Raw genomic sequence first — 138,010 nt, 5'->3', positions numbered from 1 at the left:
GGCAGAAATCTGCATGCTCACCACAAAATTAAAAAAAAACAAATTCCCATGTGAAAAGACTTCCCATTTAGATTCAGATCAGGTCAAGATGAGAAGTCAACAGTTTTCCACTTTTAGACCTTGAGAAACTCATTTCTTTGGATGAAATTCCATCCATATCTGATTACATCTAAACCAAATATTTTTTTAAAAAAAGGCTACGTTTTTGTTCCACACAAAGCCTGAATTAAAACAAGCTTTTTCTAGTATGCCTGAACAAATGGTGCAAATGAGCATGCAAGCCTAAAATTAAACAGCTGTGAATCCAACTGTTAAAATAATTTTGATGCCACTGATTTTCAGAATGGCTGAACACATAAGGAAAAAAAAAATTCAAAGATGCCAGTCAGGAGTCCAATGTCGCAATTTAATTTTAATGTTGGATAGGAAAAACTATTTAGAACCAGAGGGATTTAATAAATTGCATTTCACAGAGATTCAGTACAGGTAATGCATGAGGTGTTCTTCCATCCTGGTCCACAAAAGACAATTTATTAAATATGATAAAATATGTATCCATCTATCTAAAAATTCAAAGTTTGTCCTGACACACTTTGTTGTTTTAGATCAAATTTCTATTTACAAATTTCTTTTGAATTTCAACTGTATGTAAATTTTACTTCAAATTATCCAAAGCAAACATTTTTTACTTTGTTTAGTTGCAGCGTCTGAAGCAATTAACTTATTTAAAAGTTATTGCATTATTAACGTCACAGAACCGTTTCATGCAACATCGCTGCATAAGCAATGACCCAGATGCCCAGCTCTGTCATTGTTTGGACATTAAATTTATTAATAAGACCCTCAATTTGTGCACATGCAAATTAGCATGATTTGATGATTTGAATCTAAACTCATCTGGCACCCAACACATGCCCTGCAAAGTATCAGCAATTAAAGGTGAGGAGTGCAGGTTGTCAAGCATGACTCACTAACTAGAGTGGTAATTTGGCTCTTGGCATTTTCCCTTGTATCATCGTAATCCAAACATGGGCTCTCTTGTCATAATATTCCTCTCTAGTTTATGTATGAGCAACTGTGCAGCAGACAGGAGCTCAGTAAACCATGCCCACATGCACAGATGATACGAGACAAGCACATTACTGCCTGTAGAATGCATGTTCGTTCTGTAAGTATTTATACCGCGTATGCACTGATTCATACTGAATGCTTGCGTCCTCTAAAAGCACTACATGTCCTCCAGACTCCAGAGGGACTGGCCGAAACTTGAGGAGGAAAGGCTATGCTGAAGTGGATTGCAAGATTAGATGACTTGAGGCACGGGTCCAGTGGGGGTCTCCTGATGGATGAAACCAATATTGACATAAACACCAGAGGGCCACAAGTGGCTGAGTGATGCGGTCACCGGGTTGATTACTGTATGTCCAATCTAACTGCAACTGTCAGAGATGGATTCCAAGCTCTACAAATGTCCCAGATGCATAAGTCTGGGCAAAGATGCCATAGAGGAGCCACATATTTCCCATGCCCTGCTTTTGCTTGTAAAAGCAGGGCTGGCTTGACAATATCGATTACCAGCTTTTAAATGTGCAGTAAGTGATTTCTAAGAAAACGCTGTTATTTGAAATCAGCAATACAAGCATGCCCCATACTTAAAATGATCATGTCTTGATAGGTCTGTTCCCTAATTCACAAACATGCTATGTACTTACTCGTGATTGGTTACAAGTGTGTTGCTTGGTGCTTGGTCTGATTCACTTTCAAAAGCAATACTGCACCTTTATTTGATTCTCATTTTGAAGAATCAATATCAATGTAATGTGAGGTGATTTAGCACCTCAGTTCAATTGGCAGTGCAGATATTAACCAATCATCTCTTTCTTTTAACTACTAGTTATAGTATAAAATAAACATGAATGAACATCAGAAGGTATGTTAAAAAACAATACAACTTACTGAAATGTATCATGTCTCATGTATTCACTCATTTTGTGTTTCAAACGCAAAAATTAGACAATGCGTCACGTTACATTTAGCTCAGAGAAGACACTCAATACACTAAACTGTTATTGGCGTCTCATTTATTGCATGTTTTAATAAATTTATCATGAAAACAAGTTTGGACAACAGTTTAAATGTTTATATTTTACAAATTGGATTCGAAAATATTAAAAACTGATTTTAAAAATGTTATTTAAATGTTAAATATTTGTACACAACTCAATAAATTGAATAAATATGTCCAAACAAACTGAAATCCAAATCAAAGAGAGCTTGTGAATTGAAATCGAATCATTTCGTGAAATCTGTGTCAATTCCCGTTAACAAAAAGGGGTGAAGTATCCATAACTCGGAGGTTAAAGAGAAGAGATATCTGATGTACTGCATTATCCATAAAAGACAAGGGAGCCACAAGATATCAGATCACCTATCAAGACAATTCACTTGGCACAGATTAGCACTGTTCAGGGTAAAGTTTCAGCACAATGCTTTTGTATTGAAAGACTTTGGTGCAAAATATCCAGGAGTATGATTCTTTTGTTACTATTTCAAGCATATTTCAAAGACATTCCCTGAGGTCATGCTTCCCAGTCTTATTAGACATAAGGGAGATCAATATTCTTCTGCCATATGTGCTTTTATACTTTGAAAATTGCAAGCTACAATGTGATGCTTTAAATGTGTCGAATGCAGTGATCCTAGAATTCTTAAAGATAAATAAAACAATCCATCTGGTCTTTGAGGACTGACATCATGGCACAATCTATTGGCAATTAAGAAAAGAGGCATGTTGGATGAAAAAAGATGCTCGCAAATGCTGATCACACACCAGACACCAGAGATTAGCAATCACTTAGACAGAACTAACATGATTGACAATCAAGTTGGAAATGACAATATCGAGATGGATGAACGGACCATGGAGGATAATGAGGTGGGTGCAATTATTTATGATCGTCTTGATTATCTGTTCTGGTATGCCCTCGGATACACGCGATGGATCTGTTACCACACTTCAAAAATTGGACATGAGCTGAAATAAAAAATAGCTTGTATTGAATCTTGACCTAAATGTCAGCGAGAAACACGATCTGATCCTGTTTGCGTTCATATACTCCAAGTATCCTTTGGTACTTTATGGCTCAATAAGAAATAATGTTGTTCATGATCATAAAAATAATATATATTAAAACACGTGTGCCTGGCTGTTAGAAATATAATCTTTTAATTCATATTGACTTAATTTAAATAATTTCTAGCAAAAAAGTAACAACATATTCTTCTTAAACTTTAGTGTAAGCATACTAATCATTATTTTCACAATTATCATGCATTTTTAAATCACAAGCCAAAACATTATATCATTTTCTTTGGGTTTTACCATATGATATCTTGAACTAATCAAGATATAATTTCCTGTTTGTTTTTTGTCACATGACAACAAACATGTTGCTTGTACCACTTTTATACAGACAAAACTTATCCAATATTTATTTTCCGAAGCAATAATAACACAAGATTAGCCAACATACTCAAAGGTCATCTTGTTGAGATTTTCAGCCTTTTGATGAGACTTTTTCTTCATTGTACCACCCACATGTTTGACTTCATGCCCCACAAACACATAAAAATAGATTTTAATTCAGAAATTGAAAACATGTTCATTGTAGGTGGATCCATTTGTCTGTATGAACTGCATTTTTCTGTTTTGTTGTGATAAGTAATAGACACGTACAAAAATTAACGTCACGTCATTGACCCATATACAAAAATATTATCACCAAAAACATAATAAAAACGTATTAAGGAATGCATGAATGAATTAAATGAATGAACACATACAATACGCGTTAATCAAAGTATTTAGAGATTCAAATCGCAATTGCAAAGTATAAACAATAATTGTAAGGATGTAGTATAGATATATTTAAACTGTACAAGTATATTCAAAGCAAATTTAAATGACTTAAAGCGCGCACTGAAAGAACTTGTTGATGGAATGCCTGTTTTTTTCGGGTGTAAGTAGGCTACAGTGTTATTTCTGCAGGTCAGGGGGTTGTGTGTAAATGAGCGAATCGCCTCGTCGTACTCACCCAGTCCGGGCACAAATGTGTTGAGAAACAGGCACATGACAGCTACTGGGAAAGGCATATAGGGGATGGCAGCGCGTAAAGCTCCTTTCTTCTCCCTGACTTGAACAACAACTCCGCTGGTAGAAGAAGAAACTCCTTTTTCGTTCATTTCTGTGTCTTTCTGGTCCATTTCCCGAATTTTTAAACTACTTGCAAAGCTAGAAATCCTTGTTTTGGTTAGTACTGGACACTATCAGGCGCAGCTCCAGGGCTGAAATTATTTCGCGCAGTGAACGGTAGGCGTCACACTTACTACTGTGTCAGTGAGCGATAGTAGATCCTTATACAATGGATTTAAAGCCACAGTGGCTTTTTCACAAAAAAGATAATTCTGTCAACACATTTGACTTTAAAGTTAAATTATGATTTCCTCATATATTTAAATTTTTATGGATTTTTGAATGTTTTTATATTTATTAAAAATAATGTAGGGTGCAACATCAGTAAATATAGAATATAGTCACCTTTCAAATCTCACTTTCATGCAATGTTTTAGGAGCTCTTGAGAACAGTGAGCTCAAGGAATAAGGCAAACTTAGACACCTTCTGAAACTCCTTCTGCTGGTTACTTTTGAACAGAAAAATTTGACAATTATTAGATAATTTAAAAATATGAATTGTGTTTAATTTTTGTCCTGTTGATTTTATTTTCCCTTTAAACCTCAGTCTCCCTGCTCCTCTGGGAATATTCACCTGCTGTTTTTCCAGAAGGATACTCTTTGGTGAGCCATGGTCTGTCACTGACAGTCTTTGAAAATGCTGATCTGTTGCACCTTGACTCAAAAGGCCATCCAAAGCCAGAGCTGTCACAATGAACCAAGCTGCAAATCAAAACCATCTGGGTCTGTTGTGTCAACAGCTGTGGGACTACAACCGTGGCACATATTCAGAACACTTGTCATTTCCCAGCCTACAGACCGGCAGTCTGCATAATATACATTATTACTGTGGATTTTTCTTCTTGTGCCATTATTTGAACATGCACATAGGCACAGAAAAAGTGAGAAAATGATCAAACAACATGCTTGATATAATAAGGATGTTTTGATCAATTTAACCATCTGGTGCTCCTTCCATGGTGATTAAGACCTGTTTTATTTCAATGAAATGAATGTCATTTTTGACTGTAAGGAGTGTGACTATACATTTTAGGACCATTTAACCTTTTCAGATTATGTCCATGATTTTGTGTTTGTGTGCATGTGTGTGTGCTTCATTCTGATGAAGTAAAAATGTCTTATTAAAATTAATCAAAAAATGATGAAAGAGCACCAGAAGCTTACATAAAATTTCATGCAGTATTAATATTACAATTGGTACACTCTTAAAAGAAAAGGTTCCAAAAAGAAACCTGTAGTTATTCCACAGAAGAAGCAGTTGGCTTCTACAAAGAACCATTCAGTGGACAGTTCGAATATGCCTTTTTCTACTATAAAGAACCTTTTATGCAATAGAAAGCTTCCATGGATTCTACAGGTTCTGCATGGAATGCCAATAAAGAATCTTTTTTAAGAGTACTGTATACTATTCCAGAACATTTCTAGCTACAAAAAAACTCTTACTTATTATATTCTCTAGATTTCATCTCCAAATCACTCCATATATAGACCTCAGGAATAAGCCTCTCCAAAGTGAAAGGACTTTGTCGTTATATTTTTACCCTGAAGGAATCCATTTAAATGTGCTGCTAAGACTCTTTTATTTGCAGTATAATTATATCAGGGTGTTCATGACAACCCAAGTGCTTAAGTATAAAGAAGTCTGAAGGGTTGTGAGGTGCATGAGCTAATGTATAGCCTGCACTGCAGATATGTGTTCCTGCTTTATTTCCTTGCCCTTGGGAAAAAACAGCCAAATGAAAACAGACAATCGATTTCAGTTCAGGCTGTTTTGACATTTTTAGTACGCACATGCCCTCATTGTGTAATGATATCATGTCAGTCTTTGGAGGCTGAAGTAATTCCACTAGTGAGATTCAGATGGTCCATTCTTAAGCTTAACAAACAGAAACCAGTCATCAGACATTTCGCTATAAATATTCATGAAGGTCACCCCCCCCCCCCCCCCCCCCCACCATCCCAAAGTCAGTCATTTTATTGTCAGGTCACCTAGCAACAGGGTATTCTAGGCGGATGTGGTTAATATAAAATCTTTCTTGTATGACGTCAGCTGTAAAAGTGTAATGTGAAATGCTAAAAAGTCATCCTGGCTTTTCTTTATGAATACATTTTGTATTCCATGTGGTTTTAGAAACCAGGACACCAAAGAAATATCAAATGCACTGTAATAATAGGAAAACATGTTATAGCTTTCCATCTGGAGGGACAAGCGTAGCTGTGGGCTTAATATTAATGATTACTTCATATCTAGTTTTTAATATTTCTTTAGCCCTTCAGACAAAGAGAAGAAGGGAGTGGAGATGCATGCACAAAGTATATTGCAGCTAGCTTTCATCCACCAAAGGCTGTAGAATAAACAACTGTATAAGTATTTAAAATGTGATATTTATTAGTTTTGTCATAATGTCTGTTTTAAAAGCCAGCTGATGTCATAATGTCTGTTTTAAAAGCCAGCTGATCCACTATCCACTTAATGCTTTTTTGTTTTTAACCGATTTTCAGTTTTATCACAGTAAATGCAGATATGCTGGATGAAGATTAGGCAAATTAATCCTGAAGTCATTTTTGCATTTTGATTGCCAAGTCTGAATACAACACATTTCAAATCTATTTGTCCACAATCTGCGATAGAAAAAACACACTGGCTGGCATCAGTGCTTGCCACCACCTGTCTGGTCCCATGTCTTATTTGCTACATCAAAGCTGTCTGGTTCAGTTGGACGCTTACTTGCAGTCTTCAGCTCTGCTCAGCTCAGCTCTTGGCTGCTGATTATTTTGGAATGAAATATCCAATTTGCAGCCCTGTGACAGACAAAAAAAAAAAAAAAAAGCACATGTCTCATTCCAGTTGCTCTGTAAGAAAAAAATATTGAAGCTTATAGGTCAAAAATGCCAAATCCTCAAAAAATAATTATATATAGAGGTAATACATACATACATTTTTACTTATGAACTTATAAATGAACATATAAAAAAAGTGCACCTAACCATGATATTGAGAGGCTGACAATAGCGCTAGTTAAAACCTGAAACTGCATTAGAAGTGTTGTATAATGGCGGCCACTAGTGGTCAGAGAGGTAACTGACCTGCTCCAATGAGATTTTAGGACCTAAAATACAGGCTGAATGAGTAGAACATGACATAGTGCTGGTGCGAGAAGAGTGATCAATCAGGAATCTCTGGAATAAGTTCTTTGAGAAGACTGAAGGGAATGCAGGAATTCAAGAGCTTCAACTAGACAATAGAATCAAAGAAGCGGAGGTAGAGGATAACTCACTTTCAAGAATGACAAAGACTTACATATAGACTTTATTTACTGACTATATCGGACAAAACTTAATTGAAGAAAACACAATTGAATTAATCACAACAAATTAAAGTCAATCTCAAACTTGGGTCCCGGTAAAACATTTAATATATATATATATATATATAAAAAAAATATTCCCAAATTATGTTGAAATTAAATCTTGAATTTTTTTTACAGGATCTAACAGCAGGGGCAAACAGGACCATGCTAATCAGCCTTCTTTATTATTCAACCCTTTGGTATAAATATAAAATTAATAAAGGCCTGAAGAAAACTGAAAATAAAATAGAAAAACAAAAAACAAAAAAACAAGTGTGTATACATATGTGTGTATATTATTGAAAACAAAATATTGGTAGCACTTTAGAATAAGGTTCCATTTATTAACATTAGTTAACAACTAGTAAACATGAACTAAGAATGAACAATACTTCTACAGCATTCATTAATCTTAGTTAATGTTAATTTCAGCATTTACTGATGCATTATTAAATTCACAAGTTGTGTTTGTTAACATTAGTTAATGTAGCGTGAACTAACATGAATAAACAATGAACAACTGTATTTTCATGAACTAACATTAACAAAGTTTAATGAATAGTGTAATAAATGCATTGTTCATTGTTTGTTAATACATTAACTAATGTTAATAAATGGAACCTTATTCTAAAATGTTACCAAAATATTTTCAGGCAAATATAAAAGAGTAAAACAAATATAAGAAAAGGAAACAAAAACTAAAAGAAATGAAGAAAGAGAGAAAAGATAAAAATGACATTCAGTAGGAATGATTACATGATTAATGCCTTGTTTAATTAAGGGATTATACGACATGCAAAACCGGGATGAGCATGAATAAAATCATTAATGGAATGATTCATGTAAAAAAAGGCCTTTACATTAAATAAACAATTATAGTAGTCCATGTGGGTATCAAAATTGAGAAATAGAATTTGATTGAGTCATGAAAAAAATCAGACTTCCAGTATAATTCCTGAAGAAATGCAAAATAAAAGGGGAGGGTTAACATGCCAAACACCCACAGTTTTACACAGCAGTAACAATCAACCTCACAAATGTTGCTGACAGTCTCAGCGTGCAGCTGAATTAGCTATCATCAGTCAATCAAAAGAGCCCTTTAGTAATGTATCTTTGAAGTGAAGTGAAGTGACATACTGCCAAGTATGGTGACCCATACTCGGAATTCGTGCTCTGCATTTAACCCATCCAACGTGCACACACACAGCAGTGAACACACACACACACACACACACACACACCGTGAACACACACCCAGAGCAGTGGGCAGCCATTTATGCTGCGGCGCCCGGGGAGCAGTTGGGGGTTTGGTGCCTTGCTCAAGGGCACCTCAGTCATGGTATTGAGGGTGGAGAGAGCGCTGGACATTCACTCCCCCACCTACAATCCCTGCCGACCCGAGACTCGAACCCGCAACCTTTGGATTACAAGTCCAACTCTCTAACCATTAGGCCACGACTTCCCCTCTTTGTGTGATGCACAGTGCTGATGCACATTGCTTTGTGTGATGCACAGTGCTGATGCACATTGCTTTGTGTGATGCACAGTGCTGGATTTAGTTTCTAGTTTTTCCTGAATAATACACAATATGTCGCATTGAGTTGGCCTGCAAAGGCTGAAATCCCTTTCTGAAAAATAAAAAAAATAATAATAAAATAAAAAAAAACGGGGGGTTTAGAAATACAGTATATATGCAAAACAACACAGAAAAAGGAACAGTTTAATCTTCTGGGCAGTGACATTATAAACCAAACAACATGCCTGAATTAAACCAGTATACACTCTGACAGATTGGCCTCTTCGCTTGTGTATTATACATCCATTTATTTATTTATTTCATCTACATCTACATTTCATCTTCTCTATGCCCACCCTGCTTTAATTTAAAAATCCAAATGCATTGTACTCTATATGGTGCTGTATTGTATAGTACACTGTGCAACGATTCATATCCTAATTTGCAGTACTGCATGTCTTGCTATAGAGCACAATTTTAAGTTCTAGAAATTCTCTTCTGTCTGAGCTACAAAACAATACTTAAAGTAACATTTACAGTAGGTGCCATACACAAAATATGTAATTATTGATATAATATAATTTATTATATATTTATCTATGATGATTGTTGATGTAGTAGTAGCCTACTCTACATTAACAGTTGTCAAGGTTTCCTTGGTCCTGATGTCTCAACACTGTAGATAAGAAATGCTGTAGTTATTCTTATCCTGGCCGCATGCAGAAGTGAGTGGATCTGTATGGCACAAATGAAAGAGAGCTCCTTTATAATATATAATACAGAAATTAACTTGTTTTGTATTTATAAAGCAATTGTTTTAAGTATATTTGAAGTTTGTTTGTTTTTTTTCCTCCAGTATATTATGTTCCAGACGTGGCTCCAATGTCATGCATATCAAAGCTAAAAATTATTAAAAAGTAATCTTAATGAATTTAATTAATAACTGTACTGGACTATTGGATTTAGTATATTTCTATGCATGCTCACTATTTGGGATCTGCATTTTTCTGGGTTCACCAAAAAAAAACAGAAATAGTTGCCATTCATACAATAGTTGTATAGTATGCAACATAGTTACCTGTTACATCTGGGATATTACATTTTATTACATAACTCGACAATAAGGATACTTCTGGCCCAGTGTTTGTGGTTTTTACATTAGAACATTTCACATTACATTTTACATTGTTGACTATGATAAAAATAAATAAAAAATGTTAACAGACAACTTAAAAGAGGAGAAAATCTAACCGGTCATGTGACTCTTCAAAGTGGACTAGACACATTTCCTCCAGTCGGTGGAGTGGTGTAGTATCTGATGTTCTGACTGACTCTGATGCTTTCCTTTAAAGAGGGAAGAACAATGTCATTTTAATAATGTCCGCTAAAGGTTTAGATAATATTAAGACTTCCTGAGTTAACAGATATCAGATATTAACAGATATTATTAACAGATAGTTTCTGCTGTTCTGAATGACCCTGACACTTTCCTTTCAGGAAAGAATAACAATATAATGTTTTACAATGCTTGCTAAGATAGGCTACCATAAAAAAGGAGAAATTCTAACCAGTCTTGTGACTCTTTGAGGTGGACTAGAGTTGTTTCCTCAGGTTGGTGGAATGGTGTAGTTTCTGATGTTCTGACTGACTCTGATGCTTTCCTTTCAGGAGAGAAGAACAATATCATTTTTGACAATGCTTGCTAAAGGTTTAGATAATATTAAGACTTCCTGAGTTAACATATCCTAAAAGAGGAGAAAATCTGACCAGTCTTGTGACTCTTTGAGGTGGACTAGAGTTGTTTCCTCAGGTTGGTGGAGTGGTGTAGTTTCTGATGTTCTGATTGACTCTGATGCTTTCCTTTCAGGAGGGAAAACAAAATTATAATTTTGACAATGCTTGTCAAGCATTTAGATAATATTAAGACCTGCCAATATTTGTATCTAAAGTTCTTGCTTGATTTTTTTAAAATTTCTGAATGAATTATATGATCATATTTTCTGCTCAGTCAATTACAGACATTCACAAGGTACCTGTAACCCAGTATTGTTCTGTTTTAAAAAATGTAAAAGCATTATATATATACTGTTACATGCAGTTTACTTTGCTTCTGTGTCCACTTTAACAAGGGCAACTGGCCTCTCTGGTTTGGTGTGAGGATATAATTCACGTAAGTCCACCAGGCGCATCAGCCTCTGAACCCATCTCTCTGACAGGTCAACACATATCTCCCTTTGAGCTTTTGTGATGAAACTCAAAGATAAGATGGTTAATGATTTTATATAACTGATTTACAATTATAAATGATTCTAATTAAGACATGACAAAAATACTTACATGACACCACTCCTGTGGCATTCAAGATGGGTAGTATGATAATTCTCAATCTGCTTTTCTGGGATTTTTATATTGTAAAAAGAAAAGCAGCACTTGTCGGGACCTTGACTGACTGCAGGAAAATATTCAGATGAAAAATGCAATGTAATTAACATTGCGTTCAAACCCAGATACATTTAAAGGGGTCATGAACTGAGAAATTGAATTGTCCTGGATATTTTGACATGTACGAGTTCATTGTTTTATAAAAACATCCTGTAAGTTTCAGAACTCAAAACTTCCTTGTTAGTCCAAAAACAGCTTTTATTGAAACCAAGCTCAGAAGTTGGCTCGTTTCAGAATTTGTCCTGTTATGAAGTCATAGTGCAACAAAGACCACCTCCTCAGAATTAGATCAATGCCTACTTACATCATTGCAGCTAAAATAAAAATATTTTTACCTTCCAAATGATCCTAATGCCAGGAAGGTGGTTATTTATTTTCAACTATGTGGATGCTTGGGCAAGCGTTCAAATCAGAGGGCTAAAATCGGGGTAGAAAATAGCCTTTTATTTCTAAATTGACAATTTTTGTGTAAAAATCATACTAACATTATAAGTGTGACTCAGGAAACAAAAAATGCAATTCATGACCCCTTTAATAATCTGGAAAATGTCTCATAAATGTATGTTAAATTGTTAGCAGTTGTTTATCCAGACATTTCCAAAGAAAAATCAAGTAATAAAAAAGACGCACATTCACTTTGAGCAAGTGAGCAGAAGGTGAAGAGAACAAGACCGATGATGAAGATGCAGTAGGGCCTCATGTTTAGGTATGTCACTGGTTGTTGATCAGATCTCGATGTGCAGGTTGCTGTATCAGTGGCTGGTAATGTTGTGTGTGATCTCCTCATTGATACTATACAAACATACAAGTCTATACAAATCAATGTTCTGTCCAGCAAAAAATAAGTGACATCACATACATATGGAAAAATTATGATGTGATTTGCAGAGGTGGTGTCCTGCGCAGCTCTCCCCACTTCTGTGAATCTAGCTTAAACTGCACAAAGTCCAGGTTCAAAATGTTTTAAAATTCAGTGTATCTTCACAAGAAGATACACTGAAGTTCAATGCAATACTGTAAGTCTTGTTGTACAAAGGCAAAATGATGGCGGAAAATGAGACTGGTGCTTGATGCAGTAAATGGCGAGCTCTATTGGTCAAGGTGGAAAAGTAGTTGGTATGAAAGTGATTAATGGGAAACTCCTCTGAGCTTCACCAATCTTTTAACATGGTATTAAACTTGTATGCTGTGAAATGATGCAGCGTTAGAATGTTTAGAGTAAAACATTTTTTTATTAAATGCGTATTTTGTTGGATATGTTTCTAAATGCTTCTCATTAATGTTTAATTGATTAATTGTTTAATTGGCTGCCCACTGCTGCGGGTGTGTGTTCACTACTGAGTGTACACTTGGATCGGTTAAATGCAGAGCACAAATTCCGAGTATGGGTCACCATACTTGGCCACACACCACTTCCCTTTCCTTTCCCTTTAATGATCAGTGTTGGGGGTAACGCATTACAATTAACACGAGTTTTTTCAAGTAACTAGTAAAGTAACTAGTACTTTTTAATTTACAAGAAAATATCTGAGTTACTTTTTCAAAAATTGTTAGTTGTTTTCCCATTGATTGCATTAATTCATCCCACTCGCAAAAAACAGATATAGTATTCATCAAAGTGAATTAAAACAGTGAAATGCAAACTCAGAATATGACACAAACCTGCAATAATTAAATGTTAAACAACACAAATGTCTCTAATCCCATTTTATTAACCAATGTCTTTGCTGCTGACATTTGATGATCCAGTTCAACCTACTAATAAGCAAAAAGGACTTTAGATAAACTAACAATTGTGCTCCATTGTTTTTTTTTATTACTGAAGAGTGTTGAACCCTCTTCTCCTGCGTTCTACTTTACAGACGTGAATTTACTTTTCCTTCAGCCTGAGGTTTATTCATTACACTTTTTGGTGTGAAAGGGCTTTTACATTTGCTATAAATAGAACTTCTTGTATTAAAAACAATCAATCTCTGCTCAAATTTAAATGGTAACGCAAAAGTAACGTAACGCATTGCTTTCCTTAAAGTATCTAAGTAACGTAATTAATTTCTTTTTTAGGGAGTAACGCAATATTGTAATGCATTACTTTTAAAAGTAACTTTCCCCAACACTGTTAATGATAATGGAAATATTTGTTGGTTATGGTAAATGTGTCAATTGGAGTGAAAAAGAGACCAATCGGCAATATATTATATGAGGATACGCAATGCCTGAACCCAATTCTCTTTTGCATGATTGCGAAGTTAGAATTTCAAAGCGAATGATTTAAGATTTCATAATTATACAAAAGCTTACTACAAAAAGTACTTACATGAGACCATTTCTGGGGTAACCTTGGTGTGCTTTATAGGAATCCACGACAATTTTACTTGAGAGCTGTTTTTGGAGAAGAAAAAACAGCACTTGCCTAAAACATAAAAAAAGAAGACAGCCAATGAAGATGCATTAAAGCTTGATGTTCAAGACTTTGGTCAGTTGTTTAATGCATCTTGCCGTTTCTTGTGTTGTCGCTGGCTGATCGTAATGCATGTGTTCATCTCACTGGTGGTGCATGGTTGTGTCTATAAGTGGGCCTGTTTTTCCACTACACGTCATAGGGGTTTAGAGAAACCACAGTGAGGTCTATAAATAATACTAATACTTCTTTTAGTAAGTACAAATTGTTCTCTGCATATTACCTTGAACATATTCTAAGTTTCCAAGGCTATTCACTTTAAGATTATATCATGCTAAACTGTTCGCAAGATAAGGAGTAGTAGGTGTAAAATAGTAGTATACATTGTAAATGGAAAGAGAAACAGATGTACTAAACTATTTCCTGCAAATATATGTTTGAAAACGTGCAATTGTGGGCTATAGTGTCCACAACCCACTGCACTACAGATGTTTCATTTTCATTTTTTCAGTTTCATTTGAAATAAACCTTGTTGATTCCATGCCATGAGAAATGTAGGGTGTTCTGGAGGCAAAGGTTTGAAAGTTAATAAAAGGCCCACTTGGCCTTTCTCAATATTTACATCAACAAGCTACATTATAATTGTGATAAAATGGCGACCTCTAGCAGTCAGAAAAAGCAACTGGCCAGCAGGCCTGGTATCCACTGGCCAGGGTTCTCTAACCCTGCTCCTGGAGCTCTCCCGTCCTGCAGAGTTCAGCTCCATCCCCAATCAAACACACTTGAACCAGCAAATCAAGGTGTTCAGGGTTACTTGATAATTACAGACAGGTGGTTTGGAACTGAAGACAGCAGGTAGTTCCCAAGATCAGGGGCACGTTCAGGCGCACAACGTTTTGCTACAGTTTCCGGGTTGAACGACATGTTTCCTGGAAACGGTGTGCAACGGGGTTTGAGATTCGTTTTCTCTTGTTTGGTGGGTGTGTCAAATATGTCAGCCCAATCAGCAGCAACGTGTATATAAACCACGAGGTATTAAAGAGTGAAGTCGTTTACAAATGTGTCCGCTGCAACTCGGTATACGCAACAATTGAAGATATTAGAAGACATGTTTGTGTTAAGAGTTTTATAGTAACATAGCATATCAACATGATGATGATGAATTTGTAAGTAAATGTAATTAACATCAAAATAAATTCACAAGAGCAAGTATATTGTTTGCACATGTTTATTTACATTAAAGGCAAATAACTGAAATAATAAGAGCACAAGTATAGACCTGGAACTTCTTTAAGTCTGTCTAAATATGTAGTAATTGCAATGTCTTCTGGTCCATATCCTTTAGGAAGGACACTGATTAATGTAATATAAAAATACTACACATAGTTATATATTTTGCTATTGTATTGTGGAGTGACACTTTCATAAACCTTTCTATGCTCCTCTTATTATATAATGATAAATACAATATCATACCACAACAACAGTGATCAGCAATAATGATACGCTTAATACTCACAATAAAAATAATAAGGTCATATACTGTAGATCATAACACAGTCTCGGAGGTAAGAATGGATTATCCTTCACCTGAAATATTTGTCTTTTCATCCTGGAATGCGAGGCAAATGTAGGATCACAATAATTAGGAACCACAGTTAGGAACCACAGTTCCCTTCACTCGATAGGGATGTTCTCTTTTATTCTGGACGGCAAGGGCGGTGACTAACATCGAGCGTATTTTGCAGTATTAAACATATATATACCGATTTCATCAGGCTCCGAAAATTCTTCAAAAAGAACACAAAGAATGGCCTTCTCAGCTGCCATGTTAGCAACTCTTGCGTCATCAGAACAGAGTGTTCAACGCACCACTGTTTCTATAAACAATAAACGTTCAATAAACGTTTTGCACCGTTTTGTCGGGCTGAACGCAGGTCAGGGCTGGAGGCCTCTGCTCCAGGCTCATCTGGAGATGAGAAAAAGGTTGATTTCAGGCATTGTTGTCAACACTGTGCAGTATTGTAATCGTTTTGTATTAGCCTAGACTAGCATAGGTTACTCACTCATGTTTTTTCTGCTGTACCTTATACCTATTTATCTGAATGCCTGTAATCAATCAGGCTAAACTGTTCAGACAATTAATCATATTACACAAACCATGAATTGTTTTGAATATGTGAACAGCTGCAGTTTATGCTTAACACTGAAACTGTATTGCCTTTTCGAAATAATTAATTATACAGGTTGCAGTTTGAGGAGAATGCACAAATATTTTTAGTACCATTCGTTCACACATTGTCTCAAGGATACGCCCACAATATGTGAAATTCATGAATATTCATGTCAGCACCACTCAGTAGAACCAAATATCTCAGGAACTGAACATATTTTAATACCAGGCTCCAAATGAAGAAGAGAAGGAGAGAAGTGAAGGCAAACAGAATGAGCGGCACAACATAGCGATGTGAGAAGATGGGTCTGTCTGATGAAAGAAAGGAAAGATGACTCATTATGAGCGGAAAATGAAAAATATTTGCAGCTCATCATCAGCATCAAGCGAGAACAGCAAAATCATCATCTAATACAGAAGAGGTTACACATAAAAAAAAGAAAAAGGCAACTAAATTAATCAATATATGAATAAAAAAGAGTGCATGTGTGGGATGAAACATTGAATTGAAATAGCCCTGAAAATATGAAGAGGAAACCTGAGAAAGAGACATTTAAAGAAACCAGAGATAAAGAAGTGCAGTGAAGACAGACGAAGAGTTATTCAAATGAAAAATAAGAAAAGAAAATGTATTTTTTTGAAATTGGGACAAACCAGTATGTGTGAACTGAAAACAATGCAAAGAACCGCATAAAGAAAGATACAAAACAAAAACTGTAAACAGAAAAGATAATTTGGAAAAACTAGAAATATAGAATGCTTGAAAAAAAGGAAGATAGATAAAAGCTGAGAGAAAAGAGAAAGGGGGGGGGGGGGGGGGGGGACTAACAGAAGTACGACAGGCCTCTAGACAGGAAAGAACACATGATGATATGAAAAAAGAAAAAAAATGTCAAGAACAAGTGCGGAGTAAGTGATTATTATGGAATTATATTTAAATAAGTAAGATTTAAAAAGCAAAAAACTATTTACACTGATACAAAGAACAGTAACAGAATTTATAATATTATAATCAGTAATAGTTTATGTTGGGGTAACAATGTCAAAAGTTTGAATATGAAATGGGAAAAAAATGTCAGCCACAGATTCACACAGTGGTAACAACCAACCACACGAATGCTGGCATCAGCCTCAGCGTGCATGAAGGAGCGATGATTAGTGGATCAAAAGAGTCAACAGGAAACTTATTTATTTTATTTTTTTCTGCAAATGTCTTGTTTTATATTATTTAATTTACATGAAGTTAACTATCCCCATCACACACACATACTCCCACTCTCTTACAAGCATGCATGTGCACACAACCCACACACGTATTTGTCTATAATATAAATCCCAATATAATATATTATAACATAAGTATTAAAATAGTTTGAAAGTTGTATCAATATTTATTTTAAATAGTTTTAGAATAATTACAGTACAGCTTAATAGAAAGCACCCACAGAAAAGCTCAGTGATACACTTTAATTGATTTGATTTATTTATTTTTGTCTGCACAGTCTGACAGTGGCATTGCCGCCTTATGTAACAGTTATATCGAAGGTAATAATAACCTTAATAATACAGTAGAAATAACTCACCCTCATATCTTTTTGTCTTTGCATACAGAACATATTAAGCTTCATTTCCATGGCATGGAATGTTTTCTCTATACATGAATGCACTAAGCATTATCAAGATAGAGAGGCTTACACAAAAAAAAAATATCTGTAGCATATTTTTATAGTGACAAAGTACTCTCTTATGAAAGTCCAACTGATCTTTATTGGATCCGTACAATAAGTAAAAAAATAAAATGTGCTCCATGTGGTAGCATCCAAATGAGCCAAAAAAACCCTATAAATAATTTTTCACAATTATTATATAATTATATTGACATAACTGATGTAATTGTCGAAATAAAAACCCAAGTGCATTTTACAAGTGTAGGGACGAGCATTGTTATTGTAAGCAGTATCAGTATTCACGTTGCAATTGTTAATTATTAAATACTGGTTCTTTAAATTTCTATTTATTTTTTGTTAATTTTGTATTTATATTTTTTTTCTTCAAAAAAGGACAACATTGACAAAATCCAGTGTCTTTCCATGATCTTTATTTTGCGTATAGTGAAGTTACATATTCAGATTACATTTCTATCGTAAAAAAGCTTTGAATATATTTGATTATATATCACAGTCTTCTTAATTGATTAACATCGTTGTGCAGGTGCATGCATATTATTACTTTTAAATAAAATCAGCTTAAAATCAGTTTGAAAACTGTTCAGTTCAATAGTTTGAAAAGTGAAGAGCTGTTCACATCTTATTCGCTGTCTCCAGAGCTGCTATGTGACATCTCCTTCATGTTTCGAGCATCCACCAGGTTTATCAGTCTATCAACCCATCTCTCTGTTGGGTCAACACAGATCTCTTTTTGACCTTTTGTGATGATACTGAAATTTCAAAAGAGAAGACAGTTTATGATTTCGCATAACTAATTCACAGTTCATTTTATTTAAGACATTACAAAAAATACTTACATGACACCCCTCCCGTGGCACTCAAGATGTGTAGTATGATAACTCTCAACCTGCTTAACTGGGATTTTTACATTGGAAAAAGTAAAGCAGCACTTGTCGGGACCTTGGCTGACTGCAGGAAACAAAAGAAAAGAAAATTGTGTTAAAAACACTTAATATAAATCAATATATGAATGGGATACATTTAAAATTCAAGGAAACGCTTAACAAATATACATGAAATTATTAATAGTCTATTGTTTATCTAAAAACTAAATTCAAGAAATAAAGAAAAAGACGCACATTCACTCTGAGCCAGTGAGCAGAAAGCGAAGAGCACAAGGCAGGCGATGATGATGCAGTGGGGTCTCATATTTGGGTCTGTGGTCGGTCGCTGATCAGATCGTGATGTGCTGGTCGCTCTATCGGTGGCTGATAGTCTCGAAGATGATCACCTTACTGATGCGGTCCGCTTTATAAAGGGGTGAGCTTGTACTTTCCACTCTACAGACCTATAGGGGTTCAGTCCGACGAGGAACAAGTGACATCACACGCACGGGGAAAACCGTGATGTGGCCTGCAGAGGTAGTACTTCCTGTTGTACCCTTCCCCAATTCTGTGAATCTACTCTAAATCGCTGACACAGAACAAGAGAAATGTGGTCGATTTGAGTTTGTCATATTTTGTTTCTTATTTAATTTCCATCCAAATTACATTAAAAGCATCTTTACATTTATGATGGACCCTCATAAGGACCCTCATGTGCAAATTACCTGTCTTACATCAGCATTTCTTACAAAGCTCTCAAGTGCTGTGCAATGCAAGAAAAGTCCCTTTCTGCAAATGCATGGTGGAAAATGAGTCTGGGGCTCAATGCAGGAAATGGTGAGCTCTACTTATCGGTGAAGGTAGAAAAGTGGTTGAACTGAAAGTGTTTTGTGTGGTTAACAGATTTGCACACAGTGTGATCCGAATGCAGATAATATCAGCGCGTACTCGCTTTATATCACATACGTTTATACCACATAAATAATGCCTTATCATGTTAAAAATCAATTCAATCAGACATATGAAAATGACTACTTACTGAGTAACATTTATGAGTTTTCTTTCCGAAGATTCCTTGGTTCTTATTAAATTGTTCCTTTCATTACTTTTAGTTTTTCCACTTATCTTATTTTGGGCTGCACGTGTCAGGTCATTGTTCCTCTGTACCCACTGGCCGCACATTACAGCACCTCCTCGAACACCATTGCACTTTTTCTTACCTGTTTAAAACACACATGACTATGAAGTCAGATATTCCAACAAATAAAATAAAAAGTACAAATAAATACCATGGACTGTATATAATTAGTGTGTTTCAAACATGACCTCCACCACAACAACATAAAAACCATTTCATCAGTTTTGCAGGATAGTTTGCGACTCATATTTAGTGATATGATTAATGCAACTTGTCTCTAGCAATGTGTCAGCATTATATTCAGAATCGTTACATCCTGTTCTTAGTGTTCATGATGCATACTGCATAAACTTTGGTCTTCATTTGTACTCTTGACTTCCTGCAAAGGTTTACTCAAAGGTGCATGCTCATACTTCACAAAAAAAAAAAAACACCTTTATGTCGTTCCAAGCCTATGTGACTTTATTTCTTCCGTGGAACACAAAATATATTTTGACAAATGTCTCAGTGTATTTTGTCAGTTTAACATGTTTTTCACACATGTTTTGGACCCCATTTACTTTTATTGTATGAACAAAAAGAGTTCAAACAATCATCAAAATATCTTCTTTAGTGTTTCACAGAAAGTCATACAGTTTTGGAAGGACATGAGGGTGAGTAAATGATGGCAATTTTATTTTTGGGTGAACTATGCCTTTAAATGATGTTAGAAATCAAATCTCTCTAGAAGAAAATGACTCTAAATATAATATAAAATATCAACACACCAAAACCAAACCAAAATACAAATATTTCCTATAATTCTGTATAGCAGGAAAAAAATATTCTAGTTATCCGTTTCTAAAGGGGCCATTAGTATTTAAACCCAGCTTTAAAATGTAGTTTACAATATATGGTTGCTTGTCCGACAATGTACATGCAAAAAGATCAGGAATCTATCTACACATGTGGTCAGAATTGTTAGTACCCTTGGTAAATATGATCAAAGAAGGCTGTGAAAATATATGTGCATTGTTAATCCTTTTGATCTTTTATTTTAAAAAAATCACAAAAATCTAACCTTTCATTGGAGAATAAAAATTTAAAATGGGAGGAAATATCATTATGAAATAAATGTTTTTTTCTCAAATACATGTTGGACACAATTACTGGTACCTCTAGAAATTCTTATGAGTAAAATATATCTGAAATATATTCCCATTCATATTCACAATTTTGAGCACTCCAGGGTGATTATGAACATGAAATTATCCAGCCATGGCTAAAACAAAGCCCAGATTCCCTTAATCATCCATCACAATGAGAAAAACCAAAGAATATATTTCTGATGTGCACCAAAAGCTAATTGATCTTCACAAATTAGAAAGTGGCTTTAAGAAAAGAGCTAGAGCAGTGATAATTCACATTTTCACCATCAGGGCAATAATTAAGAATTTCCAATCAACATAAAAAGTTATGAATCTGCCTGGAAGAGGATGTGTGTCTATATTGTCCTAATGTACGGTGAGAAGGAGAGTTTGAGTGGCTAAAGACTCTCCAAGAGTTTTGGGGTCAGAAAACCTTTACAAAAATTATCAAACAGCCCCTACATCACCACATGTTGTTTGGGTGGGTTTCAAGAAAAATTCTCCTAGCTCATCCAAAAACAAACTCCAGCATATTCAGTTGTCAGACACGACTGGAACTTCAAATAGGACTGGCTTCTATGGTCAGATGAAACTAAAAAATGAGATTTTTAGCAGCAAACACTCAAGATGGGTTTGGTGAACACAGGGATAAAAAGTACCCCATGTGTACAATGTAATATACTGCTGTATTTTTAATGTTGTGGGCCTATATTTCTGCTGGAGGTCCTGGACATCATGGATTCTATCAAATACCAACAGATAAAAAATCAATAAGTGACTAACTCTGTTAGAAATCTTATAATGGGCCATGTTTGGATCTTCCAACCGTATAATAATCCAAACACAAACCTCAAAAACAACACAAAAATGGGCCACTGAGCACAAAACCAAGCTTCTGCTATGGCCATTCCAGTCCTCTGACCGGAACCCTGTAGAAAATGAGTGAGGTGAACTGAAGAGAAGAAGCACCAACATGGAGCTGGGAATCTAAAGGGTCTGGAGTGATTCTGGATGAAGGAATGGTCTCTGATCTCTTGTCAGGTGTTCTCTAACCTCATCAGGCATTATAGGAGAAAGTTTAGAGCTGTTAATCTGGCAAATTAAGGTTTCAAAAAGTATTGAATAAAAGGGTGCCGTTAATTGTGGCCAATGTGTATAAGAGAAAAACATTTATTTCATAATGATATTTCCCCACATTTTAAATTCTTAAGGTTAGGTTTTTGCGAATTTTTTAAATAATAGATCAAAAGCAAAACAATGCAGATTTATTTCCACAGCCTTCTTTGATCATATTTACCAAGGGTACCAACAATTCTGACCATGTGTGTATTTATGTAGACAGATCAATAGATAGATAGATAGATATGATTAAAGTTGAGGCTTCAGTTGTCTTTGACTCATGCATAGGCAGGTGTGGGTTTTTGCAAAAGCAAGATATGAAACCACAAAGCTCCAAACAGAACCACAGAGGGAGGTCAGGTTGATGAGAACATCATATTTTTCCCTTTCAACCCCACGCTTACTGGGTACTCAAATGCCAATAATTTCTAAACTTTATATAAATACAATGTATATAAATACTAGTATGTACATGTATTCACATAAATACTAATATTTACTTCTACTACTAAAAATAACAGTTGTTATGATTATTTCATATACACACTGTAAAAAGTGATACCATGCACATTAATGTTCTATGAACTAACCCTTACAAATTACTTTCATCCAATAATACTGAATAGTATAATTATATATTAATAATATACAGTGCCCTCCAAAAGTATTGGAATAGTAAGGCCAATTCCTTTATTTTTGCTGTAGACTGAAAACATTTGGGTTTGACATCAAAAGATGAATATGAGATGAGAGATTAACATTTCAGTTTTATTTACAGGTATTTTCATCTGGATCTGATACACAACTAAGAAGATAGCACCTTTTGTTTGAACCCACCCATTTTTCATGTTATCAAAAGTATTGGAACAGACAGAATTAACAGATTAAAGTGAAAAAGACTTAATATTTAGTTGCAAATCCTTTGCTTTCAATAACTGCATCAAGCCTGTGACCCATTGACATCACCAAACTTTTGCGTTCTTCTTTTGTGATGCTTTTCGAGGCTTTCACCACAGCCTCTTTCAGTTTTGGGGGGTTACTCCCTTCAGTCTCTTCTTTAGCAGGTAAAATGCAGACTCTACAGGGTTTAAGTGTGGAGATTGACTTGGCCAGTCTAAAGCCTTTCACTTCTTGCCCCTGATGAACTCCTTTGTTGTTTTGCCACTATGTTTTGGGCCATTATCTTGCTGCATGATGAAGGATCTCCCGATCAGTTTGGGTGCATCTTTCTGTAAATTGTCAGACAAAATATTTCTGTAGACTTCTGAGTTAATTTTGCTGCTGCCATCATGTGTTACATCATTAATGAAGATTAATGAGCCTGTCCCAGAAGAAGCGATGAAAGCCCAAGCCATTACATTACTTGTGTAATGTGTACTATAATGTACACCTGTGTACACTGTGTTTCAGATGAGCTTGTATGTTTGAGATCATGAGGAGATCCTTTCTTTCTCCAAACTTTAGCCTTTCCATCACTTTGGTCCATAAAATCAGTCCATAAAACCTTGTCCCAGAATTTTTGAGGCTCGTCTCCTGTTCTTCTTGCTAATGAGTGGTTTGCATCTTCTGGTGTAGCCTCTGTACTTTTGTTCATGAAGTCTTCTGCGAACAGTAGATTGTGATACCTTCACTGGAGGTTGTTGCTGATGTCACTAACAGTTGTTTTAGGGTCTTTCTTTACAGCTGTCACAATGTTTCTGTCATCAACTGCAGATGTTTTCCTTGATCTACCCGTTTGAGGTGTGTTACTTAGTACACCAGTGGTTTCTTTCTTCCTCAGGAGATTCCAAATGGTTGTACTTGCTATTGCCAGTGTTTGTGCAATGGTTTGATTGATTTTTCATCTTCTCTCAGCTTCACAATTGCTCGTTTTTCACCCATAGACACCTCTCTGGTTTTCATGTTGGTTACATGTCTAACTAACTATAAATGCAGTCTGCACGGATCTGAAACTGAGCGCAGACATTCAGTGATATTTATTGTTTGAATAATTAATTAATAGGACACAACGGGGCAACAAAACACACCTGTCAGTCACATGTTCCAATACTTTTGGTAACATGAAAAATGGGTGGGTTCAAACAAAAGGTGCTATCTTCTTAGTTGTGTATCAGATCCAGATGAAAATACCTGTAAATAAAAGCTGAAATGTTAATCTCTCATCTCATATTCATCTTTTGATGTCAAACCCAAATATTTACAGTCTACAGCAAAAATAAAGGAATTGGCTTTACTGTTCCAATACTTTTGGAGGGCACTGTATATTATAATATATATATATACACACACATACATTTTTATATTGTATAATATAATATAATAATAGTGATGACTAAAATTAGATTTCTCACCTATGTGTTTTTATAAATAATGATCAATCAAATGAAACTGATTTCCATCCTGGTCCTGCAGCTTAAAGCTTAAAGTCTTTTTAGATGCACTATTAGCTTTGATCTTTGGAGAGCTGGTGTCCTGTGTGCCACCAGAAATATTTGACTTTTTTGTCAAAACCTCTCTGAAACTACATGTTTAAAGACCTTGTAAAAAAATAATAAACCATGCACCTTTTGATCTTACTCACTAATGAGCAGCCTGTAACATCAAAACCAGATGTCAGGATATCTTACAGCAATAAAATAAGTAGCTTCACTGGCTTCAATCATGGAGCCACGTACGAGGCCGTTCAATAGATGAGTCACTAAGAAGCGCTATTGCATGTGAAATAATTTGCCGTCCTCAAATCTCTTGTTATGAGTGCAGTTGATATAACAGATACAGTACATCCCGATGGGTCTTAACTCTCCTATTTGGAGTAATGAACATCGTACTGCTTTATTAGGCTAAATCATTTTCTCACAAATTAAATAAAAACTTGTGATCGGGATTTTTCTGACAAATCAAACTAACTATTATTATTCGGCAGTCCTCAGTGTCAAACATAAACACAGCCACTGAATCAATCACTTTTGATGAAATAGCATGGTCTTAAAAAAAAAACCTACATATCCTGTCATGCTCACAGGCAATTTTTCTCTTCACACAGGATACAAGAAACTGATAAACGGCCTAGAAAAACAGGAATATGTATCTTTCTAAAATTACCGTCTGTATTTTTGACTTTCCTCAACCCTTTCCTTATCTACTTACGTAATAGCTGTCAGAAAGCCTGTGCTGTCATAGGAATGCCCTTTTTCTTTAACTGGATGCTGTTCATCATTGTTATCAATTGAGCAAGAACCTGCACAGTTATGAGAAACAGACAGACTCATTCTTATAAAACCCCTGTGAACCTAAACGTATCATCCATTGTAAGAAGGCAACTCAGTATAGATGGCATGCCAGAAAAGTCAACGATATCTTGAAATTTTAAATAAAACATGTACATTGTTGCATAAGAGTAGTTGATGATAGAAATGTAGATGGGTTTGATCACTCTGACAAATAACTGGATTGATATAAAAGAAAGGAAACCTCTACAGTAACCCATAAAATGGCAAACAGTATTATTTTAGTGTTACTATAATCTTACAGTATTTATTAATATTTTATTTTTTTTAGTTTTCTTTTTATTAAATTTTTTTGCGATTTTTTTTGTTATTTTTACACTTTTTTATTTCAGCTTTATTTAAAATATGTAAAACACATTTGAAACTGTTATTTAGTTTAAATTAACAACAACACTAATGACACGTGAGAATACACAGTAATATGGCACATTTTCTGATCACCTCAGGCAAATGATGTGGTTGTGGTTTTGTCTCTATGAAACGTCCTCATTTTCAAAAAGTTACTAAATGTTACTTTGCAAAACATAACCACAACAAAAAAATTCCTTCTGCCCCAATTTTGTTTCACAGAGTGTGGGAAATCGCCAAATAAAGACAACTGTGCTAGAAAAATGCCATGCGCTGGGTTGAATTCAAGAGGAGAGGAGATAGGGAAACAACTCCATAAGCGGTGTTTTGTTAGCAAATGCCAATGTTGACTGAGTCACTGGCCAACTGTGCACTGAATTTCTGGGATTATCACACTGATAAACCACAGACATATAGCTGTTTAGTTTGGTTAACCAGTGACAACGAGGGGGAAAAACTACAGTAACCATTGTCTACATGGAACAGATATTATAATCATTAGTCACTTCATGTGATGCATATTAGGTCCGGTGTGGCCATGCTTACCAGAAAACATAAAAAATAATCATAACAAATTAATTTCAAAACAAACTCAAGAACAAATGTAAAAATTTTTTATTTACAACTGTTAAAAGGAATCTTTTAGCTAAAATTAATTTCTGTTATTATTTACTCTTTGTGTGTGTGTGTGTGTGTGTGTGTGTTCTGTGTTCTACAGATAAAATAATGGCATGTTTGTTTTGAATGACATGAGGGTGAGTAAATAACAAAATAAGTACAGTTTTTGAGAGAACTATTGCTTTAAAATTCACATTTAGCTTCATATATATTACTTTAAAACATGTCCGAACACACAAATCAGTGTCTTGAAACTCTCCTGATATGGGGCAGGGGTTCTGACCCAGGAGAGCACAGCTGGGAGATCTTTCAGCTGAATTACGGAAAATTCCTCATGAGACGAGACTCTCTAAAAGATCTAAACAAACCCTAACAAGAGCACCAGAAGGCTTCATTTTGGAACAAGATGATCACTAATGCAACCCAAATGTATTATTTGCTTTAAATAAAGTATGGTAGATAAAGAAAGGTATTTCAATGTGTTTTTCTGACTACACAACAACTCCAAAATTCATGTATCTAGTTATTAGCTATTAGAGGTTACATGCTGTTACAATGACCCAGGAAATTCAGTAAGAACTCAGAGCACAGCAGCAATGGCTCATAATTCTTTCCACCTCTCTCAGACCCATAAGATTGCTTGTTCTTCTCGAAAAATATATTTTCAGTATTTTTCTTGATCTATCCCTCATGCGATTATCACCTCATCGGTTCTCTCAAGCTGTAAATCTGCCAAACGAAAAATCACATGTTGAACTTTGCTCAAACACATGGGACTTTTGCGATCATCTTCGTTCCATCCTCCACACATGCCCTCACCTCAAAGGTCAAAGGTCAGTCTTTCAGCACATTACATCTCTGTGTGAGCGCAGCAATAAAATGGCACTTCTAGTAGAAATTCCTCTTTGACATTTCATAGAAGAAGGGCTTTGGTGCATCACCAGTGTTTTGGTTGGCTGCAGAAGGAAGAAGACATTTTCTAAAACAGATATTCACTCAAACTGACATGCAAAGTAGTGATGGCTAAGGCTGTGCTAGGTACAGTCTCATACCTTTAAAAAGATCAAATATGACATGTAAACAGAAGTGCCTTTACTTTTCTAAGTGATCAGACCATTTTTGGCTTGTGAACGAAAAATTCCCAAAGGCCTGCATTGACGGGGTACCTGAACTATACAGTATCAAGGGATGGAAATATCAAAAACAGTATATATATATTTCAATATGTAAATATTGAAAGCAATTGAAATAATATTACATTGTTAATATGACAATATCAAAAAATTTATAAAATGTCCAGGTTAGAAGACACTATGTAAAAGTGATCAAAACACCACTGTGTAGGCTTTACAACAACAGGACAGTGCCCTTGTGTGTCCTTCACCCATGCTAGGAAGAGAAGTTCAAGACTTGGCCATGGCTAAACAAGGTTCCCCTTCTCTGCCCACAGGGATATTGCTCCCGGCCCACTCACAGAGATAGATTTCTACTGCATCCTGTTTCTACTGCTAAACCCTTGGAAAAGACTGAGAACAACTACATATACAACCACAGACATCACAATGTCAGACTGCACGTACACAAGTAACTTTATATAGAAAGGAGCTATTTTGGGTTACTTATAACTGTGTGCTCTGGAATGACCAGCAGATATATCCAACTAAGCTAATATAATATGCTAGAAAAATTATTTTTTACACTCAGCCCTGATATGAAGTGATTTCTTCATGAGAAATCTCAGTGTGCATAAACTGTATGGAAAAGAATCAACTGCCTCTTATCATACTTCATGGTTTAATATACATGAATATTTCTTTGACAAATTTAAGTTAAATTAATTGATGAATGGATTTATTGAGTTGATATCACTCAACCCTAAATTTATATGTAATGGAGAAACATATATTAAACAGACTTACTACAGTAATAAAGGCTTAATATTTTGGTTGTGGTAAAGACCAAAAAAACTAAGAAAAAAAAAAGGAGGCATCTTTAAAGGTGAAGTATGCAGTTCCTGCGCTAGTGGAACTACAAAAATAAAGCAAAACAACCTTTACAAACCACCCTTAATATACGAGTATTATCTTTACAATATTTTATCTCGGGCTTGATAATAAAGAGATACATGTTTGGAAAAAGCCAGTAAAGAGCTAACGTGTGGCAAAAACTTAAGTTTAGCTTACCTGTCCAAAAGAAACTCGCAATTTCTGCGTTTCGATTGAAATTCAAACATTCCATCAAATTTCTCCATCTTGTAACAGCACCGGCAGCGTTTACCCTTGTTTGTTCTCTACCTCTGTGTATTTTGGTAAGTGTTCAGATTTTAGCTTGTAACCAAATCTGATTTTTTTTCCCCCATGTTAGCCTGGGTCCCACTGGATAAACACCCTCTGGCTCAGTCTGCTGAAGAAGCCACGCCCCGACTCTCGCTATTGGTCAAGCTGGAATGATTGACGTATCTGATCTGACCGCTCTAAATATTTTGATGGTGTTAGGGAGGCTCAGTGTTGTTTACACTTTTGGGGTAGATAAACCCATGCATACTTATAGTAGTGAATGAACAATAAATTGGGTTAATTTAAGAAGATGTGTTTTGACATAAAAAGCCTTGCAAACTTCACATTTAAACTTTAACCTTTAATCAAAGCATTATATGTACTACTCATAGTCGTGCATTAGGGGGAGACAAATACTCACAAACTCCAATTATGACTCGCGCTGTTTTTGAGTGACACCATTTTTGTTAAGAATGATGCAAACTATTTTTTTTTCATAATCAAACCAAAACACACCATATCAACAAATAGGTAATCTCCATAAACATTCTATGGAACGGTCAGTGCACACAGCTCCAAATAGATGGTTTTGTGCTTCTAATCTACACCAAATACTATACAAAATTTCCAGAGATTGAGTGTTCAACTCAGCACAGAGATGTTAATCATGTTTTCCACATATTAAGAGACATTCTTGAGAGTGTCTTCAGGTCAGAGAGCTGAGTAACACACTCGTGAGGCCTCGTGGCCCGGGTTCAGCGCTCCTCTGCATTTCTATCAGCCAGCTCATCTTCAGCTCTGTCAAGCAAGGGCTCTACATGTCTGAAACAATTAGCAATGTGATGGGAGCTTTCATGAGTACAAAAGCCTAACCTTGACACCCGTGACACAGTCTTTCAGTTCGGCCAAAGGGTAATGTGAACAGCACTTTCTAAGAATAGAGTATTCTTTGATGTGTCCTTACATTAGTGAAACGTTAAACTATTACTAAATTATTTCTGAACCTGATAAGGAAATAAATTAACATAGTGATTTAGAAAAACAAAAAAACATTTTCTCAATTTTTATGCGAAAGTGTATTGTTGACCGTATTCATGCATGCAGCTCAACCATTCAGCCTTGAATTTATTTAATTGAAATTTAGGTTTATCAACATCTATAAACCAGCATTTGGTCCCAAACTAGCTAGAACCTGTCAGTCTGCAAATTTATCACCCATTCTGCAAGTGTTTTTTGATTTAGTAAATCTTATTTAAATTAAGATGTTTGTTTAAATTTTAATGCAATAGTAAAAACAAATAACGACTGATCATGGTTTTAAAACTTGGCCCAAATTTCGATAAATTTCAATAATTTTGTACCTACTTGTGTATGCAAGTCCCTTCAGTTTCTTAGTCTAGATTTTATTTATTGACATTACATTTGACAAACGTTCTATTTACCAATAGGAAATCAGGCTTAGTCTGCAGCACACAGACATTGCCTTTAATAACTGAGTTTGTTCGTACTTCTACATACTCATAAGAGGAGTCTACACCCGATGACCCTGCATAAACACACACAAGAATGTTTTCCCTTGCACTACTTATTTTTCTCTCCAGTGTAAAACACAGTTTAGAATATGATAATTTGTCTTGACAGATCAAAATTAGTTTGGTTGCCAACAAGATACATGGAACCACTTGCATAATGTAGAATAATTGGGAACAGAAGTTAGAGCTGTATTGTCTCATTTTTATTATATCTTTCACTATCTGTGCTCAGACTCTTTACAGCTGCATTCCTTAGCCATGGTTGATTTTATCAGCATTATTAATGAAGTATGTATTTGATAAGTTCTGACATTTCTGTACAGTATATCCTCCTCTCTGATATCCTTATCTCGAAAACCATATACAATTCTGTCAAATTGAAAATAATCAATTTCTTGCTGCCATACTCACAGCCCGAGGACTCTGAAGATTTAATATTTAATATTTTTCACATTTAAATCTGGCAATTTCAAACTGCATTAACTCTAAACCCAGTGTGTTTTCTTTGGATTATTTCCCCTTTTTAATAAACGTTAGGTATTCACTTTGTAAAATCTTATCTATATGTGCCAACCTCGCACATCCCAGTCACTCTTTCACATACATACTATACACAAGGACACATGTGAGTCCCTAACCAGCTGTGATGAAGTGCTGCTCTTCCTGAGGGATTTCTCTAGAGCGCCGGATGTTTGGGAGCTTTCGAATCGTGAACATCTTCCTCTTCCTCTCATGGTTCAGCATGGGAAGGACTCAAAGTCAGGGGATGAACAACCTGTATGTAGTTATTTATTTATGAAATAAATACTTATATTTTTATTATCAATTATTTTGAGTGACTCATAAAAAAGGTTTCAGTCAAGATTATTTTGTCTAATTTTACCACATGACATGCATATCAGTGGTGCAATAGACTACCTGCTGATTTGATTTTACATACATTTCCATTTTAAGTTGTTTAGCACAAGCAAGGCAAACATTCTTTTAACTATTTATTCAACAAATTTTTTGTTGTAAGAATGTCTGCTGTGGAAAGATGTAGGCCTTGACTTTGTAATTCCATAACCCTTCATTTTGACCTATTCATTTGTGGCTTTTCTTGAGTGTTTCAGGTCATTGTCTTGTTATTACTATGTCCACTTGTGGTTCAGCCTCAGCTTTTAGACAGATGGTTTCACATTCCCCTAAACTATTTTCTGGTTCCAGTGATGGCAGGCTGGCCAGACCCCAAGGCACAACAGCAGCCCAAAACCATAACCAAGCATTACAGATGGTCCGAGGTGCTGCTACTGGCCAAAGGCAATCCTTGTTTTTTGCCAAACATGTCAGGCTTTGGTGCCAGTGAATTCTAACTCTGTCTCATCTGTCTCACAACACACTGTTCCAATACTCCTTAGATGTTGTCTGGCAAACATGACTGATGAATCTGCAGTATAAATCCTGTAGCCTCATTGATCAGCTCGTGGGGTGAGATCACCTGACCTGATAGTGGTTTAAAATGTTCTCAAAATTTCCATATTGCAAACATTTAAAGATATATACAGTATGTAAGTGTGTGTATGAAGAGTTCATATGCAAAAGCCTCTAAGTGCCACCTGAAATTTTCTTCTAAAATTAGAACTTTTCTAAGGCTGATATGTTTATGGTCAGTTATTTCACTTTAATGGCATAGAAAACAACCTATTCATTGCCATTAAAGTGAAATTACTAAACCTATACACGAGCCTCATAAAAATGCTCATTTAAGAAGAAAATTTCAAATGGCACTTATTTGAACTCTTCATATATGTACATATAGAATTTTTTTTTTTTTTTATTCATCAAAGACAATAAATTGATCAAGAATGTTACAAAGAGGTTTCAGTTTCAAAATTTCCTTTGAACTTTATAATTAAAAATTCAACTTTGCCATCACAGGAATAAATTACACTTTAAAATATATTAAAATAGAAAAGTTATTTTAAATAGTAATAATATTACATAATGTTACTGTTTTTATTGTATTTTTGATCAAATAATGCAGTCTGGTACGCATAAGAGACTTTTCCAAAACAAAAACTTTTAACTGTAGTGGATGTAATTTTCAGTATTATGTTTTGAAGAATAAACATTTTACAAAATAAAGAAAAATTCCAAACTTTTAATATCTTAGACATTATTTTTCTACACCCCTGTAACTTATCCATATGTAAGCATGCTCCACCAGTAGACTGAATATTCCGTGACCGGTAGTGAGGAAAAGTCAGGTGTTCACTGCTTATCACATCCTGCTGTCAAGAAAAAGACCAGATGAGAATCCACCCTGTGCTTGCGTTTCCTAGGACATACAGTACATGATGCAACAAACAGGAAGTCATCACTCATGCAGACCGCCCTGTTTATGCAGGACAAAGATCTGCTGAAAACATTATGTACTGTCTCCGTTGGGACTGCCTTGTTTAATATGATTAACAAATATATTTTTATCATTCTGTACATCAATCTGACCTGTCTTTCCATTCCTAGACGCAGAGAGGCTTGGAATGGAAAAAATAAGGGAATATTATTACTGCGTATATTGTATAATGAAATTTTGTTTTGTGAATTAACATTGTGAACTGCCATAATAAATAACTGCATGAAAATTGCAATGTTTAAAATCAGTCAAAATAATATAAAAAATAAAATAAAATACTAAACTTTGATTACTTTTACAACAGATTTTGTTTAAAAATCACCAACCAAGAAACCAAAAAAATATATATATATTTTTTAAGTAAAGAGTAAAATCGTTAGTATTTTAATCTGGAAGAAATTAAGTCAAGATGTAATAAGACTAGAACAGAAAACCCGAAAACGAAGCACTTTTAAATGAGTTAGATCTTTATTAAGTTGAATAATGTCCACCTCCCTGAACAGTAGTGTCTCACATAATTTTTCCACACCGGTTAAAACACAATGAGCAACAAGCACACGTACACAGACTACTTCACAATACATTTGCAAACCATATTTCACCCATATACATGTACATACTTGGTCAAACACACAAATGCACAACCCTACATTATGGGCAAAAAAAAAATTAATGTGCAAAAATAGATTTTTTTTTTCCATTAGACTCAAATGGAGCATTAATGAAAGTCTTTGAAGAATGTCAGTTTATTTCATGAGCATGAAATGATACTGTAGAATATGACAGTGTGCTTTGTAAATCTCTAGTGTCTCAAATCTGATTGAGTCTCAAGGCACAGAGGCAGCTTATAGGTTTAACTGATTGACTAAACAGGCTTAGAGGTTTAGTTAGAATCAGTGGAGATATTTCACATAAGCAAATGGGCATTCAGATCAAAGCAGATCAGATTTAAAGGAACAGTACATCAAAAAGTAAAAATCCTGTCCTGTAGTTGTGTCCATCCAAATGAGTATGATTTAGTTTTTTTTTTATTAAAGGTATAGTACACCCAAAAATGTCACCTCACTCTCATGTAGTTCCATTTCTTTTTTCTGCTGTACACAAAAGAATATTAACTTCCCATTGGTTTACATTTTTTGTCCATACAATGGAACTGAAAGAGTTTAGTTACCAACATTCTTCAAAATATCTTCTTTTGTAATAAGATTTGCAGAAGAAAGCAAGTCATACAGGTTTGGAAAAACACGAGGGTTAGGAATTTTAATTTTTGGGGTAACTATCCCTTTAATGTCAATGACGCCAAACATCAGTGTGTCTTGTACAGTAACTGATCACGAGAAGCCAAATTACAATATGCGCATATATGGCAATTTTCAGCAAATAATCACTTACATTTGAGCCTTTTCTTTACACAATGCTATCACATGGATTCAGAAGACTTGGAATATAGTATATAAGTCATAACTAACTACTTTAATGGTTCTTTTTGTTATTTTTGAGCTTGCATATAAAAGAGCGGTGTGACTATTTTGCTAAACATCTCCTTTTTCATCAACCATGGAATTAAAACATGGTTTGAAATGACACGAGGGTGAGTAAATCGTAACAGAATTGTCATTTTTTGAGTAAACTACCCCTTTAAAGACCATTTAGTTCAGTGCATAAAATTATATCAATTCACATTCAGATCATAAAAATCTGCTTGAGAAAATGCGACAGCTCTAGATAACTGCTTGTCAAGGGGTGGATACAGAGGTAAAGAGTTCATTAAATGCAGATATAATAAAGTAATATAACTAAATACATATTTAGATCCAAAGCCGCTGCTCTAAATGAGCATGCGAATGCAGAAATGCTCAGAAAGAGAACTTCACATCACTTGAATAAAGCCATTTTGCAGCATCATTCTTTTTTCTTCTTTGGAAATCAGACGGGAATTATATAAACACTACTATAACCCTAGTTAGTTTAGATATGTTAGGCATTAACATATACAGAAGACTACTGACAAGGAAACTAGCTCTACGGGTCCATCGAGAACACTAAACATTAAGTCTTCTGACGTGACGGCTATACAGTTTTAACAGTCTCTTGGTCAGGCTAGAAAGGACTCGCATTCATTAAAGATGCCGCCTTACAAGAAGAGAATAACAGTTACACCTACTTATAAAAGGAATTTCGTTTTTCTTGCTAGATTTGAACAGTTGTGTACTTAGAATAACAACTGATACAAAGATTCAGAATTAGATTCATGTTTTTCTGCATTAATAGACGTCTCGCCCCACAGATCAATCTGATATACACTACTGTTCAAAAGTTTAGGCTCAGTGACATTATTAATATTTTTTAGAATGATTTCTGAAGGACCATATGACACGGAAGACGGCAGGTAACAGAAGTATTCAGATTTTCCATCACAGTAATAAATCACATTTCAAAATAGATTTTTTTTTTTCAATTGTAATATTATTTCACAATTTTACTGTTTTCACTGTACTTTTGATCAAAATAAATGCAGTGAAAGTGAAATATATTGAAAAGCATTTTAGTGTGTCCTAACCAGGCGCAATGCGACAAGTAATCGCCTGAATACAAAACAGCAGTGTCAACCAATCAGAAGATAATGATGTTTAATGTAACTACCTGAAGTAGATTTTTAGACCAATGAGATTTCACTCTGAGAAAGGCTAGCAAGCAAATTGTCATAGAAACTGAAATCATGTGATCGACAAAATGTGCTGTTTTACATTTGAAATCATTCATCGCAATATGTCTGGTTAGGACACAGCATTTCAGTCATGACAGCTGAACAGATGAAACTGAAAATTGTGGCATACAAATATGACTAAAATTTGAGAGCACACATAAAACAGACTGCAGACAGCACAATTTGTTCATAAAAAATAAAACTAAACTAAAAAAAAGAGTTGAAATGGTGGGTCATTTTCAAATCCATTCTTTCTAGTGAAGCATAAACCACACATTTCAAAGAAGTCACTGTTTTTTTTTTCTATAGTAAAGGTCGTCCAGCCATCGGTAATTCAACTGCAACCTAAATTCAAACTATATGCTTTCCCAAAATCCATCCCAATTCCAAACCAATCTTACTCTGGAAGCTTTCTTTTGGAGGGAGGCACAAGATGAGCGGGCAGTTCGCTTGGAAGCTCGTGACCTTCTAGTTTGACCTTGATCAGGTGATTGGCCAAGGCAAACTCCTCATCATCGAGCATCCCATCTTTATCAATGTCAGCAAGCTTCCAGATCTTACCCAGCACAGTGTTTGGCAGCTTGGACTTCACCATCTCCTTCTTGGCATTGGCTCCAGTCACTTTGCCATTGACGGGCGAGAGAGTGTAGAAAATTTCGTCATACATAGGTTTGTCACGTGCCACCACCCATTCGACTTCATCAATGCCCTCACCGGCTCCCTCGCCATATCCGTGTCCGAACGGCCCATTCATGGTGCCCTCGAAGGCGCCACCCTTCACCACCTGGTTGGGGCGCTGCGTCTCCTCCTGACGCACCAGAACCATAAGCTGGGCGATGTCGTGGGCCAGCATGTCGTCCACGGTGTCCAACAGCTTCATTTTCAGAGGCTGGAACTTGTTCAGATCGTGTGCTTGAAGCTGCTCCTATTCAGCGGGAAAGAAAGCAAGACAAACACTTATAGGATGTAACAAAAGATCATGTCAACATCTGTTGATATTTCCAGGGTAAACCAGCTCCGCTCCCTTCAGATACTCTGTTCCAGACAGGCTGTGTCAGGCTGTTGATGCTTGGCAACATGAAAAGATTGATGCTTTGGCTTCTTTTGGAAATAGTTTCATAGGCGGAGAAGAAACATATTAACCAACTAGCCAAATTTTGTCTCAAACTCAAATTGCTCAATATTCATTTGTTTATAGAGCTGTTGTATAAAAGTAACAGTAATCTAAACAGCACTTTTACGCAAGTAATTTAAAAAAGGCACGTAATCAGGTTTAGAGAGGTCCACCCAAAGCTGAAATTGATATAGTTGTTTGTTGACTTTAAAAAATGTGGGACAAATTATGCTGATTTTGAATGTGCGCTGAAAGACCCTTTTGAAGTTCCAGTGAAGCATTCTTGAATCAGCCTCAATGTTTGTTGGTTAAATTGACCTTACCTGCATTTTCTTAAGATTAGGGAAGTCTCCTGGGGAAATCTGGTGTTCCTTCTCAATGCGGCTGTAGATCTCGCCCAAGCTGTTAATCAACTCCTTCTTTTTGTTATCCTTCCCAAAGACTGAAGGCATTTCTTTTTTCAAGGAGCTAATGATGTATGCATGAACCTGTAAGACCACAAAAGCAAATCTCCTTGTAAGTTTATAGAACAGACATCAGTATATTACAATTACAAAGAGCAATTGGTTGTTTTTAAGACTAAATAAAATAAACTGAAACCTTTTGCTCAAAACCTATAATAAGATTCAAATAAAACTGATTATTTTTTAATAAATAAACATTTTATTGTGACATTTTCATGATAACATTTTTGCAAAATGTTTAGAAAATACTTTTTTTGCATATTTTCCAACTGATTGGTCATTACGCATGTGAATGTGGTTAATAATAGTGAAAACAGGCTACAACAGGCTTAATTTTTCTTTTTGCGATGTAATATGACACAAACATGTTTTTGCATTAGACTCGAGACATTAGAATTGAGACATTGAAAATAAAAAAGATGCAGCTTTTTACTAAAGTATTCCACCCAAACAAATCATTAGGAAACTGGATAGTAGCAAGAATACACAACTTAATAAATCGTTGTCTGCGACAGAAAGAGGCCTGGCCCCTGCGTGGAAGGAAGATGACTGTATAAATGATGACAGGAGGGGAAGCACATCTGTATGATCAGGGTGAGGGACCGGGAGAGAACTTAAATGTTCTTTTTTAATGCATCCAGCTGGATCTAGAGATTTAAATTGAGTTTCACAAGAGACCAGTACTGACAGTACCCAACATTTCCTCTTCCAGAGAGGGTCTCTATGGCCCAGCCTATGTGTTTTGAGCAACGTTGTTACACTGTTGGGGATAATAAAGGATTTCAGACGTAAATGAACCGACATCAGAGTGTTTCAGTTTCCTTTTAAATGACAGCTTTATGTCTGACTACCTAAGTTACTGTTCTTTTATATATCTAAGTGGTGGACTGCTGTTTAAGAACATGTGGAATCTAGTCATAGGACAGCAACAGACATAAGACATGAAAATATTAGGGCTCAATTTAATACATAAACACTTTAGTATTTCCGAATGTAATGTGCTGAAGAATTACAGCATTAATAATATCAAAAGACAAGAATGTGTTTTGCGAATACAGGCCTTAAATCGTTTTTTTTGTGTTCCTTTGAAGAGATAAACGTACAGATTTGGAACATTTTTGAGTGAACTTCCTTTAAACGTGATTTTATAATAAGTAATTAAAGCAAGGAAGACTGCAAGATCACTCAAAGGCATTTATAACCATGTCTTTATTGGGAATGACATTATGACTCATGATCCCTCAGTATCTTTCAGCACATTTAACAATCCCCACTAATCACCTGACCTCTGAGTCAAAGTCAAGGACTTTCTTTGCATTTTCTGGTCTAGTTTTTCAGATGTAGTTCATTACCTGCACAACTAGAATCATCTTTGAATTGCATGTTCACTTATATGTACATATAGAGAAAGACAGATAAATGACTACTTCATGTTCTTATGGTCATTACTAAAACAGCCCTTAAATAACACAATCAAGCTTGGATTAAAAAATTACTGTAAAAGCAAATATTATGTGCTTAATGTGGAGGAGAGAAAAAAAATTCAATGACTTCAAGTTAGTTTTAATGTAGCTGAACATCAGTGCCATGTACAGGGCCACATCAGCACACTATACAGTTAGGTAATTGGCCTCATTACTTGGACAAATCTGCAAGATCAGACAGACAAAAGGGCCTGTAAACACACAAAGTGTGTGTCACTGCTATTACTTTTACACTAGAGCTACATGCTGGACCACATCAAAAACATGTTGGAACGACAACAACATTCACAGCATGTCAACTCAATAAATGCTGAAATGGAGACCTTTTATTCTGAATCACATACACTAAATATTTTCCCTTGAACATCAACATATAAATTGCTTGTTTTGCTTTGAACAAAATTTGCTAGCCAAACTTTGAGCAGTTTGTTAGCCGTTTCCTGCTTTTGGTTGCAGTAGTGGTTTTGGTTCAGAACTTTCCAAGACTTTGGAACTTAAAGGATTAGTTCACCCAAAAATGAACATTCTGTCATTATTGTCTGACGTTCCAAATGCTGTTATTTTTTCTGTAGAACACATTCTTTTCCATAAACAAGAGGACTGCTGTTTTTATTTTCATAGCCATGGTAACTATTAACTATTGTTTGAAAAAGAGCTACATAAAGAGTTTCTTCAAATTTATTATTTTGTGCTGTGAGGAAAGAATAATGGGGTAACATATTTTTCAATACAAAATTTCCAAAAAACACTCAAGGCCCCATATTATAATGCTTTTATTTGTTTATGTCATACTTCCAGATCCAGAATCTTAACTTATACTGTATATAACCTTAGTAATATTCTAGGTGGGTCATTTGATTGCTAGGCTACAGGTAAAATCTTATAGGCTAATGTAAAAGAAGTTTACCTTAGCAAGACGAGCTCTCTTGATCAGATCGTTGAGCTTGCGAAGGGCGGCGTTACGTGGCAGCGACTGGATATCCTTGAACAGGTCTTGCTCTTCCGCCTCAAACAGTTTGCGATTTTCTGGAATCAGCAACGGATGCGACCAAAAAGAGCCGATGTAGACACGAATCACCTCAGGTGTGTTGACGATCTTCCCCAGCGACCACATGAGGGCGCCGTAGACGCGCATTAACTGTTGCGTCTCGATCTGGTCGGCCTTGTTGAGCACCACGCGGATCTTGTCTTCGTGGTTTTTGAGGGCCTTGATGACCTCCGAGAACTCGTCCGAGATGTCCAGCTTGTGGGCGTCGAACAGCAGGATGATGCGGTCCACGCGTTCGGCGAACCACTCCAACACCGCAGCAAAGTCATAACCTGAAGGAGAGATTGGAAAAGAGGTTGATATCCTGTCCAATATTTATGGTTCACAAAGCTTTCGCACAGGATGGATGCTCGCACGAGTGCGAAGAGGCAGCCAGCCAATCAGAACGACCTTGTTAGACCTGGCACTCAACAGTACTGAAGCTGCAGACTCTCTTCCAAGTATCGTTAAAATGCTCAGGCCTGTTGCGGTTTTTATGATCTAATGTCTGCCAGTTAATGGCTTCTGCAGCTCAACTTCACTCCCTCTCCAGGGATGCAGAGTCAAACAGCAAGTCCACCATTCAAGAGGACAGCAAGATGTTGATTCGTTTTAAACCAAGGCTGCATTACATAGAATATTATGGAAATATTTTAACTAAATAATGCACTTAGATGCATATGGTGAATTTTGGTTAAAGTATTCATTTTTATGCATGCAATGTCTTTATGATTCAGAATGGCTGTTTTTGAGTTTGGCTCTCATTTTAAGGAGCCGCAGACTCTTGTGAAGGAGCGTAAAACTAGCTTTTACATTATCTGGGTGACTGCACATTCAACTTCCTAGCTGCTGCGATTTGGAAAGGGGTAGACTGCTAACTCAGCCAAGAAAGCCAGAATCCTCCAAATGAAACCTAATGCTGTTTGTAATGTATGATATGAGATCTCCACATCCATTTGCGTTGCTGCTATGCAACAAAGAAAGGAAAAAGGTTATGACAATGCAATACTGCTAAAATTAATCAAAAGCCACGCCACAGTGTCCGAACGAGCCTCAACAGGAGATTGTTACTGTGCAGAATTTTTGCTTTTAGTGGGGACAGATAAATCACCTTCTCACAGCAACTGGTTAGGACACTGTGTGCTCGTGACAAGAAAATCATAACCTTGCTAGAGAAAACAAAGTTCAGACTGACAGAAGAAAAACCTTGAAAAAATCAGTACTTAAAAAAAAGTCAGTTTTTGTCCCCTCGGTCCACCTAGGCTACATGCCTACATTTGCTCTGCTCAGTGTTGTTAGCGTTTCCTAAAACAAAAATGATTAAACAAGTTTGGACACAGCTGTTGGAAAAAATGGTTTATGAATAAACGTAATGTGCAATATGTTGTAATTTTCCACCCTGGAACATTAAATTGAAAGACATCTGAAATGAGGAAAGGTGATGATGAGTCTGACCAGGCTCTGCTGTTGAGTCAAGGTGTAATTTTTTTTTCTGATGTATATCTTCAACTTCTAGCTTATCATCAGTTACGCAATCAGTGTGTAAGCAGTTTTGCGATGACCTTGACTGAAAAGGAGTATATTTCCAAAGCTGGCAGTTCTGTTGGGAGGAATTAGTGTGTTAATATTTCAAATCAGTGACATGGAATATGGCTGATATAGCCATTTCTTCCACAGGAAGATCCCATGCCTACAGGAATGGGGTGGACCATCCCTTCCGATTTGGCAGTTTCACATGGGGAGGCTTTATTGTCACCTGCAACAGTGTGGTTTGTCTTTTCAACAACTTTTAGATCTCTATCCAGAATTGTCGTAACTTCAGACTGGGACTAGTCAACTCAATAAAGGTCTAAGAAAAACAACATCTACAGTAACAGACACATGAGACCGTGTCATTGAGAGCAGGACAATAACAGCGGTGAAACTGGGCTTGGTATTACAGCTATGATTATATTGTTGCAGAGGGACAGATCTGAGGGTTAATATCAGGAGGCCCTGTGATTTCACAGCACGTCTGGAGTCGAGCAGTGCTGGAACTTCATTGGCATAAGCTGCAGGTGTTAACAGTAGTTTGGCAGTATCTACAATACCTCCGTATGGACATTTATGCAGGCAGCTATAACCAAAGCCATCTTCTGTTGCAACTGTTCATGGAGAGAGAAAGATACAAAGATGTCAAATTACAGTAACACAGGAAAAAAAGGATAAACTTTTCATTAGAAATGTTTCAGATTCTTCCTTGAATGACAGAAGTCAAAGTTTAGGTAGTTCATGGCACTAGAAAGAAAAACAGTCTGGTATGAACTGTTGAAAAAACAAAACGAAAGACATGAATAAAAGAACATGAAAAAAGGAAATGGTTTTGGTTGACGCTGTGCTGCGTTTGCACTCTGCAACATCCTGAAGTGTGATGAAGATGCTAAAAAGGATGTTACTAAAAGAACGTGCAAAATCAAAACCATAATCATAAACTGGTAACTCAACTTTTTTAATTTTCATTAAAAGATACAATTAATTTGTCCAGGAATCAGTGGTCGTGCTATTTTTGATTCACAAAAAAGTGACATAAGTATTAGACTACTAGCTGTGCTGGATGATTCACTGAAAATAACCAGCTCAGAGTCATTTGTTTGTGAATCAGACTACACAGGTTGTGCTGGATGTTATCAATTCACTGAAAATGACCAGCTCATGAGAATCATTTGTTTTTGAATCGTACTAAACTGGTTGGGTTAGGTGTTATTGATTCACTGAAAAGAACCAGATCATGAGAATCATTTGTTTATGAATCATATCACACCGGTTGTGCAGAATGTTACTGGTTCACTGCAAAAAAAAAGCCAACTTATGAGAATCATTTGTTTAAGGATCGTACTACACAGGTTGTGCAGAAAGTTACTGGTTCACTGAAAAGAGCCAGCTCATGAGAATCATTTGTTTATTAATCATACTACACAGGTTGTGCAGAATGTTACTGGTTCACTGAAAAGAACCAGCTTATAAGAGTCATTTGCTTGCAAATCAGACTACACTGGTCACTTGGTGTGTTGCGTTTTGCACACAGTAAATGAATACTAATTTTCAGATCTTAAAATGTCTGTTTACACCATTTGTGATGTGACTAAATGACACCAAGTTTAATGCTGAATAATGCAAAAGTCAACAGGCTATCAGTTAAGTTAATTCCATTGCAATATAGCTACAAGGTGTTTCAACGTATTGTTGCAATATGAGCCTAACCTTTTTCCAATTAAACACAAACAGTAGCAGGTGTGTGGTTTTGAGCTCTATGTAGTTCAGAGCCGAGGCATTATTTAACAGCATGCTACTACAACAAAACAATAATGCCATTAAATGAACCTTAACCACAAACAGAGTGATTTAAGTGACCACTGCTTATCTACAAACCTACACCGGAGCCACAATCATCGGTTACACAGTCAGCTGAACATATAATACAACAGAACCACTCCAGTGATTGGATTTGGCAGACAGTATTTCCTGGAGGAAATGAGGTCTATTTCACAGCACCTGCCTGTGGTGGAGGTAGAGGCGAGCTGGGAATGATAAAGCCGCTCTTGGGAGCAGCACTGGCACGTGGTCAATGGAGCTTTATAGCTGCACGCTCAGAAACACGCTGCACTGCCAAACCTTTGATAACGGAGTAGAACAGAGCGAATGGCATAATGGGTCCTGCAGTATTACAGCGATGAAAAATTAAATGATGAAGCTAATGGCCATTCTCTATTAATGACTCTCTATGCAGAGGTGTAACTTGGATCATATGGGCCCATATTATAGAGAGAGAGAGAGAGAGATGCAGTGTTGATTTTGGACAGACAAAGCAGTAGCAAATGCTTTCAGCGAGATGCTGTTCTTGTAATGTATGCATAAAAAAGTGCTGATGGGTGTCAGAACTGTATAGATGTTATTTAATGGAGTGATCTGGGTGGGGAACTGTCTCTCCGTGTTGGTGATGACCTATACAGCTTCAGATCCATCAGGTTATGCAGTAATACTATAGGTATCCAAGCCAAATTATGATTCTATATAAAATTCACTATTCAGTCTGATACTGCAGCTTAATTTATTCCAGAACCGTCCACTCCATCCGTCCAACAGGAAGAATCTATCTGACTGAGATGTGAAGTCCTTACACTACTGTTCAGTAAGATTTAAAATGTGATTTAAAAAAATTCACGTTTTCCCTAAAAATATTATGTATGTGTATGTAAATGTTATTGTACATGTACAATGGTTGACTCTAGAAAAAAAGTAAATACTAAATGAAAATGCTTGGTTTGCATTTTTGCTATGTTAATACATTAATACTAATACTATTACTAATACTATTACAAACTATTTTGCTAGCCTAACAATATTTAGTAAGTCAAACTGAAAATGTTCAGTATTATTTCCCTAATTAGTGTTAAATCTTATTATAATATTATTTTATATAAGAATATAAGAATATATTTTAAACATTTAAAAAAATCTTTTTACTTTATTTTCAAGTTTTACATTTAATTTTGAATTTAAATCTGGTCTCAGACTCTTGTATGTCTTCTGTGATGCACTTTATAAAAACTAAAATGTGATATGAATAAACTGTGATATGAATAAACTGACCAACGATTTGTATCGTAAAAAGCACTATACAAATAAACTTGAACCAACTACAGAATTCTGTACAAGCTAGCCAATCAGACAGGACAGTTTCAGCCAGTTCTTGGTGTTTCTGTGTGCAATATGTATTAAACAGTGATCATGAATGGTCTGTGTGTGTGCTGTCTGGGACTAAGGCTGAGTAGAAAGACAACAACAGCATCTAATTACAGACACACACAGTGAGTATAAACATGAACACATGCACCTGGATGAAAACACCTGACCAAATGATCCTTAGAAACAGAATTCACAGAGCAATGCAGGAACAAGAGAAGTCTTATCTTATTGATTTGATTCAGTTCATATGCACCAGTCTACAGAAAAAACAAGATGAACTGCCTGTAGCTATGAATATGAACGAAAAGGTTCCTCCCTATAATCTCATGTGACTGATGGAGAAATTCCACAGACCTGCTTGACATAATCAAAGAACAGAGGACACATGACGGATATTTTCTCATTACGTCCTGCTAAATACAACCATCACACCGACATGTAAATGAGACTAGGAGAGTAAAATGGGAGGACAAACAAAGCAGACAGCAGGGATGGGAATTTAACCAACCTGGTTCAGACTTTGATTCTTGAATATCAGCTTAAAATGAAAATGCAAATGAAAACTAGAAAGAGATTTGGCAATAGAAACTTTCAAATTCTCAGCTAAAACTATTTCTTTTGTAAATTCAGGAACTCTCGTCAGCTGGTACAGAACCAAATCTCATGAAAATCATTCCGTTCAAGTATTTTTATTTATTAAATGAACCAGTTCTCGATTCCAAACCCTAAAAGAGAGACAGATGGTGAGAGAAAGTTATAAAATGAACTGTTGAAGCAGCGCATGCTTATAGATTCAGTGTTCAAACACGAAGAAAGATCGCTAAACGCTACAAGATTAATGCTATGAGTAGCAGAATGCAGTTTGGTGTGAGCATACAATAGTTAAACTGCTTGCTCTTCTCACATGCACTCATGTTTGAGAACACCCCAAATGACTTAATCCACAATTCAATAGCAACTTTAAAAGCTCACAAACATCATGTTTACTGCGATCAATAGCTCTTTAAAGCCAGAGCCAAGCAGCCATAGACTAGAACACACACCAGTGTCACTTGGTCACTGGATGCTGTATTATTCTAGTGCTCGAAAAGATTACCACTGCATGATGCATACCGTTTCACATAATATAACAATATTGTGTGCATTTATTTTGTACTCCAGTGTGCATCTATTTGACACGCTTCCACTTCATTTTCTACAGAGGCTCCTGTATCACATGACGACTAATTTCACTGCCAAATTAAAGCACTTACCTTTAAACCTACATTTACTGCTTTCAGCGCAAACGAGAGCTACTAAATATTTGCCCTCTGAAATCACATCTGAAATGACCTTGGAGAGCCCAGCTCTTGGCTCTGGCCTCAGAAACATGAGTGTGTATAATACTCGGGCCGTATCAGTTCAGTCTGTGAGGCTGAGTGCAGCGGGAGGAGAGTGACCGGGCAAAATGAAAAGCGCTGATGCCAGGAAGCCCAGCGGTAATACTATGGGCCGCTCGGCTGCAATGGACTTTTCTGAATGAGCGATGAAGTAACCATGAGCTAAACAAGCTTACTATTACGAGGGCATTGGTTCAGTAATTCAACTAGAAGTGACATTATATAGTAATTTTTATATCACTAAAATTATGTCACAACATTTATGCAAAAGTCTAGAATGCTCAATGTTAACAAAAAATGTACTTGAACCAAATAAGTTTCAAAATATCTGCCAAACCTGATATCCTTTACAATAAGTGTGACCCTGGACCACAAAATCAGTCATAAGCAGCACGGGTATATTTGTAGCAATAGCCAAAAATACACTGTATGGGCCAAAATATTTTTCTTTTATGCCAAAAATCATTAGGACATTAAGTAAAGATCATGTTCCATTTTGTAAATTTCCTACTGTAAATATATCCAAACTTAATTTTTGATTAGTAATATGCATTGCCAAGAACTTCATTTGGACAACTTTAAAGGCGATTTTCTCAATATTTAAATTTTTTTGCACCCTCGGATTCCAGATTTTCAAATAGTCGAATCTCGGCCAAATATTGTCCTATCCTAACAAACCATACATCAATGGAAAGCTTATTTAATCAGCTTTCAGATGATGTATAAATCTCAATTTCGAAAAATTGACCCTTATGACTGGTTTTGGGGTTCAGGGTCACAAGTGGCAAACTAGAAAATGAAAAGAAGCACATATCCGCCATCCTTTGATACAATACAGTTGAAAAATTTATTACTATAGATAGAATTTAGCGCAAACTCAAACTCTTATGTTTTATGTACCATTTTCACATTATAAGGTCTGCATTTGTCCTTACAGTTTACAAGCCAAAACAAAATTTGTTCATCTTGATAAAGCCTTGTCTCTCATCATATTCAACACATCACAATTAAAAACAGATTGAAACTGCAGTTACACAATGCACCAACACTGTGTTGCTTTTCATGAGAAAATCACGAACACATCATGAAAAAATTATAATCGCTTTTTCCCCCCATACAGCGATCAAGTGAACTCTTTAGTGGTTAGTTTCCTAAGGAAAATCTTTTTCAGTTGATTCCACCGGGAACAGGAACTAGTATTCAAATTTGAAATCTGAGATCACATGATCTTCTTATGCTGTTGTACTTTGAAAACATTCTAGAACTAGTATAGCCAAACACAACATACTAAAGCATTAAACCAAGTTATACTAAAGTGTGAAATGAATAACTATTTACCAACCTTTAATATTTGATTACTTCATGCAAAATATTACAAATAAAATGCAAAACCAAAACAGGAAAAAAAACATGTATATTAAAATATAGGTTTGGCAAATCGTAATAAAGGTTTCTACAAAAATATTAAGCAACCGTTTTTAACATTAAGAATAACAGTAAATGTTAAATCAAATAAAACAGTTATTTTAAATTGTAATAACATATCTCTATATTACTGTTTTTACTGTATTTTTGACCAAAGCAGCCTTGACAAAAATTAGAGACTTCTTTTATAAACAATACAAAATCTAACCGGCCCTAAATTTTTGAAAGGTAGTTTTTATATATCAATAGCTCCTGATTCAGATGATATTTTTCTTCTGTGCACAAGCATGTTGGTGCATTTTGGAAGTCAGTTACCTCTGCTGATCCTTTGTTTCTCTCCGCTCAGGATTCCTGGAGTGTCAATCACACTGATGCTCTCCAGAACAGGGTTGGGCAGCTGGGCACACACAAACCTGAGGGCCAACACAAACCAGAGTCACACTCAAGGACACTGCAGACGTCTTACAAGCCCACGACTGGCACACTAACCACCAGATTGCACAGTTTTAGGCTTCACTCTTGGATTTGAGATTGTTCTCTTTGCTCTTTGTTTAAAGTAAAAATATACATGTACCATACATACATACATACATATACATACATACATATATATATATATATATATATATATATATATATATATATATACACACGGAGTAAAACAAGCTCTGATTTCACACTGCAAAAAAGTCCAAAGTATCTGAACTGTGAAGTCGTAGTAACTTGGCATAAAGGCATGGAGAAGAATGCCATAAATCATTATTTTGTGGCTGTAGTTTGACCAAGTTGGACATAGTAAAACATATAAACCAAGACAGACTTCACATTTTTACAGCATGAGAAAAAAGTCTGCTCTGAAATTCTTTAATAGCAAGCCAGAAACTAGTATGCATGGCTTTTGTGGCTTAGTGTGTGAACTAGGCCCAGAAAAAGTGTGTCATGTTTTGGAGTAAATCGTTAAGGACCTCAGGCTAGAGAAACATTATCCTAACATTTTCCTAACATTATTTATTCTCATTTTGACAGTCCCTATTATAACAGTGTTTGTTGGACACAAACATGTTTAGAAGAACACATTCTAGCATGCACATTTACTGCACACGTGGCACCAGACCACACGCTAGTACAATATATGTAGCGGTTTAGTCCAAATATGAAAGATAAGCAGAAGAGTTTGAATTACTATTGTAAACTACCCACAATCAAACCTTAATCTACTTACAAAATAAGCATATTTGTAGTCATTTTGCTTGCACTGTCAAAAAGGTTTGTGTAACTCTATGTACTAGTTTACACCATGTGCACTGAGCTGCTGCTATTTGTGAATTCATAAATTATATACATCTCTAAAAATAAATCTGAAAACCAGGGCAGTTGTCTCAGGCATTTGAAATGACATAAACCCACGGCCAAACAGGGTGCATGACAAGTACTATCTCACAAGCATGTTTACTATCACCATGCACCAAAATGTGGAGAAAAAAATGCATTTCTTAGCATAACTCAGATGTTAAAGGGATAATTCAACCAAAAATTTAAATTCACTATTTGGTCCCCATTTACATTCATAATATGGACATACTTTTTTTTCTGGTAAACACAAAGATATTCTGAAGAAAGTTAGGTTTGGTACTTCCATTTCTGGGTGAACTTTTCCTTTAAAGTGTGTGTTGCTGCTCTTTCTGACAGAATTACTTGAAAAATATTCAAAAATATGCATGCTATGCAATTGCAAAAGGCGAAGAGACAATTTCTCAAGAGTTTCTTCTGATTTGCACAACAAGCAGCGTAGCCTGCCAAACCATCAGACTACGAAGTACAGCAAAGACCACCTGCAAAAATAATCACATGCACGCGATTGCATCACTTGGAGGTTTTATAAAGGACTGTCACTCTATCACACACTTTTATATCAGTATAATTTTCAGACTGTGAATGACAGCCCATTTAATAATATGCTAGTGAGCTTGATGGTATCATGTCTTCTGTTGCTCAATCACGTGACGGGAGGTCAGTGGATCAGACAGCATGAGGAAACTCAATCAAGAGAAGGAATGTTGCCTAGAACCAGCCCCCCTCTGTGACATCATCATAAGACAGGAAGACCATGTTACATATGGTTACATATGCAAACTCTGCCCAGACTAAAGCTCTGATTTGCTCCACAGTTTAGCTGAATTATGTCCATTTCAATAAACATGAGAACTAAAATAAAACACACGGTTTTATAATTGTTTTAATCCCACCTGTTAAGGAAGGCATTGCCAAAGGCGTTGAGTTTCCGAAAGGGTTTTTTGGGATCCACTACCAGCGCGTTTCCTGGTATTAGTCCCTCCGTGGTGCCATGCATCACTGCTATGAAGGAGTCAGTTGTGGGTTCAGGACCGATCCGCATTCCAGGGAAATCTTGCTCCAGAAGATATCTATTAAAAACAAACAAAAAAAAGGTGCATTCAAATGCCTGTAAACACTTCTGATAGCCATTATCATGTGTGAAATATGATAATTATGTTGTTGATTTGAGAAAGTTTGGTTATTTAAAATCGTTTCAGTTGAAAAATACTGTGAATTCAATATATATGTAGCATTTTTACATGTAGAGTCCAAGAACACATGTAATAAAAGCTTCTTATCTGCACTTTTTCTAATTTAATTAACTTTTTTATTTTTCTACATAATTTTGTTTTAAAAATTTGAAGAAAAAAAAATGGTTATTTAAAAAATGCAGAATCTTAAATATGTCTTAACCATTTTATGTCATAATTTTTTAGATTTGTCAATTCTAAAACATTTATAAAAAGTTTTTTTTATTGTATTCTCATGTTTAAATGAAAAAAATTCCAATGTGTTCTCAGACTTTTGGAACATGTACAGTGCCCTCCAAAAGTATTGGAACAGTAAGGCCAATTCCTTTATTTTTGCTGTAGACTGAAAACATTTGGGTTTGACATCAAAAGATGAATATGAGATGAGAGATTAACATTTCAGTTTTATTTACAGGTATTTTCATCTGGATCTGATACACAACTAAGAAGATAGCACCTTTTGTTTGAACCCACCCATTTTTCATGTTACCAAAAGTATTGGAACAGATAGAATTAACAGATTAAAGTGAAAAAGACTTAATATTTAGTTGCAAATCCTTTGCTTTCAATAACTGCATCAAGCCTGTGACCCATTGACATCACCAAACTTTTGCGTTCTTCTTTTGTGATGCTTTTCCAGGCCTCTTTCAGTTTTGGGGGTTACTCCCTTCAGTCTCTTCTTTAGCAGGTAAAATGCATACTCTACAGGGTTTAAGTGTGGAGATTGACTTGGCCAGTCTAAAACCTTCCACTTCTTGCCCCTGATGAACTCCTTTGTTGTTTTGGCACTATGTTTCGGGTCATTATCTTGCTGCATGATGAAGGATCTCCCGATCAGTTTGGGTGCATCTTTCTGTAAATTGTCAGACAAAATATTTCTGTAGACTTCTGAGTTAATTTTGCTGCTGCCATCATGTGTTACATCATTAATGAAGATTAATGAGCCTGTCCCAGAAGAAGCGATGAAAGCCCAAGCCATTACATTACTTGTGTAATGTGTACTATAATGTACACCTGTGTACACTGTGTTTCAGATGAGCTTGTATGTTTGAGATCATGAGGAGATCCTTTCTTTCTCCAAACTTTAGCCTTTCCATCACTTTGGTCCATAAAATCAGTTCATAAAACCTTGTCCCAGAATTTGAGGCTCGTCTCCTGTTCTTCTTGCTAATGAGTGGTTTGCATCTTCTGGTGTAGCCTCTGTACTTTTGTTCATGAAATCTTCTGCGAAAAGTAGATTGTGATACCTTCACTGGAGGTTGTTGCTGATGTCACTAACAGTTGTTTTAGGGTCTTTCTTTACAGCTGTCACAATGTTTCTGTCATCAACTGCAGATGTTTTCCTTGATCTACCCGTTTGAGGTGTGTTACTTAGTACACCAGTGGTTTCTTTCTTCCTCAGGAGATTCCAAATGGTTGTACTTGCTATTGCCAGTGTTTGTGCAATGGTTTGATTGATTTTTCATCTTCTCTCAGCTTCACAATTGCTCGTTTTTCACCCATAGACACCTCTCTGGTTTTCATGTTGGTTACACGTCTAACTGACTATAAATGCAGTCTGCACGGATCTGAAACTGAGCGCAGACATTCAGTGCTATTTATTGTGTGAATAATCAATTAATAGGACACAACGGGGCAACAAAACACACCTCTCAGTCACATGTTCCAATACTTTTGGTAACATGAAAAATGGGTGGGTTCAAACAAAAGGTTCCATCTTCTAAGCTGTGTATCAGATCCAGATGAAAATACCTGTAAATAAAACTGAAATGTTAATCTCTCATCTCATATTCATCTTTTTATGTCAAACCCAAATGTTTACAGTCTACAGCAAAAATATTGAAAAAAAAAAATCCAATACTTTTGGAGGGGAGTGTATATTAACTCTTTGGTGTCCATCCCTGTAATGGATGCCTCATATATTGTATTCTTTCATTTTATTTTATTATAATTGATCAAAAGTGACAGTAAAGACATTTATGAAGCAACAAAAAATTAAATTTAAACTAAATATTGTTTTGAATTCTCTGTTTGTCAAATAATCCTGAAAAAAAAATGTATCAGTTTCCACAAAAATATTTTTTCAACATTGATAATAAAAATAAATATTTCTTGAGCACAAATCAATATATTTGAATAATTTCTGAATTCAAGACTATGTTCACACGATTCAGATGATTTCTGCTGCTGTTGAAAGGAACACTGTTAAGATCACACTCTTAACGGAGAATGTTTACTCATCTTAGCACAGAGCCATTAAAACAGACCCTGCTGTGGACATGTGTCGGCACTGAGACTGTTTGGAATACAGCGCAGGTCAAAATGACAGTCTGAGTAACTACAGGACACTTGGCTTCAACTGAGAACTTATTAGCTGCAGTTTATACCAGTAACACAAGTGTAACACAAAGTGTAAACAGGACACTGGTGTCATGTATGATAGGATGTTTTACCATGATCAATATATCTAACACAGAGGAAGTTATCTATTGCTTTTCTGCAACCCACTCCTACAATCATTCCAGCGAAATCATAAAAAAACCATTAAAACAAATCTGTCCTCAGCTCATAATATTTACTAACATTCATACATTGGGGGTCAACAGTAGTTTTTAATTAAGACATTAATTCTTTTATTCAGCAAGGATGCATCACATTTACCAAGAGTGACATTTACACTTACAGTATAAAGTACAAAAAGATTTATATTTCAAATGCTGTCCTTTTGAACTTTTTACTCATAAAAGAACGCTAAAATAAATGTATCATGGTTTCCCAAAAAATGTTGAGCAATTGATAGCATAGATCACCAAATCAGTACCAAATCATCATATTAGAAAGATTTCTGAAGGATCATGTGACACTGAAGACTGGAGTAATGGCTGCTTACAAAACAGTTACAAAACCCCTGGACCGACAGTGGTGGATGTAGGGATGAAATATTATGTGACAAGGTCAGCTAGAATGATTGCTCAAACATCTCACTCTATTATGAGTGCAATTCATTTTACATTGACAAAATTACTGGACATGAGTGTCTTCAGCTCTTTTTAAAACAAAGTGCAAAGTGGCCATGAGCCAAGCTTTTGTATTATGCAACCATGTTGAAAAGATTCAATGTTAAGCACGAAACTTCCCCTGACATTATAATGAAGTGTTCCATGGGTTTTCTCACATTCATGAAGCATACACAGAAAGTTGAGCTTATTTACTTTCATAGTTATGTGTTCAGTCAGCAGAACGGCCACTGTGTCCACCGAGGCTCTCACAAATGAATAATGCAAAGGAGGAAAGAGAGCCAGAGCGAAAATGAGGAGGCACATTTGTTAATGCCAGTGCAGGACAATACCTCACTCTCACATTTAACACTCACCTTGAGCTTTAAAAACTCAGCTCAGTCACTCAAATCCAAAAATAATATGATTATGAATTAACTACAGCCATATGACATGACATTTAACGACGGTAAAGAATTAGAAAATGCATACACTACTGGAGATAGTGATTTTTTAAGCTGCATTTATTTGATCAAAAATACAGTAAAAACTGCAGTATTGTGAAAGATTATTACAATTTGAAATAACTGTTTTGTTAATATTTTAAATTATAATTTATTTTCATAAGTTTTTCATAAGAATGTTCACTCAAGTCTTCCATGTCACATGATCCTTCAAAAATCATTCTACTATGCTGATTTGATGCTCAAGAAATAATCATTACTAGCATCAATTGGGCAGCTTATTATGTGGAAACTATGATTTTTTGGGGGATTCTTTGATTAATAGAAAGTTCAAAAGAACATAATTTATTAGAAATATATGTTTTTGTAATGCAGTGTTGTTGTTGTAATGACCACCTTCTAAAAAAATATCTGGCATGTCTCCATCCATATTTCTATCTCTAAGCTTTTCTACATTCTGGAGCCTATTAGTGACACGTTACTATGGCAGTGCTGGAGTCATTAGAAGTGTCTCCCGTTGCCTGGTGATTTCTAGTAGATTGTTGCCTTTCATTTTGGACCAAAGTAGACCCGTAAGCCTTAAATCACCCAGCAGACAACCACCACACCACAGCAGCGACGTTGTGTCATACAGATACATCTTAGAGCTGGAGCCAGGTAACCGTCTCTGTCTAAGCTAAAATTATAGTACTATGTTAAGAACTTTGTTTAGCATGTAACATCAAGATCTGTTTTCAGTGAACACAGAAATAGGTTCTCATGTAAACAGATTAATGATATCTGTAGCACAGAAATCATTATATATTTTGGCTTAAACTTCTCATGTCAATTTCTTTTTTAATCTATTTACATGCTTCTCAAACAGATGAATTAATCTTGCTTTGATAAAGCTTTTGTAAAGATACACATGTTGTCTCAATATAAATAAGTCCTCCTGGTGAACTGACAAGGAGCCATTAACAATCCTATAGGATTGTGGGGAATCTCACATGAACTTGCAAAATTGGTTTTGGATGTTACAAATGTGATTGCTACAGTTATTCAAATATATACAAAATATTGAAGAGGTTGTGTTTGAGATTTTAATTCATCATAAATGGGGCAATATTGTCAGGTTTTACTGAAATGCTATGTTCTTCAGAGCTTCTCACAGTTTTGAAAAAAAAATGTTTCACCAAAACTAGATGTATTCTTTTAAGTATTATAATATATGATCATGAATGACATTATAACATTACATCAAATACTACATAAAGCATCATTATTTAATAAACATTATAATAATCGGGAGTGGCATAAATATTATAAAGTATATTATGTTTTCACTACATACTACTCATATAATGCATTTTATAATGGTTGTGCATGTACGATTTATTCATAAAAAAATCATAAAGTGCTAGATTATATAGTTTCCTGACTGGTGTCTTTTTAGAGCTCAGGACACCAGCAACTGTTTCACAGGAGCCAAAACTAACATCTTACCGTATGAAGCTGGTTTTGCCAGTGGAATACTGTCCCACCAGGAGAACCATGGGCTTATTGTCAAAATCTGCATCCTCCAAAGCTGGTGAGTGAAACTCGTGGAATTTGTAGTGTTCCTCCAGTGGAAGCAGTTTGGTTTTGTAAAGCTTCTTGAGTCCTTCACTGACAGTCTGGAAGACCTCTGGATCTTTCTTTCTCCTGTCATCGGTACCCAACCAGCTGAACATGATGCAACTCGAGTATAGGTAACCTTAGACGATATGTGTTGATCTTGGATAATTATTTTACAATATGCACAAATGCGCAGAAGATCTACTGTAGTGTATTCAAATTAATGGATTTGTACTGACGTCGTTGTATTTTAAGAGTCCATTGAAACTGTTCCCTTGTCTCTAGGCCACTCACGATACAAAACGCGCAAAAGACTAGACCATAATTACAAAATATGATGCATTATATAATATTCTGTTTATATGTCACGGTCAAAAACATGGCCAAATAGGCAGCCTTTCATTCAGGCTTTGTTGGAATAAAAGCGCGCGTCACTAGAGGCTACAATGTATCACTCAGCAAATATCACTCAATTGCTATTATGAAAGAGAAAAGAAAACGAGCGCCAAATCCTCCAATAGAGCAGATTCACTCCCGGTGACAGGCGTCCACAGGCTTCCCACTGCAGCAGATTTAAATGCCAGTACGCTGGAGAAACCCGACACTGGAGGAAATGCCCCACTGGAAAAGCCCCACCCCAAAACACAAGAGCTCCAGTCAGGGATGCAGCGCCATTGTAGCGGATGGTGATGGTTGTTGGTACTGCTGCTGCTGCTTTCCTCCAGAGATTTCTATTTACATCAGCAAAGTGACTGATTGGTATAATATGACAGGACAGGACATGACATGACAGGACATGACATGACATGACATGACATGACATGACATGACATGATATGATATGATATGATATGATATGATATGATATAATATAATAATGCCCCAGCATCCCCACAACCCTACTGGACATATCATTTAGAAAATGTATATAATATTCTAAAATATTAGAATGAGATTTATAATATAAAATAATATAATATAGGATATATGTGACCCTGGACCACAAAACCAGTCATAAGGGTAAGTTTTTTTTAAATTGATATTTATACATCATCTGTTGTATATACACAACTATTTGAAATTCTGGAAACTGAGGGTACAAAAAATCTTTAAAGTTGTCCAAATGAAGTTCTTAGCCATGCTAATCAAAAATTAAGTTTTGATATATTAATGGTAGGAAATTTACAAATGATCTTTATGGAACTTGATCTTTACTTAATATCCTAATGATTTTTGACAGAAAAATGGATAATTTTGACCCATACAGTGGATTGTTGGCTGTTGCTACAAATATACCCGTGCGACTTATGACTGGTTTAGTGGTCCAGTCCGGTCACATATTTGTATATTTAATGTATAAAAATAAACTTAAACTGAGTGCAGTTGGAAATATTGACCTAGTGGCAAGCTTGATAATGAAGCATGTAAAAAAGAAGAGAGAAAAAAGGTTACTATTCACATATAAAGGGGGGAAAAGGGAAGTGGTGTGTGGCCGAGTATGGTGACACATGCTCGGAATTTGTGCTCTGCATTTAACCCATCCAAGTGTACACTCAGTAGTGAACAAACCCCCGGAGCAGTGGGCAGCCAATGCTGCGGCGCCCGTGGAGCAATTGGGGGTTCGGTGCCTCGCTCGAGGGTCTCACCTCAGGCACCCGGGGAGCAATTGGGGGTTCGGTGCCTCAGTTGTGGTATTGAGAGTGTTGGTTATTCACTCCCCCCACCTACAATCCCTGCTGGACCTGAGACTCGAAACCACAACCTTCAGGTTACAAGTCCAACTCTCTATCCATTAGGCCACAACTGCCCCTATAATATAGTCTATATTAAATTATATCTAGTTCAAGTTCAAGTTTATTTGTATAGTACTTTTGATACAAATCGTTGCAAAGCAGCTCTACAGGAAATTAAGTTTCCACAATATATTTATATATTGCAGAAATGTAATATATTTAATTTATGGCAAAATTAGGTAATTCTGTATGTTGTCTGAGCATTGGCATCCTCTGAGGTCCTCTGAGGGGTTTGCATTATCTTTTCTCAGGTGTTCAGTCATCTCAGATCATTTAAGGGTTGGATCCAGACTGAAGCTTCTGTAATTCCCAGTTAGATGTTAATCCCGTGGCAGAAACAGAGAAACAAATAGAGACATAATTAGCATAGCTGCTGTTCCATCTAAGCAAAAATGATTTGTTCAACCCAAGTTAAGGAATAATAATAATGTACATTTGATCAGATATAACTGCAGTACAAGATTATAAAATGCATTATGTGAATGCTTGGCTAAAGAGATGTGTCTTTAATCTAGATTTAAACAGAGAGAGTGTGTCTGAACCCCGAACGTTAGCAGGAAGGCTATTCCAGAGTTTGGGAGCCAAATGTGAAAAAGCTCTACCTCCTTTAGTGGACTTTGCTATCCTTACTACCAAAAGTCTAGAGTTTTGCGACCTTAGGGAGCGGGTTGGATTGTAGCGTGGTAGAAGACAAGTTAGGTACGCAGGCGCTAAACCATTTAGGGCCTTATAGGCAAGTAATAGTTTTTGTAAATGATACAGAACTGAATAGGTAGTCAGTGCAGAGACTGTAAAATTGGGGTAATATGATCATATTTTCTTGACCTGGTAAGAACTGTAATCTGTAGCTTGTTTATTGAAGATGCAGGACAACCACCTAGCAGTGCATTACAATAGTCCAATCTAGAGGTCATGAATGCACGAACTAGCTTTTCTGCATCAGAAACAGGTAACATGTTTCGAAGCTTGGCAATGTTTCTAAGATGGAAGAATGCTGTTTTTGTAACATGGGAAATATGATTTTGCTGTCTAATATAACACCCAGATTTTTGACTTTAGAGTACGTAACAGTACATCCATCTAGTTGCAAATTGTAATCCAAGAGATTCTGTGTACTGTTTTTTGGTCCAATAAGTAATATCTCTGTTTTATCTGAATTTAATAGGAGGAAATGATTGCTCATCCAATCTTTTACACAATCTATTAGCTTAGATAGTTTAGAAGTTTCATCTGGTCTTGTTGAGATATATAGTTCTATATACTGTATATCTAGCCTACATATAGATACTGTATATAATGGTGTGTTCAGTTTAATGTTGATTGTAATAAATTATTTCATAAAGAAAGACTGAAGTGGGCCAAACGACTGTGTAGTCAAGCAAGACAGAACAAATATGCTGAAAGATAAATCTGCAGGCAATATTCAGCAAAGTGAGCCTATACTGTACTTCAAAGCAGTGGAAGGGGATTCAGTAAATATGTGTATATTTAAATCATATTTCCACAATGATGAAAATAAATAACATCAATGCAATAAATCAACAGAAAATAAAAAAGCAAGATATTTCATTGTCAGTATGCAAATGATCATAATATGATTGTAACAGAACACACCACTAGATGGTGCAATGAGACAACGAAACACTAACCTAGGAAGCCCCATTAAATATTATTGCTGTTAATAAACTGCTTTTCAATTTTTCTTCCGTTTGGGTTTTATTCTTAAGTGTTTATACAACAATAAACACTGTATAATGATGTACAATAACTTTTTTGGACACTCATTGTCCTTCCAAAATAAAGTTTAGCATTTCATAAAGCTGTGGATGAATTTAAACGGAAGCAAAGATATATTACCTGTCAAACTCACAGACTGTTAAAACAAACAAACACAAAGTACGTGTGGACAGAGTGGAAACTGTGAGTATACGCTTTCACCACTAGATGTCTCTCTCTCCCCCCTAATAGATTTTGATCTTTCAATTCAAAGTTTAATTCAAGTCGAGGACAAACATGGGATTACTTGAGAAACAAACTCCTGCTGTAATTAAATCCTATTATTATTACATCCTTGTGAGTTAAAGATAGAGCCAGATAATAGATGTAATAAGCAGTTTCGTAATGTAATGGAGAGCAGAAACAAATTCCTCTCCTTTGTGTTTTTGATGAAAGGAACATGGAAGCAAACAACCATGACACGTTTTCCAAGATGAGGGGCAGAATCTTTATAATTGAAAGAGGAAGATAATTGAAACCGGGCTATTTAATATTCAGGACCTGTATTGTATCCCACTGTTGTTCTTGTTAGTGCCTGATGAAGCACAACAGATATGAAGACACTTCTGCTAAGCTCTGTTTCATGCGCATGAAGGCCTGAGGCTGTTCGTATTGCTCTCTGAATCCCCATTACAAGAGCCAGCTGTTGTACAGTAGTACTGTGACACAACAGCAGTTTGTTTAATGGACGATCAAAGTAAAATAAGCAACTTATTGTTACACATGATAAGACTTTTGCCCTCGTAGCACTGTGCAAATTTCTTAATTTCAGAGAAAAGTGCACTGTATTAAAGCTAAACAAATATCAAAGAATATTAAAGGGACAGTTCACCAAAAATAAAAAATCTGTCTCCGTATACTCACCTTTTTGGATATATATATATATATATATATATATATATATATATATATGTATTATTTTATTTTATTCTCCTGCAGAACAGTTTTGGTTAGCATCGATTTACACTGTATGGCCCCAAAAAACTCCCATATTTTTTCCAAGGGAGAAAGTAAATCATATAGTTTTGAAATGAAATGAAGTTGAGTAGATGAAAGAATTTTCATTTTCAGGTGAACTATGCCTTTAATAAAACTATCCACAGTGCTTTTTTTCTTTCATTTTCTTGGGTAGTATTGTTTTCCTAAGGTTGTTTTCCTATAAGAATTGTTTTAGCTATTATTAGAAGGATAGTTCATCCAAGAATGATTCATTCTCATGTTGTTGCAAACCATTAAGACTTTTTTCTTCTGTGAAACACTAAAGGCAATATTTTCAATAATGTACATACAGCATCATACATTTATTTTATAATAATAATGTGCATTTTTCCTCTTATTACATGACACAATAATGGACATATAATATTAATTAAATTTGAAATCATTTAATTTACTTATTGTCCTATATTGTCCTAATTTACCAATAGGCTTACTGTCTTAAAACCTCTGCTATGAACAAAATAATCAATTTAATTGTACAAAACAATCAGCCTAGCAATAAATAAATAAATAATAAATACAAATATTAAGTATTGAAATAGTATTATGAAATTTCTGACAGTTGAATGCTGCTACTAACCAATCAGAATCATGTATTGTAGAGAGTTGCATATTAATTTTAACTTTGGGGGTAAACTATTCCTTTAATGTAGCCAGACATTTTTTCGGAAGCCGTTGGAACACAATCTTAACTGAAACTGCAGGAGGCATTTGAGAAAATTTTGAGGGAACAATGAAAGGAGACAGTCTCGTAAAGCAGAGAGAGAGGCGGATACCCGGGGAGTGCGATGCTCCATCTGTCTTATCATATTTAAGGACTAAATCTCTGGGGCAGCTTGCGCAGACTTGATTTATAATGTGTCATACATCCCGACGAGTTCGCCAGGCATAGCATCTATGAGCAGCAGCGTGTGTTTGTGTGATTCTGTCACTTTGGTGGAGCCCATGAGGCCATGCAAACCTGCTGCTTGTTTGTGCCATTTCACTCTTGAATTATCTGGGCAGATCCCTATGTAGTGATACCACAAGGTAACTTAAAGGAATCTGTCATCCTGCATTTATCTTCTTGTGATCTTCTTGTCACATGTCCAATTTCCTACAGTTCATGGCTGTGTAGCATTACATACAGACTTAATGTATTGATAGGAAAAAACATCACTTTCTCTCTTACTCGCTCCTCTTGAGCTGTGATGTGGGCTGGCGGCTCATTCTGAGTATTTAACAGTTTGAGTGGCTCCACAAGGATCCAATTAGATACACATATTAAGCCATACAGTGGAGTGTTTAATAGCACAAATGCCAAGGCGTATTTTCCAATCCTGTTAAAATTATGACCATGTCAGGTGTTGGGCATTTTGCAGCTAGCTCTGGACAATCCAACAAGACAAGACAGCAATTAGATTAAAGGAATGGTTCAATATAATCCAAAACTGAAAATATGTGGAAAATTGACTCCCGCTCTTCCAAAATGTAGATGAATTTGTTTCCTTTAACTGGGGAATAAAAGAGACCTAGGAACACCCCAATCATTTCAGATGTGATCTCATCAACTGTGATTTGTCAAGATATTAAATTATGCAATGAAAAATCAGCAAGCTCCATTTGAACTCAGATAATTTCAGAATAATTTCATCAATGCTTGAGTCATGTTATCCACATTTATTTTATAGCTACTTACTTAATGCACAGTATGTCAACAGAACGTCCCATTTTTATTTCTACTAATATAATTTTAAAAGAAATATTAGACACAATATAAACAGAGATTGTTGTGAAAGAATCATCTGTACAGTACATGATATTCCAAAAAAAAGTTTGTCTTCATAATCTTTTGTCAGAATGTTCAAAATGTTCTTGCTCTGCCTCTACACAACTTTGCTGTTTTTTCTTATTATTTATTGTTCACTTCTTATTTTTCAGGATCAAATTAGTTCCTAGTGTATGCAATTCAGTCCCACCCTACATTTGTTCTTATTTGATATCCCGTTTCCTAGAAATACATTATGGAATTAAGATGGCTATGAATGCTGTTTCACGTGGAAATGGAATAAAAAAACTTTTGAGCAATGCAATAAACAACATTTAAGCTATTTTCTCTGAGAGGACTGATGGTTCACACTCTTTATCAGACATTGGACCAAAATCAAAGTGAATGCATGGTGAATAGTGTTCAAAGGGATAAAATAAGATATAAAAAGCATAATATGCATGGAAATGTATGAGTGTATGGTGGTGGGAGTGATGGAGGATTTGAAAGGAGGACAGAGTGAGACGTGAAAATCAACCGGCCTGATCACTAATGGTGAGGAAGCTAATGGACTGATGGACTAAACTGCAGGTGGGTCAGAACCACAGGCAGATTAGGGGGTCAGTCATAGAGCACTCCCATCCACTGCACAGCAGGATTAAGCAGCACTGTAAATGTGTGGCCTGCATCAAATATTACTGCCCTACGCTAATAGCTGAACATTATTATGGCCATTAAGGCAATTCAGTGTTCCCACAATGTCCAGAATCACTTCCTATGGAAGCCTGCTGCTGAATGATTTGTGCCTCTGATTTTCTGTGACTTTCACAATGTTAGAAATAATGCTGATTTTATTACACAAAATTCTCTATTCTGTTTTAGATTGTTACATTATGGTCTTATTGTGCGTCTTTGGCAGTTAATGAGATTTCAGTTTTTAGATGAAGGCATTTTCAGTCTAATAACCGCAGAAATGGCTTTTTCTGGTTCTAGTGGAGATTCACATCCTATGCATGAAGACTGCATAGCATGTGAAAGAGTTATTAGGAAGAGTTATTTTGAAATGCATTCAAGCCTTGGACTGTAAAGGTCACCCTTCATGGCTATTTAAATTGAGATGTTTTTGGTCATTTTCAGCTAACAAAATATATATTCAAAGAACATTTTATTAAGCTATGAAATTGGAATGTTCAAAACATCACTGTTTTTTTTTATTGGTAATGTGAACAAAACATTCCATTAATGTTGCTTCTGAATGTACCCTGGACATTTGAAAAATGATAGAAAAAAGTCCAACTAAAAACATTTTATTAATAATGTTTTTGTGTTAATGTTTTGAGAACATTACTAAAGACCAGATAACTTGGAATGAAAATTCTATTGACATTACTAGAAGAATATTTATTCATAACTTTGGGAGAAACTCCAAAAAAGTCAAAGTTCTGAGAATGTTCCCTGTTAGATGGGTTGTTACTAATGTCTGCAATAGCCCTGCTTTCAGGAACACGTGAAATGTGACAATGAATGACGCTTGAATGGCACATTCAATTCATCTGACACAGAACAAGACAGCTTCAACTGAGAGAGATGAAACACCTGTAAATAATAGAGGAGCTACAGCAATGCTAGCAATCTCACTGAGGAATACAAAGTTTGTACATAAACAATTTTAACTCTTAAATATCAACACAGCTGTTTTTATGCCTTCAGTAGGAGATGTAGCATGATTCAAACGAGCTGTTGTTCAAGAACTCAAGGAGTTGTGTCAGTAAAGAGACTGAGGGTGACGTCCTGCCAGTCAGGTGCACTCATGCAGAGTGATTCCTTCTGTCAGACACTCACAGGCACTCTTCCCACAGTTCAGCTCTTTGTCACCGCTCTGACTGGAGTGGGAATTTGGTGCTGCAGCCTTGATGGATGACATTCTAATTGAGGATAGAGAAAGTGATGTTCAAAATAATCAGTGGGCCGGATTAGGGTGACCAGATAATCATGATAAAATCAGGACAGGCCAGAAATGTGGATAGTGTGCAGCGGTAGAAATAATATGCTGGGGACCTGAGTTTCGAATCTGGTCTGGTGTGTTTTGAATGAATGTTTTTGTTTAAAAGGTGAATTGTTAAGGAATATAGTACCCGGCCTTTACACTGTTTGCGTTTAAAAGGTGGACTGTTGAAGAATAGACTTATTCAGAAGAAAAAGTCTTCTGAAGCAATACAATAGCATAGCCTACTGAAATATAAATAGCCTAGTTTTTGAAAGTAGCTTACATTTTTAACTAGTTTTACTGAATAGCGTGTTCTAGCCCACCGTTCACCATTGATGAACAAAACATTCATTTTAATGAATGAATCGGTTGATCCAGTTCTCAAAATGACTGATTCATTTACGTGTGTGAATGATTCATTTATGAATCACACTAATTCTCTGTTCACCCGAATGACTCAGTGAATCAGTCGTCTTGGTTAACGAGTCGTCTTCGGCCTAGAAACGAAGATATATTAATGACATTAATGACTGTTGATATTCTGTCTGGAATACTTGATTTCTTATTTGTCAAGCACAGCATCCAGCAGTCATAAAAAAAAAAAAAACAACTCAAATATCGATTGTAGTGAAAATTATCTGAGAAACTTTGTATTATTAGGGCCCAAGCCAGTAAGGCGCAGGGCCCTCTTGTTTTCCTAAGGATTATTATTATTTTTTATTTTATTTAGACTATCCGGGCACTTTTGGGGGCCTTAACGTGCCCAAAAACTCTTGAAAATTGGCACACATGTTGGAATCCGCGGCCATTAGGACGCCACAGAGGCTGGGACCCGTGCGTGGCACAGAGGCTCTACAGCGCCCCCTGGAAAACTGTCAGAAAACTTGATGTATAGCTCACACATACTTGCACGTATTCATATGAAACTCGGTACACATATAGAACTCAATGAGCCGAACAACTGTGTGAGTTGAGTGTGGGTTGAGGGGCTGGGTGAGAGAGAGAAAGAGAGAGAGAGAGAGAGAGAGAGAGGGTCTGTTTAAGCTTTTGATGCTTTAATAGTGGTTTAAAAGTAACAGTAAAACAGTTCAGCTGATAGATGCAGACTAATGCAGGCAAAACTATTTCACGAATGCTTAGATTAATAAAGCATGCTTATAAATCATTAAAGGTTTTGATAACACTTTATAATTAGGTCTCATTTGTTAACATTAGGGAATGCATTAATTAATATGAAGTAACAATGAAAAATATATTTTTTACAGCATGTTAATTCTTCATTGATATTATGAACTTACAATGAACTAACAAGGAACAAAATATTTTTAATGTTAGAAAACTAGTCATGTTCAAAAGATAAAACTATAAATTTTAATAAAATATTAACACATTTTGGAATGAATATTGATCAACATTAAATGGTATATAATTATTAATGATGTTAACTAGCAACAGTTAAATAATGTTGTTTTTTTAACATTGGTTAATTCACAAATAACATTAAGTATTAATATATTTTTACTTTATTTGTGTTAGTAAAAATTATTCATGTTAGTTCATGGAAAAATAAATCATTAAAAAATACTTATAAATTATTAAAAGCTTTGGTAACTATAATAATGCCTCATTTGTTAACATTAATAAATGTATTAACTAACATTTATTAACATAATTTAGTCCTTAACATTAAATGTATTAACTAACATGTATTAACAGCATTTATTAATGTTTGTTGATGTTAGTTAATCAAAATGTTTGTTAATTCACAGTGCATTAATTAATGTTAACAGATAAAACTTTAAATTTGAATAATGTGTAAGTTTTGAATATTAACTAACATTAATAAATACTATACACAGTAGCATGCGAAAGTTTGGGAACCCCTTGCAGAATCTGTGAAAATGTGAATAACTTTAACAAAACAAGAGAGATCTTACAAAATGCATGTTATACATTTTTGTGCTGCAAATAATAATTTGAAACTAATTTGATACTGACCTATGACATGCTGTAAAATGACATCTGAATTTACATAATCTCATGGATGTAACAGTAAAACAGTTCAGCTCACAGACGAAGACTAAGATGAAATGCAGGCAAAACCATTTCACAAATGCTTATAGATCATAAAAAAAAAAAAAATGGTAATAGATCATAAAAAGTGTTGGCAACAATTTACAATAAGGTCTCTTTGGTTAACATTATTTAATGCATTAACTAACGTGAACACTAACAATGAAGTTGATACTAACATTAAAAATATATTTTTTTTTGTTAATTCACATATATAAACTAATGTTAAGATACAACTTGAAATTTTAATAATGTATTATATTTTGGGCTTGCCATTATTTAACATTAATAAATGTTATATAATCATTGTTCATGTTAACTAGTAGTTCAGGAATATAGATTTTAACATTAGTTAATTCAAAACTAACAAACTAAGTATGAACAACATATTTTTTTACTGTATTAATTTTAGTTAGTAAACAATTGTTTATCTTAGTTCATGATATACATTAACTAGAAATTTTAATTAATAATGTAGTATTCAATTTTAAACATATCATTAACTAAGATTCATAAATGCTATGAGAATACTGTTCATGATAACTTATATAATGTTAAAAACTAAAAACTTATTGAAAAGTGTTACAAAAGTTTTACAGTCATGGCCAAAAATATCGGCACCCTTGGTAAATATGATCAAAGAAGGCTGTGAAAATTAATCTGCATTGTTAATCCGTTTGATCATTTATTGAAAAAAATAACAAAAATCTAACCTTTCATTGGATAATAAGAATTTAAAATACACTTTCTAAATGATCTCATGAACCACTGACAACTCCTAAATAAGTGGTTTGTAAATATCGTAGTAATCTAGAAATGTCAAATGTATAATTAATAAAGAACGAAAATGCAATTATTAAACTATATATATATATATATATATGCTCAAGAACAAAACATTTATAGCTGTATTTATAAAATGCTTACTAATGCCTATTAATGCTGGAACACTTTATAAAGGATGGATTGCCTATTTACTAATACTTAATGATTCATAGTGTGCAGTTATTATAAAGTATTACCATGTTAGTTAATCAAAATGTTCATGTTAATTCATAGTTCATTATCTAATGTTAACAGATAAAACTTTAATTTTTTAAAATGTTTATAAGTTTTGAATATTAACTATTATTAATAAATGCTATATTAATATAGTTAATGTTAGTAACTGAAACCTTATTGAAAGTGTTTTTGAAAGTTTTATGTATTGTTGTGTGTGTCTTGATGGTTTGGATTAACCCTTTCATTGCTGTATCCATCAAATCCAAACTGCCAGAGGGTTACTGTAATGCATGTGCTCGCTGTGCACCGTTTTTCTGATGCCACCGGGGTGGCGTTTGCACTGACGGCTTGGGCCCGTCCTCGCTGCTTGCAGCTATATTTGTATTATTGTCTTCATCTTGCTACTAGGTCAGTTGGTTTGTACATTGTAATGGACGATTTTCCCCCCAAAATCTTTAAGATAAAACAGCCTGCAGATTTTATTTCATCTGTAGATCATATTTCATCTGTAGATAATATTTGATGTCTACAAATATATGGTGGTTTTCCAATATATTTGTTGCTTAAAAATGCCAATCCCCATTCATTATTATTGCATGCAAAAAAGCTGCATATTCAAAACTTGCCTTAGGCTTGGAATGACATGAAGGTGAATAAATTTTGCCAGATTTTTCATTTTTGGGTTAACTATCCTTTAAGCAAGAAATCATATAAATCACAAACACACACACCCACACACACACACACACACACACACACACAAACACACAGAGTATACTGTTTTAGCTGATATTTAACAATTATTGTTGCTTTATAAATAGTCCCTAATCTATCATTTTGCCTAACATATGTTACAGACAGAAGTTCAAAATAATAAAGCTGCACAGCACAGATGGGCTCAGGTCTCTTTCTTTCACGCTCTTCTCTGTTTATGCACCTACAATAAAAGAGAGAGAGAGTTTCTTCCTGGCCGATTCAGTATTGAAAGCATGAATGTGTCACTCAGTGCTATTATTGCCTGAAGTAACTGCTTTTCCGCCATGATAGGCTTGCAAATGTGAATTTAAAACTGCAATAGTGCTAGTATAGGATGTAATATATGTTCTAATAACTCACTTTGACAGAGTTGCTATACAGTATCTTTCTTTAAAAGTTCCTCAGAGTAGGCTGAGTAGGATAATGGTTCAGGATTCATGCATTTATCAAGTACAGCAAAAGAATGTCTATTGCCTTAAAGCGGCCCATTGTGAGCTCAGGAGAATGCATGCATGTGTTTGAGGCTATTTCTAACAGCATAATAAGGCAATAAAAGCCAATAATTTTGCCTGCATTCGGAGAATAATAAACATCAACATCAAAAAATGAGAAATCCATTTGCACACTTTCCATCTGTATTGCACCAGTCCCAAAACACATTAAAAAGTCAGATAAAGTGTATGGATTCATACCGATGCATTAAAGCACAGTCAAAATGTAAAAATAGGTACAATGCACCAGACTTGCACAATAATGTTTCTGCTGCAGTCAGCAGCTAAGAAGCTCTGCGGATCAATGAAGCTCTATTGACACCACATATTTTTCATGTCATGAGCTATAGCTGCATGAATAATTAAACTGATCAATCTAAGCTGGGCAAGAGCTATTATCCCTATTGACTCTGACATCTCTTTATGAGCACCGTTGAGCTTCTGAATAGATGGTGAGATTTTCTCTTTCAGACAGTATGAAGAGCAGGATTTTTGAGCATTGAGTTTATGTTGACAGGGCCAGAGGAACGCCGTTAAACAACAAGAAACTGGAGAATAAAGCACTTAACTCTTTAATACGTTAAGACAATATTAATTTGATCTGTTTTAAGTAGCAGAGGAAATTTTAGAATTATTATTAGTAGTGTTGTAGCCATTTATTTAAAAATTAAGAATTCACGTATCTGCCTTCCATAAACCTTTTTGGCTTCAAAATAATTAAAATTTTAAGTTTTAATAATTTAATAAATGATCAAGAACAAAACTGAGGCGGTAGGGGGAAACTCATAAGTCCTTGCATTTGAACAATTTAATTAAGCATGGGCTCTTATGGGGACATGTAATAGTTGCTATTAAAAATTCATAGGTTTGAGCTATTTTGACTAGTGTTGTTGTAACTGGTTCAAGCTACAAATTGAACAAAAACAGTTCCTTTACTTCACATTGATTGTGCAAGCAGTATTGTATTGTAGTTGTTGCTGTAACCTTACATTGTGTAGCTCAATACAAGCACTTCAGATTGTTACTGTATTTAATTGCACCAAATTAAGATGATGTGATATGGGTCATTGCATCAAATCTGTTTTACATGACCTCACAGTGACTCTGAAGTGACTCAAGACTGTAACCTTAGTTATTACAGGGCTGGTCAGATTGCCTCAGGTCTGTTCAGCTTGATTTCCCAACTAAAGAGTAGAAAATCAATGAGCACTAGGATGATCCGCATGGGTCAACAAGACAAACATGAGTCTGTGTACTTTATAGATCACATCTAATTTCTGATGTCTCTCTCTTTATATGCTTTACATGCAATGACACACATTAACACATCAATTCAAGTAGAAACACATAAATATGCTCGATATAGCTGCAGTGTAGAATTATAAACTGTAGTATTTACTTACTTTCAATAGACTGTCAGTGTATTAGTGGTGGAGATTTTTTGCAGGTTACCTAGTTACACCAGTAGGGGCGACAAACAAACATCTTAATGAGTGATTCTTTAATTAATTAAATTTAGTCGATTCATTCAAAAACAAAGATTTGCTGCCTCGCTGCCTTATCAGGCAATGACTTTGCATGTAGTACTTTTGCATGAAGGCACCTCATGAAACTGATTTCGGACAGGCTTCTGAGGCAGCGTAACGGTTTAATGATCTATAACAATGAGTTTGGGTGATAACTAAACAAATATTACTATAATACTGATTTCTCGCTAGAAATAACATCAAAAGTGCAAAACGTTAGTCAGAAATATACATTTACACACAAACTACCACCAAAATAAACTTTCAGACGGCATCTTTTTTTCTTCTTTTTAGCTCAACCATCATGGAATGGAACAGAATGCCTTAAAAAAATCGATTAAATGAAGGAATCTCATGAAACAGAAAGTGAAGTTAACTTTAGATTCGGACATGCCTTGATGCCTTCCTACCTTGTAATGCGTCCTTCAAAGGCAGCATTGTTTAGTTTTAGTTCAGGAACCAGACAGATGACTGTCATTATGAGTGAGTCATTGAATCATTTACTCAATCGATCCGTTCAAACACTGACTAACTCACAGAGATACCTCAGTTTTAGTTTCTTTCTAACTTTTTTCATTGGCGGAGCAAAATAAGAATACTGCATCCAAAATGTAGGTTACTCAATAGTATCGTTTTGTTTATTTGACTGTTGAACAAAAGCACATTTGTAACCTATCACATTCCCATTTTTGCACGTGCATATTGCTTCAGCAGTGGTTAGGGTTTTATTCACTAAAATATCACCTATAACTCCTTGTCTGTCAATAATTATAATGACCCGTAAATCATTTTCCTTACAATAGTTCAGAACTCATGTTGTCTGTTTTCTATGCGCTGTTGAGAATAAGTGATTAGCAAGGAATTACTTCAGTCAGTCAAAGGGGTTTGCAAAAAGGTCTAAAATGGTTCGCGATTCAGTTTGATTCATGTCAACAGTTCACTCACGTACTGAAACGTTTCCAGCAGTTTCTCACATCAAGATAGAAACACTTAATTAAACAAAATATATAACAAAACAAACCTTGGAAATGTCTTCTATCGTTTGTCAGAGAAGAAGCACATCTGTACTCTACATGCAGTTTGTGCATTACTCTCTACAGGTGACATATCCACATATCCATAACAGTATCAAAATATGGAGACACTATTTTTAAAGGGGGCCTGTGCCCCAGTAATAATAAAATACTTGAAATGTCCATGCTCACCAGTGTGCTCTTGAGCAATGCACTTAACCTCATGTCACTATCCTTGTCACATGTCCACTATCCAGGTAGACAATCCTTAAACTGTATGTCACTGTGGTTGAAAGTGATAGCTAAATGACAAATTAGTCATTAGTAAAACTAGACCTTTAGGGGAGTAGCATCTGCAATATAAAGTGATTTTACCCTATTAAAGCATTTAATGGCTGAAGGACGTACGTTTGGGCTGAGCAGTCACATCAACAGGGCTTGACAGAGGACGTGGTGTCATTGTGAAAGTGCACGACCATTGTTAAAGTTCCACATGGCACTTTTGACTCCAGCTAATTAAAATTCCCATTTCACCCTCAATAACACTTTATTATTTGGTTGAGTGACTTCCCCTTCCCCTGCACACTCTGACTTTGTGTAGCAGTACATGCTCTGCTGTATCAGATGAGGTTTAAGAGGTCTAATCTGGCCAGGCAGAGCCAGTAACAGACTGATCCTCCTACTATGAGGTAACACAACAAAATAGCATAAATTACTGTGTTACGTGCCCACTAACTGCCACTCATCACAACCGCTAATTTGCTTAGCAGTGCCAGACACACTTTGAAGCATCCTGCATTTTCCTTTCAGAGTGAAGTTGTCGAAGCCAAGTTGAATATAAGAGAGTACCAAAACTATAAAGCATCATAATTTTCTCATATCGGTTGAATTGGTATTTTATTCTTAAAAACTATTTAATTAATTAATTACTTAATTATTACATCTACAGGTATTTTTTCTTTATTTTGAGGGAAATATAAATATATAAAAACTACAAAACGTTTTTGGTCATTTTTATCTAATACTTATTGCTAGAATATTAAAAAAATTGCAAACTTCATAGAAACAAACCCTGTAAAAATAATAAAAATTATAGGCTACTTAATTAAAAAACATCAAATAGTTTGACATTCTAAAATTGACAAATCCATGTTTTCTAAATGTTAACAAATGCTTTTCAAAGTTGTACATAAAACTAATTTATTGGAGTACTATTTTACTATACTATTTTAATCTTTCTACTTCAAAATTTCATGTTTAATTAAATGTATTACTTGCCAATTATTTGTGAAAGTTATTAGCAATTCTGAGTGAACTTTCACTGACTATTTGTTGGAAAATAGTTTTAGACAGAATCACTTTAATGCTCTTAGTAACATTGTATCTATGTCGAATGATTCATATGCTAACATATTTTGAACGCCTCTAATAGCTTGAAGACTGAGAACATCATAAAAACATTCATAACAAACTAATAAAATTAGTCATAAGAACGGCATAAGTTTTCCCCAGACTGTTCTCGTCTCTGATGAAAGTATGTACTGCTTAAACTGTTAGGGCACAATGCAATGTTATTTTTCCTCCTCCTTTTCTCAGCAATGCAGAAGGTTGCGTGAAGTTCATCTGATTAATTCTGCTGGTGAGCTCTCTGCAGGAAACTTCAAAGACTTTTTATGAACACCTCTACATACAGCAATCTACATACTCATTAAGACCTAATTCTGCTGGGCTGCACAGGAGGCAGACACTATCATCAGAGACAGCTGGCTCCACGTTTAATGAGATCTTCTCAATCTTTTACTGACCGTTTATTATAAACTGGTTTTTATGGAGATCTTCTGAGCGATACGGGATAAATATTTGTTACAGACAGACAAAAGCAATCACAACACAAAAGAGTAAACCGCCACTTCTGCATAGCAAATTAAACAATGTCCATCCTCCGAAAAACACTGCGCCGTTCTTCTGTCCAGGAGACTTAATGCATGTTGTGAATACACTGGACTGATGGCATCTGCTGCCAACACACCGCAGTCATCACCACAGACTGTTGTTATTTCGCCAAAACAAAATCCAACCTGCTGTTAGATCACTTCACAAGCTAGCAGCTGGCCAGCTGCTTAGAAGAACCATAACAACATTACAACAGGCGCACTGCCAGGGCCCTGTTTGGAAATGCTAGAAGCCACAGATTGCATTATTTCATTTGAGCTATGAGGATAAGAACATTCTTTCCCAAGAAAGTAAGGTTATTATTAGATTATTTTTATGTCCTGGAAGCCATTAATCTTTTCATACTGTGACCACAGACCATGCAGATTTCATTTTCTTTCCCCTCTGTTGTATATTTAATTAAATTAATGGAAAAATCTCTCTCTCTCTCTCTCTCACACACACACACACACACACACGCACACACACACGCACGCACACACGCACGCGCACACACACACACACACACACACACACATATATATCTATATATATATATATATATATATATATATATATATATATATATATATTTATTTATAGCATGATTGACCACTCAGAATCCCATATTCCTGGGAGCCGCATATTAAGCCTGAACTAGTTAAGTCTAATAGTCGGACAGCTTGTGGGTGGAAACATAATGTCTCTGAACCCCTCTGAAGCACTCAACTGAAGAATGTCATTTTTTTGCTGCTCAGTTTGCCAACTGGATGTCATTTTAGCCCATCCTTTAGTTTTCACACACAACAGAAAACAAGAAAAATGATCATAGACTTAAAGATGATAAAGATAGCAACAATATTGAAGGAAACAATTAGTCTTTTTGTTTTCTTCATGTCTTTAAAATGTGGGTGTACAGTTTGACTCATAGCACTTTTTACACATTCATTAAACAAGGAAAGATAAAACAGGATTTGATTATTAATGGAACAGTTCACCCAATTTACTCACCCTCAGGCTAGCCAAGATGAATTTGTTTCTTCATTGGAAAAGATTTAGAGAAATTCAGCATTACATCACTTGCTCACCAATGGATCCCCTGCAGTGCATGGGTGCCGTCGGAATGAGGGTTCAAACATCTAATAAAAACATCCCAATAATCCACATGACTTTTTTAACTTCCATCAATTGTTTCTATCTTAAATATGAGTCATCTATCGATAATATTGCTTTCTCTATTGAAAAACGTCTTACTTCTTGTATGAATCATAAAATATGAAAGAAATATGTAGAGATCATGATTTACAAGTGATAACAGTCCAAAATGGTTCAAAAACAATTATGTCCAGTGGATTTTGATATTATTTTTCACTACAGTAAGGATTATTATGGACTGCTCTTTTGGCCACAAGTGACAGTTTAAAGTGTGGATTACTTGTGGATTAATGTTATGTTTCTATCAGCTTTTTGAACTCTCATTCTGACGGCACCCATTCCCTGCAGAGGATCCACTGGTTAGCAAGTGATGCAATGCTAAATTTATCCAAATCTGGTCAATTGATAAGGAAACAAACGTATCTGCATCTAGGATGGCCAGAGGGTGAATAAACTGTCAGCAAATGTTAATTTTTGGGTGAAATATTCCTTTAAGAAATTAAACTGTTGTAGGCTCACCTGCGTAAGTTAATATTAGTTCTCTTTATTAGCATGCAAAAGCCATTTTTTGCTGATCCCACTTTGTTTTCAGCCTGAATAGATTTAAATGACCCAAGATTATTCTTATTTTTATGCTGCTGTTCAGAGCCTGAGACGCAACTGTTTATTGAATTTACCAGCTTTGTTTACCAGAAATAAAATGGCCTTTCAATTTATACCTTCAATTAACTTCACCTTCCCACCCCTCTCATTGTCCTCTGCCATGATCCTTAGCCAGCAGCAGCTTGAAGCCGACAGAAAGTGTGTACCGGCTCTACAAGAATGTTCTCTCGCACCTCTTAGCTGTGTAGTAATAGTTACTGTCAAGACTTACACCCATCAAACAATGCCCACGGCCTGCTCTTCAAATCCTCTCTCCGTCCAATTTAAGGTGAACTGTGTTTGAATGTGTTCACAGTTACTGCACAACTCAAGTTGAGATATGGTGTCATGATGGGAAAACTTTAGACCCTCAATATTGAGATGGTGGCCAAGACAGCTAGACAACCTTATTAATGTTCTAGTCCTCAGCAAGCTGCTGTCAACATGTTTTAGATGTTGTGTACGCTCATATTCTCAAAAACAACAGCTCCACTGGCGGTCGAGTCGAGGCAGTTTTTAATTAAAATCCAGTTGCATGCAGGCAGTCATAAATCACCTGCCAAAAGGTGCAAAACAGAGGGAAATTTGTCACACAGACATATGTTGAAAAGAGATTATTTATTTTTATTTTCGGCAAGGAGTGTCATAAAAATTACAGCTATAGAACTAAAAACTGTCAGTCATTTTTTTTTAATAGACACAGCACAAATGAGAAGTGCAGATGTTCACTATCCAAGAAAAAGACTTTAATATGTTGGAGGGAGGTAAAAAGCCACAATTTAGAGATTAAAATAGCAAATCCCTCATGAAACCTGCGGTACCTTGTTCTATTCAATGGATGGCTTCAATGTACCTATAAGAAGCAATCTTCAGATGCTACTATGATCTGTATTATTGCGAAAGATCTTAAATTAGCAATTTTTCCTAAAAAAATGTCAGTACATATAACTTAATTTATTTATAATTTCAGAGACTATATGGAATATTTGTACTTTAAAGTTAATTTGTCTCACTGCAAGACATTTTCACTTTCCCTTATACATGTATTCATATATATATATATATATATACATACATATAATAACTTCTAATCTTGATACTGATTTTAGATGGTGTAATTTAGTAAATGATTCATTCCAGAATTTAATTTCTAGTAAAATGAGAGATACTGTTCCTGTAAATGCAAAAAAATATACTATAGCTGCACAAAAGTCATGAGTTTGATTTCCAGGAAACACATATACACATATGCAATGTACATTTTCAATTTATTATAAGTCACTTTTGATAAAAGTGTCTGCCAAATAGATAAATGCAAAATTTGCAATGCTATAAAACATTTTTAGATATTTTTTTAAACATTAGTTTAACATTATCATAATCTTAACATAGATTATGTTGAGATTGTTCTGTATTATTTTAGCACCATCCGAAAGACAAGAAAAAGATTGTTTCAGTTTTATCAACTGAGATGCAATTAGTGTCACACATTAGTGAGGAATTACGTCCTCAATATATGTTGCATAAATTATCATAATCTCATGAATAATGACGAGTTATATTTATTTTTAGTCGCATTCTGAATGTATCTCCACATGATGATATTCCTTTTTTCCTTTTTGACGAATTCACAATTATCACAATTATCCAATCAGAGATGCATTTAAATTAATCTCCTTCTGTATTTAGTGTTTAGGTCTCCTGATGAAGAGAATCAGATTTTTGTGAAATGCATTTTTGAGGCCACCAGAATCAATGGATGCATTATGAGAGAAAAAAAATAAATACATATATATATATATATATATATATATATATATGTGTGTGTGTGTGCGTGTGTCATTTGTCCATAGGCCTATTCATTTTTAATAATATATTAATAATTATTATTCGAACTAAAATTATAAGATATTCCATGGTAATTTTATTAATGTATTTTGTATAATATATTTTAGTATATCTTTTTCATATACTAAATTTGCACCGAAGTGAGCAGTAGGCCTATGAACATTTAATATAGAAGAAGCAACAAGAGACAGAAACAGCTGTCTGGCAGATCAAACCAGCAGACTGACTGATGCCAAGCAGCAAAGTGCACCAAGATGATGTCAGATCCTGGCATATAAGAGAAAACCCTGGAGACACTCCAGACAACAGTGTTGTGTTGCCACTGGTGGGCTCTTTTGAGAAACATGCGTCCTAGTTTCCAAACGGGTGGAGTGAAGGAACACATCCTCTGTTCTACTGATCTGATAGCACACTCTTTTCACACGCACAGCTGGGGGTCGCTTGAAATTCCCCACAAACCCTTGGGAGCGACATCAGATGAGGTGCTGCACACCGAGAATGGCTCACAAATCTTTTCAGATTCCTTTACGTGGCTCATTCTTTCATGCATTAATTTAAGCACAAGCTATTAAAAGATCACAGGTGAGCACTGACTCAGAAATTCAGGTCACTAAATCTCAGTGGAGACGCTTAAAGCTAAAAGTCTTCATAATGGAATCATGACATCTCATTAAAATCTGAAGCCATGAATACCATATTGAGGTGAAATAAACAAGCAGTAAGCAAGAAAAAACAGAGTTTATACTGTACATTTAAAGACTGTTTTTTTTAAATAGAAAGTTGCAAAGAACAACATCTATTCAAAAATATAAATATAATGTGATAAAAAGTGATAGGAAAGACTTAGACGGTTACAAAAGATTTCTATTTTAAATAAATACTGTTCATTTTAAACGTTTTATTCCTCAAAGCATCTTGAAAATTCTATCACAGGTTCCAAAAAATATTAAGCAGCACAACCATTTCCAACATTTATAATAAATCAGCATATTAGAATGATTTCTGAAGGATCATATGACACTGAAGACTGGAGTAATAACTGATGAAAATTCAGAATTGCATCACAAAAATACATTATATTTTAAAGTTTATTAAAATTGAGAACCGTTATTTCCCAATATTACTTTTTTCTTTATTTTTTTAATCAAATAAATGCAGCCTTGATGAGCAACATCTTATTTAAAAAAAACAGTAAAAATGATCCCAACAATTTTGAATGTGTGTATTATTATTATTATTATTTTGTGTAAATGAAAACCTTTGTATATGCATTATTTTGCAGTATGAGAGAAGAGTGAAGAACTGCGAGAGCCCAAATGGCCAGTCAGCACTCATGGAGCGGGTCTAAATAATGCAGGAGCGAAGCAGCGGCTGATGTGATGGACCTGACAGACCGGGGTAAATGAAAGTACAGTCCTCAGTGTCAAGCAGACAGTGGTCAGGCGGACAGTATTTATTCACCCATTGTGTCTCTGTCTGCCCATTGTGTGCCGTGAGAGGTGACAAATGTTATTGAGATTGCCAAGCTTAATTTGAACCCAACTCGGGTCTTATCATTAGCGGGATCTTAAAAGAGCCTCTCGGCAGTGTATAGATTTCAAATATAAGATTTTACAGGGGCTGTGAAGGGCATTTGGATGTCATTAAACGGATGAGTTATAATTTATAGCCTAATTAAAATCGAAGAACATTTTCACCAACAATGCAACAGTAGAGGACAGAATCAGCATTCATGAAGAAGGTGAAGACCTGCAGTTAATGATGCTTACAGTTTTAAATCGCTTACTAATACAAAAACTCATAGATTCTAGCTGATTTTTTATCAACATGGAAACAAAACTCCCAGAATGCTATATTGTTCCACCACAAATGGCATGGGGGTAAATGAACTTATCATATAGTGCAATTATGAAATTATTTATTTGTTATACTTGGTTACTAAGCAGTTAAACATCAGGCCGCATGAAAACCGCATTAGTCGGAGGGACCCAGGAGGCATCAAAGCGCAATCAACTCATTTAGTGCCCCTGTGCTTGCTGTGTAATTACTAAACCACAGCAGCCAAATGGAGATCGATGGCTGACCGAGAGGCAGAGCGATGAAAACACACACAGAGAGAGAGAGAGAGAGAAGGCTTACGCTCAGCTGCACATCTGAAATACCATGTCTGCGCAATAAAATGTCACAACACGCCGTGTCTGCCGCAAAACAAGATTACCTGATGTCAAAAGCGCAAGATACATATACAGCCAGTCATGCAAGGGGAAAAGCTTCAAGCATGGAAGATTCACTGCGGCTCAGACATCAAGCAAAGTCAAATTTGGTGGTGAGAGCTACAAAGGAGAGAAAACGAGAGAGAGGTAATTCAAGGGTGAATAAAAACAGTATTAATTTCACTCTAGAAGGAGCACTGATGGGGACTGAGGAGGGTTTTTTTTACTCCAGAGTTTGGCGTCGTGCGGTTAACTAATTTCATTTAGCAAGCTACAGGAAAAGAAGCTGGTGCAAATCAGTAAAATGCATCTTTGTCATTCTCATTATGTTAACATGAACAGGATTAAATCAGGTATTGCACAACACCCTTTATCAGCTAAGTTTGTTAAAACACAAAATAGAACTGATACTGCCATCTTTTTGCATTAAGCAGCATACTCTGCAGCAGTCACTGCATCAAGATCACCTTCCATAACAGAGAATTTAAAGGAATTGCTGAACACCAAATCAGCATGATTTCTGAAGGATCATGTGACACTGAAGACTGGAGTAATGGCTGAAAATTCAGTTTTCCATCTCAGGTATAAACTACATTTTAAAATTATAGAAACAGTTCACCAACATGTCCTCCACACTATTACACCACCAGCCTGAACCACTGATTCAGGATGGATCCATGTTTTCATGTTATGCTAAATTCTTACCTTACTATTCAAATTTCGCAGCTAGCAGAAATCGATATTCATCGGCCCAGACAACCTTTTCCCAATGTTCTATAGCCCAATTCTTCAAAATATCTCATTTTGGTTCAGCATGAGAAACAAAAGTCGTATAGGTTTGGAGCTACTGTACATGAGGGTCATTTTTTAGTTGAACTATCTCTTTATAGAAGATAATTGTCAACCTCTCCAGAGTGACTGATAGTTTGAGGCAAAATCAATGATGGGAAACCATACACGCTTGAACACGAGCGGAGTGATCAGCAAGAAGGGGCGAAGAACAAAGGCTGAGAAATTACTGCCAAATCCTCAATTCTTCATCTCCTGACAGCAATTCATCCCTGCTCATCTTGGCCTTTTTGGCAGGATCTTACATTTTCTTGCGGAGGTAATTTTCTTGACCTTTGTCTCTGGCAGTGCAATTTCACCGTCCTCCCTTTAATATCAGAGAGAAATATCAGTGGGGTTATGCAGTTGACAAAGGGGCCAACACATAAAAAGCCCTGCCAAACTCCTAGACATGAACTCTGCAATAACAGAAACAAAATCGATAATGGCCACACTGTTCCTGATCTTTTAAACGATGTGGATGATAGGAGATGTGGGTGCTGGCAGAGCTGAAGCAAAAGTGGAACCGTGGATTTTCTATTGTTGACCTCTTGAGCGACTAGCATTGTAGGTCAGTGGGGTTATGCTAATACAAATACCCAGAAGAGAATCTTTTGTGTCCTCCCCCTCAAGTGCACCGACCCCTGTGCTGAAGGTGTTGGCAGGGGAGGCTTCATAATAGAAACTGTTTACTGGGTAAAACAAAGAACTCTATGATCCTGCAGAGGTTTTTGGAAAGGCAAATTTAACCCTATAAAGCCCACTGCATCATATTTTATTCATTGTATTGCATTCCATTATTTGTTTTGCCCCACAATAAAAACTACAGATCTTTGATCATAAAACTAAGAAATAGAGATATAGGTATGACAACTAATATTTGTAAGCATTTTATGTAGGTAGTCTATAAAGATCTTACACACACATACTGTATATAGTTGCATATTTTTCTTATTGAAGGCGCAGTAAAATTACAAAATAATTTTTCAAATCACTATTTCATATATGTCTACACATTGCCCCTTACATAGCTACTGTATGCATATGGAGAACCTATTTCAAATCATGTAAATGGTTTTCAAATGGCATTTACTTAAGGACAACAGTTGTGATGATTTCTTAAATAGCCAACAATTACTTTAGTGGGATTTAAAATGGCAATGTGTCCAGAGGCTGTGGGCTCTACAGTGGAGTGTTTAAGTGCTCTGTTGCTGGGGATCTTTTCACTCTCTCTTTCTCTCTATGACTGAAGGAGGCCGGACACCTGGATGAGCCCCGGGGACATATCTCCAGTCACCGTAGCCACCCGATCCGGTCCGTATCCAGCCCAGATGGTCACTGCAGTCACCAGATCCAGTCCGTATCCAGATCAGATGGTGGATCAGCACCCAGAGACGACCTCTACAGTCCTGAACGTCAGTGGAGACCAGGACACCGAGATGAGCGCCAGAGACAGATCCCCAGTGAGGACCCCGCCACTTAGACAGCCATTGGGAAAGACCACTGGAACCAGTTGAGCCCTTACAATCTGACTTTGCTGCAGTTGGAATTGAACTGCTGGTTCGTTTGGCCAGAGGAGAACTGGCCCCCCGACTGAGCCTGGTTTCTCCCAAGGTTTTTTCCTCCATTCTATCATCGATGGCGTTTTGGTTCCTTGCCGCTGTCGCCTCTGGCTTGCTTAGTTGGGGACACTTCATTTCCAGCGATATCGTCGACCTGATTGCAAAGACACTATTTAAACTGAACTGAGCTGGATGATGACATCACTGAATTCAATAATGAAAAGCCTTTAACTGAAAATCTTTTTTTAATCTTTGCATTTTACATTATTGACACACTATTTTCCTTTTTTGATATTGTGCAGTTGCTTTGACGCAATTTACATTGTTAAAAGCACTATATAAATAAAGGTGACTTGACTTGACAGACTGACTGTAGGGGTCTTGGCCCAGCTTCCATTCGAGAGCAACAAGCTATGTTTTCTCTTCACAATCTGCCAAGGGATCATCCTAGTGTTTACGCCTACAAATACAGATGACTTTGAAAATGTGCACATATACTCCGATTATCTTCACTTTATGTATAATAAAATGAAATATGACAAGCACAACTCTGCCTTTTTTGTTAAATGTCAAATTTAATGAACAATAATAGGCATTATAAAGCAAGTATAAATATAAGAGACTTATGTACTAAGAAATAAATACAAAAGCAAACAATTCAGTCAAATGTATGTAACGTTAACAAAGTCAGCGCTGTATTACGATTAATAAATAATTTATGAAACATAACTTTGTGCTCAGCCAAAACGATATGACCTGGAAGAAATAATAGATTCATGAGACCAAAGATGAAGCCTGTTAGATTTAACCAAAACAAATTTTACCTCATGTTTAACCACTACAGAGACATCAGAGCCAGCGGCAAATGTCAGAAGGAGTAGCCGCTGTGAGGCTGCTCTCGGCGGATACATGAGCACTGAGTGCCCGCTGATTGCGTGGAGCTCACCTCCAAAATCGGCGAAGCAAATTTTCAAATAGGTGCTATCTTTACAAATAAACCGCAGATTTGAGTTTTAAACAACTACATTCTCGCCTGAAATACTCATGACACAATAACAGTAATAATATAAACAATAAACATTTCATGACACAATAACAGTAATATTTTGAAAATTTTGCGGTTTTCCCCTCCGCCATTAACGCTTGCTAATTGGTGCGAAATGCATTCTGGGATACCTGGCTGCCTCAAGTTCGCACAAGTCACCAAGTAGGGCTCGCCAGTAGCCCCTCACTGCAGATCCAGAGGGCGTGGTTGGATCCACATCTAGGGGATGGAGATTGGTAGGTTTAGGGGTGGGTTTAGGGATCAGAGGGTGGAGATTGGTAGGTTTAGGGGTGGTGATGGGGTGGGTTTAGGGATCAGAGGGTGGAGATGGGGTGGGTTTAGGGGTGGTGATGGGGTGGGTTTAGGGATCAGAGGGTGGAGATGGGGTGGGTTTAGGGGTGGTGATGGGGTGGGTTTAGGGATCAGAGGGTGGAGATGGGGTGGGTTTAGGGATCAGAGGGTGGAGATTGGTAGGTTTAGGGATCAGAGGGTGGAGATGGGGTGGGTTTAGGGATCAGAGGGTGGAGATTGGTAGGTTTAGGGGTGGAGATGGGGTGGGTTTAGGGATCAGAGGGAGGAGATGGATCTAGATAAAGGGGCGGAGCAAGGACACATCCGGGGATTTGAACTGTACTTGGCTCTATGTGAACTTTGAATTGGAACAGTACTTGGGCGACTACTGATGACGTACCACAAGTCCACAAGAACACAAGTACAGACAAGAGCGCATATTGAGAAACGGCTCTAGTTTCCTTTGCTTTTATGAAATGTTATACAAACAAATGTTTACAAATGTGCCTTATGTTGCCCCAGGAACTTTACATTTTAATCAGAAGCACCAACTATATTATGTAGCTGTTTTGAGACAAGCCATTTTTGCAGCCTGCATTATGGTTGCCTAAAAACCAAAACAAAACAAAAAAAACAACTAAAATTAATCTCTATTCACAAATCCCGAAGAGAACTGCATTAAAAATCTGTATGTTCTTTATAATGTGTGATGTGAGGCACTCAGCAGTGTAGTAGGTATAAGTGTTAGGGATGTAGTTTTGAGTTATTTGTGCACTGGCTGCGATAACCCACAGCGGCAGCTTGCTAGTGGCCCCTTGATAGCCATTCTGAGAGCTGGATAATGATGACCCCCCACACCATGAGTCCTGAAGACAGGAAAATCTCTCTAAGACAGAGGGATGCACACGGAGACAAAAGCCTTTCTGTCGATTTCTGTGAACTTACAAGAGGAATGAAACACCTGCTGCTGCTTTTCAGTGATTACATTTCATTTTCATGCGATGCCACGGCTGGAGTAAGTGTTGTCCACTGAGACACAATAAAGCTGGTTAATATGTTTCTCTATCTGGACTCCAGCCCCTTCAATACAGTGGAGGTTAATCCACCTTGGGTGAATGATGCTCAAGGTCGTGGCAGGGGCTGCTCTCTCTATTTAGCATCAGAGATACACTGAATTTGTCTTTATCAGGCTAATGCAGAGCTGCAGTTTCCAGCCCTCCAGTGATGCAGTGTTTCCTCTTTCTGTCATGAAAAGTTTAAAGCTTAACACACTGGACATTTTGAGACATGAAGTGTGTAATTATCTTAAAGCTCATGCTAAGAAAAATAGTCCACTACAATGTACAAAACAATTGGCCCAGCAACATATTGCAGTAATATTAATGCTTAAGACTTGTGCTGTGATTTTCACTACATTTGTTAACTGAGATGCAAAACGTTGCATTTGTATGATGAGAGAGAGCGAATTTGCAGTGTGATACGAGCCATATAAAGTAATGCCGGCAAATATTAAGGTGTAGTCACATTTACTTTTTTCAGCAAAATTTAGTAGGTGAAATGCCATTTCAATAGGAATCCACTCAACCTTCATTTCGGCTCACAGCAAATGGGTTCAAGTTGGTCATGTGGAATCAAGCATGCCAGATAATAAACAACTTTCCGAACAATGCTTCTGTCTGTTATTGGATTAAAAAAAGACCCCTAACCTGCACTAAGAGTGCCCGCCCACTTTTCATGTGACCTCAGTTATGGAAGTATTTTTCCCAAAGGGATTTTTAAAAGTCTTAGTTGAACAGTTACAAACCAAGTTACAAACTAGGAGGTGGATAACAACATTTCAAACTCTGATTTGAAGCAAAAAAAATTCAAAAGGCAAAGGTACAAGACCATGTACTTTACAGCTTTGACAATCAAAATAGAAATGTATTTGAGTATTTTTGAGCAAAGTGAGATTTTGTGTTGAATTTGCAGTGATTCGTGGGAGTGGGTTGGTGCTAAAATGTTCTTTTGGTGACATTCGCTTGTTTTCAAATGTCTGACAAGTGATTTCTTTGCAGAATCATTTGTAGTGTAGTTTTTCCACCAGGACTTCTGCTGTTAAACAATTATTGAAAATAAAAATAAGGTGAAATAGTGTGGACAGACGGCTTCCACAAAATAATATACAGTTGATTAACAACTTTGCAGTGCACAGTATGTCTGTCTTTAACCGGTTTATAAGTTATCGTTAAAAATCAGTCAAAATGAATGGGACTTTTACTCTTGGAACCCAGCTGTTGCACTCTGTTGGTTGAGCCAATGTTGCTGTACTTGGATGAATGTGAGCCAACGACGAACATTTTGATAGCGCCACTACAGATCCACAACGATTACACATTTCAAAGAAATGGCCTATAATTGTCACTGCACATTAAGCTAGAATAAAAAGTACGTTAACGTCAAAAAAATAACACACTTCAGCTTTTAAAAAACCACGGTTACAGTGCTGCTGAAGCAATTTGTAGGTCACAGAAAGTGATCTCTCTGATATAATGATTTGTAAAACATGAAGCTCTTCTGTTGTGACATACCATCCTTAACCACCAGGATTCCGAGATTCCCTAAAAATAGACTCTGCATTGTATTGACTAGTGCAGGTCTCCTACACATATCATTAGATAACACGTCTGAGACAAATCTTTCTGCTCTCACCCTTCTCATCTTGATCTTCCCTCATAATGATGACTCATTCTCACTAAAATAAAGTAGGCATGTGGAGACTCATGCAGACTATTCAGAACACACTTTTAGAATGTCAGGAATCAAATAACGACTCAATGCTTTATTCTTCAAAGCTATTTGGTTCAAACTCTGCAAACGTCGAGGAGTTTAACAAGAAAAACCGGTGCTGAAATCCCTGCAACATCAGGAAGGGCTATGTAAGAAAACACCAGAACCTAATTGGATGTAATTGCCGGGTGCAGGCAGCCAGACTACAGCAAGTGATGAGGGCATCTGAGCTGTGCCACGTCTGAGTCTCAGTATTCTCCCAGCTCCTGCAGAGCTCATCCTTCTAATGAGAAGAGGAGGACAGACTGAGGAAGTGGTAATTGGATCCTCCCTGTCCTGTCGCCAGGGCATGTGTAGCGATGTGGCTGTGCTTTATTTAGATCCTCTAGGCAAACAGTCTCAGTTCTCCACTTGCCAGCATCGACCGCAGAGCTCGTGAGAATAAACCACTCCTGCCCATCTTGAGCTCATTCGCTTGCAGAACAGAAGTTTGCTCTGTGCAACTGCATGCAGCAGCTATGCCATTATATTATGGACTAATGAGGCTGTGCTGACATGCTAATTAAAGCAGACTGGCTGTGCAATTCGTTTGGGATTCATCTACTTTTGATGATCATGTAAACAACTACATTAAATATACTTTGATCACTGTTTACTTGTGCAACCAGACGACAAGGAATAAACGCAAGCAGCAGACCATTAAGAAAAAATAAGGTATTTATTGTATGTCGATGTGCTAGCAGATGTATCTCAAAAGTGCTTCGTATTGGGGTAAATTCAAGCGAAACAAATAAAAAGGTTGTGCACTGTTCTCCAGTGTGCGTGTGTGTGTCACACTCGGTGTGTGTCCCACAAGTTTGTGTGCGTCCAGCTGCCAAACTCTGTTCTGGAGAGCATCAGTATGATTGACACTCTGGGGAACCTAGGGAGGAAGACAGAAGAGAAGATCAGCCAAAGCACACACAGGCAGACTGGATAGGGTAGACTGGTTATTATGCATGTATGTCAAACTTTAGTATGAGGCTTATCAGTTTTTGAAATATATGATAGAGGGTGTGTCCAAAACATTACAAATACTGTCTGATTATGTTTTCATCAGGGGCGGACTGGCCATCTGGACATTCTGGAGAAGTCCAGAACGGCCATCCATCCAGCGGCCGTCGGCCTTGCTGGTTCATCATCACAGAAAAAGTGTCAGATTAAGTGACGCGGAGTGTCCATTTACACTACTAAATCTGACTTTTTCCTCAGAATTGCGTTTTTGTATCTTGCAAGTTCTGAATTTTTACTTGCAATTGCGAGTTTATATCACGCAATTCAGATTTTTTCCCCCTTAGAACTGTGAAATATAAACTCGCAATTGCGATAAAGTCAAGTTCTGAGTGGAAAAAAGACTGATATTTCCTCAGAATTGCAAGACAATATCTCCCAATTCTGACTTTATAACTCCCAATTGTGAGTTTATAAAAAAGACAGAATTGCGAGATAAAAAGTCGCAATTACCTTTTTAATTTTTTATTCAAAGGCAGAAACGGGCTTCCATACAAAAGTAACTACTGTAATAAAAAAAAGTAGAAAAATAACAATTAATTGCTTTCTATTAGAAGTAATTACTTAAATATACTTTAAAAATGACATTCCCCAACACAGATTACAGTAAATATAGGTGAAATGTATAATGTCTTTGGTGCTAAATATAATTATGACATTAAACAATAATGGCATTTATTTTTAAACAATTTTACTCATTGTTTAGAAAACATTATGATCCTGCCCATTGGTTGAGTCACTGTTGCTATGTCAGGCTGGACTACATTTCAAAGAGCTGTGTTAATTTAGTATAGTTTTTTTGTTTTATATTTTAAATATTTCAGTTCAGTTTTAGTACTTTCACTTTTTAAGTTGAAAATTTTCATTTAATATTAACATTCTATTTTATTTCTGCTTTATTTCAATTAATGAAAACATGTTTGATAGTTTTTGTTCACCATTAACAACACTGACCAGAAGCATTGTGAGTCTGTCTCCTCATGCAGACCATTGGTGCCACTGATTTCTACAGTCTACTTCGGTTTACAATGCTTTTTGGAAATGGGGCCCTGGTTGAGATGCTCAAACAAACAGAGTAATGTTTTGACAGTCACATTGTCTTTAGGGATTTCAGCCAACGAGCAGTTTACTTATAGTTGACTCTGCATATTAAACTGGATATTAATAGGAAGCAATATTACCATTAGAAAATTACACACTTCACCTTTAAGTACTTGCATGATTATCTCTAAAGCTCACTCGAGTTTGTTTTTGCTTAAGAGTTACCTTCAGCACTTGACAGCACTTGTTTTTATCAGTTTTTAAACACGTTACAATGTAGCATTACTATAGCAGCAGTAATGAGGTCATGTCATTGAATTAGAATGTCCTGCAATTCCAGCATACCTGGGGTGTGCCGAAGAGACAAAGGGAGTGGACATAGCAGAACAGCAGGACACAGATGTAGCCCCTCCTGGAGGTACACACTCACTCTCTCTGCCTCTCTATCCATCTTTGACTCCAGCTGAGCTCTGAAAGGTGAGGAGAGGCCAAGGAGGAAGGATCACGAGAAAGGCATCTCCCATCTCTGAGTATGTGCTGACAGTTCACATGGGCTGATCACCAGCATTTTACTGCTCTCGATGCCGTCCAGAGCCATCTCGCTGTCCACGCAGAAACGAGACGCCAGGTGCTCCAGGTGAGTGCCAGATTTCTGCCAACGCTGCAGTAACACAGGGCATATGAACACATGTGTAAGTGCACATTAGCTGTGGACAGCATAAAATATCTTGCATGTAATGTATATTGCACATTCATACTTCACATACTGTATATACTTATATGTACGCCTCCCTGCACAACAAACAAAGTGAATGTTTTCTGATGCTACAGTATGCCACAGGTCTCTGACACTGACATGACAAATGTGACGTATGGAAACGCTGACATCGGCCTGAGAGTAAAGCCTCTCCTGAGGGGCTGTCTAACGTTGGGACTGATACTCATAGAGATGATGTCAGTGGGTTCCTCCGGGAGCTTTCTAAGTGCAGCCTGATTTAAGGTCTGTCACGGATGTTCTCGTCAGTGGAGGTACCTGCTTGCCGTCGCTGATGTTGCACGGCACGAGCAGGATCTGGGAGGCAGGGAAAGTGGTGGAGACGGACAGACAGTGCTGCTGCTGGCGGAGTTGCTGTCCATGGGTGTAGATCCACTCCTGTGTGGGAAAAAAACAGGCTTTTCTGATACTGAACCAATGTATAACAAAATGAAAAAGCAAAAACAATATCCTTTCAAGATAATTACACAGATTTCAACAGACTACATGTCTTTGCTGTAAATACAAAGATCTTACAGATATGTTAATGTAATAGTTCACCCAAAAATTAAAATAAGCTTTCTCTCAGGCAATACAAGAAGTGAATGAGTTAAAATGGCTTAATGATGGATTAGTTTTTTACATATATGCAGCTTTACCCTTCTCAAGATAGTAATTGAAGGACTGGAGTCATGTGGATTACTTGTGGATTATAGTGATGGTTTTATCAGCTGTTTGAACTCTCATTCTGATGGCACCCTTTCCCTGCAAGTGATAAAAAGGTAAATTTCTCCAAATCTGTTCTAATGAAGAAACAAACACATTTACTTCTTGGATGGCCTGAGGGTGACAAAACTTTCAGCAAATTGCCATTTGGGGTGAACGATTCCTTTAAATGTTATGTGACAGATTGGACTGATACCAAATTAACCTTTAAAATGGTAAACTAAATAAATGTCTTTAATGAAGTCTTCTAGTGAGTCACATTTGCTCATTAATTTGTAATTAGCTTTAAAAAAATCAATCTTTCGTAGATTTAGCATTTACATTACATTTATGCATTTACCAGACACTTATTCAAAGCTATTTTTTAATAGAGGAACATAAGCAATTCATCACAGAGCCAACAATATTCATAGTATACAATGGCATATTTATTAGAAAACAAGCTAGAGCATTTACACACTTGTTCATTCAAAGATGTCTGTTCCAATATGTCATCTCTACTTAAATGGCAAACAGAGAGAGAGAGAGAGAGATGTTGGAAGAAAATAGACACTTTTTGCTTTCCTTTGAGAAGGTAGTCTCATTTGCTGTTCTGAGAGACATAGGGAGAGAATGACGCACGAGGGCAGTGTGAAAACGTGCTTTTGTGAGCCATGCTGATGAACTGCTTCCCATCTGATGAGTCTTACAGACACTTAACAAGGTCATGCGCAGCAGGCAGCAGGGAAACATGCTCTTGTGGTGTTATGAACACACTTAAGTGCTCTGAAATCACTTTTGTGGTGTTCCAGCCCCAAATCTACTGTCTACAATCATCTCTGGGCTTCATAATTTAGAGAATAAACATCTGAAAAAGGCAACTTTTTATAGTGCACAGAGGAACAAGAGAGCGACTCAGTTAAATAAACAGTTTCTTAGTAGAATGAGGGTCTAAGGCTTTATGACAAATAGTTGGTGGCTTTGGCTGAACCACATTTTCAGTTTAAGAATTGGCTTCCTTTGAATTTTTTGAGCTGGATGGAGTTTTTCCATTATGGTCTATGAAATGGAAATAATAAAAATATAAATATAATACTATATATATATATATATATATATATATATATATATAGATAGATAGATAGATAGATAGATAGATAGATAGATAGATAGATAGATAGATAGATAGATAGATAGATAGATAGAATTCAAATTTCTATTCTGTATCCTGCCTGCTAGCTCAATTAAAACCCAGCAATTGAATGGACTTTAATAGCCATTCACGAATCAATTCTGAATGATGCACAATTGTGTTTTTCTTCCAGGCTCATGCGCAGGTGAGGGAGCCATGAAGGGTGACAGTAGGGCAGATTAGCTGCTCAGAGACCAGAGGGCACCTCTTTGTTTAATATAATTACACAGCAGTGCACAAATGTGACCTGAATTAAATCCCATTACCCCGCTGTAAAAGCTGCCCTTTCAACACGCCCCTGGATGCATAGCATTTAATATAATCTAGCATCTCAGAGTCGCAGCCTAACCATGTGAGATGTCACTGATTCCTGGCATGAGAGTAAAAATACACACTACCTTTGCTACTCCTCTGATTTTCACCAAACTGTTCAGTAGAATATGTGAGTGCAGTGCTTAAAGATGAGATATGCTGTAAATGGTTATAATTTGACATCAATGGCAGTACCAACATTAAATGAGCTGATCAATTAATACTTCAAGCATTGTTTTTCTGATATTATGCCAGATAGTTTTGTACCTGGTTGGCTGCTGGTACGTCTTTGGTGATGCTGCAGGGTGCGAGTGTGAGCACTGGGAGATCCTGACCCTCGACTACACGAGATTCTAGACAGTTCTGTCTCTGCCGGATCACACCAGACTTAGCATCGGAATCATCAGGAACTCTAGATTCGGTGAATGAAGCACCACAGTGTTACGATAATAAATACCCCACAAAAAAGAGAGAGGGGAAAAAAAATACAAATTAGGTCCTTAAATATCTCAATTGCTTCTACTAGGAAACAAAGAGTAGCAAAGGATAAAAAAAATGCTTAAGTCTACTGACTTTTAATTGCAGACTTTGGCAAATCTGGGCACAGTTTGGGACATTATTTCTCATCAAATACTTCCAAAACCAATGTATATGGTATATGTGATCCATGTTCACTTTATTTCTCTATACTCAATTTCAACTCTCATTGGTGTCTATTTATTTTAAATGAAGCATAAAAAGGAAGCATAAAAAATGTAATTGTTCAAATTAAGAATCAAATGAAACATAATTGAGAACTGCTTTATCTCCTACGCTAAAAGCAAAATCTAAACGTTTAATTTTTTTTTAATAATTAAAGTTTAGTCTGACAGTTTCACGTTTTCTCTTAAATGTCTGCAAAAGTGCATCAAAATCAGCAAATTTAGATGCCAAATTAATGAAAATGGCATAAAAAAACAGTTGTCTTTTAAGGACAAAAATACTGAAAGTATGTGAAATCTACCATTGTGGGTGGAAAATCTTTCCCTTGAGACAGATGAGAGCAACTAGTGTACAACAAAACAGCTTTAGACATAGAGGGGCCTTTTACTGCCATGCTAAATAATAACACGGCACTTTACAATTATCAATCACCACCCGCAGACACTCAAATACACACACCACACTGACTCCTCAACTCACTTGAGCTCTGGATAGACATTGTCCAGATACCACTTGAAGGATTTGCACTTGAGACTCTTGCGGAGCTCCTGCCTGCCGTGAATGCTGATAAGAGAGGAAGAGAATGAGCGGAATAAGAGATTAATCTTTTCCCTAATGCCTCCCCATTATAGATACACACATAAACACACACATGCTATCAGTCACTCACTCTCCGTAGGATTTTCCCCTAGCAGCCGGTCGAGCTGAGTAGTAGAACAGTTTGAACTCATCCATCCAAACCTCAGCAGTCCTTCTGGTGTTCCTGAAAAAGCATTGAATGTGAACACTGAAGTGCACTATACTAAACACTTCACTCGAAGATACACACTTCAGCCTCAAGAAGATCATTAGGATGACCTGTCAATTTATAATTAAATTAAACACACTTGCAACTGCAATTCTGAAGAAAATCTGAGCGGAAAACCCGGGCGCCACATTCTAGGGTGTTGTGGAGTGAATGTGTTATTTACACATCAATCACTTGTTTTTGTATGAAAACTGGCCATGCATTGCACATGTATTGGTTCGTCAAGACATTTTATTGCAGGTTATACACTAAAAACTACACATAAACAAACCATATCTGATTTCTATACTGTATATATCTAACATAACTCTGCTAACAGATGTAAAAGGACACAGTTTTTAAGAGTGTCTAGTAAAGCCAGCTAATGCCTTCAGCAATTATTCATTAGCGCCTCTGAACTATATGAGGAAACAGATTTTGTTGACTGAGCATACTGCATAGCAATTCAGATTCAGAAAGAATGTTGTGCTATGCCCTTAATATTTCATACGGTTTCATGCTGGGGTTTTTCCCCGGAGGCGAAACGTGATAAAAGCAAACAAATTTTACACAGCAGATTTTCTTCCAGGCAGAAGTTGGAGTATTATCTCGATCTTTGGCAAGAAAAATCCAACAGAAAAACATCCAACAGAGATAAAAATAAAAAAGATTAACATATTCAAATTTACAGGTTAACAACCCCCAAGGACAAAACAAGGTCTTCTGATGTAGATAAAAAGTGTTACATCCTTTACCAGCAGGAATATATTATCAAAAACTCAGCTGGATATGAATTATTATTTTAAATACGTGTACTTCTCTGGACTCTTACTTTATGTAGGTGTTGGCATTGCCCTCTGGGAAAATGTAAGGATGTTTCTTACGGAATACGTGGCCGACCCTGCTACACGGGATGATTTCCAGGCTTCCTCCACACATCCATACTCTAAAAGAAATCTCTACAAACACAACAGTAAACTCCAATCAGTGTGCTATACAGTATTTTAATAGCATTATGGCCTTAGGGAGCATACACTAGCGAAAGTTTTAAGTCAGTAAGATTTATTTATTTATTTACCTACTAAGGCTGCATATATTTGATCAAAAATATTATTATTATTATAATTATATATTTTTCAGCATCATTACTCCAGTTTTAAGTGTCTTTAGAATGATCTTCAGAAATCACTCTAATATGCTGATTTGATGCTCAAGAAACATTTCTTATAAAGTATATTATCAATGTTAAAAGCACTTAATATTTTTGTGGATACAATTGTGATACATTTTAAAAGAACTACATTTATTTAAAATGAAAATCTTTTAAATGTATTTCCCATCATTTTTGATCAGTTTAATGCATCATTGCATCATTTATGAAAGTATTAATTTCTTTAAAAAAAATCGTACTGACAACAAACAGTAGCCAATATTGCAGAAATGTATGAAATGCATGTGAATATTATGTCATGTAGAGTAATATAACTTGCTGAAATGTGTATATGTGATTTAAAGGAACCCTCCAGAATACAACTTCACTCTCACGCCAATAATTAGATCATACGGTTGAAATCTCCTGTCTAAATATGCAACTGCCCAATGCTCATTTGCAATTATGAGCACAGTAGCCTACTTAATTCTGAATAAACCAGCCCTGCAACAGCTCCAGTCTAATTCTGTCACATATGCATGGTTAATGATGGTTTAACCCAGCGCAGAGAGAACCATCCAATTCCCCACAGTGCATTGCTCTTAAGAATTTTATAGAGCCAAGAAAAAAAACATAGCAGTTAAATAAAGGCACCAAATATAGTTTGAGAAAATTGATTCCAGAGCTATTTTTAAGTTCAAATGTCATTGCATGCCATTTCCTCTCTGTGATGAGAACCAAACAACCCTAAGTTTCCTCTCTCAGAGCTCAATCGGGGAAGGAAAGTGATTGAGGCTTATGTGCCGTCAGACAGGTGCTCTCATGCATAGTAATAACTCACCAAAGTTCTCCCCTCCCCAGATGTCCATGGCTGTGTCATATTTTCCCAAGTGATTGAACCAGGATCTGTCAATCACAAAAAGTCCTCCTGCGATGATGGGCGTTCTGAGGGTTGAAAGAGAGAACAAAGGGTGAACATTAAGTCTTGACACTAAACACTTCAATCCAGGTGACTGCTTAAAATACTGCTGTCATTCAGGATAGATGTATGAAAACATTTAATTTTGAATGTGGTTTGGTGAGGAGTCTTGGAATGAGGAAAGAGAATAAAAGGTCACTGAAGAGAGGGTGTGTGGAAACAGTACAGCCCAGTTCTCATTCTCCTGATGAAGCTCAGCTTGCCCTTCAAAATCACTGTACCCAGAGAGCTGCTTCAAACGCTAAGGACACTGGAGGAAACGGCTCCGGTATTATCAGAAGCATTTGAATTTCATCAGCCGTAATCTCTCATTGTGAAGTGGTAGGACACACTGTTTCATCTGCTGCTTCTCAGGGTCACTCACGTACTTTCATTTCAAATTCATTTACTTTTCAAACATCTGTTCTCATCTCGTTTTAGAAGGCAGAAACAAAGCCCAAAAGCTTCAACGATTGGGCTAAGTAAATGAGTGGAAAGTGGACAAGCCTGTCAAAGGTTTCACAGATGAGAGAGTGTGAATGAATTTTAAATAATGCTATAAAATTAATTTCTAGGAAAAAGGTATGCAAATAAATCAAATGTATATGTTATTGCCAGATTTGATAGTATGTATCATCAGATCACTTAATAAATAGTTCATATCTCCTGTATAATAGTGCACAAGTGGCATGCTTTGAGTTGTCCATAGCACAAACATGTGGGAATGGTTACGAGTTTCAACAGATATTAATACAAAGTATGAGCAAAATCAATATTTGCTTTTCCAAACACCACTTATAATAACTATCTTATGGGATGCTCATATAGGAACTACTTTTAGTATCACCAAACCCACTCTGGATTTTAACTGCACGCTCCTACTGTATTTGGAATAATTTACTCTATTCAAATAATTATACTCTATTCAAAAGTTAGATAAGATTTCAGTAAGATTTGTTTTGATATAAATTACTACTTTTATATAGCATGGAGGCATTAAATTGATAAAAAGTAAGAGTAAAGACATTTCTACTTTAAGAAATGCTGATTTCTACTTGAATAAAAACTTCAGAGAATCTGGAAAAAAAATTATTAGTTTTTCACAAAAATATTAAGCAGGACAATGTTTTCAACTGATAATAATATGAAATGTTTCCGAGCAGCAAATCAACATATTAGAATGATTTCTGAAAGATTATGAGACACTGAAGTTCGGGAGTAATGATGCTGAAAATTCAGCTTTGCTATCACAGGAATAAGTCGTATTTGAATATATTTAAAAATAGAAAACATTATTTTAAATTGTAATTTCTTTTAACGATTTAATGGTTTTTACTGCTTATATAATAATTGAAGCCTTGGTAAGCATAAGTGACTTCTTTAAGAAACATTTAAAAATTTTACCAACTAAACTTTTGAACACTAGTGTATGTAACACACTAGAAACATAAATTCCTTAGCATGATCTTGGCATTATCTTCCTGGAATGGGTATGTCTTCCAGCATGGTTGTTTAAGAAATGTAAAACTACACACTGCAGTAGTTAGGGGAAAAAGAATTGTTGCAAATCATATTACATGCCAGAAACATTACTTATTTGCAATAATGATCCAATCCTAGACTCTTCTGTATATTTCAGTATTCACAAAAGCTCCAACTTTTAATATTACATCACAAATATACACAAACTCTTGCCAGTCAGGGAAACAACTGGCTGTCAGTCAGGGGTCATGGTTGTGCTGTCCTTCTCACATATCATCCTGAAATACACACCACTGCTTCCCATCTGCGTCCACACATACACACGGCTTTCAGTGACTCAGTTATCACTGATCTATTCTGCATCTGTTGGCGGATGGGCTGCGAGAGACCCAGGCCGGCTGCAGTGCTGCACCGGTGCACAGCATGCACAGGAGCAGACGGGATCTGAGCCCCTCTCAGCCTGACTGCCTGCTTATCTGAGCTATTAACAGCCTTCATTACAACAGCCTCTGAGAGCGCTAGGAACAGTGTGAATTACACCATAACAAAAGGAGAGAGAGAAAGACGGAGGAGGAGGAGGAGGAAAAACAACTAGGATTTAAATGTTGATATTGCTTTGTTTATAATAAAATAAATCAAAACAGATTAAAGAAATTCATAGCAACTCAATATTTTAATTATGATATAATAATTTAATGACTTAATGATCAACCAGGCTGAACCTGCCAGTAGAAATCAATACTTCAAATACCCTTTCTCCCTTCAAAGACAACATGAAATTAAAACACTATTTACGTTTCTAATAAATGCCCCTGTTCTAACTGGAAATGACTGATCAGTGCATGCTATTCTTAAGAAAAAATGATTTAATCAAAATGTAGTAAATTTTTCCACATCTAAAACTTTCACATCTTAAGCTAGCTTTTTTACCAAGGCTGCAAGGGGGAGGAAAACAATATTAACCAAGTAGATTTTTATATTTCCTAGAGAAAACATGAGTGATTCTTGCCCTTGTAAAACTCACCCCCACAATGTGTAAAAGAGGCTCCAGTCTTCTCACTCCCTGTGTATTTGAGACCGAGCCAGTTCTCACCAATCACAGCATAATAATCATCAAATTCAAATTAATCTGAAATTAATCAGTACATCAATTTGAGATTGAAACGGAAATTATTCACTTCATAAAATTTAGATTCAGTACTACATATATATATATATATATATATATATATATATATATATATATATATATAAATAATCAAACATATCTAAAAAGAAGATGAAAACAAGTAGTGGTTTTCGCCAGGGTGTTGCTATGCAGTTTCTAAGGTGCTCTGAGTGGTCCCTTCTCTGATGAACGCTCCGATTATTTTCTGGTTTTATGAAGCCCTTCCCTCAGAAATACGCAATGGGCTTAGATTGGTTAGCTGGTCCAGTGTGTTGTGATTGGCTAAACCGCCTCTATTGCACATCTGAACGTCCCGCCCCTCAGCTCAGCGGCAGGTGCTCCGGTTGTATTGTAAACAATGGCGTCATCTATATTACTTATCAATTTGAGCCCGATTGAGCCACAGAGAATATTAGTGAAGAGGATTGCACAGAACCTGTGCAAGCACGGCTCTTAATGGTATGTTTGTTTGTTGTGGTCTCATAATTTTAGGTATGCTGTTATTTGTAAATGTTACTGCTTCTGTTAGCTTTTAATATACGGTTTTATCCGAATTAAAGCTTTAATACAGCACGGAAACTGCACACGCGTCCATGTATAACACTTCTCATAGCTATGTGAAAATAAGTGTTCAATTGGAACAGTTAATTGTTGGAGCTTAGCTGAAGATCTGAATGAGAGAGAGGAGAGAGAGAAATGCAGAGCAGGGCGACGCGAGGAACTGGACTGAGAACCGCTGCTTAAGAACATTGATCTTGAAACTTGCGAATCCATTAGAATCGTTTGAAGACAGAATCCCGATTCATATATGAATAGATTTTTACGTGCACCCCTAATTTTCTCTTCCTCTTCTCTAAAGCAGCGCAGCATGGCCTCGCCCCCTTTGCTGCATGTTCCTGGGGGGCGGGGTTTATCTGAGTAACTCGTTGTAATCCCTATGAGCCGTTTTTGTAGGTATTAAACTGCCATAATTTTAAAAGACTCAGTTTGCATTGAACTTTCAGCTTCGTAAGTTTGCAGACATTGTTTGCTGTATGCTCAAACAGCAACATTACACACCAACTAACGTTAAAAAAGTGAAATCGCAATCAAGCACCCCTTTAATTCTAACATATTAAATTTAAATAAATTTAAGTCATCCTGCGGCCCCCTTGGAAGCTTTCTGAGGCCCTCTACACTGTAAAAAAATATTTTTGAAGCTCAAAAAACGAATTTTTACATCAATCCGTGTTCTACGTATATTATGGTAAGGAAAGCCCTAGCGCATGTCCTGAATGAGTTACGGGACTTCCGGGTCCGAATACAAGACGATCGGCATAAATGGAAGGATCAGAGAAAATGTAGATCATATATATGTAGATCATATTTTGAGTATTTAGAATCTGATCGGGACGAGGTAGTCAGTGAGAAAGATGCCTTTACAGACACAGAAACATCTCTAGTTGTGTCGTGGATGGACTGATAACCCATCAATATGAATTTTGGGAAGATTTAATACGTGATCTATATATGTGTGTGTGTGTGTGTGTGTATGTGCATGCGTGCGTGTGTATGTACAGTATGTATATGTATGCATGTAGCCTATATGTGTGTTTGTGTGTATAAACGTTTGTGTGAGTGTGCCTGTCTGTTCTGTTTATTGAATGCAATTTCAGTTATTCATATAATTATTTACAGGTGAAAGAATATGACATTTGTATGTATTTTGCTTGAAAATGCACTACTTTGATAAAAATGCATTTTTCTCAGTTTTTTGTCCAAATTGTTGTATTTCTGATGAAACCAATGTGCATTCAAGTGGTGATAAAAACATGAACACATAAAGATATAATAAAATAGTTTTTTTTTAATTAAAAGCAGAGGCTCGGTTCTTTATTTTGATATATAATATGTTCATATATTCATAGCAGAAAATATTCTGAGGGCCGTCAAATTTAGGTGAAAATTATCAAAAATGTTGGCGGTGGCTGGCAACTAAAAAAAACGCTGACAGGGAAAGTTAATTGTGAGGTTTACTAGGAATTTCTGAGTAAAAATGGTTCCTACACCAAATGTTTTTTTCAGTGTAGTTGAGAACCACAGCGCTAGTTTAATACTATGGTTAGCAATTTGTTCAAGTTCCCAAGTCTAAATACAAACAATAGTTATAGAGATGCTAACAAACACTTTCAATAAAATGAATCATCATTTCAAACTTAAAAATTCTGTTTTACTTCATTTGACAGAAGTTAAATGTGAATGCCATTTCATGTTGTTTCTAAACCTCCTTTTAAACCCTTTTTTTCTGAAAGTAAACTGAACTTGTAAACAAATAATTTCAAAATTCTCTGTAGATTTTAAACATGGTGCTGAAAGCCTAAAAGGTGCTGGACCAAACCTCTGTCCTCATTTGGCAGAATAGTTCTAATAAAAGCCCTTCTGCTTCCCTTCACCTACTTAATAGGCTCTGTAGGGTCAGCTCTCTTGGCTCGCTTTTCAGCTGATAGTTGCTCCCATTTAAAATGTAAACTCCAGTCAAATCCTGCATCAGAGATAGAGAAAGAGAAGAAGAGAGGGAGATCAATGAAGATCTTTTTGCTCTAATTTATTGTAACTTTAATTATTATAAGTCATAATTACACACCGCAGCGGTGGTGATAATTAAAGTGTACTGCCGATGATAGGCCGAGGCTTTCATCACAGCTAATTGTTAGATTTGTTTCTGTGTGACACTGCTGATTGGGGACTATGACCGGCGCCCCTTGATGTCGGCGGTGCGACAGCGAATGAAGGATTATAATTGCAGCTTTTACCTCCTCGCAAATCTGAGGAAGCGGTGACATAGGCAAACGTGTCCATATTAATGATGTCAATCACAGGGCTGGCGACACAGGTCGGGTCCTGAAAAATGAAAATATTACAAAATGAGACAAAAGAACACAAGAGATTTAATAAAGAATGTGAACGGCTCGACTCTCTGTCTGTTCAGCTTGATTTCACAACAAAGGAGGTGGAACATCAGCGAGCGCTGGGATTATATGTGTTACTAAGAGCGAGTGAATGTGCACACACTCTCGTCCAACATCATTACACCAGACGCTCTGACCTCATCGCTCAACTCTCTCATGCCTCACAATACTGTCCTGCTGAAAGAAAAGAATACTTGAGATGTGTCAGCACTACTGGCTTTTCAAACTACTTCAAATTGCTTATGAAATGCATTTTGAAAAAATTAGATTTTGTGAATTTTGTTCTGGGTAAAAAAAAAAAAAAAAAAAAATCTCTTTTGAGTTAATGTCTGTAATGATTGTGAATAAAGTCACCATTTTTTTGTGGTGAAAAACATTTTTATTTTTTGTAATATATGCTGCTAGCAGTTTATATGCACAAAATGATTTAAAAAGTTTTTAAATGTATTTTTTGTTGTTGAAATATGCTGCTAAAATATATCAAATAACAGTTCTGCTAGCAGACAGAACAAAGCATCAGGATATTCATGCTTGTGCTTGGCAAGTGGTGCTGCTTTCAGTGCCGCCTCCGTTCTTCCTGCTGACTCTCTTCTATTGAAAATGAACTGAAAAAGGAGACAGTTGCACAGAATCCAGGTAGAAATCCTCAATAGACTATTGAAACAATATAAGTACAAAATTTTACCTCTTTGACCCTCTGCAGTAGTGGAGGCAGCCAATCTTTGTTGACCTCACAGTGACTGTCCAGAAAGGTCAGGATCCCGGCTTCTGCAGCGTCCGCCCCTCGAACCCTGGACCGGATCAGTCCTGCGACACACACACATAGATCAGGGACGCTGAAGAATTCACTGTCCATCAGAGCTGCGCATTACATCTGTTGAGAAGCCTGTTAAACTGACAAATACTCTCATCTCAACAATCTCATTCACAGAAAAAGATACGAGAAGAGCCATTTAAATCTGATTAGTTGAAAGGACAATTAAAGCCTTATGGTTATTATCGAATCAGAGCAAGAAGCTTTTCCATGAAGGCAAGGCTGTTAAATCGGTAGAGCCTGACTGAGGAAGCATAATAATTGTAAACGTGCAAGACTCGTGCAAAGTTTCACGCTGCACGGCAACTTCAGCCAATTAAAAATCCCATTTCATCCTCAATAAGGCTGTATTTACCAGATGGGTGAGCGCACACTCTACAGAGTTGTTGAGAGCATGCAGGCTGTGTTTGTGTGGACGTGCATATTGGGCCAGTGTGGCCCCTCTGTGTATGCGCTGGGCAGATGGAGAAGGAAAGAGAGAGCGAGAAAGACAGACAATGAAAGAGAGAGCGAGAGTGAGTGAATGGCAGAGATTACACTCACCTACAGCTAATAGAGTTAACATAGCAGAACCGCACACCCTGTTTGTAGCTCCGGGACGACAATAGGGTTTAAATGCCTTAAACCTTTTAACAATTTTCTCTTGTACAGAGTTGGCTGCACAGGGGTTTTATGCATTAATCAATGTTGTCTAAGCGACAATGTGTGACAGTGTGTAATGGAACCTCGGAGCGCTGGAATAAACAGGGAGGGGGCAGCGACTGGATGATCATTAATAATAAGAACTTTGAATTTTTCTTAGCAATGTTGAATGAATATTACATTATTATTCTTATTAATGTTATCATTATTATTGCTGCTTACTCATACTTTGGTTTTAGGGACAAACCCTAAGCCCTGATATTAAGCTTTTGTGCTCATTTAGAAGAGCTCTAAATAAGATGCAAATATTAGCTTATTTGCAGCTTATTTAGAAGAGCTGTGCTATTACTTTTCTAAGTGATTGGACTTGATGAAATTAGCAAATAAATCCAACAGACTTAAAATGAGGGAAGGAATCAAGCCTTATCTTGGGAGCAGTATATCATAGAGACTTTCATAGGGGACTTTTGACCACCTAGCAAACCCTCAGAACCAGTGTTGTTATCTAAAACTATTAACAATTGTTCATGGTAATTAAAATAAAGCTGGAATAAAATAAAATACAAATATTAGAAGAAAAAACTTGAACTTAAAACTGTTGCCTTGGCAACTAACTAAAATAAATAAGAAAGGAAATTATTAAAAATAAAACTAACAAATAAAATTAAAGCTACAAAGAAATATAAAAATAATGAAAAAGCTCAAAATACTCAAAATATTAATAAATACCATAATAATATACAAATAGCAACACCCTGCATCCATCCATAACACTGTGGAGAGTTGTATTGTTGCATCACGACCGGGGGTTCTGAATGAGGAAGCCTTACTCATATTACCTTCAGAATGTATGAAAATCTAGTTATTAACGTCTGAATGCATTTCAGCCCAGTGACATTAAAAGCATAGTGCTAATAAACTAAATGAGAAATTTAAATCCAAATTGGACATGGAAATTTATGTAAAGCTTGACCTGCTTAATTTACCAAAAAGGTAACCAGCCATAAGGATGACTTAACCTTTCAACATCCATAATGTTGTTAAACCATGCAAATGGGATTTCATTAAATATTAAGTGGGTATTTTAACCAAAGTCAATCTCTAAGGGCTCGGACAGCCATTCCAAACAACAGCCAGCATAAAATGCGCCACAGGCTGTACAGCAGTGGCAAAATCAATATTTGCTATATAACGGTTTAAGACCAATGTTTTCAGTTAGATGCACACCAAAATGCTCCGCTTACAAATGGATTTTTAAATGTTTATTTTTTATCACGAGTGTAAATCTGTGTGTATGCGAGCTGTTTGCAAACTAATCCATGCTCCGTCACCCTCTAGATTCAATATATCTGTTCATCCGAATGGAAAGATACGGATGACAGTACGAGTGTGTGGCGGCAAAACTGTATCTACTCTGTTTTCCACCTGTGCAACCGGTACATGGAAGGAAGTGTGAAACACTGGCCAGAGTTTCAGTCAATGTGCAGTAATCTTCCTCACAGTCTGTTCACCGCCACCCTCCCAGTAACACACCACCTGCTGTTAAAACACTCACCAGCACACGGGCAAAAAGCAAACAGCTGCTTTTAGAGTCTGGATGGTATTACTGGTGTGTTGCCAGCCCAAAACTAAATATTTAATTCATAGAGAGAGGGAGAGAGTGACAGAGTCATCACTGGCCTACCTTCTCTGCGTTTATTGCGAAGACACTTTACTTTGGGCAACTTGGTGAGAAGGCGGCAGTCATTTGCTGAAAGTAAAAAAAATGATTAAAATGTATTTAATTAATTAAAATATTTATCAAATGCATTGATTAAGAGTGCATTTATGACATATTGTTCAAATATTCATGCATTTATGACATCATCATTCAAATATGCTATAATGCACAGTACTCACGATCTTCGCTGAAATCGTCTACCAGTATGATTTCATGGATCAGATGCACAGGAGTCCGATTCAACACACTGAAGAGAAACAGAATTAAAACTGTTAGAACTACTGTACAGCAAAATAAAGCCTGTAATTAATGTTTTTATAGGCTATAAAATTATCAAATTTATCTTTGTTTAGGTCTATCTCAAATTGTTTTCTGTAACTGAAATAAATCTGAAATAAAATTCCGTAATTAAACATTACGTTTTAAACTTAAACATAAAAACCTTAAATGAAAATTAAAAATGTTACTTTGGCAACTAACAAAAATAAATTAAAATATTACAATTCACAAAAAAGTGAAATAAGTGTCGTGAAATAAGTATAAATTAAAGCTAAATACACATAAACAAACGAGTATAACAAAACTAAAATTTTAAACTAAAATGAATAATTATATTCATAACATATTCATACATATTTTTATTTAAATATAAATATAATAATTGATCAGGTACTTCAATTTAATTTCAGAACATTCACCATAATTTGGTACTGAGTTCTTTATGGGTTCACATTCAATTTAACATCATCGCATAAGATCTATTTCTGGAGAGATAGCCTTAATAGCAGAGTTGGGTATAACGTGTTAATTTAATTACTTTTCCTGGTAAAGCAGTAAAGTAATGTTACATTTTAAATTTCTGTATTTTGATTACAGTTACTTATGTCAATGAAATTACGTTACTTAAAGGGAGGGTACAATGCTGTTTCATGCATTCAGAGTTGTTTACACTGTTAAAGAGTTGGATTCTCATGCTAAGCGTGGACAAAGTTCCAAAAAACTATTTGGACGTATAACAGAGTATTTCTGTGCCAAAAATCTCACTTCCGGGTTAGGACAAGTTTCGGAGAGTTTTTTTCGATCGTGGTTCTTGCTGACGTAAACGATGGTGGAACTCCTTATATGGGCATTTCTCCTGGAAGAACGCGCCCGTGGACGCATCGACCAGAGCGAGAGCGAGCTCATCAACGCGTTTCATCCGGCAGCACTGCACGGGACTCACTCAGGAAGAATGTCTCTAAAGAAGTGTAATTTTGGTTGTGAGGGAAAGATAACCTTGTTCAACTTCCCAAAAGAACCCACCGTTACGTGAATAGTGGATATAGTTTGTTTTTCAGTTTCTCAAGTGTGTTTGTTGACGAACGTTTTATAAACAAGGCCCAGTTCGACGCTGGATTTGCACATCGTTTAATACTGAAAGATGGAGCAGTCCCAGCTATAAAAGATCCTGGTCGTGATTCAGAACTGCAGATGGTAAGTGAAACGGCATCAAATGTCTGTTTTTTGTTGGCGATTGGCGCAAGTGCTAGTCACTCTTTAGCTCCGCCCACACGGCACGCCTCCAGGAGCTCAGCTTTTTCCAGAGAGAATCGTAAAGCTGTATCTTTCTTTTATTAATATGATAAAACTAAAGACTTTTTGGAGATATGAAGGATGCAGTACTACTCTATAGGTACTCAAGATTAACATGAGAAAGGGTGAAACTGTGTGTGTTAGGTCCCCTTTAAGTTACAAATGCAGTGTTAAAAAATTATGAAGTAAAAATCATGTTTTGCGGGTCAGTATGCGCTTTAATCACCAGAGAATGCGAGCTTAAATGAGAGTCCTACAACATTTAGATATAATGAAAGGTTGCCTATCATATTTCAAAATGTTGCACTCGACATATTTTAGTCTGGCATTATAGTTTGGGAAAAGTTCAACAAGTGTACAATGTGTACAAGTTTATGTAACACTAATAAAGTAAAAAAAAAAAAAAAAAGACTCATCAGAATGATATCAACCACTGGATTAAACTGAATCGGCATCACAATTCGAGGCTTATTATTCCTCACAGTGGGTCTTCTTCCAAAAACAAAAAGTAGCTGAGATTAACTTAAATCTTTCTACAGAAGTGTCGTGAGCATTTACATGTTCGCGTGTCTCAAGCCTGGTTTCGCGCAGATGATTATCTTATAGCGTGCGATGTGCGTGGGCATGATCACATTATAGGTGAGCTCAGATGGGAAAGACTGGACCTCGCATTGGTTTCATACGGATTATTTGGTTTCGACATGATTAACTTCATTTAATAATAGACACTTCAAGCTTTCTTTAGATATACTGTATTTCTCATGTCATTTTCATTCATTCTAGTGACTTGTTTCAGGAAGATATTGGGAAGTCGTGGCCTAATGGTTAGAGAGTCGGACTTGTAATCCGAAGGTTGCGGGTTCGAGTCTCCGGCCGGCAGGGATTGTAGGTGGGGGGAGTGAATGTCCAGCGCTCTCTCCACCCTCAATACCACGACTGAGGTGCCCTTGAGCAAGGCACCGAACCCCCAACTGCTCCCCGGGCGCTGCAGCATAAAATGGCTGCCCACTGCTCCGGGTGTGTGTTCACAGTGTGTGTGTGTGTGTGTGTTCACTGCTGTGTGTGTGCACGTTGGATGGGTTAAATGCAGAGCACGAATTCCGAGTATGGGTCACCATACTTGGCTGAATGTCACTTCACTTCGCGGAGATTTGTTTTCTTTATTTTACAAAAACATTTTGTTGATATTGGGAGTGAATCAGGGTATACAAATAATAGGCCTACTTATCTGAAAATCCTGAACGCCCCCTGGATCTTGTGGACTGCAGCGAGCCCTACTTGCTAAAACCAGTGATATTGCCTTCTAGATTTAGGTTGAAGCCAATCATACAATGATGAGTTCTATAAGGACATCTTAAAAAACCTACATCAAAAATTATGAAGAATATTTAAAGGTTTTAAATTGGTATCAGAAGTATTTTGATAATATCTGCATAGTCAGTAATAGGAAGAATTAGTTGGGAGATTAATCTTTTCCTTACTTGAAATGAAAAGCAATTAATTGAACGATAGAGAGAACTTAGACACCTATATGATTTTTTAATAATACAATCAATGTGATACTTAAAAGACAATTCGGTATCAAGCCAAATACCAAGTTATTTAAATAGGACAACTTTAGATAGGAGTGACCCATCTTCAAAACTAATATCTAAATCAAAAGAGTGAGGACGATGCCATTTTTTAAAGAACACCATACTGCCGTGCAAAGGCAAAAGACCGTAACTTTTGATATTTGATTTTTGTTATTGATATTTTTGGGACATTCAAGACATGCTTTATCATGTACTTAAGTATCTTGAGTCAATTTCATTGTTTTGCCAAGAAAATAATGGGTGGTCTCTACCATAACTTCAAAAAGCCCCGGAGAAACGAAGGCAGAACACCGTATAACACCAGTAACGGCATTTTCACTTTGTTTGGAACGCTCAAATTGAGTTACGGAGTTCTGCCTTTGTTTAGCCGCGCGTCAAAATGAAGTTATGTGCTGGTTGGAGTTATACGGTGTTCTGCCTTTTTTACTGTCCATTAAAGTCTTCCGCATTATAATTACGGTGTAGACAAACGAATTAGATCGCGATCTACCAAACAGCTCCATATAACAAAGCACTGTAACGATCAGACACCTTGGCAGCAATACATAATCGTGAATAACCTTTAAAGATTTTTTTTTCCTTTTTGTAATGCAGATTATTCACCTGGCTGTCACTTCTAGTTGGATGCGTGTGTCCTTGTATGCCGTAGCATGTAGCATGATCAATCATAAAATCAGTAGCCTAACAGTTCACAATTAAATCCATATCCTACATTTTCTTGTAACCCGATAAAATCAATCCATGTCGCTGAACGTCGTCAGAGATGTTTAATCCACACGCATTTCTGAGCATGTCTGCTTCCTGCTAACTTGAAAGTAAAGTAATTAGTAATCTGATTACTTTTTAAGTGCAGTAATCAGTAATGTAATCAAATTACAGTTTTAAAGAAATAATTAGTCATTTGTATTGGATTACTTTTTTTTTAGTAACTTACCCACAGTGTTGGGTGTAACGCGTTACTAAGTAACGCGTTACTGTAATTAAATTACTTATCCACTGAAAAAGTAAAGTAAGGGATTACTGTTCATTTTTATGTAATTTAATTACAGTTACTTATAAAGTACTTGCGTTACATACAGTAAATAATTTCAACAGTTCTAAAAGCAATATTGAATTTGAAATCTAAATTTACTGTCTAAAGATATTGAATGCAACGGCTTTAACCCTCCGCGTGCGGGTGCGTTCACGTTCAGATTTTCCTGATTCACAGAGAAACCTTAAATACTCAAATCAGGGCCGGCACCAAGAGGGGGCATTCGCGGGCAGAGTTACGGTGCCCCCCACTTTCCATCCTCTCCCCTTCTTGCTGAACGTGATCGTTTCGAAAGCGAAAGTGAAACCGGTAAAACAGCGCACATAAGAAAGCGATTGCACGCTTTAGCGAGCGTCAGAAACTGCACGCAATCACAGATTGCACGCTTCCCATCCCACCCCGACCCCCCCCCCCCCACCACACACACACACACACACACACACACACACAAAACGTGATTTGTGCCCCCCCCCCCCCGAAATTCAAATGCCCCTCTGATGGAGGTGCCCTGGCGCCGGCTCTGACTCAGATACATATAAGACTAAAATCAATAGAATCTAAAAATCTTGAAGTGTCTACTTGACACTTGAACGAATTCAAATTAAAAACTAATGTTTCTGATTATGCAATCCGTATGAAACTAAAGCAAGGTACAGTCTTTCCCGTGTCTGAGCTCATTATATGCAGTCACCTGCGCGCATATGCCCTCACCTAGATACAAAATTTTTTTAAAATATTAAGAAAAAAAAAATCATCTAATATTCATCATTTTTGAAAGAAGACCTGCTATGAGAAATTTACCTCATAAGAACAGCGCGATCTGACATTATTCAGCAGAGAAGATAATTTCTGTAATTTATTCTTTCCTACATTAGTTAACGTGTTATTTTGACATAAACCTGTACAGATTTTACTAGTTGTGCTTTTCCTGAACCTCTTGCCAAACTGAAATGTATTGTTTAACTTTTAAGCCTTTTTGTTATTCAGATATTTTGCAGAGTATTTCTATTTGTTAACCAAAGGTGGTTACATTTTTTTCATAATTTTTTTTAAGTATTACAGTTGTTTTAAAGCTAAAAGGCTAAACTATTCTATGTTTGACTCGAATTGAAAGAATATAGAGTTTAATTTATATTAAGGTTTATAGGGATTTTAAGATGTAGCCTAATTAGCGATTTGAATAATTAAGTTACTTATTGAGTAACTAAGTTACTTTTCAGATAGAGTAATTAGTAAAGTAATTTAAATACAATATTGATGAAGTAATTAGTAACTGTAATTAATTACTTTTTGAAAGTAACTTACCCAACACTGCTTACCCAACACTGCTTACTAGCTACCAAAATTGAATAAAATTGAATTATTCATAATTAATTTGTTATACTTTTCAGCTGACTATCTTCAAACTATTAAAGAATATAATGCATAACATTGTAAAACAGTACTGCAAAAAATGTGCTTACAAAAAGTCCAGAGATAAATAAGCAGTTATGTTGTTAGCCAGGTATGGAGGGTGACACTGGGGCTGCATTGTGGAGTTGAAGAGCACAGACCTCCTCTAAACCTCTTTTCTTTGTCCTCACACTAGGTGACTGATTGCATTGCACTCACGCTCACAGGTATGTTTCCACATGTCTGAGTCAGTGAGACACATTCATCACAGTTCTCCCCTGTACAGCACATGTGCACAGATACAAACGCTCACATAAACACAAGCACAATTCACATTCACTTTGCATCTCTACAGAGCTGTAGGATCCTCATATTTCACTCAATCACCTCACAAAAAAACTTTCTTCCCTCGAGCAGAAATAGAAAATATAGTGCCTAGAAAGTGTAGTACAAGTCCAATATAAGCTCCTGCATCATCCCAAAATTGTATTTGCAATGTTTCAATCAATCGACCTTCCTCAATCTTACCTTGCTTCTCTCAAACAGGGAATTTTTAAAAATCAAAACATTTTACATATACTACACTGTTAGACATTTCTGTAATTTCCACAGTTATTTACTGTATATCACCCAGTATAATACTGCAAATTCCCTTTACAGTAAATAACTGTAATATCCTTTGCATCATGGGAATTTTCTGTGACGTCAGACCCCACTTACAGTGACTTACTGTATTTTTTTTAAATTGCTGTATACTACTGTATTTGCTGTAACGGTCTCTTTGGTGCCATTCTATTGAGGTCGTTTTATTTTCCTCATTTCTTACATTTGGATTGACACAATTTGCCCTACACCGTGTCTACAACACCGCAACAGATTGGGACTGACTACACTGGATGTGTTACATTGTAATGATAGGAAAAACCATTTGTCCTTTGTGTCAGAAACAGCGCGAGCCCTTGGAGTACATCTGTACGTCAGAAATATACCGGAGCATCACTTTACTGTCGGCATCCACTGTAGATAATTTATATAATGGATTCTATATTGTTGTCTGTTGTCGAGTCGCGCCGCTCCACTCGCGTCCACTCCAAGAAAGACACGCAGTGGGTTTTACCCGGGGATGAACCCGCGAGAGAGGAAGAGCTCCGGAGAACATCTGCGCTGTGTGTTGGTGCACCTTACGAGAGAATAAGACCAGCAAGCAAGGTAAAAATATATGTAAGTTTGTCTGTGTGTTTGTGTCAGATTTTTGCACACCAGTTTAACCGATAGTAACATTTACTCGTCAACATGGCGGTTACAGAACTTTACCACGGTAAACTGCGCTGTAGTTTCAAACGACTTTTGTCAGCTTATTGAATAAAGTAACCAAATTAAAATTATTTTTAACGAGCAGCGCTCATTTTATATTAACATTAGGTTAACTAATGTGAAATTTAGTTCAGGTGTTAGTAGTTAATGTTGGCCAGTAACCTATTGAGGAAATAAAATCGTACGTTAGCTAGGTTAAACAAGTTTTATGGCTAGCTGCCTTTCTAGTTTTAGAATTAGTTTGTTATAGTTTTTAATGGAATTTAAGATTTACTGCATTTTTTGTATTTGTGTTTTAAAGGCAACTGCAATGAAGCATCAAGAAAGACATGAGCAGGCCAGCCACCCTGAGACTGATAATTCATGGTAAGAGAACAACTCTGGTTTTGGGAGATTGTATTCTATATGAGGTTTGCCTTTTAAAAGTGTGCTATTTCTACTTCTTGTTTTTCAGAGAAGACATTTCTTTCACTTACAAAGTGGATGGTGAGCAAAGGTGGTGGCCACGTTTTGGAGCAGCACCTGGGTTTTACAGATGGCTATGTATTCTTTGGCTGTTTGTCTTTTTTCCCCATTATTTTTCTGTTGCCTAAAGATTCTTAGTGAGGATAAGTCCAGAGAATACAACATAATGCACTGCAAAACGTCCTAAGACAGGAGAAATGGTGAAGATGCACTGTTCCAGCATTGGAAGTCTGTATTTTAAGTGGTATACATGCAATGTTTTAAATAAAGAATTTGATATTTTGTAATTATTGTGTCTGTTTTAATTGAATGCCAGTAATACCTATGCAGAGTAAAAATAAAATGAATTCTATATAAAAATTATAAAATCTAATGAAATCTATATTAAAATGAATGAATTACAGTAGTTTACTGATGAATTGGATTTCACAGTAATTTACTGTAAAACAGTACAGTTTGCTACAGCAAATCTTAATTACAGTAACTTAAGTTACTGTAAAAACCCTTTGAAATGTCTAACTCTTACGAGTGTCTGGTGTGTAAACCAAAGCGCACGACGAAGGAGTACAATATAAAGAGTTCTTTTAATTATCCACAGACTGGGCAGGACACAACCAAACACAAATCCAAAACGACAGCAGACAAAGGAACATGGGAGAACACAGGCTTTAAATACTAAACGTAATCAGGGAGGAACAGAAAACAGGTGTGTAACTAATTAATCAAAAACCATAGAAACAAACATAGACATAGAAACTAAACTAAAACAGATCATACATGTAACACTAACAGTGTACTTGGAATTAAATGCTTTTCATTGGGAGGTTTTTGCTTTCAAGTGACAGTTACTTTGCATGCTGATTTATTTTGATTGAAGTATTCATTTGGAATACTGTCCCTCTTATCGTTTTACACCTGCTCAAAGACTAATTATAAATCAAAGCACTTTTAACACCAATTTCTGCTGCTGTTTCCTATCAGTGCTGTACTGACTGTGAAAGTGAATGTCAGTATATTGATTTTTGGTTTTGTAGGTGGCTTTGTAGGAGCAGGGTAGCGCATTGGCTTCGATGCCCATCTGAAGCTTTGAAGTCTATCCAAACCATTAAACCGGGTCAGAAAACAGAAAATGTGGCTCTGAATTGTGCTGTATTTGGTAAAACACAGTTGATGAAAAAAGTTACTACATCAAAGCAGTTACATTACATTTACATGTATGTATTTTGCAGACACTTTTATCCAAACAAGAGCAATTTATAAAATGCAAAGTGCATTAGACAACAGTTACATGAGATTTTTTAAGCTTTTATATTTTTGGCTATAAACAATATAGGCCTACTGTAACTTTCAAAACTCAAAATGTCCTTCTGAGTCCCAAAAAAGGCCATTTAATCCAAAAGTTATAAAAAAAAAAAAAAAAAAAATGAACTAACAATTTAAATGGACAAGTGGAAGGGAAAAAAAATATTTAAAACGACCACAGTAATTTATTGCCATCTTGAAAGATATAAAGCGTCTCCTCCTTAATTGATTTTATAAAATGGTGACAGCAGCTATGTAATAAAGACATCAATAAATTAAACATTCTGAATAAATAATTCTTCAACAACAATTTATATAGTAAGTTAGCATAAACTCTCTACTGCCTTCGGATGCAAATAATGCAACATAGCAGCTTGCCATCCATCACACTGACACAAAGAATGCTAAAAGTTTCTTCAAGGCCCTTCTGCCAAATCAATTCACGTCCTTTCTCATCCATTTCCTGAACTGCTTTTTTTTAGTCTAGACAGTAGGAATTGCTCATCTTCAGACAGGAGGAAATCGTGCCTGTGTTGCATGGATGTCGCCAAGGTCTGTTCTGACCTCCCTATACCTGAGGGGTTAAGAAAAACAAACAGCCTTTCCGCATACCTCTTCTCACATCTCTCTCACTCGCTCTCCTTTGCCTGATAAGTAGCCGCAAGGAGAGACTGAGGAAACCAGGAAATGCTCCAGAAAGTTCTCTTCCACCTCTTAGGACTCCCCTGTAGTAATAACCTCTGTCAGCAGCAACACCCATCAAAAACTGCCTGGGGCCTACACTTCAAACCCACTCTGTTTAAATGCTTAGCCTTTGAGAGTGTTCATGTGAAGAGATGTTTGTGTGCGTTCATGTGCATGAGAGATAGAAAATCCCCACATAGGGAAAAGGTCATAGAAAGATAAGGTTTAATACTGCTTTGCCATCAAGGTGTCTGAGCATATATAGTCAGTCAACAGGATATTTTGATGTTATTATCGGAGCTGTTGTTAAATGGCTGGTAACTTTAACAAAGGTTCAGGGTTAAAGCAGGGCAGAAGTCATTTCTGCTGTGTGCGGGAGCTGCCATGACTAATGTGTGATGAGAGTAGTTTAGATTCGAAACACCTCACACCACATCCCTTCACTGCAGCCTCAAGAGCCAAACTGCACCTGGAAATTGTTAACGCTCCAAAAACAGTTTTTGACTTAATCTAACAAAAACAAACCAAAACCATTTAATTTTAATATTATAGTTAGAATACAGAACACTTCAGGTGCTTGAATCAATATATATTAATTTGTATACTTTTCAGTTCAATTAATGTAACAGCAAGTAATCTAAAAAAGAGTGAACTCAGACAGAATTGTGACATAGGCATTGTGATGTGTATTTTATCATTGGGTATTTGGCAACACCCAGCCCTAATATTTCTAGAACCATTAAGAAAATGAAGCCTATCCATGTGAACACTGAGAGGATTTCGTATTGTGACATTATTTTCATGAAAATTTGTAACAAACTCAGTTTCTCATTACTGAAATAATAGTTTTTCTTTTTATTTCTTTCAACACAAAATTTAAGAAAAACCTAAAAATATAAATTAAAAGTCCAATTTAATTTTGTAATGCTGATATACTATTATTGTTATTATTATTATTTTGCATTATGGCAATTAGAAGATGGGGATAATAATGTCTCAATGCAATAAAAAAAATTGGCTTCATTTTCTTATACAGAATATGGTATACATGTGTGTAGTCCTAAAAATAGGCTTCACTTTTATGTATATATATATATATATATATATATATATATATATATATATGAATATGAACTGCTTAGGAACTGATTATTAAAATGTACTCTTTGTCTCTTGTGGCCTTTTCTAAGCTATATTGACATGTGCCTTGCCCTAGAGCTACAGCAAGACTTACTCAGTGCTCTATCAACCTAAAGTAGGTCAAAGGTCAAGACTGAAAGTGAAGTGGGGTTTTTTTAGCATTGAAAGGGGAAAACCATTTGCACCAACACTGTCAGAAAAAAAAAAAGTGCAAATAATTGTACCTCTGGGTAGCTTGCTACTGGGTCATTAATTTGTACCTTATCTACCCTAAAAGGCGCATATTAGTACTTTAGAATAATAATATGTATCTTTAAGGTACTACTTAGGGCTGGGCGATATGAGCAAACATTTATATCCTGGTATTTTTTTGCTGATTTGCAGTATACATCTCGGTTAAAATCACATTCTAACGTTATAACATTGCAATCTAAAAACAAAAATAATGCTTTTAAAGCAGAAGTTAAATTTACTAAACTAAAAAAAACTAACTGTCCCTTTACAGTTAGAGCTATCATACAAATACACTTACTTGTAGGTTTAAAATTCTGCATATGTCACATTTATTGTCCAACTACAAATATTTCAGCAAAATGTATATTTTAGTCATAGTTATTGCGCTCCTATTTCATTGTGCTCTGTCTGTTTGGCACGCATGCGTGCGCCCGGCGCTCGTTCTAAATGAACTCTGTGAAGTTTAGCGGAGAATCGCAAAGCAAAAGCTCATGCACTTCTGACAGCAATATTTCCATGGCTTTCTAACATTTACAGATGGAGAATATACCTGTGAAATGTAAGTTATGCATTTAGGAAAACAGCACATTTCAACCACATTAAACAGCGCGTCTCTGTCAGCGGCACACGCAGCCTTTCAGTCAGAGCCGCTTTAAACTCAAACTATAGACTACTATATCTTATGAGTTTTTTAAAGCCCTTCATATAAAGCTTGTCACATGTTTAGAACAAATTGTATTAAGCAGTTTCTCTGCAGCAGTTCAGTCTGCGTCCTCCCTAGATATTATTTTCAGATCCGCTCGTTTCAAACTACTGTACATCGATATTAACGGTATTGCTTCATACCGTATCGCTTATAAAAAATATATCGATATATCGTACAAACTCGATATACCGCCCAGCACTAGAACTACTATGAACCTTTTATGGATAAATAATGTACAAAGTTATTCCTTTGAGAATACTACCTCAGTGACAAACAGTCATATCCCTGAAGGTGCAATTTTTGCACATTTTGTCTGAAAGTGAATAAGGCAAAAGGAAATAATAGTGCCCAGTTTTATGTAGCTCAATGGGGGCTAAAAGCTACATGTATTCTTTGTGACAAAAGGAAAAGGTACAAATATGCATAGCGGCAGCATATGAAAATGGAACTGACGGATTTAAGTCTTACCTCCGAACTGTGCGCAGCAGGGTAGATCGTGCCTCATTGTGAAACGTGATCACTATGGTAGTGGATGGCAGGTTGGGGTCATAGTGCAGTGTTGTACACCTGGGAGAGATAGGAGGGAGTAAAAATAATGAGACTCTGTGGTACTAATTAAGCATCAAGTTTAATGTGTGGCAAAACCTTTTCTTAATTTACACCTTAATAATCAAACGTGTTGGAGGTCAAGTCATCCCTTAGCATATGGCGAACAACAGCAACTGCTGAAATGTGTAAAGCGAGTGTTTTTAAGGTGCTTTAGTATCCAGTGAGCACTTAAGAATAAACAACATAAAACATGGGCCATGATTAAAAGAGATGTTGCCTGTATTATCAGGCCAACAGCACCCCGTTGTGTGGAGGATGAGGGAACATGTGGTTAGAATGGAAAGGACAGCAGGCAGAAACCAGAGGAGCGAAAGCATCAATAATGGAGGATCTGATTAAAAATAAATAGCATTTTTGCTTCACCCCAACATCAGAAGGAGTGGGCCAGTAAAAAGCACTTTGTTTTGAGGATGAACATTCTGACTTGCGGTAAACACCAACCATTACCCTGCAGTGCTCCACCTCAGAAATACCAGAGACTCAAGATTTTGGTTGTAAAGACTGGTGGACAAGAATAAAACTAAAGATCAAAATGACCAATTCAGTGTTATGTGATACATAGCCTTCCCGACTTAAAACATAAAACTACTGTATACTGACTACTGGAAAATGGAAAAAAACAGGTTACCCACTGAGCCATTTGTCCTTGGTGTATGAGAATAGCCTACAGAGAGTAAAAACAGACAGAGGATAGCCTTTGTAGGGAGCTTGTGTCCTAGATTCAGACAGGATGGGGTGCTCCCAATCTATACACACATTTGTTCTTCAACTATCTTTTTCATTTTCACACAGATGGAGAAAAATACATCTGACCTTCAAGATGGGGTGCAAGATGATCTCTAGAAATAGGCCTATTTTACAAATTGTTGTTAAAATTGTCATTTCAGTTATACATTTTTTTATGAAATACATTGTTACGCACTGGCCACCCATTGTCATGAAGCATAGTAAGAGAGAGTGATGTAATGTTATCTAAACATTTAAATATGTCCTATTTGCAAATGAATATTTAAAATGTATTGTTTTTATACTGTAGTTTTATATTTTAATATTTGTGTTTTAATTAAAGTGAATGAATGAATGAATGAATGAATTACATCACTCAAAATGCTTCGCGTGACAAGTAGTTTCCATCAGTTTTTTTATTAAATTCTTTTTTTTTTTTTTTATTCTTGGAGCTACTGTTTTGGTTCATGACAGAGAGCTCTTTATAGAAGATTTCTTGGGAATGAAAATGTGAAAAACATTTCCAGAATCAATGGTACTTAAAAAACAAAAAAAAACATTGTTGTGCTCTATTTTTATGGCTTTTGTTAACATTAGGCATAATAAAGCATTATCTTTACATCTGTGAACATCACTAAATAAGCTTTATTACTAAACCAAAAATGTATGGTGGTCTCATGTAAACCCACTATTCAAACCTTCTTAAATTAGTTATATTAGAAGAAGTATACTTACATCATAATCATCTAAGTGAATGTATATTTAATTTTGGGCTCAATATGGCTTGCTTAATTAATGGCTCTGTTCCAACCTGGTGAGCTGCCTTGCTGTCTGCTGCCCACACAGGCAGTCTCACAAATAGTGTTTCTCATGCAAACCACAGAGGATACTGGACGCAAAACTTTTTTTTTACTGTTAATATGTAACTAAGCTCACAATCAAATTCTAATAAGCATAACATACAAATATTGAGGCAAAATGGTCAATTAGTTATCAAGTTATGCTGCCTAGCTTTTGGAAGTCTTTGCATCAAGGACCTTGTGAATGATGTTTTGTAATGCAGCCTACGTAGGCAGTTCACTTGGTTTTGAAACAGAGCCAATTTGTCTGGAAAGCCTACTATTGAAAAAGCGCGAACTGACTGAAATTGACTGTTTACTGCATTAGCAGAGTGTAATTTAGGCCTTTTCCATCTTTTTTTTCACTCTAATGCGATCATTTAAATATTGAGTCAAACTGTGAAATAACGTGATATAGATTTCACAAATCATTAGACAAGCCAGAGCCTTTAAAATGGTTTAATCAGAGAATCAGCGCGTGGTTGTAACACATATACTGTAAAGAGCGGATGTATTTATGTTTTATGACAAAACTTTTGGGGGTTAAACAGTCGTGATAAATTTGCTTTGAAATTTGCTTTCGAGTACATATATATTCCTGCTTTGCTTATTCATGAATACAGTTAGATCAGCCTTAAACACACTTTATGAGCTAAGGGCTGTGTTCACAGTTTTATATGCTGTTTGAAGCCTCTACCGGAGGCAGCCTGGGAGCGGGATCCATCGCTCAATGCAGCCATAGCCCAAGGTCTTTTGAGATAGGGGGATGCTTTAAACAGCAAAACACAGAACATCATTAGAGTTTCTGTCAGAAAACAACATCTGGGAGAGGGGAAGCATATTGCTGTGTACTTGATATTTCGCCAAAATGATGGATGCGTCCCTGAGAAAATTGGGAACTGGGAATGTGGTCTTAGCGTTTTTCATTATGATGTATCCAACTCACTTTCCTTGAGAATGCTACTGCTGAACAAAAATCACAACATATGGCCTCACCAATAGAAATACTGCATATGACAAATAGGAAAAGGCAGTAAAAGCTAATTAAATATGCTGCTCTATTGAGTAATTGCTCTGCATATGTTTTATTGTTTATTATACACAGAACAATGATAGGACCCGACGAGGACGTTTCTCTCAAAAATATACATTCATGTCTCAGATTCTCTGTGGAGATGCGAATGTCCTTCAGGTGCTGCTTTTGTTATACACACAATAGGATGTCTAAGTGCTCTAGGGAACCGAGTGACACTGCTTCAACCTTGGCAAGCCTGAAAGGCCCAGGAGACAGCATGTCTTTCGTTAAGCTTGAGCTGTGATGAAAATTAAACATGCTCACATGCCGTAGATGGCCCAAAATATCCGAAGACCTCCAAAAAGAAGCAGTTTTGTCCATTTTATTGATAAGGCAGTGGAGACCTAACAGGAAACGAGAGGGAAAACTGGAGATATCATGGTCTCTCGAGTTGATAATGAGCATGAGATCATCGGTTTTAAAGGGCCTGTGCTTGATTTGGAAGGATGCTGGTCTAATTGGCTACTGCTGATGATCTGAGGCTCTTCCTCTCAGGAATGCCACATGCACATGCCCATCATCACTCAGCAGTGGGAGTGGATACAGGGTGGTTGACTCTAATTAGAAGAAAGAATGACATTTCTGTAATATAAAACCTAAAACGCAAGTCATAAAGGCATCAATGAAATACTGTCAATCATGCTGCTGGAAGGAAGAAATTAAACAGCAACTTTTTCAAACATATTGCTAATTAGGAACAAAACAAAAGAATTTCAGTGTTTTGTCCTTTGTGAGTAAATGCATATGCCCCCTCAGATTTTTGAGTCAAGTGGATTTTGAATGCAGTTTCCAAAAGACAAAAAAAATAGCTGAATAATATTTTTTATATTTTATACAATCACACCTGCATGATTGGAATGTGCAGTGCGGTATAACATCAGTTGCTAAATTCAAATCTGCTGTCGCTGGATGGCACCGCGCCAGAGACAGACACATTTTGACAGCACTGCACATTCTAACCAATCACACATGATTTTGTTGAGCATATGAATTCAATAACCAGTCAGAGGCGTTCAGATGAGGTATCGCTGAAATCGCTGAAATGCCGGGGTTTTGTTCACTCGCTCGCTGAAGGAATCCTGCTCTCTGACGAATTCTCTCATCAGAAACAAGAAAGTGCAGATGTGCGTACTGTCACGGTTCATGGGTCCGTGTGCTCATTCCTGTGTGTGTGTTATGTGTGGTTTTCTGCCACATCTGGCAACCCCGCTTCCTAATCAGGTGTTTCACCTGCAGCTTATTTCGCTGCCTATATCTGGGTCGCTCTTTCAAGATCCTTTGTCAGTTTGTTGTCTCGCTCACCTCTGTTTGTTCTCTCCTTGACTTCTAGTGGGTTTTCTGTGATCATGCTCCGGTCCTGCTTGGATTTGTTTCCTCCTCAGCTGGATTTCTGTTCTCACGGACATTTGCTCTATGAGCTAGGACATCACTCTTGGATTTTGAAACTGCTGTTGTTTCCAAATTCTGAGAAGTCAATAAACTGTTTCTTCACTCGCAATTAGATTCTTTAGAGTCTTTGATTTCGTGACAGAACGAACTGACCAAGAAGATGGATCCAGTGAGTGCCTCTGAGCTAAGAAGCTTCTTAGAGAACAGTATTGCAAGAATGACTCAGCACGAGGAACAAATGGTGAGCACTGGCCGCGCCGTTCAAGCATTGGTGTTGCAGGTCTCTGAATTAACCTCCCAGTTTCAGTGTTTTAAGGTGGAGTCCACACAACAGCCCACTGTGCACAATCCACCTGCTGTTCCAGATGCATGTCGTACTATCCACTCTGCTGAACCTTGGTTGCCGCCTCCCACTGTCTACTCCGGTGAGCCTCACTTGTGCCGTCCTTTTTTGACTAAATGCTCTTTGTACTTTTTTCTTCAGCCTTCATCATTTCCTACAGAGGAATCTAAAATAGCGTTCGCTATCACATTACTTTCTGGATGGGCCGCTCTCTGGGGCACTATGGTCTGGGACAACAAGCACCAGTGTGTTTCCTCATTCCAGGCTTTCTCGAGCAAAGGTTTTCGATCGAGCAGCATCCGGAAGAGAGGCGGCACGGATCTTGGCGGAGTTACGCCAGACTCACCGAACAGTTACAGATTATTGTATCGAGTTCTGTACCTTGGCAGCAGAATGCAGCTGGAACGCCGAGGCTCAGTGGGACATGTTTTTGGAAGGACTGGCTCCTCATATCCAAAACGAAATCTGTGCCCTGGATTTACCCAACTCTTTGGATGGGCTTATTGACTTGGCTATCCAGGTGGATGCCAGGTTGCAGTGGCGAGTTCAGCACAGACCTCTTCTCTTGGCTACAGATCGTCTGGCCCGGTCTACATACAACCCCTATGAGGCGCTTGACGAAGTCTCGGATTCCGAGCCCATGCAAATGGTATGGTCTCGTCTTTCTCCGGATGAGAGGGAGAGACGCCGAAGCTGAGGATTATGTTTATATTGTGGGGAGGCTGGTCATATGGTTGCACAGTGTCCGTCCAGTAAAAGCTGGAGCCCGCCAGTAAACAAGAGGTTACTGGTGGGCGGGTTCACTATGGAACAGACCTCCCGCACTGTCACTCATCTCCCAATCAAGATTCATTGGGACTCGGACATATACAGCTGTCAAGCTCTCATTGACTCGGGAGCTGAGGGTAATTTTTTGGATTTTACTCTGGCTCGTAAGCTTAAGGTTCCTGTATTTGTCTTAAGAATCCCATTTTTGTCGTTGCCTTCAGCGGTCAATCATTGTCTCCTGTTACTCACACCACAGGATTGATAAGACTGGTCACCACGGGCAATCACACGGAAGATATTCATTTTTTTCTGACTAATTCTCCTTCTGTTCCCATAGTTCTCGGTCATCCCTGGTTGACTTTACACAACCCCCACATTAACTGGGGTCACGATTACGTCCTGGCCAGGAGTGATAAGTGTCACGCTTCTTGTCTGTTGTCTGCCTGTCCTTCTGCGTCTTGTTCTGTTTTTCAGGATGAGCATGGGGACCTGTCAAATGTGCCTAGTGAGTACCTCGACCTGAAGGGAGTGTTTAGTAAGTCTTGAGCTACTTCTCTTCCTCCGTCCCTATGAGTGTGCTATTTACTTATTGCCAGGTACGTCTCCACCTAAGGGCAGATTATATTCACTTTCCGCTCCGGAGAGAGAGGCCATGGAGAAATATATTTCTGATTCTCAAGCTGCTAAGATCTTCCGCCCCTCTTCGTCCCTGGTGGGTGCGGGGTTCTTTTTCGTGGAAAAAAAAGATGGTTCCCTGCATCCTTGCATCGACTATCGGGGGCTGAACAGCATCACGGTAAAGAATACTTATCCTTTGCCGTTGATGTCTTCTGCCTTCATTGTTTTTCACAAAATTGGATCTCCGTAACGCTTACCATTTGGTCCGCATGAGAGAGGGGGATGAATGGAAGACCGCTTTTAATATCCCCAGGGGGCACTTTGAATATCTTGATCTTCCGTTCGGTTTTCGAACATTCCCGCGGTCTTTCAGGCACTCGTCAATGACGTGTTGAGAGATGTGCTCGATCAGTTCATTTATGTCTACCTGGATGACATATTGATTTTTTTCTCACTCTCTCCAGGAACATTCAGTACGTAAGGCGAGTGCTTCAGAGGTTGTTAGAGAATGGGCTTTATGTCAAGACGGAGAAATCCGTTTTCCATGCACATTCAGTCCCCTTTTTGAGGTACATCGTGTCGGCCGAGGGAGTGTGCATGGACCCCGACAAGATTAAGGCTGTGGTGGATTGGCCAATCCCAGATTCTCGTAAGGCCCTGCAGAGGATTCTGGGCTTTGCCAATTTTTACCGGCGTTTTAGTCACAATTTCAGCCAGCTAGCTTCTTCTCTGACTGCCTTAACCTCCACCAAGACTGCATTCAGGTGGTCTAACGCAGCTGCGTTCACCAAACTAAAAGGCTGTTTTGTTTCAGCCCCTATTCTCGTCATCCCTGATCAGTCACGTCAATTTGTGGTGGAGGTTGATGCTTCAGAGGAGGGAGTTGGTGCGATTTTGTCCCAGCGCTCTTACTCGGATGACAAGGTGCATCCTTGCGTGTTTTTTTCTCACCGTTTATCTCCCGCCGAACGCAACTACGATATTGGTAATAGGTAGCTGCTGGCAGTCAAACTTGCCTTGGAGGAGTGGCGTCATTGGTTGGAGGGTTCGGGGATTCCTTTCATCATCTGGACCGAGCATAAGAATTTGGAATACATCAAATCCGCCAAAAAGTTCAACTCTAGGCAGGCTCGGTTGCCTTTATTTTTCAGTCATTTTGACTTTTCTATTTCTTACAGTCCGGATCTAAAAACATCAAACCTGATGCGTTATCCAGTATTTTTGACCATTCCGAGCGCCCGTCTTCTCCCAAGCCCATTTTACCACAGAAGGTGGTCATCTCTGTGGTGTCTTAGAAGATTGAATCGAAGGTTCCCACGGCCTCTGAAGGGGTAACGCCCCCGCCCGGATGCCCACCAGGTCGTTTGTTTGTACCTGAGAGCTTACGGTCTGACGTCATTCGATGGGGTCATTCTTCCAAGCTGGCTTGTCATCCTGGGGTGAGGCATTCCACATATTATTAAACAGCGATTCTGGTGGCCGTCTATGGCTCGTGACATACAACTTTTTGTTTTGGCTTGCTCTGTCTGTGCTATTTCTAAGACTTACAATCGACCCTCTGCAGGACTCCTCCAGCCGCTGTTAGTTCCTTCGAGACCCTGGTCCCATATCTCGCTAGATTTTGTTACGGGTCTCCCGCCCTCTCAGGGCAACATGGTAGTTGGACCGGTTCTCGAAGGCAACTCATTTCATCCCTCTGCCCAAACTGCCATCTGCCAGAGAAACAGCAGTTGCTGTCATTGACCACGTTTTTCGCATTCATGGCCTCCCGACGAGCGTGGTCTCTGACAGGGGGCCTCAGTTTATTTCCAAATTTTGGAAAGAATTGTGTCACTTATTAGTCTTTCTTCTGGATACCATCCTCAGAGTAATGGTCAGACAGAGAGAGCCAACCAAGACTTAGAACGCATGTTACGATGTTTGGCTTCACAGAATCCGTCCTCCTGGAGCCAGCAGCTCTCATGGGTTGAGTACGCACATAACTCTTTACCGGTATCGGCTACGGGCCTATCTCCGTTTGAGGGTAGCTTAGGGTACCAGCCACATGCGATGTAAGTAGGATACTCATTTAACAGTGTAAACAGCTTCAGTTATTATAATGAGTTTTTGAGAGTACTTAAAATGTTTTTTGATACTGTAAATGTTTTTTCTGTACAATGAAAGTGTTATAATTAGTAAATTACAATGATTTTATTAAATTCACATTAAATATAAATTCAGTCGTAAAAAAATATTGGTAACATTTTAGGGTCTCTTAACTAGTTGCTTATTAGCATGCATATTACTAGAATATTAGCCATTTATTAGTAGTAATTAAGCACATATTAATGCCTTATTCTACATCCCTAAACCTACTCAATACCTAAACTTAACAACTATCTTACTAACTATTAATAAGCAGCAAATTAGGGGTTTGTTGAGGGAAAAGTCATAGTTAATAGTGAATAAGTGTTCCCTATTCTAAAGTGTTACCAAAATATTTTATGGCATGACACCTATATCTGGTACCCAAGTAAAACAATGGGTTTTAATGCGTAGTTAATAGATTACACTATTAGGCTACTTTGCCCATCGCCCATTATAGATCAGATTTGAGAATATAGATATTTCATGATATAGTTAACATATTTGGGAATGTTTCCAATAAAAAGGAAAAAAATAAATACACCCCCCCCCTTCACTCACTTAAAAAAAAAAAAAAAAAAGAAGAGTGCATGATTCCCCTGCTTGCAATGTTAAAAAAGTCTGTGGGTGCTAGCATAATGGCTTCATATCCTTACAGAGATCTATTGATTGTTGTTGCTGACACTGTATTGATTTAAAAATTCATAGTTTCACCATTGCCATGTAGGCTATTTGAATGTCATTATACAACAGCTATAACTCACTGAATTACAGTAACACTTCACTCGTAAATGGCTGTAAAAGGGTCCAGGAAATGAAGGTAGATTTACAACAATAAATGTCTGCCAAATGTGGATATCTAAGAATGAATAAAATGATCTCAGACCAAATCTAAAGTTTAAATGGGTCATATCATTCATTTTTTATTATTCAATTTTTTGCCCTGGGAGGCACTTATAGTGTTAGAATGCAACTGGATTTGCTTTGTTAGCATGACACATAAATTATATTGTGACAGTTTTACAAAATGTAAATATTTTCATCTCACTCAATGACTCACTCATAAAGACAGTCACTTGTTTTGTTCCTGAACAAATCAACAGAATGAATGATTCAACGACTCGCTCATAAAAAGCAGAAAGAGTCACAGAAAACCACAAAGTTCCAGTGCTGTTGGAATATCATAGCAGCTATATGACTAATCATTTTAGGATTCAAAGACCAGCACTAACTGTTGTATAAAATGTAACAATTTAAAACAGGACATCATGAAAATATCCTGTTTTCTGGAAGAAGGTGCCAAGTAGACCGTAAAAATGTAAGTGCACTTTACAGAATCTTCACTTTCAGTGAAATTCATCAAGTCAAACTATAGTGTTTTAGTAATCTTAAAAACTACAGACCATCTTTGCTATGGTTATATTCCACCCCCTCCTTGGTGGTTCATCACGGTGACTCGGAAGCCTCTTTTTGAATTGAATAAATGGCAGCTTTAATGGACAACATTTGCAAAGCTCCTGGCGCCAGAGCTTATCAGTTATTAGCCCTTGAGGAATGGAAGTCCTTCTGAATTGAGGTTCATGCTAATTTCCTCTGGTGGTGGCTCTTTTCTCTGCAGCAAAATAAGGTTCAGGCACCAGGCTAAGTGAAAGGACCAGGGTCTTGCCACAGATGGCTGTCAAAGTCTCATTCTGCGTTTGATAGAATGCTCTGCCAGCTTAGTCTGAGACGTAGCACCTTCTCCACATTGATAGGACTAAGCTTGCCAGAAGACACCTGAAGGAATTTGTAAACTGAGTGCAAATGTTCAGTGCGGAAGCATAACCTGCATTAGGTTGCTTAATATACTCTAATCTGATCATGCAGTATATGAGAAATTTCAGCAAGATCCAAGAAGCTTGTTAAACGAGAACATAAATCTGGCAAGGTTATATTTATTGACCAAATATAGTCAACACTAACAAATACCTTGCAGCTATGCTGATGTCCAAAGCCACAATGAAACAGTGGCTCCTGCCAGAACGGTAGAATTATCCTTTGTTTGTTCAATTTCATCTTAAGTTAATTAAGAGGTAACGCTGGCACTTTGATTGCATTTCCCTGGAAATTTCAATATTGCTACTGGTCAACAACAGCATGAACAATGAGTGCGGTGTTCCTACTGTAATTACAAAGGCATTTGAGTCATGTAAGAGGAAGGAAGAAACGAGGGCTACATAGAAAATAGACAACACAGCGAAAGAAAGAGAGAGAGTATAGCATTAGAGCACTGGGTCTGCATAATGAGCCGCCTCCTCACCTTTTATCGGAGATTCTCTCTACTGTCTCCAAGCCCCAGCATGAATTATTTTATAGAGAATAATACTGCACCACTAGAGAGGTCCCAAAATCTCTCTCGATGATTTCTCATAAACCTGACATATACCTGCATATTTTTTGGAGAATGTGCAACGGAGAATAACCCATGGTTAGGTGTTAGTTGACAAGGCACATTCATCAATAATTTTCTCTGTTGACAAAAGAGTGGGTCTGTGGACCCACATTGGGAAATACATCTACAATTCTCAGAAAGGTGTCCATATGATGTTTACTAGACCCCAATAAGGTTACTACAGTTACAAGATGTAAGTTAACTGTAATATATAATAAGCCTAGTCTACTAATATGTATACTGCTTTTATATTTTTATTGTATATTAAGGATTTGCATTTATTTTTAAGAAAATGCAAAAAAAGTCTGCATGTTTCATCTGGGCCTAACCTAATAAATACTAAAAACTTTACATAAAAGTAAATGACTCAGACTAAATGAACTCAGATATGATGCTGAGAAAGGTATGATCAAAGTTCTGTTTATTCAGGAAATGCAAATAAAAGATTCATCAGTTGTGTAAACATGAGACTTTGACCCTGTTTATACTTGGATTTAACATCTGATCACATGCGCTGTTCAATTCTACATATTTAGGGATAGTCAAAAACACTTAAGACTAGGGGTGTAACGATACACATCCTCGTATTGAACCATTCGGTACGAGGCTTTCGGTTCGGTACGCATTACAAACTAAACGATTCGTTGGACCAATCCTATTACTTTTGGGGAAAAAAAGAGCTAAAAGTGTGTGAAATATAATTTTCTCAGTGCCACTGTGCTCAACAAGGCAGCCCAAATGACGTAACTTGATGTAAGACGTACTCCGTGCCAATCTAGAGCCGTTGAAATGAAAACTTCAACAGCTCTAGGCCAATTATAACATTCTGACGCAGATGACGAATTTACTCCGTGCTGTGTTTGAAGTCGTGTAATGTGATGTCTCTTGGCCAAAAGAAGCTGCATGAATGTGAACATTTGACACAAAAATGAAACATCAACAAAAACACTGACCGCGTATACCCCTCCATGTTTACAAACACAACACTGGGATGCGCAGATATTTAGAGGTCATTTCCGTTTAATGATGTCACAGAATTTACCGGTAATTTGAAACCGATGTGTCAATGGTGCTTTACTGGCAAAAAGACGGAACGCCGTTGCCTGTGTGATCAGCGCATTTTTGAATTTACCGGTAAAGTCTTTACGGTAATTTTACGGCAATTTACTGGTATTACTGTGTGAAAGGGGCAATTGATTATGTATCCTGAAGTGTCTGGAACAACAACGAAGAACCGCCTACTCATCTATCAACCATCCATTGCAATAAAACAAAGAGATTTTAAATTGTTGGTTAAGTGTAGCTTTGAAAGAGAATAATTTAGAAAAGCCCATTCAATACATGCAAATACAGTACCTGAGAATCCCTGTAAGCATAACATTAGCACTGAGCTTAAAATGTCAAGTATATTTGTAAGGTACATTGTAGTTTTTTTTTTTTGCACTCAATCAACATGACACATTCCCCTCAAAGAAATCTGTTCACAGGTGATCACATGAGGTACAAACATGAGAAAATCTGTCACAGCTGATCTGATTAACTGAGATGGATGTTAATATCAGGTGTAAACATGGTAAACATGAAAATAATCCAGAAATACATGCAAAAAGAAATGTGGCACTCTGACTGACAAAGGTGACATGCACTAATGAGTGAGTGACCTCCCACAGTGCTGCAGAGAGTGAAAAATGTACTGTGGCCAGGAGCGGTCTAATTTCATGAAATAGCAAATAGCATGCGGTCATGTTGTCACCGAGTGCTGCCAAATATCACAGAGAGCATTCATAAAGAAGCTCAATTACCAATGCAAATGAAAGCATGTTAACAATCAAGTTAATCCTATCTACTGAATTTCTGAAACAGCACCAATCCACCTCTTTTTAGTTAGTTTTCATTTGTTGGCTATTGCATATGACAGAGAGAGAAAAAAATGTGGTTGTGGCAAATGTGCAGTAAAATAAATAGAGTTTTGTCTGTGCAATCACTGAAATAGAGCTAAAAGCTGATAATACAAAAGAGCAATCTCAAAATTATTGAATAATTCTACCAAAAACTTATTATACCATTCCAAAGTTTGGGGTCAGTAAGATTTTTTTTTATTTTAATTAATTAAAGAAAAGTTTATTGGAAAAAAATATTATTTTAAACTGTAACAATATTTTACAATATTACTGTTTTATTATATTTTTATCAAATAAATGCAGCCTCTTATTTCAAAATAACTTTATGTAAAATAACTATTAAATATAGATCACACACACACACACAAACACACACAGGGCTTACCTGTAATGTCGGGTGTCTCTAAGCACTCTGTTGCTGGGGATTCTCTCGCTCTCTCTTTGATTGAAGGCATACAGACTGTAGGGGTCCTGGCCTGGCTTCCATTTGTGAGCATTGAGGTAGCTTTTTTCTTCAAACTCTTCCAGCTGGTCATCCCACTCAGCATCTGAGATCTACAGAATAATGGAAACAAAGCAGATTAATTGTAATTATTTAGCCTATTTGTGTTTCACTGCCTGTTGTCTTGTTCCACAGAAATGTTTGAAGTCTGTGACACTTCAGGTTACTTAAGTCAAGATTCAAGATTTTTTTTTATTCGTCACATACACAATTATACAGAGTATAACCAGCAGTGAAATGTAAGTCAGGTCCACTCCAAGGACAGTGCAATTGTATAGATAAATATTAAGAAAAAGAAAAGTAGAAAAATAAATAAATAAAAAGAATAAAATAAAAGATAAAAAAATATGAATATAAATGTGTAGGTCAGTATGTTGTTGACATAAATAGTACTATAACAGGAATGTGCAAAAGAATGTGCAAAAAGTTGTACATGGTATTTAAATAGCAGCATATGAGGTAGAAAAAATTATGAATAGCTTATTGATATAGTGATGTTAACATGGAGTCAAGAGATGTTATGACACAGAGTTAGAGTTTAGGAGCCTGATGGCCTGGGGGAAGAAGCTCCTCCTAAGTCTCTCAGTTTTTGCCATCAGAAAACTATAAGTCATCCCTATAGGTCTGAAATCCTAGCATCTTTGAGTTTCAAATTTAAAAATAATAATAATCCACTGCGAAACCCAAGACTCTGATATGAGCATGTTCACTAGGTGGAAAAACACATTCAGTAAACTATTTAAAAGAGTGGGAAAAAGTAAACAAAGTTGCTGTGGGCAATATTCTCAATTATCATAAGAAATTCATTAATATTTCAGCATTCTGCAGCACCATCACACCAATCCCCTCAAAATATGAGGCACACAGCAAGCTGTAGTCACTAATATTGAGGGTTGAACACACTACGTCGTGAAATCCATAAGGCCATATCAATCATAATTTAATAAACCTCCACATTCTGCACCGACAGCAGCTTGAGAGTTTCCATGTTTTCCCACTTATTATTTCCTTGAGCTTTTTTGCTGATGTTAGACCATTAAGGGGGCTGGAAGCTGTTGGTTATGGTTGGGGCTGGTGATTACCCATGCCAGCAGGTTGCTAGTTTCTCCCCAGATGCCTGTATGAATGCTGACTGATGATGATGCCGCCTCCTCTCGTGCTTTTGCAAATGCAGCTACTGCCCTCCATGGAAATAACTGCCACTAGCATTCGAATTTGTGTAGAGATTCTGCTTATAACAATCGTGAGGGTTGTTACAATGAAAACACATATCATAAATCAATAAGCCATGTTTATGACAGATGCAGTTTCAGAGGTATTGCTAATTAGGACTAAGGGGATACAGAGAATATGATGAGAAAATTACCTTTGTTTCATTTTAAAAGGCACAGAATTTTTCAAAATATGAGCTTTAATGAAGGTCATGTGCAGACATGTAAAGAATACAACAAGTATAATCAGAAAAGGTATTCTTAAATTTAAAAAGGTACCCGAAAATAAAAGTATGCAAAAGTCATAAAGCACAAACCACATCTTAAAGGCTAATTCACACTGTGCCAACAGACGCAGACCAATGGCGACAGCCAACCAATTGACCAATTGAAGTGTGAAAACATTGTCCCTATATCTTTTTGATAAATTTTGGACACAGAAGGGCCACCATTCAAGTGGTACTTAAATATGCCATGGAGGGATATAAAAGATTTTAAAATAAATATTGTGGGCATTAATTTGGAAGCGAGGGTTTACAGATCACAATGCAAGTGGGAGAAGTCTCATATTACGGTCGTCACAATTGCAGATGAAAAAATCCTGGATCAATACTATTCATGTACCGCAGGGTAAGATTATATTAATTTACATTTAACCAGTTTAATATCAAGAGACAGTGAAATGTAGACTTTCGTTTATGTGTTTTTGCCCTACACTGTACAAGACACGACAACAGTTCACTATTTAGGTTTGTACATTAGCATGGACTCACTAACTTTAACATTAGCTAGTTTTAGCCGGAGATACCTTGCTGAAACGCAAGATGACTTTAACGTTCTGCTAGAGCAGATGAAAACTGTAATTTAATGAGAGTATGACAACAACAAAAAATTTACGTTTTCGTCTTCATTGGGATGAGTTGAATGCTTGCTCTGTTTTGTTTGGGTTTAGGAAATAGAATAAAATAAATTATATTGCCTATCCTCTCAGGATACCTGGAATCAGTGTTACAAATACCGCAGGCACATCGTTTTTTTTTTCCCATTTTTGAAGCATAAACCCCATAAAATCGATGCAAGCTTCGGATCTTCTGTTTCTCTATGGCGCTGAAACCTAAAGATGTCTCAGTTCCACTCCCCGTGCAACTGATACTCGACTGCCATTGGCTAGTCTGCGTTCGAGGGGAGGGGCTTACCGGTTGGTCATGTACACATGTAGTTGTATCACTGTTGTTTTTAAAATATAAAATCTGCTAATATTTGAGGATTAATGTGGTCAGCTATCTTTACCTGCCATGTTAACACATTTTAGCCTGATGTTACCATGGTAAAAGTCCATGTTTGCTATATAAACGACATCATGGTCTTTTACCAAGGTAACCAGCCTCTCTGTATAAATATAATGTGTGTGTGTTTGTTCTAACAACTTGTATGTTAATCAAGTGCAAGCGCATCTTAATGTTCATTGTCGTTTTACTAATCTCATGGTAAATGTTAGCCTTTCATTCCAAATAAATGAAGATACTTTAAGATTAACTGGAAATTAACCTTGTTTAATGTTTTTGATTCTTGTGCACCCCTCAATTATTAATATATAAAAATATATTTGCATTATATTAAAATTTAAAACAGCTTAAAACATTTTTACACATTTAATCATATTTTATGTATGTTGACTTTTGTTATGCACTTATTTACATACTATAAAGCATGTTGTCCTTGAACAGTCTCCAATATAGTTTGCTGTGCTGCATGGGAGTGCTCCAGTCATGGCCTAATGACTTGTAACCCAAAGGTAGTGGGTTCGAGTCTCAGGTCCAGCAGGGATTGTAGGCAGGGGAGTGAATAACCAACACTCTCTCCACCCTCAATACGACGACTGAGGTGAGACCCTTGAGCAAGGCTCCCAATCCCCAATTGCTCCCCGGGCGCCGCAGCATTGGCTGCCCACTGCTCTGGGTGTATGTTCACTACTCTGTGTACACTTGGATGGGTTAAATGCAGAGCACAAATTCCGAGTATGGGTCACCATACTTGGCCACACACCACTTCCCTTTCCCCAGTCACTCACAGAAAGGAGTGGGAATTTATGGTTTCCCTACTGACATGGAGAGGAGAAAAAATAATGCATCAAATTTAGTTCAATTCACATGTATTTGTATAGCACTTTTTATTATACAAATAATAAAATAATAAAAAAAATTATTCTTAAAATGAATGTTTCTACATTACAAATAAGAGTTCTGGTAACAGGTGTAACTGTGTCAAACTAATGTTCATATGGCAGAAATGTTCTAAAATTATGCTATACATGAATCTTCCTCCAAAATCTCCCCTTGATCAGATTCTTGAAGTAGCCTTAGATAAAAGGGGTGTGTTGTCTACGCTATACAGGCTGATTTCCTCCATCTCCACTTCCTCTCTCTCTTTTATTAAACAACAATGGGAGTCGGATCTCTCCCTCACATTTGATGACGAGACTTGGAACCAGATTCTGTCCCGGGTTCACACCTCCTCTATCTGTGCACGTCATAGTCTTATCCAATTAAAATGTATTCATCGAATTTACTGGACAAAAGTGAGGTTGGCAAAAATCAAGCCTGGTATTGATCCTCTCTGTGATCGTTGCCATCAGGCCCCTGCAGATTTAATAGGCCTACATATGTTTTGGTTATGTCCATCCATAACTTATTTTTGGCTATCAATCTTTAATAGTTTTTCTTTAGTGACAAAGAAAAAGATCGAACCTTGGCCTTTGGTTGCACTTTTTGGACTTTCTTCAAATGTCAATGGTTTGCCTGGAAATACTGCAAAGACGTTTGCCTTTTTAACACTATTAGCTAGACGGCGCATTCTTCTGCTGTGGAAACAAAAATTCCCTCATCATTCGATGACTGGATGAGAGATGTTTTGAGCTTCATTCATTTGGAAAAAATTAGATATACATTAAAAGGCAACACTGGTATATTTTCTGAGATCTGGGATCCCTTCATTACTTTTTTTTCTGAATATGTCGGTACTTCCTTTAGAGTGTGTCAACCTAAGCATTAAGATGTTTTTATGATCATGGCTTGAATCTGGTTAGGAGTATGTGATTATATGTGTGGATACTTACATATTTATATGTATATACTTTCTAGCTGTAAGGTTCTGCTTGTGGAAGTATAAGCATACATTTGATAAATGGTTGAAATGTCTAAACTTTAATGCTCCAACACATGCTATACTCGAGACATTATGCTTGACATTCTTTATTATTACAATATGTATTGTGTTTTTTCTACTTTATTTTTGTTTTATTTAGTTTGATTATTATTTTTTTTTTATTATTATTTTTTTTCCTCCTCTAGGGGGTGGGAGGGTGGGTGTGAAAAATATTTTTTCACGATTCTCCTGTATCTGTATCTTGTTATTATTATGAAAGTTCAATAAACAGATTAAAAAAAAAAAAACAATTACGCTATACATATATTAAACTTTTTTTATTCTCACTTAGGTCCATCAGCATCCTTTGCAATAAATCCAAGTCTTTTAAATAACTCCCCACCAGCAGAAATCACGTTTAAAAGCCTTAATTACACAACAACTAATGAAACTGCATGAAGAGAATGAATAGCATCCTGTAAATCTACTAATTGAGGAATAATCTAATAATAATAATAATAATAATAATATGTACAAGGTTTTTAATGCACAAGGTAATTTGATAAGCTGTGTTGATAATACACAATTTTGTTCTATAAATTTCTTACCTTTTAAAAGTTCATCACAGCGGTCTCTTCTGCTGATTCTCTACGACGCTGATAGTATGAGAGCTGACTTCTGGGAACTATTGAGCGGCTTCATGATCCGCCATAGCAGTGAAAAAAACAGTCCATTGGAGTCAACAGAGTTGTCGCAACTCTCTCTCTCTCTATGGCTCTGGGTCATTTAAAGTATCACTTCTGAGACATTCCAAATCCAGACAAACACTGATTCAACATGTTCAATCAGCAAAAACAAGTGCCAACTAAAGCCAACAGAGGTAACACTGATCGGACAAAACCCAATGAGCGTGTCTTGTTGACATTTGTCTGCATCTGTCAGTGCAGTGTGAATTGGCCTTAAAAGTTCCCACTTGGAATCATTTCAAGAAACTTTATACTCTCTTTTTTGCAATAAAACAACAGCATTAATATAGAGCTATTAAATTGTACTTCTAGAGTAAGTGGACTTCAGGGCATTGTAAACACAATGAGTTAAGAATTCACCAGTGAGCTCACACGCCTTTTCACAGTATTGCATGTGTGCTTAGGATGTCATGGCCTGCTGCTTTACAACAGCCACAACAGCATCTTTACAGCCAGTAATAGAGGTGGGTAATTGCACATGTCTGTTTCTTTAGACTGCTTAGCGTGATAATGGCAGGGCTTTCAATTCCACTCACCAATTTGGTCTCCAAGTCATATCAGTATCAGATAATATTGGTGGTTTCTGTCTGTCTAAAAGTCAGGCTGATATTGAAATGCAGATACACACATTCTCAATACAAACAATATGTAAATGTTCTCATTAGGGATATGTAAAACTACATATTTTCAAAATCACATTTGAATAATTAGGGACCCCAATCAAACGAGTCTCTCGTGGAGTCGATTTTGGACAAGTGGACAGAGCAACAAAATGAACAGAAAACAGATGGTTTTTAAAAGACTATTTTTTTTAGTTGGCTTGCTAATTTAGAAATGCAATGCCAACCATGAGGCACTAAAAAAACTCAGTGAGCAACAGCTAAAAATGTCTGTTTGTGTACAGAGCCCAACAATGCAGACTCAATCCAAGAACGCACAGCTCTTCAACTGATTTCCTGGCAGATATTCAACAAATATATAGGCAAAATATCTCTAACTTTTATTGCACAAAACTCCCATAGTTCTCACAAAACTGAGATATTTATTTGTGTTATGTTTAAAAATAGGAAAAAAAATTAAATAAAAAATAAAGTACATTAAAAGAGTAGGTCAAAATTCACAATATGCAAAACAAAAAACATCCATCCATTCAGCAAAGCGTTGGAAAGTGCCCAGATGACCTATTACTTCTGCCAAGATTTTAAAGTACACATTTGATGGACACTTTACCATCTCATCAGGTCATGGAAGACGAGTTGTGAATGGCAGTGAAGCAACAACTGACACTGGTAGGCACATGACAGTAACAACATGGCGGATGTAGTATGTCCACATTTAATAATACCTATAGTCACACCATATAGAGTGTACTTTTTTTTAATTGTCACAAAGTAAGTTTCCCACCAAACATTGCAATTTTGGATGCAACTGGTGTGTTCTAAAATAGCCTAAAATATTAAATATATGTTTGATATCCTCTGACCGGATGGATTCATAGTCTGTGAAATGTATTAAACCGGACTGCCTAAAATCTGCAAACTGACTTTCGGCATTCAGCAATGACTCGTACTGCAAAAAAAGTTGTGTAATATACTATGCCTAGTATGGTCCAGTCTTTAGTTCTTATTACTCAACACCACAGGCACTTCATCCATTCTGAGTTTGTCTAAAACAGCCTAGAAACTTTAAAGCGACATGTCAAGCCTTCAGGCTGAGCTAATGTTTAAATGACAAAAGGTGAGAGCGCTAGTAAAAATGTAACATCGTTGTTAATCTAGACACTTTGGATTAGAGCACAATGACTCACTGCAAAAATGAATTATTTTAATGATTAAGCATACTCAGTAATAGAAACAGAATTTAATTAGCACATGAAAAAAAAAAGATGACAGGTTCTGAATCAATGTGTCAAATTTCCTATCAGCTTAACAATTTTATTCGCCTTCAAAAGGCAGCGTTCGCGCACCCACCCCCACACTCCCCGCTGAAATCATTTGCTCCTTGATGCTCCACAGTCACTGATCAGGGCATTTGAGCTGTGCCGCGTTTGGGGCTCAGTGTTCCCCGGCTCCCACAGAGCTCAGCCTTCTAATGAGAGGAGGAGGACAGACTGAGGAAGTGGTAATTGGATCCTCCCTGTCCTGTCGTCTGTACTCTGCATGTGTGGTTGTGTGGGTCCTTTTTATAGAGCGTTCTACTCCACCAAAGCCTCTGCCCTCTTGCAATGCACAAAACCACACATCTGAACTTCTTTTGAAACCCTGCTCCTTTTTTTAAAAGGCCTCAGCACATTCTCAGCAAGTAAAGAAGCCATGCATGACTGTAAAATTGGTCTGCGTTGTTGCATTAAAATTATTCATTCCAATGTTCTGTCAGAATTCATGTGCAGGCAAATGATGAGTCCATCAAACTCCATCTGTCCGGTCTAACACCTCAACGCCAGTGACACAAAGCCTCTGGGAATATACCCCACAACAACACTGTCTGCTTGTGTAATCTGTATTGTGGGACATATCTGCCATGAATCATGGTAATAGCACATGTCATGGGTGATATCTCAGACCTCCCTTACCATTATAAAGATAATGCATCACTCTGTTGATGGGGGAGTATCTCCCCATCGAATCTGAGTGATATGTCACCACCATTTGATGAATGGTTTGAACACACTGGCCACCGTGACACACACCGCATTCACCTCAACAGCCGCTGCGCCAACCCTGTATTTGACATTCCTCCTCGCCAATAACAGCTATTACAGGTTCAGCCTTCCCTGTCAGGGTTATTACAGAAAATAGATATTGAAGCAAACAGCAAATGGAAACATGATGTTCAACACAAAATACTAAAGTAGACATTTATCTCCCAGCGCTTAGTTGTATTTAAAGGGGGAGTGTCTGCAAAATAGATCTCTTGGCGGTTTTCAAGGCCACATTAACTGTTTAACTTTTTTTTTTTTTACATACTCGCACAAGGATGCACAGAGAAACTGAGAAAAAAAGCCAAATCTATCACTACTGAGGCATCCACCATTTAATTCTTTCTGCATTTCTTCTGAGATAAATCCATTCATTATACCATAAAAAGTCCATCATTGTCTCTGTACAGATGTAAGGAGCATGTGCGAACTGTTTTCATATTTCCGTTCCTGTAGTGTTGCTCAGTGTTGAGATATATTACACCATACATCATGTTCCATACCCCATTACCCTCAGTGATACTTTATTGTCATATACCAGCCGCTGTTTGAATGAGAAACTGACTTACAAGACGTACAAGACTTTGCTGCAAATTTACACATCCTACAGCTACAATGCAGCAGATAAATCTATTTATTAATGCAACATACAGTATGTGCATCATCTCGCTTTATACCGTTTGTGAATATCCTTGACCTTCTGTTCCCATGACTTTCTACCTTATTCTTGATAGATATTGAACGAAATAGTGGAATTATTTATTGATTGGTGCCTCCTTGTAAAATCCAGTATGTCTTCAGAACAACAGAACTATTCATTGCTTCAAATCACCATTTAATCTCACACGTATGAAACTATTTTATATAGCCCTTATATATCTTAAATTTTAATACAAAACAATATTTAATTAGTTTTAGGGGGAGATGAATATATAGAAAATTATATAGTTCAAACATCTTGAGTTTGCTTATTGATAGACTTAATGGAGTTCTTTAAGAATCAGTTTTGTCCCAAGTGTTTCTCCTTAAATGTCTCAAAGATGAATAAAATAGACACAAATGAGACAGCTGCAGTAATAATATAGAGATATAAAATGAATGTGGATAACAGTGCACACAATTTGAAGAATTAGATTTTTGAGCTCATGCTGAAATCTCAGACTTCATGGCAAACAAACAATTTTCTGAAACTCCAGACCAGATAAACCACATGAGAGATTACCTGTCAAGGGAAAACAGGACACTTTCTCCTAAGAAATAAACCTTAATAAAACTCATTGCTGTCTATGAGAAACAAATGAGAGAGATCTAATTTGTGATTTGTCTTTCCTGTGGGGAGTCAAAAAGTGGCTGATGAAAGCAAATGTCAGAGGTACAAATGTTACTGGTTCGTTTATAGCGTTAATCACAACAATTTCTTTCAGCCTATTTAAATATTTACTTTTGACTCAATCTAGATTGAATATCTGCTCCCTCTTGTACGCACTTGCATTAAAGCCATTTCCGTGCGTCCATTTACTGATAAATTCACGCTTGAATAGTAAGAGAGACAAAATTGGCTATTACAGAATTATATTTGTCAACAAACAAAAGTTAAAAGGTTATCACAAAGCATTTTATTTCGTCTCCCGAGGGAAAAGTAAGCTAAATTTCTCCTTGTGGTTCAAAATAAGTTCAGAAAAGGAATTCATCTGACTAAACCTTCCTCTTTTCCACACCCAACAAGATTTAAAACAAAAAAACGACATATTGGACTGTTTTGCCCTTTATTGTTGTCTCATATATCGTAAAAATGACGCACCTTTACAAAATTTTCTGTCAGAACACGAAAACCAAAGAGTTAAAGAGTTACTGACAGGTTTTAAACACAATAAACCACCCAAATCAATTCAGGCGTGTTATTTCTAACATATCATGATGTATCACTCACCTCTTTGACTTGCGGTTGCTGGTTTCTTTGGTCAGGTAGTATTTTGCGGCTATTCAGCAGTATGAAATAGAGTAAAGCGGCTATCCAAAACAGCGCTGCGAGAGCTAAAGTCAGCTTTCGAGAAAGCATTTTCATTTTCAAACGGCCGTTAACGAATCATTTCAGTTTGAAAACCATTCGCGCGCTTCTCTCTCAGCGAACTGAAGGCGAATTGTTCCCGTGCGCTGCGCTCGCGCACTTGCCCCTAGTGCCTCATATCCAGGAATGAGGTTGTTGCTCTCGTGCGCAGCGCGCTGACTTGCTGAGACTGTGAGTGACGCTGGACGCTGTCCAACGCGATTAAAATCATCCTGTGTACCCACTACCCACCGAGGTACAGACAAAATGTGAATGAGTTTAGCACCACCTACCGCGGAACAGCGCTTTTACGGACCTGTTCTTGATGCGCTTCTAACGCAGTAGACTCGCTCTGAATTTCTCTCCGTTATAGGTGAAATAGGCTTACAATAAGCAGGACTCCCGCTGCGATGGGAAGTCTGGAAATATCAGAGGATTTAGTAAGTAGCGATTTGCAAAGCCATGGAAAAGTACTTAAATGGAAAGTCATGAACATTTTTATGAGTAGCCTACTATAATTAAGGTAATTCGCACATACAAATTATTACAAGCTAGAAAATGATAATTGTGGGTCCGATCTCTTATGATTTTTTTTTCCTTGTAACCATTGACTAAACAACTAACGGAAATTTGTTCCACTTAGACAGGAAAGGTCTGATTAGCTACACAAAAATGGTCTAATAAGAGATTTTGATTTTAGGCTATTTGTCATTCATGGGTCGCTTTATCTAAAATACAAGAACATAAAATAAAACATGAAATATATTACTCTATAGCTATTTACGAATATAAGATAACCACATTGAAAATCGCATTCACATAAGTATCAGCCCATTCCTAAGCAGAGCAAGCCATTTTGCTTAGCATTTGATGCCACTAACCTAGTAAACACTTAATTCTAGGTGGACATTTTCCCTTGGCCTTGACGCCCAGATGTTGCATGGTGCCAGCCAATCAGATTGGAACCAATGATTTCAACAACTCTTGATATTTCTTGTAAACAATCTGCATCAGAGAGCCAGTGTACAGACTGTAGGCGGATGTGCCGGCTGAGGCTTAAGTTGATCCATCACCATTTCATCCTTGAAACAGGGCACTTAACCTTAGGAGGACCATCTTAAATAAGCACACTGTAAGACCGTAAGGACAAAATTGACAGGTAAATGACAAATTATTAATTAAGCTTTGCTCAAGGACACCAGGATCATCAAGGACTGTTAATCAATTCATTTATAACAGCTATATTTAAAAACTAAATTATTTCCCATATGATCTGCACAGGCTCATAAAAATAAAGGTTTCGGTTACACTTTATTTTAAGGTGTTCTTGTTACAGTGTAATTATACATACCGAGTCATATTAATTAACTACATGTACTTACTATATGGTTAGGATTAGTGTTAGGTTTAGGGTTATTTGCATGTAATTATCCATAATTTATTGTTATTATAATAGTAAGTATGTAACGTAACAAGGAAATAAAGTGTTACCAAGCTTCTTATTGGCATCGATGGTTCCATGAAGAACCTTTAACATTCATGGAACCTTTCCATTCCACAAAAGTTCTAACAAAGAAGGTTCTTCAGATTTTTTAAATGTTCTTTACTACTAAAATATTTAAAAAAAACTGTTTACTGAAAGGTTCCAAAGAATTTTCAGTGGAATGACTGAAAATCCTTTGAACCATTATTTTTGTAAGTATAATGTATAAAAGCTAAATGTAAATAATTCACTAAAAACCGTAAAACTGATAAGACCACCTGTAAAAAATAAATCTGAAGAATACAGACCTATATTATGCAGGGTCTGTAGTGTCTCAGAGTCATCCTTGTTAGGGCCTGCTGAAGCATGACAGATATATCAAAGCACATAGTTGGTTTCCTCTTCAGTCGCTGGGCCTGAGGGAGCACATTAGCATAGTTCTAATTAGCTCTTATGCCAAATGCCAAAGGTTGAATATGCAGCTCAGGGAATATTTTCACAGAAACCTGAAAAGCTTCCTTAGTTATGCTACCCACTCTCAAATTTGAGCATATTCAC

At 36.6% G+C, this 138,010-nt stretch overlaps 4 protein-coding genes across 4 annotated transcripts in view; all 4 read right to left on the bottom strand.

The window, feature by feature from the left end:
* Positions 1-4,390, bottom strand: part of LOC306879954 (protein stum homolog) — a 19,299-nt gene extending 14,909 nt beyond the window's left edge. Inside the window, exon 1 of the mRNA XM_079433183.1 lies at positions 4,095-4,390. Within this exon, the coding sequence (XP_079289309.1) occupies positions 4,095-4,263 (169 nt within the window). The 5' untranslated portion in view covers positions 4,264-4,390. The remainder of the gene's footprint in view (positions 1-4,094) is intronic.
* A 13,822-nt stretch (positions 4,391-18,212) lies between these two features.
* Positions 18,213-19,422, bottom strand: LOC306879907 (C-C motif chemokine 13-like). Its single transcript, XM_079433146.1, has 3 exons — positions 18,938-19,422; positions 18,656-18,767; positions 18,213-18,568 (listed from the first exon to the last, which is right to left on the bottom strand). Exons 1-3 carry the CDS (start codon positions 19,005-19,007, stop codon positions 18,439-18,441), a joined length of 312 nt encoding a protein of 103 aa, XP_079289272.1. The 5' UTR covers positions 19,008-19,422; the 3' UTR covers positions 18,213-18,438.
* Positions 19,423-32,968: 13,546 nt separating this feature from the next.
* Positions 32,969-55,078, bottom strand: LOC306879781 (EH domain-containing protein 3). Its single transcript, XM_079432967.1, has 6 exons — positions 54,378-55,078; positions 49,094-49,270; positions 47,163-47,260; positions 39,199-39,611; positions 36,667-36,831; positions 32,969-36,154 (listed from the first exon to the last, which is right to left on the bottom strand). Exons 1-6 carry the CDS (start codon positions 54,602-54,604, stop codon positions 35,627-35,629), a joined length of 1,608 nt encoding a protein of 535 aa, XP_079289093.1. The 5' UTR covers positions 54,605-55,078; the 3' UTR covers positions 32,969-35,626.
* A 29,557-nt stretch (positions 55,079-84,635) lies between these two features.
* LOC306879871 (polypeptide N-acetylgalactosaminyltransferase 14-like) lies at positions 84,636-136,227 on the bottom strand. The gene is made up of 16 exons (XM_079433094.1): positions 135,853-136,227; positions 126,007-126,176; positions 113,267-113,365; positions 101,541-101,608; positions 101,326-101,391; positions 98,871-98,992; positions 98,030-98,117; positions 97,674-97,758; positions 92,471-92,574; positions 91,312-91,438; positions 90,363-90,455; positions 90,173-90,256; positions 89,258-89,402; positions 87,061-87,180; positions 86,373-86,688; positions 84,636-84,858 (listed from the first exon to the last, which is right to left on the bottom strand). The coding sequence occupies exons 1-15, from the start codon at positions 135,985-135,987 to the stop codon at positions 86,530-86,532; spliced, it is 1,665 nt and encodes a 554-aa protein (XP_079289220.1). The 5' UTR covers positions 135,988-136,227; the 3' UTR covers positions 84,636-84,858; positions 86,373-86,529.
* Positions 136,228-138,010: the final 1,783 nt, after the last annotated feature.

This window comes from Barbus barbus (genome assembly GCF_936440315.1).
Source record: "Barbus barbus genome assembly, chromosome: 14".
In the NCBI taxonomy this organism is placed as follows: domain Eukaryota; kingdom Metazoa; phylum Chordata; class Actinopteri; order Cypriniformes; family Cyprinidae; genus Barbus; species Barbus barbus.
This window is presented reverse-complemented; position numbering and strand designations above follow the sequence as displayed.

Bases quoted from the DNA above. Each gene is read 5' to 3' on its own strand.
- LOC306879781 (XM_079432967.1), bottom strand. From the start codon at position 54,604: ATGTTCAGCTGGTTGGGTACCGATGACAGGAGAAAGAAAGATCCAGAG. The intron at 47,261-49,093 runs GTGGGATTAAAA...GTTGGCCCTCAG, and splicing joins GGCAATGCCTTCCTTAACAG to GTTTGTGTGTGCCCAGCTGC. The intron at 39,612-47,162 runs GTAACTGACTTC...TCTCTCCTTCAG, and splicing joins GAAACAAAGGATCAGCAGAG to GTTATGACTTTGCTGCGGTG.
- LOC306879871 (XM_079433094.1), bottom strand. From the start codon at position 135,987: ATGAAAATGCTTTCTCGAAAGCTGACTTTAGCTCTCGCAGCGCTGTTT. The intron at 113,366-126,006 runs GTAAGCCCTGTG...TATCTCTCCCAG, and splicing joins AGAGACACCCGACATTACAG to GTGTACAACACTGCACTATG. The intron at 87,181-89,257 runs GTACAAAACTAT...TTTCCCACACAG, and splicing joins ACGTACCAGCAGCCAACCAG to GAGTGGATCTACACCCATGG.
- LOC306879907 (XM_079433146.1), bottom strand. From the start codon at position 19,007: ATGAGACCCCACTGCATCATCATCGCCTGCCTTGTGCTCTTCGCTTTC. The intron at 18,768-18,937 runs GTGCGTCTTTTT...TGTTTCCTGCAG, and splicing joins CTCACTGGCTCAGAGTGAAT to TCAGCCAAGGTCCCGACAAG. The intron at 18,569-18,655 runs GTAAGTATTTTT...TTGAAATTTCAG, and splicing joins TGCCACGGGAGGGGTGTCAT to TATCATCACAAAAGGTCAAA.